Source organism: Cygnus atratus, chromosome 5, assembly GCF_013377495.2.
Source record: "Cygnus atratus isolate AKBS03 ecotype Queensland, Australia chromosome 5, CAtr_DNAZoo_HiC_assembly, whole genome shotgun sequence".
Taxonomy (NCBI): domain Eukaryota; kingdom Metazoa; phylum Chordata; class Aves; order Anseriformes; family Anatidae; genus Cygnus; species Cygnus atratus.
Window position 1 is genome coordinate 18,373,724 of NC_066366.1, and position 143,767 is coordinate 18,517,490.

The window sequence follows — 143,767 nt, forward strand, 5'->3', positions numbered from 1 at the left end:
AGTGTTAGAACAGAGGTTGGACTAGATGATCTTGGAGGTCTCTTCCAACCTAGACGATTCTGTGATTCTGTAAAGATCCAGTATCTTGGAGACTTTTCTGGCCACAAGCCAACCCTTTCTGGAATGGAAAAAGCTTTTCAATAAAGCATTTTCAGTAACAAATTCAGTATTTAACCCTTAGGAAGTAAGGAAATATCCCAACTTAAAACTGTCATTCAGTTACATACAAAAATGCTAATTTAGATGATTTTTAAGAGCTTCTGGAACTACATTATTTCCCAGTTCTATTTCTCTGTGACCTGGGCAGTTGATTTTGTTGTGATTAAAGCACCTGGCTCTTGGAGCAAGGGAGACGAAAAATAAGTACCAAATAAACATATAAAACTCTCTAACAACATTCCTGGAATAGTTTTTCTGTAAGTACATGGCATGTTCCAAACACATGACTTTGTAGTACAAAGATTTTATTGGCTTCACTGCTCAGCGTGGTCATCTCAGATTCATGCCAAATGAACCTACCATGCTGTATCCTCATTTATTTTCTGCCTCCATACACAAATATACTCTTTTTAAGAAGCAAGTTCCTGATTCCTGCACAATTCACAAGCAGAATACGCGCTCCATTATCTTTTTCTGCAAATGATAACCAAGATCAGGGCGCTGCATGTTACTCTTGGCAACTGAGCTGCGAACAAGCACAGCACCTCGAAGAGCCAGCAAAAACAGGAGCTGGGGAAGAGGGTTTGCCTCCAACAGGTTCCTCGCACCTCCTCCCTGCAGCAGCCTGCTGCTCGATATCAGGGGCAGACTCGTTCTCATGCAAGGCTCAGGTGGGGTGAGCCCTCGAATGAATGCAACATAGGGCACGGCGTATTTAGATGTTATGGGAAGACCAAGGAAAGAAAACAAATGCAATGTCAGAATGAGAAAACCCTCCGGTTTCAACTACATACATGTAAGCCTTCTACATGAATAGACCCTGCCAGATGTTTCCCTATCATAATACACCTCCCCTTATTAACATCGCTAAATAAATACAACTTACCAAATCAAATTCTGACCATTTCCCCCATTTTAAACTTAATGAATTTTCCCAGCTTTACGCCCGTTTCTCAGTATGCAATCTAAAGTTGAGAGCTTCTTCACAATAGCATGCCTGACTGGGGATTTTTAAGAACAGCGATTATGCCATGACACAAGGGTAGAACAGTGTTTTAAAGCGCTGCTGACTCTGGACAATTTATATGCTAATTTCAGAAATGATTCCTCCTACATTAAATAAGGAGCTAAGGAATGTTCCAAAGGTCTGGACAGCCCACACCATTAACAGATTGGGTAAATCAACGCTAATACTGCCCACAGCGTATTATACCGTGTGAACTTTCTTCGCTGCACACACTTTACTAATTTTAGTTCCACGTGGTTCCTCAGCTGACTGACCAAAATATAAACTATACCAGCTCCCTAAAGCCTCCCTATGCCCATCTTGACCTTGGACTTGCCTTTAATATTCAACTCGAGGAAAAAACTGAATGGTCACACTTTTTTATTCAGGGTACATTTATAAATGGTTTATAAAGGGTTAATAAATGATTAATAGGTTATGAAAGTGTTAAGAAAGCAAAGACAGCTACAAACAATAAGGATAGCTGTTATACACACCTAGTAATGAACATTCAGCTTTTTAGGGAATCCCAGTGCAGACCCATACATTCTATTCTGAACTCCACCAGCATAAAGACTAAGTATGGCCAATAATTCAAATATTTTCAAGCTTGTTTGAGCACTGACAAAACTCCAACATTTATTAGCAGGGTTCTAAGGTTATTATTGTCTTAAAGCACAAATCAAATTTGGCTCCAAATTTAGACTTTGTACAAACAAGCTGTAATAATGCCTTAGAATAACACAAAGATTTCCAGTTTTTATTTTACTCCCAATAAAAAATGATCTTTAAACAAATGCTCATATGGCATATGTAATCCTAACAATGCAGAACTGAAAAACTCAAAGTGAAACAGGCATCAATAAATCAAAATAGACTGATAATAAAATACTAAGATCAACTGTTTGTTTTTTTTTTTTTAAATTCCTTCTGATTTTTGTGTCTTAGCTAGCTAGCTACAGTGCTTAAATAAGGCACTAATGCAAATGTGATGCTGACTTTAAGTGCTTGATTGTCACAGAAAAACTCTCATTCATGATTAAATCTTGGTTTCAGAAATTAATTCGAATCAGCATCCAGAGACTTTGCAGCATCTCCTGCATTATCATGATGTGACAAGTTGCAATCATCTCTTACTAGCAAACCAAGGGGCTAAATACTATGACATACCGTCACGAAAATTGCATTTCTTTTCATCTGAAATAAGGGCTTCATATACACTTTTTTTTTTTCCTCATTTTTTCCCCACTTAATGCTGAGGATGATACTGAATGCAACTCTCGATCTCCTACTACCTTTCCTAACATAAAAGGTAACATTTCAGGGACATTGGAAGTTGGATACTAAGTCAAAAGAGCACTGGGCATGCACCTCCTCTCACTGAATTCAATAGCTGAACTTCCTCTGAATGCCAACGAATTGGATTAGGTATTCTGTTTATAGTATGGGTGCCAGCAAACTCGCTCCCCCATCACACGCACACTGCCTAATCGATGCACTACAACTTAATTACATCATAGGAGCTCTCTCTCAGCAAACTACAATCAGTTCTGAAGTGCAGCCTTCCGTGAAGCAGTACAAGTGGGACCCCAAGACCTGAAACAGCTAATACATCACACACTGCCAAGAACATACTTTGCTATACATCAGACAACTCAGTCAAACAACTCCTGATAATGATCAATGATGGCAAATTGGCAGCTGGACTACTGGAAAAACTCCAAACTTTACCTTCCAGCTACAGGAATGAGGAGGATATATGTGAATGTGATCTTTGGCAGGGAAAGGTACATTGTTTCACTGCTGTGGGAAAAATGCTCAATGCTTAAACATTTCCTTAAAATAAGATTACAATGAAACATTATAAGCAGCATTATTAATGATAATCAACTTTCCTGGCTAAATGAAAAAATAACTTCAAACTCATCTCCAACCTGCAAGAAAAAAAATCCTGTGTTTCATGACCTCATTTTTTATCTGAGCACTTCAGCAGAGATACTTACTGGAAAGAGAACAGCCCTTGTGTGTTTTAGTTTTTGAGACTCGAGGAAGTTCCCAACTTACCTGTTTTTTCTCCTCACCAATGAATAAGAAGGTTAATCAAAGTTTTGAGAAGATCAGGCTATAGCATGTTTGAGATACTGACAACACGAACACTTCACCCTAAATTTATTTCAGAACAATGAACCTTGTACAGGAAATGATGGACCTCTGAAGACAGAGACACTATATACATATACATACACTATAGATATACTATACACTATATATATATATATATGCACTATATATATACACACTATATATATATATATAGATAGATAGATTTAAAAAGGATTTGGGGATCTCAGAAGCTCAACTTGCTGCTGAACTCCATGATACACAAAAAGAATGAGCAAGCTTTATAATCTTTGTGTTGACACCATTGCCATAAAGTATTCTGTTGCTTTACACCAAGTCAGGACTTTCTCTCAAACCATAAAACATTCCAGCACCGACCATGCTGGAGTATTGCCACAGCTACCATTGGGGCAGTATCTCACCTTGCACGCACAACACAGGAAGCATTGAAGAGGCACTATACGTTATGGGAAGCCAGTTTCAAGAAATACATTTCTCAGATATTCCGTCTTTCCTGCTTTTCCCAGGACAAAAACAAAAACCTAGTACATTGATAACATTGCTAAATATTCATACAGATATGCTCACTAAGAAACCACTAGTGAAGTGCATATAGACAGAAGTCTGCTATTAAATATATATGTTCATATATACATAGATGTGCAAAAACACTGTACACTTCGCAATGGAAAGAAGACAACTGATGCTGAGAGACCTTTCGCAGACCCTCAGTCTTCATCTCAGCTTTATTCCATCATCCTTTACCTCCTTTGCAGATCAGACAGCTGCCTTCCCTTTGCCAATCTATTTAGCTTCCCCCAGAATAGAGAATACCTCAGAAAAGAACAATGCTAAAATTAATATGATTTTATTATATTATTACCTCTCTGAATGTCCCTTTCTTCATGCTGTCTTTTTAAATTATAGCTTCACTGGGACAGGGATCATTTCTGTTCTGCGTCTAATGCAACGCAGCCCTGCTCTTAACCAGCCTCTAGTCACTACCATAAAAAGTAGAGAATAAAAAGAAACTGCTTTTGCCCTAGGTAAATACTTTACAGAGTGATATTAATCATACTTATCCATCTTTGCAAAAGGAACCCTAGAAAGCACACAACAAGCATGCAACATTGTATAGAATCTAAGTTACTAATTCTTTTGAAAAACATTCACTCATTTCAAACAAGGCTTATAACAAGAAATGTGATCACACTTTTACTCTAGGCACCTCAGAAATAGTAAGTCATGGTGGTAAATTTGTTTTTATTCAAGTCTTGCTCATTTTTCTTTTCAGGGTACTTAGCAGTGATTTATTCCTGCTCACAGTCACTCCTTCTCCGCACTGAACTGCCTGGATACAATTAAGAAAACATTCCATTGGCAAAAATGGTCCTGAGAGATCACATTTAGATATAGAAGAATCCAAAAGACTCAGGAAGACACTCTGAAAACCATTAAAATGGTCTCTGAACATGTCCATCTAAATATTTTTAACTGAAAATTTTATAATAATGTTTTACTTAATTTTCTTAACAGCAAAGCACTTGGAAAACATGAAGAGCTAGGTTATACGTATGCTGCCAATCTGCTTTTAGGGTCAAAAAACCTGCAGTGACATTCTTTGCTATTTTCATAATACATCACATATCTGACCAAAGGCCACTGAAACCAGTGGAAATCTTTCAGTCTCTTCAGTGGACTTAGAATCAAGAAATAATTCAATTTTCTGCAGAACAGCTCAAAAGCAACTCAACCACAAATTCTGTAGAGCAGTGAATGAATTTCTACCACTTTTAAGAGCAGGAACTCTGAATCCCAGTCTTCTAGTTAGGAAAAATGTGTTGGGTTATTGCAGGAACTAGCCCATTCTCAGATGCCAAAAGAATCTGTTTACTTTCCCATGAAGCTCAAGTTTCCACCTTTGGCTATGTTCTCAGAATATAAAGTCCTGTTTTTAACCCAACTCAGTAGGGCATGCAACAAGGAGAGTAGAAGAACTTTCCTGAGCGTGCACTGAGTTGCTACCCAAGGCTGCTGTAGAGAGACATCAGCGTCAGATGAAGATTGACCATTACAGCCACCTTACCTAATAAGCTCCCTCATGCAGACCAGAAACTATCAGGCAGATCTAACTAGCTTAAAACTGCACCTCACAGAAAGGCATCCACTCAGCAGCTCTGATGTAAATCAATAATGCTTCAAAACTTCGTACTGCTTGAAAAGTGACATCTGAAGTTTTTGCTAGGAACATTACTCAGACATGTAAAGGATGTACCTCCTAGCTTAGTATGGTATGCAGCATACATCGTGCATTCAGACAGCACCGATTGTTTCAGTTCTATGGTCAAAACCTGGCGGGAACAGTTCTTTCAGGAGGGAAGTTTCAGTAGTGTAGTCATGAATTTAAGGTAAGGTAAGTAGGCAGTAAATCCTTCAGCCCTCTGCTGGTGAATTTATGGAGAGGAAACACACAAAAGATGGAAACATTATTTTATGAATAATGCACAATCATTTATTTCCTTTTATATAAGACCATATGAAATTCCACAGCTCTGTGGTACACCGTAAAAGAGGCACAAAAACCTGATTTGTCATCTCAGAACCTAATTTACTGCTGAATGAGGGTAACGTGTCAGGACTTGAACACAAACATTCAAAATGCTGAAGAAAGAGCAGCATAGATGCTTCTCTGGACAGCTATGATCAGACCGCATCTGAAACTTCCTAGGTTATATCGCAGCAGAACTCACAGTATTAAAGCAACTACATGGATTACTGACAGCTACTTACCATGCGCAGAGGTATCGATACCCCTACCTGCCAACATTACAGCTCCTGCTCAGCGTAGATTCAAACTGAGCTACTCTACGTTTTCTACATTTCAGTTTCCCTGGGAAATCAGTTCACGCTGAGGACAGTATACAGACTGGAACACCAAAGCACGTGAAACCACCACATGCCAACAGGGCTCATATGGTCACACGTACATTGACCTGCTGTCCACACTGAGATGCCACTTCAAAGTAACTGCATTTCATCCCAGACTGCCCCCAACATACATGAGTGCTTTGATGCGTTATGTTGGCATTCTTCAAAATGACAGTGACCTCTTTCCTCTCCTCAAAAATTTGTGTAGAGACTTCCCTAATTGCAGTCCTGCTGTCTAGCTAAAATAGTTAAAATAGGCAAGGCACTGAACCTAGAATCATCCTGTGACACCCGTGGGGTTTCGATGCACTTTCGCTGAATCCAAGGCAGATCCAAGTGAACCTTCAGGAATTCCTGCTAGAGTTACTAGCAGATCTGACTTTCGGTTGCAATCACTGAAGCTGTAGGGACTCTGGGCACCAGGCAGCATTTATCTTACAGATCCTCATGCTGTTTTGTTAACACCACATTGTGGTTTTTTTTTGTTTTATTTTTAATCTCCTAGAGATCTGCCGTAAGATAGACAAGATCACAACAGCCTGCAGAGGTACATGTACAATTACCAGCTTGCAAACTGCCCTTTTCCATCCACTGGAAATGATCAAATATCTTTGGCATAGGAAAGCTTAACTGGGAGGAAATGGTGGCTATCCTCTTGAAGTAAACCTTAGGGAAGACGAGAATGTCAGTGCAAACTTATGGGAAAAGAAAGGTTTTCTATTGTCAGCATGTAACATAGGCAAAGGACAACAGGCACGGTGTTTTTTCTGCAGTCAGGTTGAAGGACCCCTGAATGGGGAGAAAATGAAAGCCGGAGGCAATTCGTTCAAAAAAAAAAAAAACAAACAAAAAAACTACAACAAAACAACAACTAAGAAAATATCTATCAATTAACTGGAGGATTGCGATGTTCAAGATTTAGAGAGCTGATTCCTCAAAAAGAAGCAGCACACAGCCTTTGAAAGGCATGAAGCATCAGTACCATAACCCTTACAAGGGATTGCAAATAGCCTTCTAACATTTTCCAGTACTTCTCTCCTCAACTCTTGTCTGTCCAGAAGAAAATGAAAAATATCTGCTACACGTACCACAGACAAAAATTGACAGAACTCTCATCAGTCACCTTCATTTTCTACCACAAATTCTCTTAATCACCCGCAGTCTGACATAAACCCAAAGTGGCTCCAAACAAATTCTCTACAGATAAAAAGCTCAGTGTCGTTTCTACCAACACATTCGCACTGATGACTCCATTCCTAGCACGTGTGTGTGTTAGTGGCAAAGAGAGGTACGGGAAGACTTTGCACGCTTGACCCTCATTACCACGATTCCTACCATTTCCACTCTACTTCTTAATGTTCTGCAGAAGTTAACCACAGAGCATGGAAGTAAATAAAGAAACACCACACGAGGGGACACTTGTCCCATGTACAGGCAAATTCAAATAAGCCCAGAGATGTGTGGATCCACCAGTTAACAAAAGAACTAGTTAGGCTAATAAGAGAAAGTGGCAGGGGAAAAAAAGTGAGTTCATTATAGTTAAATCATTTGCAGACAAAGAGAACAACATCCTTAAATGTAGTAACTTCCTGAGATATGGTCCAAATACAAGCAAAAAAGTTCTCACTGCCATCATACTGTCTTCATCACCTTTCCCCCTTCTCGGTTTTATGCCTTCCACTAGGCACAAAAGGCACATCCTTTGGCTGTAACTTCCACCTTTATTTGTTCTGCAAGTGATGCCGTATCTTACATTTTTTGCAGAAAGCATGTTATGACTTTGCTTAGAGAAGTGTTCATTTTGGCCTCACAAATCAGTGCTGATGCCTCAGCCCTCTCCATGTTACCGAAACAGTTGAAATCACTCGAAACATCTGTGCTTGCTCTGACTCCCTGTGCCTTCTGCTTCCTGAACACAGAGGTGCAAACACACAGCAGCAGGGCTTCATCACAAAGGATCAAACCAGGATGCACTTGGTGAAGACAAATCGTGGAATTTATTTTCTGCTTCGGGTTTTCCAGAGCTGACCTCCTTGCCACATTGCAAGACCCACTTATTGTGTAGTGCTAGAGTGGAAAGCAAGCACAGATTATTGGCCAGGGTGCTGAGCATGCACGGGTTACAAACTACTTGCTGCTGGTCATACTTGGTATTCAAAGACTGCTTTAGCTGCACAGTTTACATCGGTTAAGTGCCTGCTTGCTCGGAATGGGTGAGCAGAACTAAAGAAAAAAATAACCAGATCTTCCTATAGCTGACTGTAACTTCATAATGTGTACAAGGAAAAGGAAACATGTATGTTTGTACCGATGCATGCTACATTTGATGTATCCTCCTTAAGGTCACACAACATTCCTTTGCATTAACTACATCGTGAGGTGTACAGAATCAGCCCTCTTCAGGGCTGATGTTAAAGTAGAAGACAAAACAAGTGAAAACGAACATCTGATCTCTTCACTGAAATGAAAAAATACACAAAGAATACACTTACTCTCTAGTTCCAAAAGAAAACAGTATTTTCAAAGTCCTTGAAGCACCATGCACATCTTTCAGCCAAAAGACAGACACAATATTTAAATTGTAGAATAAATACAGAGAGGTGAACGCCTACCTAAAAGGATAATAAATACTAACTGTCCTACTTCTCGTGCTTTTCTTACAAAAACCTAGACATGACTAATAAAAACATTGGCAGTTTTGGTTAACTAGCTAATGCTGGCCACATTCACAGAACCACTTAGTTCCTTCTAGCAGAAAAATAGTTTAGAACTATGACATGGCTTTACTCACAGCAGCACTGAACTATATATCTTAGGAACAAGCTTGAACTGTCAGGGATATGGGATCTAATTTGAGAGCTAGTAGTTGTAGTAATCGCATTAAAGCTCCTCGCTACTCTATCACAGAGCTAAAACTGGCGGAGGCCACACAGAGACACAGTTTTTATGTGCACACGTACATACATGTTTAAACACGAATACATTATATACACGCATATATATACACACGCTAACACTCTTCAAGAGGGAAATCTCCTCTCTCAGAGAGCTCTCTCATCATAGATATTCTGAGATAGTGTTTTAGTGTAGAAGATTTGTTTTCAGATATCTACATGAAAATTAAGCAGAACTATGGTCCTTTCTTTTGTTGGAATGCCACAGTAAGTGGTAAATGTTCTGCTGCCACCCAATGACTTATCTTGGTATTGCCCATTTCCCTCCACTTGATAACCACCCAGGTTAAAAAAAAAAAAAAAAAAAGTTTAATTAAAGACAGCACTTAGAGCTGATGCACTTTGCATACCTGTGGTGCCTCGGACTTTAAGGAACAAGGGACATCGCTGTCCCTCTTCACCTGTATGCAAATGGCCCCAGTTCTTTTTATCATTCTGCCAACAAAAGCATAATTTTATCTGAATTCCCAGTCACAAAAACATCATTGTGCTCTGGCAGTTAATTTTTACTGGTTTACAATGTACTTTGCTTTGCACAAGAGATAATGCCAGCTAACCACGGCAAACCTTTCACGTAGCTGTTATGCTTTATAGTTGATCAAAGCATTGATTTCGCAGTATTATGTCAATGCCAGACACGCTGATTCCCCTCACTGTTTTCACTCAGGCACAGTTTAGTTCCTTTCTTTGGTTTCTTTACAAAGCACAACTTGTTTTAGACCTTACTACTACATCTAAATTAAGTCTGCAATGGTATATAAACATAAACGGTAGCCCACCAGGTTTAAGTGAAACAGGGAAACACTGTTACTTGTATCTAAAGATTCATCCCACCTATAATTACTATTTGAAAAGCCTTCAAGTGTTTATAAACACTACAGTTTTTCTCACAATGAAAATATACAGTTGCAGAATGCTGGTTTAAAGAAATTCAAGAAACTAGCAAAGAAATTTTGTCAGTACGTGTTTACACACAAGAACAAGCCGCTCAGTTCTGAAGAATTTGTCTACACTGCTAGGACAGTAACATGGGTATCTGCTCAAATCAGTAGAATTTGAGATTTGTAAAGCCAATTTATACACCAAATTACTTTAAAATGTGGTTTATATTTCAGTTATCAGCTTGAGATGCTATAAAAGACCCTGACTGCTCAGTGGATGAATGCTCAACTGAGGGATTTATGGTCAAAAGACAGAGGAACCACAATTACACATCTAAAGGAAGCCCAGCAGTCCCTGATTTACTTTCACATGTATCGTTATTATTCTTGTTTTGGCATGTAAGATACAGCAGGATGTCCCTGTCACCAGAACATACGGGTCCTGGTGTATGCACTGAAAACCTAAAGAAAGAAAGAACAATTCTTTCCCTAGAACTGTCCAAAAGAAAAATTGATCACTGTGTTGAAATTTAAAGGTTATTTTTAAAATTTTTTGTCCACCTCTGGGATTCTCAGAGATCAGAGACTGTTTTGAAATGCATCTGCAGCTTATGTTATTCACCTATATTTTATCCAAATGGGACAATGAAACTGAATTTACCAAGTGGTAAGGAGTTTCACTTTATTTTCATACCTCAAGCACAACAATATGCATTCAAACAGGTATGCCCAAACATTTTGGGACAAACAGATGTTTAGCATTGATAATTCATTACCTCAAAACATATCTTCCCAGATTTTTCCATTAAAACCAAACAACCAAAAAAGCCCACCTGATGGTATTCCAACCCCTTGATGCAGGCCCAGCACTTAACTATGCTGAGAATGTTCCGTTAAAGTGCATCCAGAAGGGCTGATCCTGCAGCCCAACCTGCATGGTCGAAGTCTAAAAGGGGGTCTTCAACTCCCTCTGCTGGCAAAAACTACAACTAAAGAATTAATAAATAAATAGATACCACCATACCCTCAAAAGAAGAAAAATTGTATGTCAAAACTAACCAAAAAAAAAAAAAAAGAAAAGAAGGGGAGGAGAGAGGGAAAGGGCACAACAGAATCATGATAGCTTGAGATTTTTTTTAAATTGTCCTCTGTTTTTTAATGTCTTCTCACTTTCTCCCTCCTTCATTTTCTATAATAGTTAGGATTGAAACCCGGCTTACAAATACATACCAGGCATGAACTCACAAAGGCAGGCCTTAGGTCCTCTACACCTCTCCAACATCTATATCCTCACACATCCTTTCACACACTCCCAGTGAGGGCTCTCCAACTTTCACATTCTCCTACCCACAGCTGGCCTCTCCTCTCCATCTCACTGAAGGTGATGGGCACCTGCTTCTGCTTCCAGGAGAAAATACTGTCCTGGGTTCCTGCCTCTCCCCTGGGTAAGAAAAAGAAGCCAAGCTGCCCTGCTACTTGGCTGCATCTCCCCTACGCTTTCCAGCATTCAGATGCACTCACACCAGCATCCTGCTACCTGAAGCCTACCAGACTCTGAAAGTATGCGTCTCAAAGTGAGATTATAGCACCTGAAAGGAAAACTCCTGCTCTCCCTATCTGCTGCTCCCATGAAGCAACGGTTTGTGACTGGGAAGCTCTGGAGATGAGCTCTGCACAGTTTCCTTCTTAAGCAATGTCAACAGACCACATGGAGCATGGTAACTGTGATGAGACAATCAATGTAATGAGAACACCCTTACAGGAAAAGGTGGGAGAACTGCTGGAAAGAAACCCACCATTGTAGCACGGATGCTTTGTCAAGGACCAAAATTATAACTTAAGGTCAAACTTACTGTGAAAAATGGTCCATTAAAGGTAATGAAGTGTTAAATTTGGGATTTGGGTTCAGTTCCCATTCCTGAGATAATTTCTTGTGCCCAAAGTCCTTTCATCTCAGTCCCTCTCTGGAAAGTGTTTTTTCCTTGCCTTCTTCCGTTCATCTATTTTGACTGTAAGAGAGACTGCAAGCCCCAGTAAGCTCTGCCCCAGTAAGGGCAGACTCTGTGACTCTCCAGTGCTTTCTGTGATGGGTCACAAACTGGCTGTTGACTTGTCTTTTCCTAATATAATTCTTTTATTTGTTCATCAGCAAACAAATACCATTTTATCCATTTTTAAAATGCATTCCAAAAGTGTTGCTAGAGCACTGGGTCTGACCTACTACAATCTTCCACAGAAGTATTCATTTTTAAGTTGCAATTAACCAGCAAAGATGCAACTAAACAGACAAATACATACAGAAGTATTGTGCAGTGTTGTGACCATAATCCTGTGACATGACTTGAAGCATATATGGCAGAGCAGACTGTGTTAATCAGAGGACTCCAGTGCCACTACCCCCACTGGAAGCTCACTTCTGCATTAAGGTACTTCCAAATTCAAATGACAGCATTTTACATATACCTTACCTGAGTTTGATAAGCATCACAAGGTGTAAGACAGACAACCAGATCTAATAATATAATAGTCATCAAAGCACCCCTTCTATAGGAAGGTATTTACCCCAATCTGAAAGTGAAACTGTGCAACAGTGACCAAAGGTCATCAAAAAGCAGTGTCAGGAAAAGTCATGGGGCACCACAGCACTCCTCCATAGTCTCAAGGACACAAGGTGCTGTAAACTTGCAGGGGAAAGAATGCAGCTGTAGCAATGAGGTACCAGACATGATCCTTGCAAAAGCTCCATCAAGAGTTTGTTCTGTAAAATGATACAGTAAAATGTTCTGTAAAGTGTTAGCTGTTTTCTGGTAAGTCTTTTAGCCCACTAACCTGCTGGTGGCCACAGAAAACTCAAGTGTAACATAACATATCCTGGACAATGCTTGTGAATCCCATCTTAAAGAACTGAAATTCCCTCTCAATGGGATTCTTCCATACACTGACGGATCACAACCCTTTTTCTTCTCTGACCCACCATCTTATTATCTATGTGGGATTTAACTCAACCCTGCCACTCCTTTAGTAAGTAGATGTGGCCATCCCCGAACACCTGTTCATGAGTGCCTTGTGAAGTCAGGTAACACCCCACTCTGTACAAATCAAGACATCACACACATGGAACCTCAGGGCACAACTGAATATAAGGTCCTCCACACCTAAATTTCACAGTGGCCACCTATATGCAATGGAGGTCAGTTTTAGAAAACTTAAGCCTGAAATCAAGCCTTCGACCCACACTTCACTTTCCAATATCTGCAAAATTAGAAAGTACAGGAGCCTGCTTTACAGATCTCTGGAGAACTATATCAGGATCACTCAGGAGACTAGAAGAGAACCAAGAACTTTGGAAAATGTCAGAGACAAAAGCTTAATAGCCACTGCAGAGGGTCTCGGTCATGCAGATGTTTCAAATGTGTGCCTAATTTTAAAGTACTGAGTTTAATGGCAGTAGATATTACAGTGGGCACCAACCCAAGATAGAGCTAAGGAAGAAAGGCTAGTGGACAAAAAGGGAGAAAAAGCAGAGCATGAAAAATATTTTTTTCATGTGCTCTATTAGTCATTGTAATCTACCCTAGAGAGGCCCCAGCAAGCAAGTTAACTTCAGACCTCAATTACAACATGTGGGCAATTTTATTGCCCAACAAAAAGTACATTAGACATTTATGATCTCATTTTATTAAATTCTCCTACTTATGACGATCACTATTGGGTGTGCAAGTGTGCGAGTTTAATACAAAAATCCATACTATACTTATACATTAACAAGACCAAAAGCTCACCTGCATGGCAGGTGTTGCTGTGGGTACATGCTTGGGTTATGGATTAACTAACTGCTATCAAAAACTGGGGTCTATCTACCAAATCTAAAGCAAGAAAGGCAGGTGCTTTTCCTGCTGATCTAGCTGAGGGCTCTGATTGAATTACATCGGAAAAGAATAGCTTTGCTTTCTTCATGAAATCTGATTAGAAGAAGGGAGAGGTAACACCCTGCACAACATGGTGAAGCTTAAAAGACAATCTGCTCTTCTTACGGCCCTTTCCGCTCGCTACTTTGATCTAAGTTTTATTGTCTGAGTTTAACACCTTCACCTTTGATTTTACAGAGAAGTTCTTTCCTTAGAGTCATTTTTCTATAGCAAGTAATTGTTCAAGTCTTTTCAGAGAAACTACCAATTATCCAGGATGCTGGAAAATAAGCACTCGTAGTTCTGCTGAAATACAAGATTATTCTCACTGGTATTAAACAGGTAAGGGAAGCCACATTAAAGACTTAAGCTTTACTTTCTAAGATCATTACTTAATAAACAGAGTACTGGCAACAGCTCAACTCACTGCGTGTGGAACCAATTCATTCCTAAACGCAAGAAGGAGACATAACATCATAAAATAATATGGGTTAGACTGGCTTTCCAGTTCACCTCAATTGGATGCTCACTGTATGAGACCGTTGTTATACTACCATTACCCAGTTCAATGCTATAGTGTTACAGTTTTACATCACACACAAAGCCATAGTTCTTTTCTGGAAGCTAATAGAACCCAGCCTGATTTTAGTCAGAATCCTGCACAATAATCCTAACTTTAAGACCAGAAGGGGTTTATATGCTTACCTGATGTGACAGCCTGTGTAACATAATCCCTACAATTTGACTCTAATTTCTGCATCCAGCCCGGCAACCTGTGGCCATATTAGAGATTGTATTTCACATTACAGACATGCACACCTGCTATACAATAGACTTTGGTGTTAAAAATGTACTCCATTTTCTATTTTGACATCAATTTCCATCTTCTCAAATGCTGATGATCCTTTGTTAGTGAGGTGATCCAGGGTAATTGGACATAGCTTTCAAAATTCAATATGCTGTTGCAGGCACTCACCAGCTCTGAAAAGTTGGACCATTCATTTTTATTTCAATGAAAAATACAAGCTGTATGAAGGGAGATGATGCTAAGGAAAAACTAAGCATTCCTGAAGTGAGTTCCAGGTCTGACAGCAGTGAGAACCGGAGCTGTCAAATAACTGCTATTTAAGGATAGTCATCTTTTTTTTTCCCCCCTTGTCTTTTTATACAACTACAGTAGCACCTTAGTGACTAGAATTTTGTAGGTTACTTACGTTTACTAAACTTCCAGCACATGGGCCAGCCTTAGATCATTCCTAGTAAATGTTTGTGAATGAGATGGCAGATCAGTGATAATCCTCCTTTTTTTTTTTTAGGTAAGATGGGAAATAAATATAGTTAGAAATTTAGAGGTTCCAGGATTTTTCTGCAGCTTTAAAACAAAGTAAACAAAAGTGTTACATGCAAGAACAGGCAGTAGCAAAACTAAACCAATTGACATGGAAACATCAACATGATCTTATAAACATACACCTGAAGTTCACAGCTGTTGCAAAGAAAAAAGGCAGCATTGTCTGTTAGCAAAGGCAGTGAGCAGAGACTCCAGGTTTTATTCTTAACTCTCCCATGGATTTCAAGCTCGGCTGTGGGCAGATGACCAAATATCTCAGCTGATCATCTGTAAAATAAGGATAGCAATATTTTCCTATCCCTACAGGATGTTTTCAGTAAAGTACTTGGGAGGCACTCAAATAATGCAATGATGGGGGCCATGAAAGTATCCTTACAGAACAAAGACAACACCTGCTCAACTAACTTAATGGAAAAAAGATGACCGAGCCTGTTATAAGGAATGTTTAGCATTAAAGAAAAGGACAAGCTGCGATTAGCTTCAACTTACAGTACGAAGGTCAAAAAATTAAAATCAGCAAGCCATTTTTATACAATTACTGTGGAAAAAAAGTAAGTATAAGATTAGATATGAAAATTATTGCAAATAAAATACATGAACAGCTAGAATTAGAAATCAGGACAGATGCTTTTATTTTCCCTTTTAGTAGGTAGAAGTGGTAATTCATGGCAAAACATCATTTTGCTACCTTTGGAAAACAAATGTGTATAAAACAGAGGTAACTGTAGCAGAGGTAACACCAGTTTTTCCTCCAAAATTGCAACAATTTTAGTCATTAGTTGATGCTTTAAAAACACAAACATACTTAGTATTCCTTGTGAGTCCATTTTATGCACAGTCTTGAAATTGTTTTCATATTCTTTATGGGAGGTAACTACAGGTAACTCCCCCAGTAGTTTGCTGTACATATTTCTATGTAGCTAGTATTTGAAGAGAACCATCTTAGCCTTGAGGCTTTTTCCTGAACATTCTCTCTCCTTTTATGCAGGGAAAGTAGTACTTCTATAAACACAGAAAAAGATTTAAGAATAGAACAAAACACGAGGTTTGTGAAGAAGGAAGTCTGAGGATCTGGTGTTTATTCCTGGGTTAGCAACAGATTTACCATTACCTTACCTCCATTATTTAGATAGTCCATGATCTATTTTATCTTTAAAAAAAAAAAAAAGTGATGGTATCCCTAGAGGATGGATGCAGGAAAGCCCAGTTCACAGTTCTGAAAAATTTTCCCACATTCTACAGACTACTAATGCTGAGCACACTTCAGTCTCAGAAGCACTCTTTTTCACCCCAGTGGAGACTAAACGCTCAATTCTCAATGAGAGTATTCTGATCCCAAGTCACCCTGGATCCAGTGAAACATCATGCCAACTTAAATTAACATAATTCCCAACAATCCAGCTTTACTTTTTGTAAGATTTGCTAGCTGCTTCACTGTAAGAATCACACAGAGCATCAGTCCCCCGATAATTTTTTTAACTCATTCACCAAACTGTATTTGACAAAAGACCAAATGTGTTAAAAAAAAAAAAGTCTCATGCATTTTGTGACAACTGGTAGCAAGTAGAGCAGAGTGCCTAAATTAAGTGTTCCAACCACAGGAAAGATGAACAGTCATCTCATCTGCTTGGCTTGCCAATAAGCAAATGCATGAACTGTTAGAAGGACATCACGTTCTTCCTCTTGTCCAAAGAGGTGAGAGATATAGAAACAAGATTAAAGGGAAAAAAGTGGGGAAAACTGCACTGTTATGGGGAGATGATGGGGTGACTGAGGGAAGCTAAGTTGAACATCAGTGACATAGCACATACAACTAAATTTCATCTTACTGCTTGACAGCAGGAGGCTGAAGGTGCCTATTTTTTGCTATCCCTACTTGTAAAATACTTGTATGCTGCAAACATTTGTAAGCCATTAGCTAGAACCAACAGCACATGCTCTAAACAACAAAAGCAGGGTTTGTTACAGCCATGGGAATTCTTTCCAGTGAAATCACTGAGAGGTAGGCGGGACAGGATCTCAGGGACCAGCTGAAGCATCACCAAGCCGGGGCAGGTTCACAAACATCCAGACAAAGCTGTAGCAGGTGACTGACAAACCATTTCCTGCAAGGCCCTCCATTGAAGGGGAGATTTCAGTGCTCAGAGTTAGGAAGCATCTCCTCTTATCTAGGAACTCTTTCTGATGAAATCTGAATTATGACTTGTCCTACAATCAGTACAGAGACATTTCACAACATAAACAATCGTCCCTCTCAAAACATTTATGTACTTAAATGCTGTTTAAAAACAATCTGCCTATCTCGTTTTCCTGAGCAAACCATTTCCTTCAAAATTCTTCCCAACACACAGCTTCCAAATCTCTCATAACCTCTGTTACTGTCCTGTAGCAAATGGCTCCCCCATCCTGTTCATTTTAAAGTGTGGGGCCCAAAACTGGAATGGCAGTTCAAACTGGAATACCGAAGTAATTTTCTTTTGATCTCTTTCAGATGCTGTTTAGTCTGTAATATATCTAAAACCATTAAGATTTGTCCTCCAATACCACTTGGTCCCCTTTTTGTACTTCTACGTTTTGTACTTCTAAAATGTAATAGCCTATCTTTATTAAATTTTATAGCAATAGTTTTTGGTCATTTCCTCTAGGTTATCAAGGCCATTTTGAACGACATCTTATATAGTGTTTAGAGCTGAAACAGAAACCAAGTTTTATCCCCCCTCCACCTTATTTCTACCCAAAGTTCACATAATAAATGTCTCCAAACATTTAAAAGACTGCAAATTAAGTCAAAACCATTTGACCTGTGTAAAACTCCCCTCAGTTGGAAGGGCTTTTATTTAGACAGAAATCTACGGAAAGAAAAATCAACACCTGTATTAAAAAAAAAAAAAGCAGGCACCTATTTTTATTTCAATAAAAAGTCAAGACACATGGAAAACTGAAATGACTTCATCTCACTAAAGGAATGTTAAGCAATAGCAGAAGTCATGGTAACACTGAGTACAGCTGCTACTGCTCACGGCATACTGACAAGTGAAAAGAAACCATCTAACAAGCTACAAGATACCTTTCCCTTACATTTCAGAGATAATTAATCAATACTCCCCATCAGTTTCCTGATAGCTTGCTACGTCCCTATATTTTTCTGCAGGTTAAAAGATGTTGGAGAGATGAAAAAGCAACATTCCCTAAAATTTGATAAGAGATGTACAAGAATAATGCAATAAAGAGGCCAAGAAAGCACACATCACATACGCTACTCACACAATCCCTTGAAACACAGGAGGGTATCTTTTCCTTTGTCTGGAACTTCTACACAGTTACTAAAATCACTCTGGCTGCCCTAATTTACAGGTCTGATTGAGATGAGCTTTTAAAATTTCATCATAGTTAAGTGTGCTTGTGAGGTTGATCACTGTTTTCGTGTTTCTACTGAAAGAATTTAGAACACTTGAATTTTCTCTCCTCTCTCCCTCCACTCCTAAATCTCTAGTAAAGTAATACAAATTCATAGCAGATGAGGAAGAAAAATAACATCTAAGGAATCTCAAATTAGCCAACAGTCTGTTGATTAAAGCCCTCCTTCAGAAGCTAGCAAAATCTGAGCACAATTTAATAAGGCAAGATCACCTTCTATTTGCTTTGTCTCTCACATGTTTCACCTAAGCCATTGCCAGAGACATTAGCAAACTTAAGAAAGCCTTTAGCTTGACTGAGAATTGATTTTTTTTCTTGTTCTTAAAAAAAACAGAACCCAATTCGAAAGAATAAATCCAGTTTGTGGATGCATCAAAGACTAAAATGCGTATGGAAACTAAACTCCCCAACACCCTCACTCGGTTCCAAAGAAGTTTCATCTTAAAAACTAAGCATCTCAGGTACCTACAGATGACACCACATGCCTCTAGAAGTGGAGATAACTGAGCAGCGTATTTTAGGTTCTGCATTTTGAAATCAAGCAGTTGTGTCCCACCTGCATGTAATCTCTTTCACAAGCCCAATCTTCAACTAAAAATGATAATAGGTACCGAACACAAGATAAATCAGTAGCAGAGAGAGGTGAGGAAAAAAAAAATAAAAAACCAACACAGGAATCACTAGAACACCTCAATTATTTTCATATTTTAAGAAGAAACTTGTTTTTTAATAATACAAACCTCAAATTTTACCCAGTTACATACATTCACTTTCATTATTTATACAATTTTTGTGCAAGACTTGCAGTTATTTACATCTTCCAGTACAACTGCCTTTAGATACCACAGTTTTATATTAACTTCTAGTTACACTTCCCATCTATTACACACAAGTGAAACAAGAACAAGACTAAGACTATTCCCTTTTGTCCAGATGTGAAAACTGCATAGTGGAGACAGTTATGATGTTTTTGATAAACCCATACCAAGTCATGTTGCTTTGGTAGACTGCATTGGAATGTAAAATGTAACGGTCAAAGAAAAAGTTTAAGAGACAGAAAAAAGAAAAAAAAAAAAAGAAGTTTGCAGACAGTGAGGAACTGGCCACCTACTTACTTTCTGACAAGGCAAAGTGGCTTTTCAAAGTACTTAGAAAAGTGGAAGACAAAAAAAAAAAAGAAGAGTGAAAAGGTAAACAGAGTATTTGAATTCCATTAACAGTGCCAATAAATTGGTGTTTTACGATTAAATGAAGCTAAAAGATGCAGAAACTATCCTGAAATAATATAGAAGTGTGCTGATACTTTTATCTACTTGCTATGATGTGTGTTCTAAGCTCATGGCAGAAAATAAACATGGTAATGCCACTGAAACCTGTGCAACTGGGTTACTGAGTGAATTACAAATCAGAGAGAAAAGAGTGAACACAAAACAAGAGCATGGCTACAGATGCAAGATTACAGAAGTATAGAAAGATGGCTGAGTGTCTCAGCGCTCAGTTCAGATTTGTGCTACACATATGCAAACTACAAGACATGTATTTTGTTCCAAAGCACAAGGAAAATTAGTAGCAGATAAAGAAACACAAGAACCACCACATACCTTCTAAACGGTGAGACAACAATGCAGAAATATGCTTTTGAGCTCAACTGCACCTTTATCCCAGATTGTTTCCTGCATTAGGGAGAGGAAACTAAGAAAAGACTAATAACAAAACAAGAGAGGGAAAGCAAGAGAGGGAAAAAGTAAATAGGATGGAGCTTGGCACTTTCCTAAAATGTTTTGTTACCTAAAAAAGACCAGGTAATTCATAAATTTATAAAGAGCTATGTTGTCATTTACCTTCCCCACGCCTTTGTCAGTGCGGAGAATCACGGCAATGTCTATTTTAGCGACAAGTGTCTCAGTGAAAATTCAGTGCCCCAAAGGGTAGTTTCATTTTCACATATAGTAATTTTAGTTGGAATTGAATATGTTCTTCATAGTGATTTCCTAGTTACGTGACAAAGATTCAAACAAACACCTTTTTTAAAGGAATACTAAGGGCTAATGAAAAGCATGCAGACATAACTTACTGTTATTTCTCAAATTTAGATTTGTTGATAAAGTTATTTACACAAAAAGTACCACTCAGGTATATAGCATGTGGCCACAAAGCCATAAAAGAACATGATATTGCAACACTGGCTGAGCACTTTCAATCCCCTAGACTCAAAAAACTGAACTGCTGAGAGCTTTGATTATCCCATTCAGCTTTTTTTTTTTTGCCCTCCCTTTAAGTGGGAGACTTGCAGTGATTGTGAGGCTACCTTCTGGCCAAAGTTCATTCCCCTCAGTTTTTTCACGGAACGTGATACAATGTAGAACAGGGCTTGGAAGGAAGATAAAGGAAGAGTTCACTAAAAAGCAACATGAGAGAGTATCTACTCTAAAGTAGAGCTGGGTTTTATCACATTGAAAACCACAAATGCTCAAAGTTACCAGCATGGTGCAACTAGTATGAGCCCTAGATCAAAAACAAAGAAAGAGGTTTGAAGTAAACACTCCCTGTGATTATATAAAGTGAATTTGTGTTCTGAAGTGATTAACTCCTGTAAATTTAGCAAGATAGGTTTGTGTCACATTTCAGAAAAATAGTGTTTCAGTCTCTCTATGGAAAGGTGAAGGATTTTGTTCTGGCCCTGCATAATCCATTCCTGCATTGCAGGGCACAGCCCTCCCCACAATCCTCTACCATAAAAGGCAGCTCCATTTTCTTGTGCTTTTCAAAGTAGCAGGCTTAGTGGTTACAAAGTTCATGTTTTAAAGTGCACTGTCATTTTAACACTTTACCATCTTAAAAAAGAAAATAAAATGTTCAGGTACTAACAGTTTATAAAAATAATAGCTGCAATATTCCTCTAAAATTGCAACTTAAAACCAAGTCAAAATAGCAAAGATTCAAATATCTTTTTTTTTAAAAAAGATACTAACCAACAATAAAAAAAATTCTTTCTGCAAAGAATTACCAAGCAAAACCTTACATACTGTCCTGCAAGCCTCTCCTAACAGCACCTCACAGAAAATCCATCCAGTTTCTTCCAGCTGACAACCTCAAGAAAACAGAGGTCTAAATAAATCAGTCCTTCCCACCAGTCACCTACATAAGTGCAGGTGTGGATGCTGGTGTAGTTTTTCCATCAGCTCTTCCTCTGTAGGTTCTTCCAAAACATCTCTACAAAGAAAAAGCATGAGTTGTTAGGGACAGCAAAGGGAAGTTCTCAGCATTTGTTTTTGCAATGCACACACTGAGATGCAGCATGTGCTCATTTCATTCTTGAGACGAGGAATTAAAATTACAATAAAGTTGATGCTCCCTAAAGATGCATCTACTTGCAAGTGATCCATCCTTTGCAGATGTGTCATGGAAACCAGCAGCTGTTTTCCCATAAGGAGCAGGGAAACAATTTCCTGCACACAGTACAATACAACTGAAGGTCAGTAAATTTGTTTTCCTGAAAGATCTCCCCAATGAGAACATGTTCCCAATGCTACTATTGAATATCCAATGTGAACCAGAAGTTCTACGTGTGCTTGATCATCAACTATCAACTCGCCACCCACAATTTCATAATAAGCCAAGAATTTGCATCGCTTTCCTCATCTTCCCTTTTTTTCTACCTCTCAGCACAGCCCCCTCCACACACACACACTTCCGACACCTCTTCACCCATGATGCTATTGGCAGGAAACATATAAAGGTTAAGGATAACAAGTCAGCTTAAAGGAAGCCTAACCAAAGCACATGCTGAGTTTCTCCAAGGTAACAGATGAAACAGTTTGCTTGTGACAGAGGAAATAAGAGACAAGCATTTTACCCTCTTGCAACCAGCATGCTAAGAGATGAACAAACAAAAAACCATGCTAAGTAGATTATCGAGCCTAGTTTAACTCACCTGAACATTAGTTCAACTGTCCTCTGGTATTCAATATCTGAGAGAGACTCCCGATGACAGCGACGGTCCCACTTGTGGATAAAGTTCTAGAACACAAAAGAGACAGAAAGAAAAATTAAAGGCTACTTCTAATTACATCAGTAAAGAGGTTATGTCAGATCAATACACTGGGAGGTGGGAAGAGGGACTGCTTTAAACAGTGCCAGAGCAGTAATTCATTTAGTCATCAGCATATTTATTGACTGTGGGTCACTTCGAATTTGTTGTTCAGGAATGGAATAACTTCCTCATCACACTGAAAGAACAGTAGAACTAAAAATAACCCTGCTGCCTTCTCCGCCTAGCAAGGACTGCCTCCCCAGGATAACTGTGTGAACTACCCACAGGAGTTCACCTGCTTTAAAGTTTTTCCTCTAAAAAAAAAAAGCCAAAAAAAAAACAAAACACAATATAAACATATTCTTAGTCCAGGAGTCACAAAACTCAGCTTCTGGTTTTTTCATCCTCCCCATCCACTTTTAATTGTATGAATCAATACCTACGAGCAGATAGACAGCTTAGGGGTAAAAGAGAAAAAAAGACAGAAAAACAGTGATATCCTAGTAATATCCTTCTCTCTGGCTCCAGTTTGCTAAAACTTCGCTCTTACAGCAAACTCTGTCCAGAGCCCTTCAGAAGTAAGCATACAGAAAACTTCACAGGACTGGCTTCCTGTCAGAACTGGAAGTCTTTCCTAGCGTGCCCAGGGGTAAGATAGAGGCTTCACATGAGACTTACCTCACCTAAATTGATCTGTTTACCATTCTGCATAAAGCAATATATTTTAGTTCTCTATGCAACCAAAAAGCAACAACAAAAACCACAACATCCACCACATCTCCAAAAGAGAAATTATCATTGGTTTTAAGATGGGGTGAAGTGCCCTCTAAAGATGTTCGATTTCTTCCATTACTTATGCAAGGCTTATATGATTAACAAGGATTAGATGGCTATGATTAATGTTCCTTTGTTGCCTTCACCATCAAAAAGCTCAAAAGACAAACTTTCAGAGAAGTACAGATACACAAGAGACCAACAAAACTACATGTTCATGGCATTAGCTAGGTACCTACATTTCCATGACTTCTTTAAAAAGCTATAGACAACGATCTCTCCAAAACAAGTAATCAGTTCCAGTGTTCTAGTGTGGAACTGGGTAATAATCCAAACTGGGAGGTGGGAAGAGACACAGGACCACCAAATAAAACAAAAATGTAAAGCTTAAATAGTTTCATTTGCTGACAAATCAAATGCAAAAAATATTTGCAGCTTGGAAGTTAAATACTAAAGTACTAATAATATTAAAGTACAAGAGAAGCATTTCTATAATATTTAAAAATATCATAACACATCTTTGCAGTGAGTTAGTTATAACAAAAAACGTACACACCCAGTGAAATGCAACCAGATTTGTGACAAAGTTTAAAAAAAAAACACACAATTGTCTGGGAAAAAGAAAATGCTTCCTCAGCATCTGAATGAAGGAGATGGGGAAGAAGATTAAGCAAACATGCAAAACCAACCTGCATTTCCCAGAAAGTTTCCTGGGTTCTTTCTGTTTCCCGTACAGACCAGAACCTGTTGTCAGAATCCAACACCAAATAAACACACTTTCTTACCTCTAGAAGTAAAGCTACGAAGAGATTAACCCAGATGACAGATGAGATCAACCACCAGGCTACAAAATAGATCTTTGCCCACCTGCAGATCAGATTAACAGACAATAAGTAAAGTAGGCAGCAAATAACCTCAGCCTGAAAGTGACTGAAGACGTGAAATTGCATTTTTCCTTGAAAGGTAATACTATTACTTTCCTAATGTAAAAAGAGATTTTAAACTACTACTAATAAAACATAATAATCTCAGCCTTTCTTTAAGTTAAAAGCAAACAGATTTCTCCAAATTGATTTTCTCCACCCACTTAAGATACCTAAACAAACCCTGAAGGGACAGAAAAATAGCCTAGGAGAAGTTGTTCTGGATCACAGAAGAAGATTCATCTAGGCTAGTATCCTCTGAGTGGTCAAAAGTGGAAGCACATGGAAAAAGTGCAAGAACATGACTAGATATCTACAAGGCTACTCCCTTCAGAGCTCTCCCCATCTCCAATCATTTGCAGTTCAGATTTCTTGAGCTAGAGGTAGCTTTCATTCATTGCATATCCCAAAGGATTTCTTTCACAACTTGTCCAGTCTTCACCAGACCACATTAAACATTTATCACAGACAACAGCCTGTTGAAGAATTCCACACCTTAACTACATGCTGGTTGAAGAACCACTTCCCTTCTGTTTGATTCAAACTGCTAGATTCAAGATGCGGAAATCATGAAATCAGGACTCCACAGAAATCAAACAGCAAATTTCCTAGGTCTACTGCATTAAGATTTCACCAGCCAAGGATCAGTGAAACAGCTTAACTCAGAACCTATCCAGTTAATTCAAACATTCCCATAAAATAATGCAATGCAAATGAAAGATATGCCCAAGGTTCTAAGTATACTGAACATTATTTACCCCCAGGGAAAATACAGAAGCAACCCAGAACATCTGACAGTGATTCACTTACATCTCTTCTGTGAGACTGGCTCTACAGTGAGACCCACCCACCTACCTAATCCATGTTGCAAACCAGCTTAAAATTCACTTAAGCAATTCACACTTTTTTGGAGCAAGACGGCTACCAAACCAGTTTCCAATACCTTCTAAATGGTATTTAGAAAGAAAAGAAATGGTATTTAGAAAGAAAAGAAAGGTTAGCTGCATGCCTCTTATTAGCTTCTAGGAATTGTAATATGTGTATAATTCTTGTTCATTTACTTTATAAGCTAGATTTACATGGCTCCATATTGGTATTATTACTGCTACTTACGGACTTGAGTATCTTGAGAACGCTTCCAGAAAGACTTGCCAGTTGTTCACTACCATCACATCCCAGAGGGTCACCACTGCTGCCTGAATAACACGAGTAAAACAGAAATTGAGTTGCTACTTCACATGCTAAAAAGCCTCAGAAAATGAGGGAAAGGGACAGGCATGGAGGCAAAGAGGTCAGGATTCCATCTATGATCAGACTCACAGCAAAGTCATCAAAGTTGTTTGGCCAGTATTCCAGCTGTTCATAGGTCCCACACTGCACAGTGCCATTATTATATGTTGTATTGACAACGCTACAAGAGAATTGGTCTGATATGAGCATAGCTTTCTACATACTTTACCTCAAAAAAACAAGATTCCTGTGATTAATGTTAAGTGTCTCATGTGCACAGAAAACACAGGAAATCATTAAAGTATTAAACCTACAGCAGGTTAAAATTTTGAGCTATAGATAAGCACACTGGCAATTCCAATACACCAAGAAAAAAACCTGAAAGAGTAGCAGATGAAAAAAGTCTGTGTGATTGAAAATTAAATTAAGGGCAGCTTCAAGAGCAAGAAGAAAAAACAAACACAAACAGCCCATAGGTACAGAGTTGCAGATGCCTTTGAAAATCACAGTACTACTTTCTGAATAGTGATGCTTACCTGACATTTCCCATAGGGACCACAGCACCTTTAAATAGCATTATGCCAGTTATAGCAAATGCATAGAAAACCACCTGGAAGGAATATATTTCAGTATTAGTTTTGAATATTTCTGTCACTAAATAGGCAAACAATGCAATTAAACATGGCATTCACCGTAGTACCACAAGTAAAAGATTCTGGTCATGATCAATGTCCAGACATTAAGAAGTATTTTAACTTCAATACGCTTGGGCTTTTTTTTTTTTTTAATTGCTTGCTCTTTTTAATATTCTATTTAACTTTCCTTTGTTAAAATGCATTGCAACAATTTAATTTATGATCTGTCAGAAAACAAAACAAAACAAAACAAAGAAAAACACTAACTATAAATAAAAGGAATAATCTAAGTATTTGGGGAGCTTTCTGTTAGATTCATTGAAAATCAGCTTTTACAAAACCTAACATAAGGACAAAAATAAGCCAGTATTACATCAGCAACTTCTTCTAAAATGTTATATTAATCTAAACGCCAAGGTTTCATAATAAAATGATTTTGGAACTGCAGTCTTTTACTTGTTAGGAAAACACAAACCTCTTTTTAAAAAGAAAGCTTTCACAGCCTTCTGCAGTTACGTACTATTAAAATTTGCTAAATGACCTAAAAAGCTTGTTCTAGAAATAATCTATACTCCTCTGAGTACGGAACCATTTGTTCTAGGACAGCCTGAGACAAGATGAGTGTTTGATGAAACTGAAGTGTCATTAGTCACTTTTCTGTATTTTGCTAGAAGACAGCCCCAAGAAGAAGGTCTGGGAAGAAAGTTAGAGACTGCTCTGATCTGTGAATCCCAGCATTTTAAATGCTACTGGAGTAAGTTGAAGCTGCTGTTCCACAACCTGCCAGGAGATGGGGCATCTGCCCTTGCAATAAAGTCGATTTTATTCTATGATAAAGATATTACCTCTAAACTGATGTACTGCCTAACATATTAGCTAACAAGCTGTATTACTTTATCAGCATATGTTCAAGGCTAAAATTCGGAAAGATCTTTTGCATCAGCAGGTAACGGAGTTGGACTTGACTATGGTAGAAGGCTCAGTGACAGCTTCTACTCAGCCTTAAGTAAAAGCAAGTTAAATTAATGGAAGTGGCAAACACTGTTGCAGAGTTGTCTCACAATTGGTGCAAAACTACAGCTGACGCTCCCAGCCCAAAGGACAATCCACAGCAGACACTTCATGAGCATTATATCTTACATGCATGAGTAGGGACACCATACTGAAACACTAAAACATCATGTCTAAAATAAAACTGAAGCCCATTACTGCAGGCTCCTGCCATCTTAGCTATGTCTGTCAGGACAGCAGGGAGCCTCCAGCAGAATTCTGTAGTTCAGGTACAGACACGCCAGTAGCAGCACAGCTTTGGGGTCCTACTGTAAAGCACAAGGGAGCTCACCTGATGAGTGCTATCTCCCAGGGCTCTGACATATGGGCTCTGTCACATTCAGCAGCAGCAAATATCAGTCGCTGCCTCCCCAACCTAGCCACCAAGCAACCCTAGCAGCCTGTGATGGGGGTGACAAGCAAATGTGCGCTCCTTTAGCGTGGTGTACCCATTTCACCAAGAAATTGCAAAATTACCAAGAGTACAGGCAGCCTTTAGAGTGCTCATTACATTGAGCAACCACAATTCAGAGCAGCATTTTCTACAGTGGCTTTGGGAAGACATGGGAATTTATTTATTTCCAACAATTCAACAATTGTCAAAAGTTTCCCATTACACTGAAGATGGTCCTATCTTATGCAAGACTGGTATTTAGGCTCCTAAGAACCCAAAGAGACTCCTAATTTCACCTGTAAAAGCTAATGTCTTGGTTTGTGCACTCCCAAATTCTCAGTTTTAAGAGTAGCTCCCAACAGCATGTATGACTTGCAAAGCAGAACTAAGTTTGTTACCAATTTATCTTTGCACAAGCCAACATTTTTATTTCAAATTGCAACATAAACCTCTCCAGGCCACAATTTAAGGTCCCTCCCCTACAGATATAAGCAGAGATTAGTAAGGACAAAACCCAGATATTCTGGATAAATTGCATGCTAAGTCAGTTCTTGTTTTGATCTACTAGAATAACTTCTCAGAAAACACCTAATACACAGCAAAACCTTGCTCTTTAACCATTATTTCAAATTAAGGTATTTTAAAAAATAAAAACAACATGAAATAAAGACACCCACTCATTTGCTGTGTCAGGAAGCCACAGCTGCAAATCCAGAAACTCAAGAGTTAGGAAATGTAGACTTTATGTAATCAGCATCAATCACACACTGTGATACATCCTTGAATCATCCGTTTACAGAGTATGTTGTACACATCCAACACACTTTGAACATGATGGCAGGGACTTTCACAAAACCTCACGTCCAAACATGCCAGCCATCTTAAGACTTTCTCAACTGAGAACAATTATAAAGTTGAGAATTCAACTGAGAACAATTATAAAGTTGTTTTGCTATGTAATTTAACATAAGCAAGCCAGGGTAAGGAAAGAGAGGCCGCTTTAGAAACAGATGAGTTTTTCTTTGAAAGCAAAATTTCCAGCCTGAGACAAGTACTTTAGAGAAGTTTCAATAACCTTTTAAAGGTACTCCTAGAGGAAACCGGTAATTGAGGCACAGTCACCACATGCTGGCCATAACAAAACAGTAGTTTGTTACGGCTTTGCCAGACATGCTCTAGAGAATTAGTTGATGATGGTGAAATATTACGGTTCATGGAAATTGTAATCCAAAGACCCTGGTTTACTTTGTCACTTCCTTTCTTACAGACAGCGGTAAAGTAAGTGGTGTGTGTTCATCAGTCTTGCTTTATGACTTACCACAAGGATTCCTGCAAAGGCTCTCAAGTTTTTTACCAGATCCAGCAATGTAGTAACAACCAAAGCCATGAACTAAAACAAAGCAGAATTTGATATGCATTACATTCACCACACTTACACTCTGTATCAAATTATCTTTACTAAAAGGACAAACAAATACTGATCAGGAAAGGGAGATATGTCTAAATGAGGATAATCTTTTATACAGTGATATCTGCATGAGATACTTAAAATGAACAGTGCCGTACTCTTTTTCATATGCAGCCATCATGCTAACTTTTAGGTACAATTAGGCTCCCGTGACCTAAAGGGCTATATATAAAGATCAGAACTGGCAAAATAATGATCTTAAGTGCCCCTACAACTTCAGGGTGATTGATATGGATTGAACAGGAAGCATGTCTATTTTATACTTTCCACAGAAATTACACCAGGTAGATATTTATTAAGATACAAGTCCTACTCCTGATGTCAATTTGGACTTAGTGTTCAAGCAAGTCTAAGCATGGGATTATAACAAACAGTCAAACAGCTTCAACTGATTTCAGATTCAAGAATAGGTACTCTGGTGTAAATACGCATAACTAGAAAGTGAAAAAGGGATTAATTCCAAAAAACCCTTTACAGAACTAAACTGTCTGGCAGTATCTAGTGAGAGCAAGTCCTTCACTTCCTGAGTACAAAGTTCTTCAAGGACTTCACATCCAGTCACTTAGTTCAGACTGAAGCCTTACATAAGTTATGCAAGTATTTCTGGATATGTTTCTCTACCCACTTTAGAATACTAACATCAACTGCAATGACATCAACGGAACTTCCCTGGCAATTTTCTCAATGGAGAAAACAACCTAAAGAGAGTTTGTGAGGTTCTGTGCCTTCTCAGGTGGGAAAGAATTGCAAGCTAGTACACAACATTACAACAAGCTTTAATAAAATTTATAATTTGACTAACAAAGATATCAGAAGTGTGGAGGAGTAAGCAAACACCTTCATATTAGGAATGATCCGCAGGAACCTGAAAACGATTAGCATGTTCACCAATCGAACCATATCCCACAGCGATAACAATCCCATGAACTCAGGTCTCCTAGGAAAGATGGAAGAAAATAATAAATCAGAGAAACAGCTCATGACAGAAAGACAGTTAAAGCTACTTAGCTACAAATAATTGCAAATTCCCCACAACTTCTGCTTAATATCTGTGCCATATTAAAATTTGTTTTGGAAAAAAAAGAATTTTATTTCCTCATATAAACACTTTTTACAACCTATGGCTGACTCGAACACTGCACCCAGTTTTGGGATCACCAGTACAAGAAAGAGATAAACTACAGCTAGGTCAGCAGAGGGCCAACAATATATGGTCAAGCGCTGGTGTACCAGCCCAGCCACTATAGTTTCAGAAACCAGGCTTGCTCAGCCTGAGAAAAGACTGCTTCAGGGCAATCTAGTGACATCCTTCTATTACGTACAGAGAGGTCCCCAAGAAGACAGAAGAAAGGCTGTTCAACGGTGCACAGTAAGAGGGCAAGGGATAATAGGCCTATGCTGAAACAAGGGCAGCTCACACTAGATATAAGGAAGCACTTATCAACCACGAGGACAATGGGAGTCAATGACATTAAATTGTTAGCAATTAACATCCCTATGGCAATGCTTTTGAGTGATGGGAAAAAACAGTGTTCAACAATAAACCCACTGTTAGTTGTTACTTCACCTGGTCTCTTTATAGAGAACTAGTGTAATGAAACAAGTTATCTTAATTTACAATATAACAAATATCCTGAAAAATTAGGGAGAATCAGCATTTCAGGAGTGAGCTTGTATGAAGAGAAAGTATCAAAATGTGTTTTTAAGTCCCTCCCCTAAAAGTAAGATTCACAAAGTCCTCCAAAAGTCCTTTGCTTTCCTCTTCTGGTGTGTCTGCAGTTCATGCATTTTAAAGTAGAAACAATTACTTTTGTGGCTTTGATGGTGAAAAAAGGTTAAGATAATAATCCAAGAACTGTTTGAACTTAAGAAAATCAAGATACTTTTACTTGCTATTTTATTTCTAGTACTGATAAATAGTTTAAAAATCTATGGGATTTTTCCTACTAAAGTTTACAGAATGAAATAAAACTCAGTCTTTGATCTACAGGGTAAAAGGGGATTTGCTAGTTGTTTAGCAGTTCATATAATTGGGCTTACGGACAGTCTGATATTGAAACACGTGAGGTTAGTAGCTGGTTGTGTATGTTGTATCAAATTCCTCTTCCTGCACCTTTCAAAAGCATAGGTCTGCTAAATTATTATTTTAGATCAGATTACAAGTAACACAAACACATCCTTCTCTCAAAACACAGAAGTAAAACTCTTAAGATTTATGAAAAGATTAAATAATTTTCTTTCACCTATTCATTTTGCCTAGCCTTTGGTGATTATAATAGCAAGAACTTCTACTAGGTTTGGAAACTTATGGACAATTATACCATAAGTGTGCATAAATGTGTGTGCGCATTTCCCTGACCCACCCTAAACTCCCAAGAAATTGCAACAGTTCGAGGAGATTACATACCAACCAGGATGAGGAAATCCATACTCTGCAAAAGTTGCAATCTCCAAAACCTTTAGATAGGAGGAGGGAAGAAAAGTCAAAACTGTTTAACTTTGTAATTCTAAGTTTTAAAAATTACTTACATTTCTTGACAGGAAACATTGTTGAGAGCTTTAAGACACTAATTTGACACAGTTTTAAGCTCTGAAATTGACATATTTTTGACTAGAAATTCCCCCAAAGTAATCCAGTGGTGATACATACAAGGATATTGAATGAATTACACTAACAGTGAATTTGACCTCGTCTGCCATACGGGTTTCAGGCCCTTACCAAACAGTAATAATAACCTTCTGCCACTTTTTTATTGAAAAGTGATGTTTAGCTACATAACAGAGTTCCTCATGTGATAACTCTAAGAGCTGAATGTTTCCACGTAACATTAAAAAGGATAATTAACAAGAAGTCTTAGCTTTTCCATCAATTTCAAAAAATCTACCTCCAAAAAAGGAGCATGAAGAGCACTATTCACTACCAAAACCTTCAAGCCAATGAAAACCACAATACTGGCTCAAGCTGTTTAACTCAGCACATTAAACAGTGCTGAATAAAGAACAATTCTACTAGCTCTTGCACCTCCTCATCATCCTAGACACCAAATCCAGCAATACAGAAGTTGAAAACAAAAACAATCAACCAACCAAAAAAAATATCTTACCAGCAAAATTGCAGTCAGAAGTCCATCAAACCTATTGCTCGGGTACGATAAGTATCTTTTCAAGCCCATCGCCAAGATTTTCAGCAACATTTCCAGCAGATAGTATAGGATGAAGAAGCAGTTGATAGCCTTCACCACCACCCCCAAATAATAAAAATTATTAGAATTAAACGCATCAGAGAACAGCAAAAAACATAGGAATACTGTCACATCTTACCCCCAAGAAGAAGTCATCTCTTTCAGAAGGCTGCTTATCTGCATCCATCACCAAAACCACCTTAAAAAACAAGGAATCTTTTATGAATCCACTGCTTTACTGCTGCACAAAGCAGATTTTTTAGCACGAGAACAGGACGTTCCTTTATACTTTACACAGATCTTTTCAAGCAGCTCAGAATATATTCCTTAACTGCAGGCCAGAATATAATCCTTAACCAAGAGTATTCTCTCCTAAGACATTACATAATTAAAGCATGCAAAACAGAGATACCTACCGCAGAAAGTGGTTATCACAATAGAGATTAAAAGAACAAAAACAGAACTGAATTTTTCAGCAGGAAAAAAAAAATCTTACTTACACAGATAGAAACAATGTTTGCAAGGGCTACAACATTTCCCAAGTAGCCAAAGTAAGGATGGCCAAAGGCAAACTGCACTTTCTGCATAAAATGGGATTGGTACTCTGGACTGGGAGGATGCTGAAAAGACAAACACAAAAGGATTTTCTGATATGCAAAATATAAGCATTTTAATAATGATGCAGGAAAAAAAAATCTGATTTAAGCAATAGACTTTTTCAAAGCAGAACTTTGCAAGGCACATGATAATTTTAACTACATTTAAATAGGAAGGTGCTTTCAAGCTCTAGCTATCAGCTAGAGATTGTTCTGAATTGCAAATGGGTTGGTGATTATGGCACAATACAAGACAATACAAGGCAAAGAAGGAAGGTAATCCAACCTCTTCAGTGCCCCAAGCAGGTAAACTAACCACCAGGCTACTAACATATATATTTCTTCTACCTCTCCCAACATTTGTCTCCCTTAAGAGATTCAAAAGTCTTAGTTCAATGTAAATATAGAAAATAACATTTCTTAACCCTTACAAAGTTCATCTCTCCACACACACCATCTCCCTGTCCCCCAAGGGGTGAAGACTTCTTTCTGACCATCTTCAGCTGAAGAGCAACTTCAGCTGAAGTCCATATTTCATCCTTCTTTCACGGTCTGGAGAAAAGTCTTTGAATCTATTTGTTACTCTGCGAACACTAACATATGGTGGAGATGCATTGTTTTAGTATAGGGCTGTCATGACATGACAAATCCCTTGCATCTCATCAAAAAAGGATTTACTACAGACATACATGCTTCTCAAGAGCACTTCCTTCAGAAAGTCTATGCTGGAAGCTTACTCCTCTTCCTCGTTCCATCATAATTAACCTTCCTACTAAACAAAAACAAATACAGCCCTCACCTATTTTGTCTGCCCAAGAAGGTTAAAAATGCTGTGAAAACAACCAGGCATTTCATATATTTAACACTACCTGGCAATCCCAAACTAATGCCGCAAAAGCTCCCCAAAGCAGTGCCATTTGTGACTGTAAGAGCAATCTACCAACAACTTAAAATCAATGACACCTGATCATTCCCTGTGTTCAGGGAACTGTAAAATGCATTTAATTCTACACCTAGCATAATACTATCACTTATTTTTGTTCAAAACCATGATCACTTTTGGCACTTAATAAATAATTGTAGGGTACATACTTGCTTAATGGCATCTTTGTCTAGTTCTTCAAAGAGCTTCTGGAACTGGGCGGCAGACAGCTGGTCACCGGAACATATTTTGAGTGACTTAACATGAAAGAGAAAGTCAGATCAACACCTGCATTAGACGCATCTTCAGAACACATGAGCCCTCTCAGACTATCTCAAAAGCCTAGGAATACAGCTGTAATACAACCTGCACCACAAGGTATTAGAGAGGGCTTCAATATCCTTTGTTTTAATGCTAACCTGCCAAATGACTGTGGGACTTGTTTCACCCTTTTTGTTTTCCCTCTCTGGGATCACAAGCTTCTTAAGAAGGAGCATGCTCTAATGACATACTTGGATTTTTAGTCTCATATAGTACTGCTGTTCTGCAGAGATCCCAAGAACGAAGGTATGTTAGTTATCACTGTTTTGCAGAAATGATTACCTGGAAAGATGGAATTATTTTACAAATTGTAATGTGATGAAGACCCTTCCCTAGCACGCTAAATGCTAACTGCAACTACAGTACACACAGCAACAAAAGAGAAAAAAACACCACTAACCAGAACTAAAACTTGGATTTGCATACTTAAATAATGCAATGGACAGCTTGACATAAGTAGAGAGCATGGTGTTTATTTGCAGACTACTCTGTTTATGCAACCCCTATCCCAGACAACAATGGGAAGCAACACACATACACTTCCTCATTCCGCTTCCAACCTTCAGACTGGAGCCAACCAGCTGCTGTCACGTTATTACCATCAGCTCTTAACTATCACTTTCTCTTGGCAGAAGTTCATACCGTATGTACTTCCAAAACCTGCTGCAATTTTGTTCTTAAAAAGCAACATTACTTTTGGATAACACCCTCATACCATACTGTTAACTCCTGCAACTTCTATCTCCTGTCAGAGACAATTTCTCTGTCCTCAGACAACTATGGCTTTGTAAAACAAAAGTTGGCTTTGTAAAACAAAGAAAGTCTTCACTACCCTACACCACCTACAGGTGGATGCCTTCCTCTTTACAGTAACCAAAGTAGCAGCAATATTGAGGTGAAATCATTGGAACAAAAACTGTCTCTAGGCAAAGACCAACACACAAACACACACTGAGCTGTGCCTCTGCTCATTACCTTAAAGAAAGCAGCATACAAGCAGCTGAGCTGAAAGCTACTGCTCCTAGATCAGTTCTGAGATTAGAAGCATTTCAGTTTCCACAGCTGTCCCATCAGACATTTCCTAGCCACCAAAGTTTTAAAACTCCTACCCTCATGATTGCTTGCTTGCAGCGAGAATCCATTTCAACTTTCTGCAGCACTTGAAGCAAGGCCCCAACACTGACGTACGACCTATTTAAAAGAAGACAGGATGAGCTTAGAGGATGGGCCCTGAAACAGATAACTATCTTGACGGCAGATGGTTGTTTTATTTTTTTTTTTTTTGGAAACACAGAAATAAAAAGGAAACAGACCCCATAAAAAGTCCCAGAAAACAGGTTATAAATACTCAGTTGAATCAATAATAAAATAAAAAGATAAGCAAAAGTGTCATTTTCTTCAAAAAGGGATCCTCAGTTAATATACTAAACAAGAGGCACAGAAACCTGTTTTTTTCTGCAAGGTGAACTACAGTTTCTGTATCCTCCACTTACTGTTCTGCGTTAGCAGGACCCTCTTTCAGGGAAGAAAGCACTTCAAATGCAGCCCGGATTCCTAGCCGTCTCCTGAAGAGGGAGGACTGAACTGATTTCTGTACAGTAAACACACCACAAAAGGAGACAATTTACTTACACTGGTTTAAAGAAAAACCAATTAGATAATATAAATGTGACCTGTAAACTATTTGCCTAGTCCTTAGACAAAACCCACAGCAAGCTTCAGAAAAGTCCATATCTGTTCAAATAAAATTGCTTCCAGGAAATCAAAAAACTGCTTGCTTTCTTCTCCTGACAAAGTCCCCACCATTAGCCACTACATTTAGTTGTTCAGACACCAGGTGCAACCAGACAGGCACTCCCACAGTTTAAAGGGAATACTGCTAAGAGTCAAAGGCTGAAATCAGTAAAGCCCATGCCTATCAGCAGGACTTGGTGACCAGCAGGAATACCCAGCACCCCTAGCAGTTCTACATCCCATGGTCAGATAATACACCAATCCTCTGGCATACACACACATCCCCACCCAAATCATGATTAGAGACCAGAAGAGACCTTCTAGCTCTCATTCCTTACAAGAGCTCTGTGAAAGAGAAGGAAGGAACCAAGCAGACAAATCTCTAGAGTTCAAGTAAACATCCAGGTCATGGTTTATTTTTAATTCTCGCCTGCACAGGCACTTGCTTATTCTGAAGACAATGGCAACTGTAGAGCTCAAGTATTCACAGAAATTCATGCCACTGTTGGACAGCCTACCAAAGAGAAGGAAGTCAGATCCACGTTTTTTTGTGCTTCGATTTTTCATTGCAACCACCTTCAAAATCTCTATTAACTAGTTTTGGGGGAGTCAGATTATGACATGTTCTCCCATGGGAAAGAAGAAAATGGAGAAAAAAGGGAAGAAACAGGTAGAGCAGGAAAACAGAGAAATAAAAAAAATTCTTTGCACACATTACATATAAATATGCCTCTCCCACAGTGGGGTGAAGGCCATTCCTTCTGTGTAATATTGTTTATGACTTACTACGCAACAAACTTCACCTTCTCTCTGGACCTTTACCTAGAGCAACTACTATTTCACTTTTCCCTCAAGCCCTCAGCTCCACTCCTTGCACCTCTGAGGGAAGGAAAGTACTATAGGTCTGTATGTAAATGAGTTACATGGGAATCACACACAAAGCCAAGGTGGTTTGGTGGTTTCCCCCCCACCAGACCTACAGGAAACAGCAGGTGTGAGAAAAGACAAGGTGTATTGCATGTAACAGGGAACTGCTGTTCATTCTACCCTTAAGCTACAGCCCAGCAGTTTAGCTGTCAGACCAGTGCTCTTGTGTAGCACAGCCACTACCTTGAGTCAGGTTTACCAAAAATATTGCTGTTGGGCTGTGAAGTTATATGAAATATGCAGCAGGAAAGTAAAAACCAAAACAACAACAAAAACAAAAATGGAGGTAGTGAAACTGCTGAAGTACTAATAGTAACCAAAGACTTGAGAGAAAAAAAAATCACCTTGAAAATTATAAAGCCAAAGAAAAAACAAACAAACAAAAAACAACAACAACAAAAACCAACACAGAAGATGGTACCTCAGCAAGATCTAGACTTAGCCTGTTGAGGAGCAGAGCCTGAGAGCTCCCTATTTGACTGATGACTGCCTGACCAAAAATTCAGTCACGTGCCATCAATGTGATAAGCATATTAATAGTTAGCCTAGCGCTGTGTTAATTGTATTAATCTACTATGTGTATTAACTGCTAAGTAACTGTGGTGCACCTTGCATGTTTTATACTCATTGCTGGTCACAAACTCAGTTCTGGAGATCTCCAGCTGCACCCATGAAGCCTCTTCCTTACCCACCTCTCCAGTCAGCTCTCTCTCTTTCAAACAGCACTAGGAAATCCACAGAATTCATCCTCCTGGAGGAAGAACATTTTATTGGAAGTAGCAGAAATCAACTTTGATTTGATTTATGTTGTCCCTGCTTTCTAAAATACTAAATGAGCCTTGGCTCATTACAACTCCTCCCAGACTGTATAGCTACTCTATCTCATACAGAAAACAAAAGAGCTTACATCTTTCCTGCTATGGAAATCCAGACTACACTGCCAGCTGGAGACTAAACTGGTGCTCATAATGCAGCAAAGCAAACTACACAGCTTGTTAATACAGGAGAAAAATTAAACTTTTAGCATTGAGTTTAATCACCACCACAGATTTCATGTTCTTTGCACAACTACATTTACTTAGTCACCTTTTACTTCTCTGATACAGATACGTGGGTCAAAAAAAGGTCATTACACCACACATCACATTCCTGTTAAACAAAAAGGGAAGCACTGCGTATGATCAGGCATCTTCCAGAAGCACCGTGAAGTACTGCACTGATGACTCTGGCATCACATGGAGTGTAAGCTGAGTACCAACACGAATAACTACTACACCAGAAAGCAATTTGTTTTTAGCTCATAACACAAAAAGAAAGGAAGGAAGATTAAGCAACAAAGGCTAGCAGTTCCTTGTCTTCTACTGCGTAAACATTTCCAGAGAATCCAAATCTTACAGTAATTCAGTGGTTTGAAAACCATTTCAACTTACACCAGGTACCCCAGTAAAATTAAGGTTTGTACAGACGTACAAGGAACAGATTAGGTGCATATCCAGTTGCCTCTGACACCTTAGTTCAAAAGGCCAGGTATCTGCACACAGCCTACCGGCAGCTGCTTCTGGTACAAGTCCACACTCGAATCCACCTCCGAAAGCAAGAGACTGCCCCAGCCATTCTAACTTCACATCCACCCGCAGTAAGGATGAAGTAAAAATACCAAATGCAGACGTGTTTTAATCAGCGATTTGTTTTTATTGAAGGCTTCTCATCCTGTCCTACTTAAAGAAATTAAGTGATAGGAATTACAACAATAGCTATTAAAATAGTACTGCGGGTTTTCTACATAGAGAACAAGTTTAAGTTACTTGTTAATTGTCCTCATTCAGTTTTCTAATTGTTGTTTTTTCTTCCTGTGATAGTTGAAGTTGCACATCTACAGCACACACAGAAGTATACTAATAGGTGATTTACTCATAGAATGATCAAGCTAGAACATAGAATGATCAAGCTAGAACAGCACGTACAGGTAAAAACACATGCGTTTAAAGAGCCTTTAGTATGTTAAAAATGTCTACAACCCGGATTGGCATACTGACTTCATACACAGTTAAAACTATAAATACTCAGGATTTCACAGTGCTAAGGTTGTGATAGAACACAGAAGTGGGGAATGTTTTACTCACCAGAAGGTATCCTCGAAACTGGTTATATATTATTGCTGTAAGCAAGTTCATCAGAAATAAGTTCCCTATTGAAGGAAAAAAATCAGTGAGATTTATTGGAATACATTTCTGCTTCTCAAGATGTATTGCGTTTCTCTGATTTTAGGTCTCTGACTATTTAAACCTAAGCATTTCCACATTTTACAAAGTACAACACAGTATATAAATGTTTCTCTCCCCTAAAACAACAACAAACAAACCTTGGATAGCCACCAAAAAGATACATTTCAAGCACACTCCATAAACCAGAAGTAGCTATTATTTTTCAAACACATTAATAAATGTAAGACTCACAAGCTTAACAAAATTTTCCATGTTAAGAATGAAGAAATTTCAGTGCATATCACGTAAGCACTGAAAAGAAGTTTCAACATACATAATAAATCATAGGCCTGAATTCAAAAGAATATTTTCTTCAATTCATTTTCTAAAAATAAAGTTTAACATTGAATACAAAGTCACGTATTTGTTCTCCTATATATGTTACTAAAAAACCAAACCATTTTATAAGTGCCTTCCCTGAAATTTATCTTGCAAGACACTACATTGTAACTGGAAGAAAGGCAAAAAAAAAAAAAAAAAAAAAACAACTTTGTGATAAAACTTCTAGAAAAAAACAAAACACTTTTTAGCTGGTATGCACAAGTATCAAAGTTACAGTGCATTTAAATTAACGAAGACACGCAGCGACTTACCTAATACAGTGAAGAGTATGAAGAAGATTGAATAAGCTCGGTTCTTAGAATACGCTGGAATCATTACTGTATCAGATTTAATAAAAAATATACATGAATTTTATATTGAGAGAAATAAAACAGACGTCTCAATTTTTTGGTAAATGGTAAAAGCTCTTATATTGCTCGACTTCAGAGCTGCATATAGATACATATAAATTACACCACGGGAAATACAAAAATCCTGCTACTTAAGGCACAAAAAATCTTACAGGACCTTCCTCTGGGTGTACTAAGAACTGTCTGCTGAAAGAACAGTTACAGCAGCCTGAAGATGGGCTATGATTCACTGAAAATACAGACAAGAATTATTTCCAAAATAGATTGCTTACCATCAGGATTATTTGCTGTAGTTAGCAAGACCAGCAGTGATGTCAGTGAATCGGGCAAATTCCGAAAATACCCCACCCATTCCTTATCCTGCTGGCCATCCTAGTCAAAGAGATGCTCATTGTTACCAGAGAATCATGAAGAATCACACCAAAACTGTCTAACCAAGAAATTAAAAATACAGATATGCACTCACTAATCAATTTATTATGCACACAGTCAAATCTACCATGTGAAAAAATTAAGGCAAGCATAAAAACTAGGACAACATGTAGGAATACAGTGCAATCACTTCACTTATTAACAGTAAATAAAATACATAAGGAAGAACAGCAAGCCGAAACAGACACAGAAGGCTCAATACAGAGGTCACATCTAACATCTCAGACACAGAAAGGACAATAGTGTCACAAGAAGGCAGTACAGGAATCTAAAGCCACCTTTGACTGATAGATAAAGCATCGTATTTTAGCCTGAAAGAAATACTGGGAGGTATTGGAGCTAGGACTCCCTAAACATGACAACCCTTAACCTCCAACCCCTCCCTGCCCCCCAAAAAATAATCACAGATTAATCCCATACTCAATCTCAGTTCACATAAAAATTGCACATAGATTAGAAACTGCTTGCTTTTTATTCCAGCTACACAATGCTGTACCCCAGCATAGACAGAGAACTAATGACTCCTGATTTTACACTCCAGGATGTGTCCAGAAGTATAACATAATTTGAGGATACAATACTAAAACAAACCCTGTCTATAAGAAAGGATAGAAACAAAACAGGGATAGCAACACCCAGGTGACTCCATGGCCTCCTCAGTTATGAAGAACTGCCTTAACGTCTGTGTTACAGAAGACTCTTGTCTAGCTTGAGCTATGCTCAAGCACCTGCAGCTCCTAGCATACTCACTAAATGTGAAATGTCTCTCCCACTTTCCCTTTGAATTCTGAATGGAAAACTTTTAACGTTCTCCAAATTAGTTGTTTGCACAAAGTTACTAGCACTAATTGGAAAGTAAGGGTAACCCTTTCTCCAGTCATTCCTTTACATTCGTGGCAGATTGTGTTTGATTACAGTAAGCTCGAGGTCCGCACAGAACACAGTTTTAGGTTCCTCTTCAATAAAGTGTGTGAAGATGTACTTAAAGTACAAGTGCAAGGACAGCCCTTACCCTATCTTCTCTTATTTTGCAGGAAATAAAAGATGTACACAACTAACAGCACACAACATAAAATGATACACAATTACCAGAATTAATACACATTACAGGAGTTATTAGGCATACAGAAAACATAACTGATCTATCTTGAAAAAAGATTAGGAGAAGATTCAAAATGCTATGTATGGTATCAATGAAAACATCACACAGAGCTTAAACATCTTGGAAAAAAAAACAACAAGATCAGTGCTACAGCGCCCAAACAAATATTTGCAATTACTCTGGTGACTACAGTCTTCAGAAGTATTTTGAGGCTCAGTGGAAAACATCAGCTGATCTGCTGAAGTCCTGATAGCATCAGGGATTTTCATCAGAAACACACTGGGAGGCAGAACGTGGATAATACACGTATTTTTTTCCCAACAAGTACTGACAGCTAAAAAAAACATGCAGAGTACAAACAATACAAACATGAATCCTGTAGTACAGAGTAAACAGACATAAAATCTGCTGAGAAGACTGGCAAACTGTACCTCTATAAGAAATATGCAAAACAACACAGAAATCTACAGGCATTAATTTCATTACTGAATGTACTTCTAGAACATCCTTTGAGTATTTTGCCTTGTTAGATACAATTAGTTTGTATGGGTATCAAGCTAGAAAATCAAAAAAGAAAAAAAAAAAAAACAGATCCCTAAGTTATTTTTCACCTAAATGTATCAAATTGACTGATACGGGTATATTAAATACATTTCCATCTGCTGGGAAAGCTTATAATGGAAATTAGATGTGACATACAAAGATAATACAAAGATACTGAATGCAGCAAAAAAAAAAAAAAAAGGAAAAATAGAGCTCTGCTTGTAATTCCAGATATTCTATAACAAGAATTTAAAGAATTTCCTGACCATAAGGAAGACTAGAGGCAGGCTCAAGTGCAAATTGCAGCAGGAATGAAGGTGCTAGACTGATTCAGGAAAGGACTAAGATTACTGAAAGAAGTGCACAAGTCTTAATGATCATACAAATACATTTATGGAAGGCCCTAAAAAATAACGAACATGAAACCTGGGTATGATACATTAAGATACAGGAAGGTTAGGAGAAAGAACATACCAAGAGCACTGGAACACAAAAGTGATTTTAACCACAAAATTTCAAATCTGCTTTTGGGAAGCAGGAAGAGAAAAAAGACAAAGGAAGAAACAAAGATCAGAAGCCAAAACATCAGAGAAATACAGGCAAAAACCTACCAAGGCAATACCAAGGGATACCAGTACTGTAGATAAGATATGAAAACATGGAAGAAAGTAAACTTAGCAAAAAACTAGATAGGGAAAGAAAAAAAAAAAAAAAAGTGAGTGAGTGATCATACAAACAAAAAAGCACCAAGATTAACAGCTTTGGACACAAAACGGCATAGGCACTTTCAACAAAAGCAGAAAAAGTAACTCAAAGGACCAAATTGGAGAATTGTAGTAACAAGCTGCTTGTATAAACAGACTTGAAACTTCTCACCTGTGGTAACAGCATCAATACCAATCATATGTAGGACCATAAAAAAATAAAGATGTCAACCACATTTTAGTATGGAACCACCTAACCTTGCTCTGAGCAGCAGAACTAGACTAATAAAATAATATGCTAAAGTGCAAAGTTGCAGTTGTGGAGTTGTAAAGTGTGTTATCACTTCAGAAGCAAAGGGAAGTCTGGAGAAATAAAATCTTAACTAAAGATGATTAGATTTTAACAGTATACTAAGAGCCTTCTAATGCACACTTACAAAAGCAGAACTACACAAGGGTACTATTAAGATCTTATATCTCTCTAAACAGACTTTAAACTCATCCTAGTGAGTCTGATGAGGTAAAATGACCTTTCCTGGGGAAACAAGTTTCACCAGTTTGATTAGAAAACTAGACATGCAGCAACATGAGTAAGAAAAAAAGCAGAGATCTATCAACGCACAAATATAATTGGTTACCTTTGTTCGAGCAAACAGCAGCATGGCAAACATGGTAAAGAGAGACAGATGAACAGCTAGTAGTAGAACAACGCTATTGGAAAGAACACATCATAGGCATTAATATCATTTTTATTATTAATGTCTCTTCTTGAAAATGTAAAAAATGCCACATTATAAGACAAGGATATTTTTAAGAAACTACATGGAGATAACAGATCATCTAAGCTTTGATTCAGAAGAATCACACTTCTTCAGGACACAACAGCATTAGATTGAACAGTTGTGAGATCAATAAGAGTTTAGCATCTCTTTTTTTTTCTAAAGTTAGAACCGTATTTTGATCAGTGGTTATAAATATAACACCTTGGTTTGCATAGGCCTTTGACTTTCCAGGATGCCCTGGGTGAGAAGTAACAGGCAAGGACAGCAAGATCTGTAAGCTGTATGTAACACAACCTATGCGAACAGGAAGAGCTCTCTCAAGAAGCATCATGCTGTCTGGTTGCCATTTCACCAATGGCATTTCCAGTTCTACATTTCCAATGATAAGATCTAACACATATTTTGCTAAAACCATTTAGAAATTAAAAACCTGAAGTAAAGCACTCTAAAAAAAAGTATAGAAAGTATCTTGTTGTGGGGCATTCATAACTGTGAGGCAAGTACCCATAACTCTTACAAAAGGGCTGTACACAACATACACAGAATTAAAAAACTCCACTCAATCAGACCTTACTTGTCACGCACTGAGTCATATCACATGCATTCTAGAGAAATTTTACAGACTAAAGGGGCCAAGAAGTTACCACAACTTTCCATCCATCACTACCCGATCTCACCAATCACTTTGCTAGGGTCTCAAGAAGAAAGCTGCTCAGATGTCACACCCCAGAATACCAACAGTAACAACATGCTTGCTGTGCAAGGATGTTTTCTATGCTATTACCTACCTTGCCATTTCAGGCAATGTGCTGTTGATACTTTTTAATGTTTTCTTCATCATTGAAGAATTCTGAAGGAGAAAGAAAGGACGAAGAATTCTTCTTATTCTCACAGTCTGCAAAAACACAACAACGGATCAGATATTGAGTTCCCATAAGACTAGTACCACAGACATTTTTAATGTAGGCTTGTCAAAAAAATGATACACATCAACAAAAATCAACAGTGTAACATAAAAAGGCTGTGCTCAGAAGCTGAATCTGTCCCGCTGATGTTAGAAAAGGCACAAAGGAGACTTTATAAATCTCAAGTTGAAAGAGTGATAAATTGCTTTAAAAATACACACTGAAATTTCAGTAGCCTCACCAGACCATTAATTATAAACAATTTAACTTCATATAACAAGAAGGTAGAGAGATAGCATTTTCCTATTTTCTGCCAAGGTCCACTTCAAGAAGGGGTATCAAGAGTAAGCTATTTTCAATAGAAATAGATACACATTTTGAAAGCAAGTGATTTCAGTTTTCAGGTTTCTTCCCCCCCTTTTTTTTTATTACATGGTCTGCTTACTATACAGTCTTTCCTGCCTCTGACAAGACTCACACAGGTGATTGTCCTGATTTTCCTTAACATAACCTAAAGCAAGTAATCTATTTGATTTGTGCATTCAAGACACTTTGCAGCCTTCAAGTTATTTCTGCGACTTGCCTGCTATTTCAAGTATTTCAGCATCCTGCGTTTTAGTATCAGTCTTCTCAGCACCACACGACAGCAAAAATCCACCCCTTTGTATTGTAACCTGCTGTTCAAGCTACCTGTCCACTATGTCTAAAGATTTTAGAATCACTTCTTAAGACACATTTCCAACAAACGCACAATCTTTAGCCTAGACAGTTAACTTATTTCAGCCATATTATATTTGTTTGAATAAATGAAAAGGATATACACATTTTTCTTAAAGTTAGCTAGATGTTTATAGGCTTAAGTAATACATTCTTTCAACATTTTAGGATGACCTCTTTGTTACTAGGTTGCATCCTGGTCAACAGTTCCCAGTGGTCACACATGCCCTGATGAGTATCCCTCAGCAGTTTCTCCTCCTCTGCCTCTCCCCACAGCTATGTTGCTGATGGTTTCTGCAGAAAGCAGCAAGCAGTTCTTACCTCTGTGCAGAAAAAACTCAGCGATACAACCCAGTCAGTAAGGGAAACAATTAATGTCAGGATATAAGCCATCAGCCATCTATTTTTCCAAAACTCTTCCCATCCAACTAAGTAACTCTGAAGGGAATAGGGAGAAGAAGAAAAAAACCAACACAACTTATTTTAACAATAAATTCCAATACCCTAACAAAGTCAGCACCAATTGTTTTTCAAGTATTCGTAGCTCTACAGCAGTGCTCATAAAGAGTTCCCTGAAATCCACATTGATCAAAGAATTTTTCTACAATAACTAAAAAAACATCAAGAGAAGTGAGAGGTGAATGCAGACCATGTGGGAAGAACCCTTTGCATGCAAGAAAGAAGTCCATTTAGTAACCACAAAAAGATCTTCCAGAAACAAGGATCCAAAGAACAGTTCTGTTTGGTTATTACGTATACCAATTTTTACAGTCTAAAACAAGCAACCAAGCCAAAGCCATTGTATTCCTAGCAAAATGAACTTTACTTGTTCCACATAAATAAGAGTTTATATTTCTTTTTTTTGATATTTCTATCAAAAAAAAAAGCTGCACTTTTTCCCTAAAGCTGCACTAATTTCTCCTAAAAGAGGGACTTCAACACCACAAAGCAATCTCATTGTGCAAATCCAGAATTTGAATAACACTTCTCCAATATTTCTCTCAAAATATAAAAGCAACAACGACTACACCTACTCAGCTGCACAGCACACGTAGCATTTCATTCAGTGCCAGATGAAAGTGATGCTCACCTTCACAGACACATCAATTATGAACACGAGGAAGCAAAGCAGCTCAACGCTTTCTGTTAGGCCACATGGAGGATCCCAGGCAGGAAGGCGGTATCGTACATCTGATGTGATAGTAAGCGAAGAAGGTGTTTCAATGAAAGCCAAAGCCAGGATTATAGTAATGGTCAAGCTCAAAATGCTGTTTGGGTAGAGATAAACAAAAAATAACAAAATAAATAACAAAATATTTATAGTCAAACAATTTTCTTAGAAGAAAATCAAGTTTTATGAAATCATATTTAACACAAATTGGTTGCACCATAACACAGCACTTAATTAGCACAATGTTGTCTACATTACAGTAACTACTGCTGACAACCAAACAACCTTAAGTGGTGTCATTTTGAAACTAACAATCTTATTAATATTTAATACAGTTAGAAATAGACATTTAGAAAACTTTTTGTATGCCTTGTTGCTTTCCACTTCTACCATGTTCACATGTAGTCACCCACTTGCTTCCTATCGTAAGTTCTTAAGGATAAGATCATAATTATCTAATTATTTCATAAAAATAACACATACACACAAAAAATATATAGTCCTAAATTAAAAAGCAATAAGAATAACAAGCTCTCACCATTGGCAAATTCTTGAATAATACCACCTATAAAGCCACAGGGATTTAGAGTCCACACGATGGTTTATAGATCGATACTGTAGGAAGAAAGCAAAAAAGGATAATTCAAATATTACACGTGATCTGTCTCAAAGACAAAAATATACTTACAAAAATAAACCAAGCTCTAATCAACAAGGCTCAAGACAAATCCAGTTTGACAATAAGATAAAGAAATTATTGTACAAGTTATTATTAAAATGACACTCACTAATGACTATACCTTAGCTATAGCCTACATGTGTGCAACGGGAAAGATTCTACTGAAGTCTTCTTTAATCTAAAGATCACACATTTGATTGGATAATCAATCAGCATGACAGTTATCTGAAGCAAGCATTATCCTCATCACATATAACAGCATCTGTAATAATTCAGTTCCTATTGTTCTAATTGTCAAAGAGGCCCAGACTTTTGGTTCACCTCTCCGGCATTCCTTCCATTCATGGATCTTCTTTTGTCTTGCTCCTCCAGAAAGCCGTAAAATGCAAACAATTTAATTCTGAAAATAGGAGACCTCAACTTCCACAGCCCCCACAGGCTGCTCTTACTCTGCCTCCTCTGAGAAGTAGCAAGTGCCAGAAGGGTGTGTATGCATTCAATATATTTGAACCCCTGAAATCTCCCAACCAAAAGAAAGAGGGCTCCAGAACTGCCCTCCGGCATTCACACTGCCCGTGACTAATAACAGGAAGGCAAGGGGATTCAGAAGTGTGCCGTGACAGACAGAAATGGACAAAAATGGAGACTTGCAAAGGCAGTAAGCTCAGCTAAAGCAAGAGTTCCAGCTTCTTGCTTAAAGCCAACCTCAAGGTTTGCCAACTCTCAAGCTTTGTAACCAGATTTAGATGCAAATTACAGGGTTTGCTCAGATACTTGTTCTTAGCAGTAAGGGCTTTATTAAAAAACAAAGCACACCCACCCACAAATCAACATAATCAGCATCTGCTTTGATGAACTTGAAAAGAAGACACTAGTTCAACATAATTACCCTGTGCAAAAACATGTTTCTTCCAGGCAGAGGTTCACTGAAACTTGCATACCACAGGAATCTGATATTCTGATTTTGCTTTGTAAAACAAGTCAACGTTATGTGGAAGTTGCCTGAACAACAAAGAAAACAACTTGGAAGCTAGCAGAACGCATGACAAATACCCAGCACAGAAAGCTAACAAACAAGTTGTATTTACCTGTATTGCGTCTTCTATAAATACTACGGCTTGATTTATATAAAGGTCATTATCCAATCCAGTAGCTATAACATTAAAAAGAAATAAGAATTACTTGCTGCATTTCGGATAAAACCCACAGCTTGCTTAGTTAACAGTTAACCTTAGTGCACAGAAGCTGCACAGCCACAGTTCTCACAACAAACAGCACTGTATAAACACACACATGCTGAGAAAATAGGCAAAGACAACTCCTGCCACGTTTGGCAGCACTGGGCATTAAATTAATAGTAATAATAATTTCAAAACACATCATTCACCTTTCTGTATTTTGCAAAAAGGTTCGCTCTTACATTTAGCTTAAGAAGCTACATTACGCTAGTAAATAAATAACTATCGTGAGGCTGGGATAATTTTTATACAGAGCGAAATCTTAAGTAGTACATATTGTATTTTTTGACCTTACATCCTCATCAGTCTTTGTCTCAAGAAAATCACCTCTAAATGAGACAGCAAAAATCTATTTCTATTTAATGGAGCTTTAACAAAATTATTGTTTGATAAAGTGGGGATCTAAGCTGGAAATATGAGATAGTGGCATTCTAGACTCTTATTTTGTTTGTTAAATGTACTAAGGTTTAGACTGATATTGTTCTCTCTAAAGCCAACAGAAATTTGTCAGAACGGAATTAAGTCCATTAAAAAGGAAAAAAAAAAAAAAAGTCCCAAGAGTTATTATTGCCATAGCTAACAGAACAGAGTTCAAGACACAGAAAGAGGTAAAAGTACACAAAGTGAAATAAAATATTGCAAATTAGTTACTATGCATCATTTCAAAATCCATTACTAAGTCTATATGAAGACATGCACAAAGTTAAGAATAAAGGTCATTCACTTGCATTCGTTTGATTTATGACCTCTGAATAACTAACCTGGCAATTAACCCAACAAGACAGGCAGTTAAAGCCAACTTATGAAGAAGAGTCTCCTTCAGAGAAAGCTTGGTGGGCTACAGACATGAAATATATACATACTAGTGTCACCGTCCCATAGAGGGGGTGAGGCTGAAGGTGCAATTTGTGCCATGCCAGGGACCGCAATCGCAGCAAGGGACCCTGCAGAACGCCTCTGCAGGCGTTCATCCCGTGCGCCCTCCGTGCTACTTATTGAGCAACGCCAGAAGCACCATTGATTTGGGTCCCTGACAATTATGTTCCACATGATTCAGCAGCATCAGTTTTCTGCAGACAGCTTCTAAATGTCACCGTTTATGTGAGCACAAGCAAGGCTTTTGTACCGGTTGCGACTTAAACCGCAACGCGAGGGAAACAGAACGTACACGGAGACGAGCAAGGTTCGTGCTATCACGTGCAGGCAGATTTTATCTTTCTCAAGGCCTGCCACGCCAGGGAGATAAAAATAAAGTTGTTTAAAGGAACAGCATTGGTTTATGGCTATGAGGTACAGCAAAAGCTCTACGTCCGTGAAGCAGACACTACAAGTTCAGCGCTGACCCCAACGATTTCAAAAGGGCAGAAGCTGAGCAACCTCTCTTCACACTGAAGCACGGAAACTCCCAAGAAACGATGACATGGGCAGTTCCCGATTTATTTATTTTTTAAAAGGTCATTCTCCGCGCTGGCTGCCCGAACGGGCGCTTGTCCCATCCCGCCAGCCCTCGGTGCCGGCGAGCGGCGCTGAGTCACAGCGCGGCTGAGGGCACCGCGGGGCGTCCTCACAGGAGGAGCCCCCGCAGGAGGAGCCCTCCCGGGGTGCTTCACAGCCCCGATCCCACCGCCGAGCCCCTCCGGGCCGCCCCTCGCCCCCCGCTCACCCTCCTCGGCCCGCCGGAGCCAGCTCCGCGGGGACAGCAGCGGCTCTGTCTCAGCGCCGGCTCCCGCCTCCATCAGCGGCGACCTGGGCTGGGCTGGGCTGCGCTCCGCCACCGGGACGGGGCGGGACGGGACAGGAGGGACGGAGCAGCAGCGGGGCGGCCGCCCCCGCCGCTTGTGACCGGCGCCTCAGGATGGAGCAGGGAGGAGCCTCGGCACGGCACGGCCCCTTCGGCACGGCCCGGACCCGGTTGTGGCGGCCGCAGCTTTCCAGCGACCGGCGCCGCCCCGAGCCAGCCACCCCCGGGCTGAGGGAGAAGAGGGCAGGAAGGGAGGAAGGGGCGGGCGCCGCCACCCGCCTCCCCCTAACAGGGGTAGTGTGAGGGGGGGGAAAGGGGTGATGTGATCTTCATCGCCCAGCGGCTGCCAGCGGGGGCCAGGGCGCCAGCCGCTACTTCCCCTTCATAACCCGAGCGGAAAGCGGTGGTAAAAGCGGGACAGCCCTCACCAGCTTCACCCCAGTGCAGGGCTCGGGCAGAGGAGGCACAGGGGAACGGCCAAGCCAGCACAAGGCAGGCACGGCAGGGCTGCTGCAAGCACTTCGCAGCACAGCCAGGAGAACGTGCAGTGCCATTTGCACAACCTGCCTAAGTGCCACTGCCTAGGGAACTCGAGTGCCTTTCTGCTGACTGCCTGAAATGTTCAGGGTAACCACAGGGCCAGGGGGGCACGGAAACAGCCTAGTGCTTGTGCTATTGCTGACTGAAAAGAAATCGTTTCCTTCTTTGTCTGACTGGCTAGGGAGGAAAGCAACAGCTTGAGGAAGAAAGCAACCAAGACTTGGGATGTGCAAGAGGTTCCTGAGCTCCTGTTCAAAAGTCACCCCTTACCTCCAGCTTAAAGAACTGGAACTGCCCAACTACTGGAAGGTGAATCTGAGCTGGGATTTTCCTTCAGATGAACACACCATCAGTGTCCAATGAGGTAAGTTACTGATGTATTTAAACCAATACCATATAAGTTCCCTACCAAAAACAATACAACATCTTTAACTCCATGTGAATCAACTCTTCTGTCTTTCTGGAATGTGGAAAACAACGGTGGAGAACATGACTTTACCAGACATTTTCCATTAGCACAATGTATGGCTATTTTAACAAAAGTCTAGCTTGATCTAAGCTCCACTGCTGTAGCAGTTACAGCATTGTTTGCCCAAAGCCTCACAAATTCATTTCTGATTTCCTCTATTAAAAGTACATCTTTCAAATCCAATGAAAAAAAAAAAGGCAAAGGAAATGGCTAGACATTAAATGAACAAACAGAAAAGGGACTCATAAAAAATGGTGCAAGGATAGGCTTGTTCCTTTATTTTTCCATAGCTCTGGACCATTAAAAAGATTAATGAAGTTGTGAAGTTAAAATAACTTTCTGCAAGCAGTAGGTGAGAGGACGGTAACACTAACTAAACTCAAAGCTCACTTTATACTTCCTTCTGCAATCTCACTCCACTTCCAGATGTTTTACATGCAACAAGCTTGATTCCAACAGTAAAGGGATGACGTGGGCAAGTCAAACCACTCACTGATTGCATAGTCGTTGACAACAGACTTCACTCAGTTCCCAGCCAGTCAGCACCTAAACAAGTAGGAATAGCAGTCGTGTGGATACCAAACTTGTGTTTTCTTCTCAACATACCACGAGCCAGAAAATATTTTTTATTTCAGGTAAATTGAGTTACTCTTACACATCAAAAATGTCTGACACCATGCCAACTTTATTCAACGTCCTTAAAGTCCAGCTGAAAAAGAGCGGTAACCATTAAACAATCTTTGAACATTTGTGCAAAGTAGGTATTACTCCTCTCTGAGGAAATGAAATCAGAGGTTTTGAAATGAATTGTCACTAGTTACACAGCAAGTAAATGCAAAACAAAAAGCTGAACTCTAGTTTGGATGCCATTAATAAGGACATTACCAATATGCTTCAAGTTGGACATGTTTCCGATACCTTGCTCAATTAATCCTCACAAAGCTACTTAAACACTGGGCCACTCTACATAGCTAATGCTAGATACATAAAAGCCATGTGAAATAAGAACCGAGTAAATTATTACTATAAAATTACTAGTTTATTTAAAAGTAAAATGATCCCCCCCCCAACAGCACATGCCAGAACTGTCAGGTTTTGTTCTTTCAGTTGAGTATTGCTAAAAATCATATTCAAGTCAAATCAATATTTGTATGTGTATACAATTCCACGAGACTCCCGTGCATTTATATTTGATGGGCTTATCCAAGTATTTTCAATCAATTGAAGTAGTACTGAAAATCCTTAATGAATGATTCTTTAGCCAAACTAGGGTTTAAGTGTATTGGGAATAAACCAGAGTCAATCAAAAAAAAAAAAAAAAGAAGAAAAAGGACTTGATTATAAATACCATTTACAATGGTAATTTCAACTGTTGTTTGGGTCACCTCTACTCATCATCACAGTATACTCTAGTTTTGAACATCATTTACTAAATTAATTACCAGCATTAAACAAGAGAACAAATCAGTCTTCGACATCTTTGACTACAGAAATTTCTTCCTTTTTTTCTAGATCAGACACCTGTAAGAAACAGATTTAATAGTAAAACTAAATTGCATTTAACATCTCCTGTATTTTCTGACTTCTATCACAAGTCAGTGTAGAGCCCAGATTTATCAGGAATTGACAGTGGGATACACTCCAAGGGACAACACAGCAGAACAGGCTCTGTTAGTTGCAGCCAAAAGAGAAAGCCAAACTTTCTTCCAACCCACCCTCTCAACTGCCCCCAGCTGCTTGCTCCCATCAGTTCCTAGTTTTCTTCATTGGCTGACAAAGCAGTAAGACAAGCACCCAAGCCACCTCAGGAGAAGCCTGGATAAATAGAAAGAGAAGCAAGACTGTCCCTTTCAGTGACAGCTGACATATCAGATCAGGCCATAAGCTGGAACCCCGCCCTTAAAAAAACTGGGAAAAAATGAATACAAGAAAATGCTTCTCATGCACATGCACACAAGACTGACCTTCACTGTTCGTAAGACTTAAGCAAAGGAATCACGTTATATTTAGCTAGGCTATTGTTAAGATTAACAATATAGATAGTTTCAGAAAGGATTCCACAAGCTCATGGGGGACAGCACAACAGCAACAATTAAACATGATAGTCTGCATGTTGTCTTCGGCTCTGGAAAGCTCAGTTTTGTGTTCCCAAAATCTATGGAGGGATATAGGGGTGGGAAATTATATTATAAATACACTATTCTTAGGTTCTTCCCTCAACATTGGCTGCTGGTTGTGAAAAGGTCACACTTACTCAAGCTGGTAGACATTTTGGATTGACCAAATGTGACTATTCTTATGGTATGACCAGTAAGCACTGGGAAAAAATCAGAAGACAGACTGCAGATAGCTAATCCTTGGGGACGCTTGTATCAGTTTCCTTCTAAGCTACGTCACTGTTTGGTCAAATTTTGCCAGCTATTAAAACCTCAATGAATATTTTGGCTATTAGAAATTGTTGAAGTACATGCTCTGGCCACACAACCTTTACCCAGCCATAATTTGATACCAGAAACTACAGACAGTGCCAGTGCAGCTCCAAGGGTTGATCTAAACTGCTAGAAATTTCCTCACCCAGGTGGAGCCTTCAGCTAGGTAGAGCTGACTGGCATTAGGACTCCAAGGGCCAATCTGGTAATTCCCAGCAAACACTGCCATCTAAACCTCCTTGTCTTTCCACTGTTCCTTCTACAACAAATACAGAGGGAATTTTGCACTTTAAATAGAGTGAATGACTGAATTGGCTTGATTGGCTATGAAACACAGGTAGAAAAGTATTTTCCACAAATCCAACGGATTTCTCTGGTGTTAGCATTCAAACCAGCTTCCATTCAAAATGAGCACATGCGCTGGAATGACTCTTACAGGAAAACCTGGCATTGCCTAAATGAAGATATTTTCTGGCAGAACTACGTCATTTAGAGTTTATGTCATATTTTCACAGTCCTGCTACTATACAAGCATACAAAAAAAACACCTTAAGTGCAGATTAAGTACAATTACCAGTGAGACATTGTCCTGGAGCAATTCTCTTCAGAAGTACAGTTGTGCTGAATATGCATAATAAGTGGAAACTCTGACAGCATTCCCCTTCTTGAATAGTACAGATTTGACTCATTACTGCACGTCATTATTTTCCAGCCTTGCAAAAGGCTATTCATAACAATGAGTTATCAGTTCAAGTTACTTCTGAAATACTGCTGCCCAGATAACAGATTATTCCCCAAACTCGACTCCTAATTTTCAAGAATAAATTGCAATGGCTAATACTCTTGCAGGCACAACTGCTACTACATACAAATCGAGCTAAAGATTGTAGCAATATCCTGAATCATTAAAAGATCTTAATCACATTTTTTGTAAGCATTAAATAATTACAGGCTGGTCCAGACCATTCAAAAATATTTTACTCAACTCCCACTAAAGCCAAAAGAATTTTTTTCCTGAACTTCAGTGGGAAAGACTCCAGAATTATAGAAAAAAATATACAGACCTACAAAAATGCTGCACATGGTAGCTTTTATCCTAGGTTTCAAGGTAGTAAAATGCTATTACAGCATGTCTGGCATTTCACACACGAGGTAATTAATATTTTATTACATATATAAACATGTTCTTAAAAGCAACGGAGGTGCAAAATCTCTGGCAGGGAAAACTTCAAGGTGCTAAAATTCTTCAGCCCAACACTTTTGCCATAAAATAAATGCATTACAACTACGTCAGAGGTGTGACTGAAAACTACAAAGAGATAAGCAGGTTACAGCTACAATAGCTGCTTGAGCCCCTCCACACCTCACAGTGCTCAAACTAAGAACTGTACTTCTGCAGTATTTGAGTAAACATATTTGTGAGTTAACTGACTTAAAGGTTCAAAGGAGGTATTGTTGTAGAAGCAGGTGGGATTTACAATGGATTGCTGCCTCTTACTGGTTTTTCCCCACACACATGTAGGTTGTCTTAATCCTGCAATTACACAGATCCCTTCAGACAGGTCCTGAACTGAAACCAAAATACATAAGCTTGCTTTTTGTATTATCAAAGGACTTCATGAGTATAGGCATAACATAAAAGTAGATCTAGCCTTAATACACAAATTCGTCTTTTTTTTTTTTCCTCTCCTCTTGCTTTCCTAGCAATATGGCAAGCATACTAAACAATGGGAGAAAAAAATCTCCACATTAAAACCAGAGAATTATGTGAAAAGAACAATCAAAGAGATTTCTGTTATCCTAAGTGTTAGTCATCTCTGCTGGAGATTGACTGGAACTGTGCTTGTCCCATTGAGAAAGCTTTGCATATAAAACCATACACGAGGCAGAGGACATTTACCTGTTTATCTATACACCTAAATTGCCAGGACCAGCTGGTGTTATAAAGGAAAGGCCTCAAATCAAATCGGTTGTCATCTGGACTGTAGTTTTCAGCATGGTAGGAAGGAGTGAGGGTGGTCATTTTATGTCTGTTCACCGAGTACATCCTGAAGAAATGCTTAACCTTTGATGCCACCTGGTGTACAAAAGAATATAGCTTTCAGTCAGCTAAAGCGTCTTAGTATTTAAAATCTTACATAAGAACAGTATTCTGGAGGCTCTGTGTTCTGGCTTTCCGCACCCATTTCCCACCATTAACACGTACGTAAATTACCTACCACTATCAGTAGGAATCACTCTGGATGACTCTATTACAAGAGGTATTTCAGACACCACCTTGGTCTCTGTCCCTAACATTTACCAATAGCGAAGTGCCTCTTAAGAAACCTAACAATAAGCACTAGCCTCTGTGATTCAGGTAACAATCTGAACATATTCCTTTATGCCCAAGAAACGTAAGAACCTAATGACAGCAAAGTAGATACTCTTTCAAAGCAAGGCTTCAAGAGCAATTAGCCACATATATTTCAGGGAATAATTTTCCCCTGAAGGTACAGTTCTGAAGTAATTGTTTTCAAATTACCCAATTACTGTTCTAACAATTTCTAACACAAACAACAAACTACATTAATTTAGGAAAGCCACACCAGTTTTTCCAGTGTACTCTGTTACAACTGTGTAATATCTCTAAACACAGGAGAGTAATTAAACCACCCCTTCAGGTAAGAGGAACTCTACTTGAACATTCTCCAAACACACTCTACATTGGCAAAGACATTAAACAATTTGATTTTTATTTTGCGCATTACCTCTCTCGGAGTACAAATTTCCTTCCACATATTAATCAGCTTACAAAACATACTGTATGGTCCAGCCTTTGCAATCTTTCTCAATTTGCCATAGATGGAGAGCTCTGCATACGTCATCCCCATATCTGCCTGAAATCACACACAGGAAGTCACAGAAAATCTTGACTGTGCAAGTTACAGTTAATAGTTTTATGACCAATTACAATAACCCAGTTTAATCAAAGAAATACCAAAATTAAATTGCCAATGATCAAAAAGACCAAGAGAAGAGCAATATTACACACAGAAGAAAAGAACTGGGATCTCTCTGAAATGGGAGATAGAAAACTCTTAAAAGGAATATATTTTATTTGGCTAGTGAAAGCATTCCTTTCCAGAGAAAGATCTGTTCATTTTCTGTTCTAGATAGCTTCAATACAGTATATATCAGTAAGATATATCAAAACAAGGAAAAACATGAAATTCTAAATAAGCAACCCTTTGCTCTTTTGGCATTAAGAAACTCTAAACAAAGTTTTGGAAAATTTCACAACACCCATACTTCCAAGTGTCCACAATGTAGAGTGATCAAAACAAACAAAAACAAACAAACAAACAAAAAAAAACCTTAGACTTGCTCTTTTGTAGACTGCTGTCAACACAGATAATGCTGGTGCAAGACACTAGTTAGTGCCTGGTCAATGTCTTAAAGACATTTTCTGACATACTTATTGATACACATGGATACATAGAACAGCAAACTATTTTTTGGACAAAAACCAAGGTTGGGGATAAGGCTTACCAGAGCCTTTTAAAGTCACTGCCCATTACCTCATCAGTTTGAGACACTTGTCCATCCACCAGGGGCTCTAACTCCGCAGTAGGTGGAGCTGCCATGATACTGTAAGAAGAAGAAAAGTAAATTCTACCCAGTCTCATTAGTACAAGACTGTCTGGTTTCTTAAAAATCATGTGCTTTATTCAAAATTTTTTCAGGGCATAAGCAGCTGACTAGATAGCCCTAAGAAGTGCTACTTGCAAGGAGTTCCAGGTTTATAAAGTAATTCCTATACCAAAACTGTAAAACATCTGTTCAGTTTCCTCAGTGGTTTTAAACAACACAAATGCTTGCATACAGTAACTCCTAAGACTTGTGGCACCCAGCCACTTAGATTGGTCTTGTGTAAGTACACACAATAATCTAAAAACAGGGATGGGCAGAAACCTTTTCTTTATTAGCATTTGCAAAATTACTGCAACTTAGCTCTGTTAGTAAAAAATAATAATAAAAAAAAAAATCCACAATTTGCAGCATAGACACCAAACATTACTGGTTCACTACTCACCTTCTGAGGGCTGTGAGCTGAAAATTTTCAATACAGTATTGTATGAAGTTCTTCAAATCAGACTTGCTGATTCCACCAATGGGATTGATATCAGCACTTGAACAATCGTACTTTGTTAAGTAACCTCTGAGACTGAGCAAGAGAAGAAATTTTATGTAACACATAAGAATGTAACATTAGTATGCTATACAACAGTTTATATTAGATAGATTGCATATGTGGTATGAAGATGGGCAAACAGACTGCATAGTGTTAGCCTATTTATACATAAAGAACAAACAGGTGTTCAGATGAACCAGAGCTATCCTAAAGCCATGAAACTGACAGGAGAAGGAAGATGATATTTTAAACAGTTATGAAGCACTGCTACCCACACTAAGGTAATATATCTGGTGAAAAAACAATTAAAATACTGTCCTGACCATTCATAATAATAATAATAATAATATCCATAACTCTTAGAATCAACACACGCTACTCTCCAAACTTTTGAGGTTATCAGTCCCAGGATCTTTATCTTCCAACAGCCAGCTCTAAAGACAGTACTCCAGATTTTTGAAGTCGATTTTTCAATTCAAAGCTCACAACTTAATTCCAAATTGAGGAATTGAAAATATAACAAATAGCAGACCTGCTGAGGCAGTAATAGTTGTTCATCGGAAACCTACAACAATACTTTGGTTGTAAACTGAAAAATACAGTTTTGCCATTCAGGTTGATTCAACTATTACCATTCATTTCACTGCTATCCATGTATTCTCAGCTTTTTACCTCTTCTGAAGTAACAGTGTACAGTGGCATTTGGTAGAGCTGAAGAACTGCACTGACCTGTTCCCAGTTCACCTGGTTTTAGATTTCTAATTTTTACCAACCTTTCATCCACATTGGCTGATCCTAGCACCAGAAGTCCCCCTGGCATCCCACGAGTCCAAAGTGTCAGCTGAGCAAACAGGTAGGAAAGGACCATTCTTACTCTAGCCTACAAAGCAAAATGAAAAAAATAAATTAACAAAGCAAAGCAATTTCTCTCCAATCATATCTAATTAACAATTCTCTAAACAAACCCATAAAGAACAAAATGTGAGAGGGCTAATTGTTGCTGCAAGGACTGTCTTGTGGAGGGGATGTTGAACACGCACTTGGGAAAGCTAGATTCAGTGTTGGCTAATGCCACAAATGTGACTGGGCAAGTTTATTCTACTCTGAATTGTAGAATGGGGAGTAATTGTGATTCCTGCACGCACTGATAAGAATTCAAGAGGGATGAAATATGCAGGTAAACCATCTAACACACCTTTTTAAAGAGTATTAGACTAAACACAGTTAAGTATACAAAATTTCTAAGAAGTTCTGTTTCTGTCCCCATTCCAAAACTCACTTTTCCATTCCAAAACTCAAGCTTTTCCAAGGAAGGTAACAATACTGAACACAGACATAAAATAGAACCTCCAGCTCTAGCTACAACTATGTGTGATGTTAAGCAAATCAACACATTATTTTGTCACCAAGCCTATGCCATTGCCAAAAAAAGATAGAAGATGCAATGTTTGCTTCCTGAGAAGATTGATGGAGTTATCTAGTAGTAACAGGGAAAGAAAGATCATGTCCTTAGCTAAAAAGATTTTTACAAAGAAATACTATCAAACAAGATAATCAACATTTAGCCAGAGTTAAAGCAGACTGGCTGCTTAGATTGGAAGCTTTTAATAACAAGCCAAAAAGAAAACTATAAAGACAATGAAAGGTACATCTGGAGCCAGGGACTAGAAGAGGTATTTGGAAATCACTTGACAGCTATGATTTCTGTGATTCTACATAATATGTATAGCAGCAGTACCCAAGTACAGCACCAATCTGTTCTGTCACAATGAAAAAGTTTAAGTAGAAATTTGTATTTGAGCTACGTATTTATAAGCCACTTATAAGCTGTTTAAGCACATTCTGATCATCTACCTTCTAAAACTGAGAAGGTCAAGGAATTGTAATAAGTAAGCCTGACATCTCACACAGTGCCTATTACAGGCTGGTAACGTTAACCAGAGTTAAGTCTAGTATGTATCAGCAAAGTTTTTAAGTCTTGCCCTGCTGCAATCCTACTAACTCAAGACTCACCTATGAAAATACTTCGCTGCTCATTTTCCTGACCTGGTGACCTTCTGTTGCTTTTCTAAACATCTGGACTACTGCTCTTGATAGGATACAGGCACATACTATTTCTTCCTGACCATCCCATGAGGTTTTAAGAATCACAAGCAACAATTATCTCCCAAGTTATATGGGATTGTAGATTTCTGCTGCAGACAAGCATTCAGTGGAAGCCCATAAATCTTCAGGAACGCATCACGATGTGTTCAGATCTTCACAGCAATTGAAAGGAAGGGCCCCAGTGCTACTTTACCATTCTGTACTATTTTAAACAAAGAGTCTGACCTGATTCAGCCTACGTGAAACACACCTGCACATTCTGGAGTGCCAGATTTTCTCTGCTGCTCCCTCCATAGACAGAAAAACAGGGAGTTCGACCTGTCACCATGCTGAAAATTCCCACAATAGCTTTCACAGCCGCATCTATGTTCAGGTTGATGTGATAGCTGACAAGAATTCAAGCAGAAGTGACTGAGCTAGCACAGTCTGACTAGATAAAAAAGCATTAAAAAGTTCTTAAAACAAACAAATACACACATCCATAAAATGATGTTTTAAGGCTGCTACTAACTCAGATCTAGTATGAAGAACCTTAGTAAAACATAACATTTTCCAGAGTCTGTTTCCAAATTTTTGTCCTTCACCAAATGATTCCAAGCATGCCTCACATTTACACACTTAAATAATATCTGTAATAATATCCTTAACACACTTAGTATTCCTCTCCTATTTTTGCCATTTTAGACTTTGAAAGCTTTATATGCAAGTCTTTTCCAGAAGATAAGTTTTTTTTCCTATTTCTTCCCAATCTCTACCTGCCTATTTGCTCAGCCAGAAGTTTAGCCCTGTTGCAAGTGTCCTGGGAGGAGTTCTCACTAGCCATGTAGCAAGTGGTAAAGATACGCTTGCAAAATTCTCGAGGATCCTCAGGGACATAGGTCTCATCATGCACAATCTTGCGTGTATCAGCCAGCACCTCTGCATCTGAGGACAAAGGAAAAGAAATAAAATGAGTAAAAATTGTTGTCCTCCTACTATCCAGGGTATGCAAATATCTGTTATGTTTCTTGTATTCCAATTAAGCTTTACACTGACCCTCACAAGTAAGATAACTTCATCTAACTCTCCAAACATGTTTTCAGATATTAAAAAAAGAAATCCTGGTTTTGCCCCTAATTTTGAACAAGGAAATATTAAATCCTTTGTTCTGTGCCTTAAAGAAGCTCCACAGAAACATGATGCCACGTATGCAAAGGGCTTGAACCATGCCCAGCCGTGTTCTGCGGTGCTGAATTTAATAGAGGAAAGAATTCTCATAAGTAAATCGCAGAACTACACCAGCCAACATCTTGAACAATACTCTAGACAGAAACTGGTCTGAGTTTCACATCCAGTTCTTAAACCCAGAATGAAAGCTATTAAGCCAATTCAAAGAACCTGAAATCTGAACCTGTGTTTTTGCTGGAATTTTGGAAGAGATACAAAGGACAACATTAAAACTGTGCAAAAGTCTACCGTTAATGAACCCTTGCATTTACTGCACCTAGCTAATATTAACTTGTCCTTAATCATTAATAAATATGGCTAGCCAGACATGTATATCTACTTACTTCCATTCTTGACTGCCAGGCAAACCTGGTGACACATAGAGTATACTATGCAAGCTGTAGCAGAGCTGTCAATTCCACCACTAAGAGGTAGAAGAAATCCCGCCTTGAAAACAAAGCAAGGAAGAAATTCAAAAATACAAAGTCAGAAAAACATGTATTTTACCATTCAGAAACACACTAGTAAATTACGTATGCATCGTGCAATCTGTTATGTTCTGCAGGAAAACAAAAAAAGAACAAAAAAATCCCACAGATCTAGCAAACCCCCTTAAACTCTTACCAACTGGAAAAATCCAAACAAGGAGTCAATGTAAACCCTCTAGATATAAAAACTACCAGTCTGTCTTCACATTCTAGCAGTACAGAAGAGCTCATAACTAGGACCAAAGTTTTCATATGTTGAACTGACCTACTAGTTCTTGTCACTCTGCTTATTTTAAACATCCCCCTATGCAATTAAAAATATTTTTCTTACTGAAAAACAGTGTTCCAAAGCAAAAGAAATCCCCTTTAATTAGGTACGTTTGACTATTGCTTTCAAAGAAAGCATGACTCTGAAGGAAAAGGTCTGCAGAGCATATTGAAGTTACGGCATACGTGTTTCAAGTCTAAACGAGCTACCAGTGAGATCTAACCTTGCACCATGGACTAGCAACATCACTCTGCATTAGCAGCAGCACAGGACAGCAATCTGTACTGTCCCTATACCACAGAAGAAGGTGCAAAGGCTATGACAAAGAACAAAAAAACAATTCTTACCTGTTTGCTGCGCCTTAAGTAGTCCCAAAGCCAACATGCAGGACCAAGGCTGAAATCACAGAATATGCTCAGTTCAAGAGTATTATGGGATGAGACCTGAGTAAGTCAACTTGCAACTCTCCCAATGAGATACTGTCTTTACTTAAATATAAAGAAATTGTATTTATCTCCATTAGTTTTATCATGTAATAGGTTCAATGTGTGCTTACCAGATCTCCTCCTCAGGACTATGATGTCTCCACTGGATTGGCATACAAACAGGTACAGCTACATCGTCAGAACATGACAGAGCAAAATTCACTTTTATCCTAGGATAGGGACTCACTTTACTTGCCTACACAAAAATACAGAAGAGTTGGCAGACATAAATTTTAATGAAGCATAAGCCCATATAACAGCAGATCTGTAGAACACTGAAAAATCAACACATGCAAATAGCTTTTAAATTCATTAACTATTCAAACTTGGCAGAGTTTACAATCCATCTGTGTAAAGAGTTCTTACCGCTAAATTACGAGATGAAATCTCTGCTCTGTAACTTCGAACATCCTCCAAATCCAGTGTGGCAACAAGCACCTCCTGTGGAGAGGCTCTCAGCGTTAGATTTATTCCACACAAACTGATAAAAAATGCTTGACACGACTGGACTCAAACAAAAAAAAAGCGCTAGGGAACAAAAACACATGCAAAACGTTTTCCCATACAGATCTTTATGCTCGCTTTACAATTCTTCTCTGTCTCAGTAGAATTACTTACATTACAAAATGAGAACAGCTGACTCAATTCACTGAGTACTCTGGGATGCTCATAAACCACAACAAATACATAGCACTTGTCAGATGGATGAACAATGAGCTCACCATCAGTTGCAGCAAAGAACTAGAGGAAAAGTCAAGAAGCATACTGGGGAAAGAGATGAGCATGGCACAAAAAAATGATGAAACCTACAGCTGTGATGACAAATTACCGAGAAAGGGGGCTTTTAAAGTAACGATCAACCTATCCAACGTTTCGTTTACCAAGGCAGGTTGTAATTAGAACAGTGCAGTCTTCACACTCATTTGTTTGAATAAATAAATATAAATTAAGAGAGTCTCTCCTAAACATGGTGATTACATTCTCAAACACTTTTATTAAGTTGCTCCACTGTGACAGCTCTTCCTTGCTCGCAAAACCAGGACAGCTACTGCAGATCAGGGCAATTTAATGAGGAAAAAGCCTTTGACCCCATTGAATAGCATGGTAAAAACATATTTTTAGTCTATGAGACATAGACCTGGTATCAGTAGATTTTCTGAAAACTCTTGAGCATAACTGCAGCCCTACTAACTTCAGCTGTAACTAACAGTTAGCTATAGGTTGAGTGTATTACCACATCATCGAGTGAAAATTGAGATCCTTGTGCAATTGTGTCTCCATTCATAGAAATCATGGCACAGCCGTCATAATACAGACGATCACCATCACAGCCCTTCTGGTTAGCTAAAATATATATTCCACCATTCTGAGAGGAAAACAAGCAAACAGACAAAAAACTTATTTCAGAATGTATCACCTGACAATTTTAAACAACAAACTTTTTCCAGTATTCAAGTCCTTCTCATACTCCTTCTCTAAGCTGGGAATGACTTAGGGCTTAGACTCCTGTTTTTTCATTTGAAAAAGTACTTTACACACTATACACACAACAGAAACGTATAATAGCGTAGGTAAATGTAGTACATTAACTCTATCCCCTTCTTGCTGTTGCAAAATACATCTCCTGTTACTAGCTTGAAGAGTCATACCCTTAGCCCAAATGGAGAGGGCTACATTTCAAAATTGAAATGCTAAGTTCATTGAGAGATTGACAGAAGAGGGAAAATGCTGGCAGAAGCTGTGTTTGGATGGCTTCTCTTTAAAATAGGCAGAATTTTCAATGTCAAAAAAAAAAAATTTAAGTATGAAGATGACAGGAAAAGTAACGGCTAAGTTTAAACACGGATTTCTACTTTCCCTTCCTGAGACAGTTACCGATATTTCTCCAAGAGAATGTTGCTTTGTGAATGAAGATCAAAAAAGGAACTGTGAATTTATGGAAATGAAAAACTTTTGGAAGGTTTTACATGTGCCTGGAAAATATCGCCCTACGCTGACTGAATTACACGCTGGTAATGAGCCATCAGTTCAGTACATAAAGCACATGGAGGGAGACTCCTGAGGCACAGATAACTACAGGGAACAAGCAGAGCCACTGGTAGTTTGTCCTTCATGCAGAATGCATGTTCAGCTATGCCCTTTCAAGCTAGTTGCTTCTCCGTATGCAGTAGATTCAACATTTCGTGCTTCCAATTACAGAGCAGTCAGTTACTCTGAATAGCTACTATTTTCTGTCTACTGTATTAGTACAGTATTTTATCTTCACAATTTAATGGAATTAAAATAAAAAACATCAACTGCATTTTTGCAACAAGCCTCCAGAGCTGGAAGAAAATAAACTGCTTTAGGTATTCTGACTCTCCTTTATAGAGGTGTGTGGAAAATAAGATTATATAGTTGGTATGCCAGTGCGGAACTATGAGTTCCTGTGCCAAGTTCCTTCTTAGAGCGCTCCTCACATGTGCACACATATAAATTTGTTTCTCCCATATTCCCAAGCAAATACTAAATAGCATCTCTTCTGCTTTCCTGCTCCACAGATCAGACAGAGCTGATTTGCAATCAAACAGCCTCTGGCATTTGGGTTCACAGAACTGGAAGCCAGTTACAATGCTTCACGTTAGAGCATTACATATAGCAGGGCTCCCCAAACAAGTACAGAACCCCAGCAGCTGGAGGGAAGGTAATCACAGGCCAAAACAAAACAAAACAAAACAAAACCACCTCAAAACACCCAAGTAACAAGGTCTGTCAAGGCCACTAAGCTCATACAGGAAGAAAATGCTACATCCTGTCACAAGAGAAGAGACTGTCCTGAAAAGAAAAAAAAAGAAAAAAAAAGAGTCTAATGAAAAGCACCCCCTCCTTCCTTAAGTATACCTTTGCTGTAGCAGAATTCACCAAATCCACCCGGGTATGAGCCTTCCGCAGCACATGGTGACTCCCTGAAGAATTAGTGAAAATTTCCACACCATCAAGTCCCATTTCAATATGAGGGCTGTCAAATCAGAAGGCAGAAAATAATTGAGCTGGCAATCACGTGCAGCTGGGAATATTGCAGGTATCATTTAAAACCATCACCACCAAAAAACATTTATGTCGTTGCCAGTTTTCTCTAGGTCTTAGCTCAAACAAAGGTATGGCTCACAAAAACATCTGTTTTCCTGCATTGCTTGACTCTTTTGTCAAAGACCAGTAGTGGTTGCAGAGGGCAGGAGGGGTTTTGCTAATTGTATTCTAAATAAAATGCCTTCTACTTTATTTTGTAGAAGTCTGGGTCACAAAGAAAGAAAACAGGACAGTCTTGCTCTTAAAGTGCAACACCAAGACCCTATGAAAAAGTCAGTTGTCCCATTTTCCTTCTCTCCCGAGATACAAAAGTATAAGCAAACAGAACCACAAGGAGGAGATGACTTTTACTGTTTCTTTCAAGTGCCAAAAGAAAGAAATAAAAAAAAAAAAACAGAAAAACAAAAACCACAGTATCTTTGTCTATAACATACCACACCTGCATTTATAAGGAAATGAATTACTTGAGTTGAAGGATTTGGAAAGACATCTGGAACATTTTATTTATTTTGCGTTAACTACAACAGCTTTCATGCAACCATTTCTTTTTTTTTTTTTTTTCTCTCAATTCCCGTGTCTAACCTTTGTGAATAGGTTCTTCTTTGTCTTTGGGAAGAACTTAAAATTGTAGCAGGAACTAAAGTAAAATCAGGAAGTATTACTTAAGGTCACTATACTTTGCTTTCTGTTAATGACCTTTAGTTGTTTCCTTCTGCATTGTATGATGATGGTTTGAAAAATAGAGAAGGATTAAGCTAATAGGTAAATAGATGCATCTCAAAGTGATGCAAGCCTAAGCAATCCAAGAACCTAAGCTCTTGCTTGTCAGTTATAACAAAGCTCTATTTGTCTAGGAAATTTTAAAAAAAAAAACTACTAGTACTATCAATTTTTTGAGATTGTGCATAGTAAATGGTATAATATGGGATTATAATTACTGGCAAAACCGATACTCCAGAAATTCGGCCTACATGCCAAATAAAATCATGAAACGATGGCTTATTCCACCTATCTTCCACTTGGGAAAGAACGTAATTTGATATTTACACCAGAAGGAGCAATAGACTGAAATAAACAAGTTCTTCTTCATTGTGCCTACCACTCCCAATGTTTCCCAAGACCCAGAGAGTCAGCAATATTGCTTTTTCAAAGTAGGTTAAGCTTCATACAGAGCACTGAAAGAAAGGAACACCTTAAAACATGGCTCAATATTTCAAATGCTGTTCTGTATCTCAGCCATGCTGAGGTTTTTAACACTTACTATATTCCAACAGAATGAGCAGATCTCCTATTTCATCCTCAAAACTTTCCATTTCTCCAGCTGATCAACATTTTATAGAAATACAGGCTCGTTGGTCTATTACTCGTCACTAATTACTCACTTCCCTCTAGAACTATTCAATCCACTGGAGTATATGTAACAGTAGCCTTGCAAGAGTTATCATTGGGAACATAGCCTTCATCATGAAAGTCAGCTGGATTCTCTGAATCTGGCATAAGAAATGGGAGCTCCTTATTTGTGTCCATGCAATTCCAATAGGATAATGACTTGCCCTGTCATTTTCACAAGTGTAACTGAACCATATACAGACCTGTTGTGGTACCTATCCAACTTCTTGAAAGATACAGAAAACTATATTGAAAAGTTTTTGTTGTAAATACAGTCCTCAGCTTCTGGACAAAGCTGAGACGTTCTACCAGCAGAAATTCCAAAACTGCAAAGCACAAGGCATACAGCAGATAACAGTGAAAAGTTTTTATATGAAGACAAGCATCAAAAAATTTGAGCCCCTTTTACTGAAACCTTTCCCATGATGTATTTCTTGTTCCTCGTTATATTTAGCTTATTGGCGCTTTCTGAAAGACATACTACATAGAAGAATAACATGCAGATTCTTTACAGAAACACTTCTTTTGGGCAGGTCCAAGGTATGTTTTAGTTTACTTTCCATTTCTTCTTCTGCTTTACCTGTTTGGCGCCCAGAGCTCTTCACATATTTCTGTCCCTAGACAGGTATCTTTGGTTGCTAGCACTGCATCCCCAAAAGGAACAGTGTCCTGAGAAAAAAAAAAAAAATCCTTACTTAAATGGAATGGAAGAATCTATCTCATCAAATTCAAAAAGTTACCAATAAACCTAAAAAAACAGAACCGAATACTCACTCCCATGAAACAATTGACATATTAGCAATCAATGTACCCCCTTTCATTTTATGTCATGTTTAAGTAAAACAAAACAAAACAAAACAAAAAAGCTCCGAACTGCAAACGTCTGAGTTGTACTGAAATTCTCTGTTGAAATTTCACTGGTACTCACATCCAGTGCTTTGCCTCAGGTCAGGACAAGTGCTTTTGAATTAAATGCTCTAAAAAGAGAAGCTGTCTTCTGCTAGGAATCACACTTAACATTTTAGGGGGAAATAACCGAAGTCTTAGATCCTTCTGAATTAAGAAGGTTCAGATTCTTATGATTTATTTTTTCAACCTCAAAACACATGGCCATTTCTAGTCTCACATACAGATAAACTCGCTACCAGAACAGTACAAAATAAGTCACTCTTCCAGGTCCTGTACATATGAACAACTGAGGCAAATTTAAGCCTTACATGTTTTACTGCTAAATACTAACATCAGTTAGGTTAAATTATGTTCTCATTTAATCTAAGAACTATTATTGAAACACCTGAATTTGCAACATGACTGACAGAAGAATTTGGTGCTCTACTGTTTCATGCCACAAATTCTCTGCATTTAGATTGCTGAGTCATGAAGATAGTGAAGTTAAAAAGAAAAGACTCCGTTAAAAACTTACCTGTCCTGTCACTTCCTGAATTATCCTTGGTAGAAAATATTCCTCCACGTGCCTAAAGCAGGTTTATAAACTGTGAATACACGGTCATATAAAGCATAGGATAACAACTGATTCTAATATCCACATTGTGTCATTTCCTAGCGGTGATTAAAGAAATTGCACTGAAGTTGTACAGGACTGGGTATGTAAAAAAAAATAAAAAATTGGAAATGGTAAGATTAAAACTAACAACAACCTGTTTTGCTTCAGAAATTCATGGTAAACATGAAAACAGAATTTTATAAAGCTTAAGCTTTTGTAACTGTATTGGGTTGTCTATTTCTGGCTTCTTAAGTCTTGCTTCTGTATTTTCCAGTGAATAATCAAGTATTAAAACAGAGTGTCTATTTAATATGATAATATGTGGTGAATGTTAGGGGTACACAGCTTTCATGCTTGCTCCCTTCTAGTTATAAACTAGACCCATAAAGAACACAGCAGGTAAGTCAAATTTGAAATAAAAGATTCTCTTTTTCAGTGCTACTCCAGAAGTAACTTGAAGCTCATCCAGAATTGACTGGGATTTAGAGTACAGATTCTCAGAAACTCTCAGAAGTACTCTACTAAGACCATCAAGTTATAACCATTCTTTGACTGCAGGATGAGCGAACAGCACCAGAGACGTGTACCAAGCATATTTCGCTGCTTCATAAGGTACATAAGGTAGCGTCCTTCCTTTGCAGTCATGAAATTCTAGCTGAGCTCACTCGTTCTACACTGTTTTCCTGTGTAATATTGAACAGGATGCAATCAAGCAGATAAACATACACTCCTCCAGTCCTGACCTGCATATAGCTAGAAAGCATGCAAAAGGAAAGCGCCAACGCTACACTGGTGGCAAGATCATTCAGCCGCACTTTTCTTGCGAGCTCAGCAATTCAGAGTTTGTTTATGTTTAATAAGCTTTTTAACTGAGCTGCAATTACATAGCTTTACTGACTTTGTTTTGATGTTCACCCTGTAGTTGAACTGATGTACTGCAGTATTTTTCAGTCCTTCTGCTGCAGCTGCAAATGGCAAGCTGTGTTTCTTAAACGCAATTAAACAGTAGCCAACCTACCTTGCTTTGCTCCATGGCGTAAACCATCTAAGTTCTCTATAGTTTCCTGCATTTGCCAGTGATATTTTCGGTCTAATCAGAAGAATTTTTCTTAAAACGTAAAGTAAAACACAACAGAAAGGGTGAATTAAGACCTGATGTGCAAACACGTAAGACTAAATAAAAACATTGAAAATCAACTCATTAATTTTTTCTAGTATGACATACAGTAAACAACATGCATTTTATTTATTTATTTATTTAAACATTTCTGTCTGTAGACTTAAAAGTTTTCTTTCTGGGCTCTTCAAAAAGTCTTTCAAAAAACAGTGGAAATTTAGATTCTACAAGGTCAGAAAGGAAAAACAGATGATGGAAAACATTAAATCATCTCTCTAAAATTTAAGAGATAGGAAGACAACTCCATCCCTTTACATAGCGCTAAAAAATCTTACTAGAAGGCCAAACAGGTCTCTGAAATGATACACTAATGTTCTGACTCACAAAACACGTAAAGAACTACTTACTTATTTAAGAAGATCACTCGACAATTGTAGCGAACATTTTTGTGCATAACAGGCCTGCAAAAATAAGAAGAAAAACTACCAGTGGCTAACCAACCTCATTAGATGAAATTTAAAAAAAAAAAAAAAAAAAAAAAGAGAAAAGCTACAGAATCTCCTTCACTACACAAAAACTATTTTAAGACAAATCTACATTGTATCACTCAAGGGAATGAAATCACACAATATATGTAGTGTCTAAGGTTTTTATTCTAAAAGTTGTTTACAAAAGTCTTTGATTTTCTGTCAGTTTCAGATATTATCAATGATTACCAGATATTACTGGTATGCCTGAGAAACACCAGCAGACCCCAATGCCATTGGCTGGGCAAACCTAACTGACTACGATACTACCAGGCTGGTTCAAAGTAAAGAAAAGGTAGCTTTACGCGTTTGATACCAATAAACAGGTATGCATATATGTTACTTTTACAATTACAAAATATCACAGCTCACTCACAGCACATAACTTACAATGGTTTCAATGATTATGACATACATGTACGTTGCCTGTAAAGACAGCTGTCAGTTAAAGCAAGCTACATGAGCCGTGACATTCCTGAAAGACAAATCAATTTATAAAGCTCTTTGTTTTACATATAATACAAGGTCTTACCCAAAAGCTTATCCATGGTAGTAGGGCGCAGCCATTTAGGTTCCCCCCAAAAAAGTTATAATTATTTTACTTCTCTCTTGAAGGGTCCAGCCACCAGGAATCTCACTCCTCTGGCCCCCAAGGAAAAAAAAATGCATTTTGAAAGGATTACATCATAAAAAAATTCTTGTATGTTGCAATCCTACTGGTGCAAATTAGAATGAAAAGTAGCATGGCTCCTAAGATGTGCTTAGAAGTTTGGTGCAAAATCCTCACTACCCAGAAGCATCTGTTTACGCAACATAGACTGCATTCTCAAAAGAGTTAGCACTTAATCCTGGTTATACAAGACTTACATTCCCACATCACAGATAATATCTTGAGTAACTGGAGACTCCAAAAGCTTTGCCAGAACTTGAAATGAGTGCAAGAGTGTATCGGACTCATAATAGTGATCTGAGCAGCCATAACCACTTTGTAGAAAAAGAAAAGAAATAAATTGTCAGGCAAAGAAAAAATTATAAATTATATAAATAATTATATACATAATACAGACATAAATTTATCAGCAACAGAACTGTAGGACCAGAACTACTCCAGACACGAAACATCTCACTGTATACGCAATTTATAAAGAACATGAAGACGCAGTGCTGTACACATCAGCAGTGAAGGCTGTTTAAAATTCCTCAGTGCTGCTGGGATATTCCTTTCAAAAGAAGCAGCCTAAGCATAGGCAGAACTCAAAGTACTACAGACACCATGAGCAAAGCTCGCTGAAATAAGCCAATAAATATTGATATAAGGTAAGTTTTTAAGACAGGTCTTGCAATATGTTGCTTGCATCTACAATGTGTCTGTTTGCACTGACAGCCACGTGTTTTTAATGCCAGTTTAAACATTAGACTACTACATGTTTTCTTAACCACTTTTAGTACTTAATTATTCCCGTTTCTTAATACCGATCATCTAATAACCGCAGCGCTCCTACCAAATTTCGAGCTCAGGACCAAGCCTGTATCTGGCTCCTTTGCCCTTCGCGATTTCAATACCTGGAAAAAAAAAGGAGTTTGCTCAAGCAGGAGTCGGGACCCTAACCCTGCCCCGCCTCCCCGGGACCCCAAACCAGGCAGAGGGGAGCCCCCCGGGGCCCCCAAGGCTCACTTCTGAGGATCCTCCCGGCGTTGCCCTCAAAATCCAGCGCCCACTGGTTGAGGGCGCAGGCTGCCAGGCACACCGCCCGCCCCATGGCGCTGCCACTGCCGCCGCAGTGCCGGGCCCCGCCTCAGGGGCCGGGCCTGAGGGGCCGCGCCTGGAGGGGGCTCTCGCCGAGCAAATTCGGGGTGGCCCGCTGCCAAAGCCCGGGGCGCTGAGAGCTAATTAGCTAATGATGGGTGCTGTCTGCGGCGGGACGCAAGAAGCTCCCTGCTCTGGCAGCGCCGGGGCGAGCTAGGCTTAAATCCCGGTCTGGCTGCGAGCTGCTGCCACAATCCCCGGTGCAGGTCCCCCGATGGGCCTTCCCCTTGTGCCTCTTTACCCCGCCTCGGCCATTTTGGCAGGCTCAGCCTTTATTTTATCACCCTCTGAGAGGTGTCTGTCGAACCTAGGTCAGAGTGGGAGTACTGAAGGCAATGGGGCAATGTGGAGCAGGACGCAGTGGTCTGCATGCTGTCTGACCTCGTGCAGCACCAAAGCAGCTTCAGGGCGCAATGCCCCAAGTCGAAGGGTTCCTTAGGGCTAACCCGTCCTGTGTTTGGCTGCCGTGAGCCTCCTCATCTATAGGATGCTTCCTAACGTTATCCTGTACTAAATTGTCGCCTTGGGCATCAGGTCCTTTTCTTTCAAAATCTTTGTTCTTTTTAGTGATCTTTCCTACATGATGGCCAAATCTGGCCTTTGGTACCACCACTGCTCATAGTGTGCCTGCTCTGTCAAAGGTGGTGACTGGAGCAGTCATAAACTCAGTCGCCCACTGTGTGTTCAATGTCTGTGGCTGTTACTTTGGAAGCTCAAGCAGACCAGCCTCAGCCGCTGACCCTCAGACAGCATGTCACCCCATGGCAGCCGGGAGGGATCACACCCTGCAAGCTGCATGGCAAATACTGTGTGAGGGCGAGGAGCTGTGCCTTGAGGAGCAACGGGGAAAACAGAGGAGGTGCACAGGTGATGGTTACACTCTAGGATTTCAGTGCTGGGCTGTGGAAAGCCAAGGTGAGGGCGTTTCTGCTGCATTTCGGGCTGTTTGCCCCCAGCACACCACTGGTGTTGCACAGAGGCCTCTGTGCTGAAGCTGCAGGGCCCCGCAGCACGCAGATGGCGCAGGGTGGCTGAACGGGTGCCGGGCACCCAGCAGCCGGCACAGCCCGGAGCCACACGGCCGGCCTGCGGGGGCGGACGGCCGAGGCCGCGAGGCGGGGCCGCACCGCGCGGTGCCGGCAGCGGGAACCCCCCAGGGCCGCCCCGCGCCGCCGCTCGGCCCATGGGTTGAGCGCGCTCCGCCAATGGGGTGGCGCGGGGGGGAGGGGAGCGCGGCGCCGATTGGCCGACGCGGCGAGGAGGGGGCGGGACCGAGCTGGGCTGGGGCGGGGGGCGAGGCGCTTTGGGGGGCTCGGCTCGGCTCGGCGGGAGCCGCGTGAGGTGAGGTGAGGTGAGGTGAGGAAGGCCCGGCGGCCGCTGCCTGCAGGTGGGTGCCCGCGGCCGCCTCGCGGTGGGCAGGTGGCTGAGGAGCTGGGAAGGGGGTGTGGGAAGAGGAGCAGGAACCTCAGGCTAGGGTAGGCTTAGGCAGGCAGTTGTTCAGGCTGCTGCGTAGAAAGGCGAATCTTGATGGCAGCTGTAAGCAGGGGGGAAGGCGTGGATCCCGCATGCAGCCTGGCGGAAGGCTGTTCTTTATTATTTAGCCGCTTACAGTTTTAGTAACGGGTTGGTCACCGTGTTTCTGTGCTGTCTGGGGGGATTACTGATAACTCTGGGGGGGGCTTGCACAAACCTCCAGGTGCTGCCAGCTGCAGGCAGGGTTTTTGCAAGCGCTCAACAGGCTGAGCAGTTCTCAAATCCCGTTCACGGCTCTGCAGAGTGACCGGGCTGTTGGTTACATAGGAACCCTGGACAAATCTAAACGCCATGAAAAGCCTCAGCCTAGGATTTATTTTCTCTCTTAGAGAAGAGGCCTGCTTTCTCAGTAAGACTGACAAATCATGGGGAATCTTGGAAATATGCAAAACTTAACTGGGCAGTCTGGTCTAAGCTGGCCCTGCGCTCAGCTCGGATAGGTGGGGCTGAATTGAATAACTTCAAAGGCTTCATCCAGCCAAAATTCTTCTGACTGATGCTTCCTGGTTAAGAGCCTTTCTGTCTTTGCAAAATTACTATTGTAAAGCAAAACTGACACCACTAACTGGACTAAACTTCTGCACTCTGACGTTGGTACAGTAAGTCTCTTCAGTCTATTTTCTCTTGAATGTGCTCGATAGTATTGTCTTTAGATTAGTGCTTTACTTGCATTAGAAACCTTGTCATGGAAGCATTTACACCTGGAATGAGACTGCTTCTGTCTCACATCTCAGCCAAATGTCTGCCTCTGACAGTATTTTACATGTCTCTGCTGAAACATAAGGTGGCGGTTAGCACTTCTGATAACCGAGGCAAGTCAGTCAGTAGGTCAGGGCCACATTCCGTGGTTGCCAGGCAGGCCTGTGGTGATGCAGCTGGGCCAAGGCCGGGCCGGGCCATCAGCCAAGGGATGAAGGTCAGGGTCAGGCCTGGTGAAGGGAACCAGCGTCAGACACAGACCTGGGATGGCCAGGCAGGGCCTTGGGGATGAGGCCAGGCCAGGCCAGAAGGATTTAGGAAAGATTTTTTTTTTCTTTCCTCTTCTTCACTCCAAAATTTCTCGTAATTGAAAGCTATTTAATTGTTTTTAATAACTAGTATTTCTTTTCAGTAGAGCCAAAAGACCTAGTGAGAACAAGCTGGAGTAACAGTATGAATATTTGCTTTCACAGAGAACGCCATGGCAGCCCACAAGGAGAAAAAATCTGAAGAACGAAACCACAAAAACATCCAAAATGATACTCAAGCTTCTCAAGTCCAGTGGGGAAGAGCATGGTGAGAGAAGTTGATGACCCTAATTAGTCACTGTATTTCAAATCGGTTCCTACGTACTCTTACAGATGTTACATTCTTTTTAATCTTTACTCTGTTTTCAAAACATGGGTACATTGACCTAACGTTGAAAGCTCCTGGTTAATGAGCTGTAGTAACAGGTGCCAAAGAAGAGTTCCTCAAGGTTTTTAAATATGGAGCTTGCCAGATGGCTTGGGTTAAAATACAACCCTTCTTGCAAAATGAAAAACAAACCATAATATTCCGTGAAATTTGTAGTTTCTTCAAAGGCTAAACAAAATATTTGCTGCAATTTGGAAAATAGGCATCCGTCTGTGGTACTGCCAGCTGACACCACCTGCAGCAGCAAGGTTTATGGCCCATATTCCTGTTGTTAGAGTGTGGTGAAAATATTAGTGGAGTACTGTACTGCAGCTGAAAACAGCAGCGGGTGTCCATATGGTTTCTTACCACAGACAGTGGTGCTGGAGCATGTTCAGCTTTTGGCTATTCGGGGTCTATCTCATCTGTGTTTCCAAGCTTTGCATGGTATTGTGATTCTATTACCACCTCCATCTGAATGCTTTACCAGTAGTACCTGTGACTGCTATCAAACATGTGAAGACTGTAATAATAGTGTGCTTTTTGGAGGGGAGATGTTATCTGTTATGTTGCTCTAATTAACTAGCATCGGTTTATAACAGTTTGTGGTAAAGTATGTAACATGCTAAACTTCCTGTCACTGTTTGACCCAAAGAAACGTATGTGCTCTAAAAACATTTTCCATTTTCATCCAGTTAGTCTAAAAAGACCACTGAAAAATAAAATTGCTTTACTTAATCAGAACTGCTGTTGTAACTGAAAGCTGAAAAAAAATGTTCTGTTTTGGATTACAGGGAGGTAGACTGGTTTTCCTTGGCAAGCATCCTTTTCCTGCTCATGTTCGCACCGCTTATTGTGTATTATTTCATAATGTCCTGTGACCAGTACAAGTGCTCTCTGACTGATCCGCTCATTGACTTGCTCATGAGGAATAAACATCTGTCTGACATCTGGAACAAGACTCCTACACTGACCTATACAGCTGCTGGCATCTATATTATTTGGGTTGCCTTCCAGGTATATTATTGAATTACAATCTAGTTGTAGTGTGTCTGTGTGGGTGTACAAGCATGTATCTATCCTTCAGATGAAAGAAGGGTAGAACTAACTGGAATACTGTATTTTTTTTACGTAATGGCAAAATAGTCTGTCAGATGAAAATTTCAGGAATTACTAAGAGATTATATAGGTTTTAAGCACTCAAGATACCAGTTCTGGTCTTACAGTGAAAGAAGGTTGCCTCACAAGTGCTGTTCTTTCTGTTGAGTCTCATATAATACCATGCTAAATCATTGTGTGTGGCAGTGAGTCAGGACAGGATAATGCAGCTAGATGAATCTCAGTATTGCTTGTTCTCACAGATAACTCTGTGATATAAGTATTTCATACAATATAAATTCAGATGCTTTAGATGGATGACTTCTACAAGAGTCTCAGATGATGTGGTTAAGATAAACTGACCATATAACAAAAATACTGATTTACTTTAAATTAATACACAATAAGTACTATCATAAAGTAACTGCAGAAGGGATGTATTTTTCTATAGACAAACTCTAAAAGAATGTTTATTTGTGACTTTTTTTTTTGTAAAATATCTTCAAACTTAGCAAACTACTGCTGTTGTTTTCCAAATTGGAAAGTTACTTAAGTATAATGTTTTAAAATTAAAGGATAAGGACCCAAATCTAACTAGAAACAGTCCTCTCTCAGCCAAAAAAGGCTTACAACCATATATGAAGGGCATGTTTAAAATTGTTCTGTAGCTTGGACATATTACTGGTCTAAAATCACAACAGCTAATCTTATAATATTTGCTTATCTAATTGAAACTGACTGTTATCTTTAGTATGTGTATGAAACTTTTTTGGGTTTTGTCTTGTCTGTTTTCTTACTGTTAATATGTTCCCTCACTTCTAGGTGATTTTGTATGTGTTTGTTCCTGACTTCTGCCACAAGTTTCTTCCTGGATATGTAGGAGGTATACAAGAAGGTGCTGTCACTCCTGCTGGTAAGTTATTTCTTGGGATGTACCACAACATAATCACACTTTCTAAATTATAGTATTTCTTTATTTAGTCCTTAATAATCTGTACATACCTGCAGGAAAGGTGGACATAAATGTTTTCACTTTCAATATGCTTATTTCAAACAATCAAACAAATATTCATCTTCTTTTAGAATAAATTACAGAACTTCTCTCTCTTAAAAAGCTATTTATCATGTAATTAGGTGATCTGTTCATACTTAAGTAAAATACAGCAAGGACAATATCAGCAGTGGAAAAATACAGACTGATAATTTTGGTGCTTTAAATCAACAGCAGACTATTGCTAGAATCTGACAATGCAGTCACATCTTATTTGAGCCAAGTTAACCTGCAAGACTTGAGCAGAATGTGTGATGTGGGCTAAGTGTGACAGAGGATGACTTGAGAGCTTGGCTGATTGTGAGATTACAAATCCACCCTTTTGTGAAGAGAGTTAAGAAAAATCTTAGCCTACAGGTTGTGGCAGAATCTAATGAAACTCAGAAAAGTGCCGCAAGATACTTAACTAGGAGGACGACATTCAAGGGAGGTAAGGAGGGTAGGTCACTTCATGAGCGCTTGATTGACATGGCTATTGTATGCATATCCTTATTAATAACTGTACTAATGTAATATCAGTAATACTGATTTTTTTTTCCTTCCTACTTCAGGTGTAGTAAATAAGTATGAAATCAATGGACTCCAGGCTTGGATCATAACCCATGTACTTTGGTTTGCAAATGCCTATTACTTCCACTGGTTCTCGCCTACCATCATTTTTGACAATTGGATTCCTCTCCTCTGGTGTGCCAATATCCTGGGATATGTAGTTTCCACATTTGCAATGATAAAAGGCTACTTTTTCCCTACTAATGCCAAAGACTGGTATGTTGCTTTAATAAGAGCCTACAAGGAAATCAGACATATAGTAATGTAGAACTGTGGTTCTTTACTTTAAGACATGCACCATCCATTGTGTTTCATGCTGCATGTCGTGTGACTGTGGCATCCTTGGTGTCATGGATGCATCTGTTTTATTTATGACTAACAAATAAGGTTATAGTTGGACTCCTGGGAAGTGATAGCAAGTTTAAACACGATGCCTCTGAAGCTACAATTTATCTCTTGTACTGTAATACTTTAGTTTAATCAATTGTTACCTTATATTGCATTACATGGTCTTATAATTTTTATTATTGTTATATCAGGCCCCTTAGGAAATGATCTGAAATGTATAGTCAGAATACTAACTATGTGTATTTGTTATAACAATATAAATTTTTAATCTTTTGTGCTTTCTAGCAAATTCACTGGCAACTTCTTTTACGACTACATGATGGGGATTGAATTTAACCCTCGAATAGGAAAGTGGTTTGATTTCAAGCTGTTCTTCAATGGGCGCCCTGGTATTGTAGCCTGGACTCTGATTAACCTTTCCTATGCTGCTAAACAACAGGAGCTGTATGGTCAAGTAACCAACTCCATGATCCTCGTCAATGTCCTGCAGGTAAATTTGGAGGAGGAAAACAAGTTACCAGTTTGGAAATAAACTAGTATTAAAGTAGGAAAAAGTTCTTGCATTGAAACCAAACTTAAATTATTCTTCCTGGCCTGAACAATGTCATTCAGTGTTGATGCTTTGGGACTTGCTTCTTTGGACACTTTCTTTCATTCAGCATGTCCCTGTGAATAATCCAGTGTGCTACCACTGGCATAGTTATGCCTGTGCCAGCAGATTTCAGTATAGGCTTAAATTAGAGAGATTTTTCTGAGCCTATGATCTAGCTTGATCTTGAATCCAGAGAGAACAATGACAACATTCTGTGGCTTTACTTGGAGCACGCTTGGGGTAGGTTTTTTTTGAGTGCAGAGCTTTGCATTATTTATTTATTTATTTTCCTCAAGACATGCAGAAATGCAGATGTCTCCAACACCTAAAAATAGCCACTGCAGTGCTATGTTTTCTCCTGAGGAGACCCCAAAGTAATAAATACAACTAATAGTTTGAATTTATTCATATGTATAAATGGGAGCCTACTTAACAGAAGCTCTATTCCTACTCTCTGAGAGGCAGGAGCAATAAAATGCAAGTGCATTTCTTAAGTGTACGTCCTTAGGTAATGCATCTATTCTCCACATGCTAATTTATTTTGGTTAATACTGCTATGTATTACTTATTATTGCTTTAGCTATACAGTTGTATTATAAATCTCTGCTGTACATGTTATGTTCCTCTTAATGCCTTTATTTTTGAAGTGTTAAAATGAAAACACATCAGCTTTGAGATTTTTGTTGTAAGACAGAACAAAAGATTAGGTTGTTACTGGTAGACAGGATGACAGGTGACAGCACTGTGTTATTAAAGTAGAATCATTCTGTTTCAGGGTATTTACGTTTTGGACTTCTTCTGGAATGAAGCCTGGTATTTGAAAACGATTGATATCTGCCATGATCATTTTGGATGGTACTTGGGCTGGGGAGACTGTGTTTGGTTGCCTTACCTCTACACTCTGCAGGTAAAAATGTGGTACAATAGATGTTTGGTCTAAAATGAAGGAAACCTTCCAGAACTGCTCTTCCCAGCAGAATGATTTGTATCTTAATTTCTTTCTTAATGGTTTGAATGCTAACTAACTGTTGTAATATTCTTATAGCAGTATGCTTGTAGTAGAGCCTACTGTCCCTGCATGGAATTGACGTCTTTTCCTCTCCATTTTTTGTATCCCTTTCTGACACTGTCTGTTGTGTCTGTATATTTTTTCTAAATCCTTTCAGGCCCTTTCTGTACTCCTGGATGTTGGGTGTTTTTGTTTGTGTGGTTTTATTTTCCCCTACCTCATTTAGTCTGCATCTTCACGACTTCTCCCTTATTCTTGTTTGTCCTATGAAATGCAATTTTGGAAAGAGAGACAGAGGCAACGTAGCAAGCAGAAAATATTTTCTGAAAATATTCCATAGTTTTACTGGTACTTTTTTTTTTTTCCCCTCCATTCTCGGTCACTGGAGGTCAAGGAATTAGTCTGGCATCCTAAGCATGTTTTTAAAGTGAAGAACTGATTGTCTCTTTTCTGCTCCCCAGGGTTTATATTTGGTCTACCACCCTGTGCAGCTGAGCACAGCCAGTGCCATAGGGGTCTTGATGTTGGGCTTGGTAGGCTATTATATCTTCAGAATGACGAACCACCAGAAAGATCTCTTCCGGCGTACAAACGGCAACTGCAGGATATGGGGGAAGAAGCCAGAATACATTGAGTGCTCTTACATGTCTGTGGATGGGACCAAGTACTACAGCAAGCTGATGACCTCAGGATTTTGGGGCTGGGCACGCCATTTTAACTACACAGGAGATTTGATGGGCTCCCTGGCCTACTGCCTGACTTGTGGGTTTGAACACATCTTGCCTTATTTCTACATCATTTATATGACTATTCTGTTGACTCACCGTTGCATTAGGGATGAACACCGTTGTTTCAGCAAATATGGGAAGGACTGGAAGCGCTACACTGCTGCAGTGCCTTACCGGCTTATACCAGCAGTATTTTAAGGCTAACACAGAATCCGGGGAAACAAAAATTTTTGAGACAAAAAGAGTTGATCCATACAGTTAAACTAACAAAAAATATTTTGGGAAGGACACTTAATAATGCTTGGGAAAAGAAAAGGTGTCTGGAGAATAATCCTGGATGTAATGAAGGAACATGCTTCTAGTAAGCAGGCAGACTGTTTAAAGTAAATGAAATAAGGCACCAAAATGGCCTTTTTAGATATATTTGTATTTAAAAAAAAAAAAAAAAAAAAGAAAAAGAAAAGACTGTTTCACCTGGAACTGTTTTTTTTTTCTTTAAATTAACTTGGACTTGAAGAAAAGTTACATGCACTGAATGCATTCCTGAAATCTCTCCAATGCTGGGAGGAAGTCTTACCCTTCAGAGCACCAAGGTTTTTGGAACCAGCTGCCAGTGAATTAGGAGAGGAGGAAAATAACTGTGTGTTCAGTTTATGAAAGAAATCTTATGACGTGGTTGCTTGTGACACTCATAACCTACGATTAGTAATTCCCCGAGGCAGGCTTTATTGCTCATTGATTTTGAAGAGTTGAACCTGGGAAATACTGAGGCTTATCCTAAGCTAGTGTTTTGGAAGACTGGTGTAATCTGATTCACAAATACTTGTGAAAGCTGGTATAAATTGGTATAGCTACATTAATTACAGTAGACTAATTGCATTAGTCTACAGCACCAGACAAACATGGTCCATGACCAATTGGGTATTGTCTTGATACTGAAACCAAACTTTCTTGATGAAGATACTAATCATACATTGACTTCTTTAGTGTGGGTAGAAAACCTTTGCTGTCACTTTTGCCTAAAATAACATATGTAATAGTTTAAGAAATAAATGAGTGGTTTGAATTAAAAAAAAAAAAAAACACAAAAAAACTAATTTTCCTTTCAGCTGTTTCTTTCCTTGTTACATAGTTACCTTTCCAAGTGATAGGATTCAAAAGGAGCTCTTCAAAGAATACAATCCAAGGAGCAAATTTAAGACTGCATAAAGAAAAAATATTAAAAGAGGGCTCAGAATACCAACCGTGCCTCTTGTAATGAGCTTAGTAGTTACGTTCACAAATATACAGTTAGTTTTTACAGTAAGTAGATAACTAAGTACTGGCTTCTTGTAGAAGTTACTGGATACACTGATCTTTGTGGCAGATTTGAATGTGATATGTTGGTGAGTACGTGTTTTAATTCTGTTGCAGCATTCCCTGAAGGGAAGAATATCACCTTTTTGCTAGGTGAAAAAGGGTCTCTGCAGACCTAGAGAACAAATGCGTCACAAAGTTTGTCTTTGTTTCAGGGCTGGATGTACAAGCATGAATAGAGATGTAGAGATGCTGCCTTGGAGAAGCGTAACTAGCACCATTTGGCACCTACTATCTGTAGGCCTCATAACTATTTTATTATTTGGGGGTTAACATGTTTCAGTACTCCATGACAGTGTATTTCATGGAGGTGCGTGTAGCTGTATCTGACAACCTCTACTCTCAAATCCCAAAGAATGCCAATGGAGTAAAAAAGCTCTGGTTCTGTAATGGCTGGTTACAGACTTAATGTCTTTAAATTGTCAAATACTGCTTGAAATCTGCATATTTAAGCACAATGGACTGATGATGCAACTGTGTCCTGGTTTCAGGTAGGACAGAGTTAATTTTCCTCCTAGTAGCTGGCAGGGTGTTATGTTTTGGATTAGAATGAGAAGAGCGCTGATAACATGCTGATGTTTTAATAGTTGTAGAGCAGTGCTTACACCAAGCCAAGGACTTTTCAGCTTCTCGCTCTGTCCTGCTAGCGAGCAGGCTGGGGGTGCAGCAGGAGCTGGGAGGGGACAGACCCAGGACAGCTGACCCAAACTGGCCAAAGGGGTATTCCATACCATCTGATGTCATGCTGAACAATATATAGGGGTGGCTAGCCAGGGTGGAGGGGGGGCCGGCTGCTCGGGGATAGGCTGGGCATCGGTCAACGGGTGGTGAGCAATTGCATTGTGCATCACTTATTTTGTACACATTATTATTATTATTATTATTATTATTGTTATTATTTTTCCTGTCTTAATAAACTGTCTTTATCTCAACTCACAGGCTTTACTTTCCCGTTTCTCTCCCCCATCCCGGAGAGGGAGGGGGGAGGGTGAGCGAACGGCTGTGTGGTGTTTGGCTGCCAGCCGGGCTAAACCACAACAAACTGGCAGTACGAAATCTCATAGAAGTGTTACACTTGAAGTTTAATCTAGTGCTTGTAATAGAGTTGATTTGAGAGCACTCTTTTCAGAGGAAAGGAAAATAGTGTGGGATTCTGGGGCTCTTGGACCCCAACAGTTGCTAGTACCTCGTAGCTTTAGGTTGACCCAGATTTTCCAGGGGTAATCCGATAGTTTCTTTTCTCAGCTTGCATAAGAACACATACTTGCATCATTTTCTTGAGTAACCTTGGAAGTTGTACTGACAACTTGCTGTTAACGCCAAGGCTTTTTCAATATTGCAAGATAATCTGGGCTCTAAATCACAGTAGCCTTGCACAGAAATCACAGTAGCCTTGCACAGCATAGGATGCTTTTCTCACTGATAAATCCCAGATGATTAGTGGAAGAAATTGCCCAATTAAGACCAATAAAAACATCAGCATTTTAAAAATAAAATTGAGGAAATTTGAAGAGAAAGGGTAGTACTGTGAATAACTAGAGTATTATGCATTCATATGATTCTCTAAAGCAATTTGTTACATCTAATATTACTCAAAGATTTTTCTGTACAGTCTGACAGTGGAGCATGGAAAGATTTGTATCTGTGTATTTGATGCAGAATTTGCTGCCACTGCTGAGAATGCTTTACCATGTAGATAACCCAGCTGCTGCAAGTGAGAATTCTTTGTTGTCCAGATTGTTAAAGTCATGGTAGGAAGCAATTAGTTGCAAGGTTTTTCAATCAAGGGGCCATCACTGCATTAAACTCACATCCTATTTGTTGTAAGGGTGACAGATTCTGGTTCTTGAGGCTTTCATGCTGTCCATACAGATCTTCATTTATGTTCCATCTGTGTGGCATACAGTTTGTATTGATTCAGTCTGTATGTTTAACAGGGGTTTGCATCTGGCTAAAAAAAGAGTGCTAATTCCATTCAGATTTGCATTTCTTACAAATAAATGATACTTGCAGAAGCATTAAAAAATTATTCTGTAGGCTTCATGCTACCATGATATGTAAGCAATGCACTAAGCAATATCTAACTGATGTAAGCCTTTAAAACTGAATCATTTTAAAAGACTATTGACTTGTTCATTGTCAGATAGGGTAAAGTCTGCCACATTTTGTGTTATAGGCATTTTTAAATTTGTTTCCTCCAGAATGCCAAACAGTATGTCAATATGTATTTTACTTCGGAGAACTTGTGGGTATGTGTTATATTACCTTTGCTCTGCTATTTCATACAATGCTGTTAATACTATCTATCAAATTTTAAGAGCATATGTCTGTAAAATGTTGGAAATTTAAAAAAAAATAAGATTTACAATATTTGTAAAAATGATATTGATTAAACTCCTTTTAAAAATAATGGAAAAATACAACAAAAGCTTCTGATAGTTACTCAGAGCAGTAAAGAAGTTACAAGCATGGTATTTTAATGTATTTACTTTGGTTGGACTATTGCAGGAAGAAAAATAACAAAAGCCTATGAGCAGGGTGCAACAGGCTGAGCAAGCTCCAGATTGCCATAGATCTAAGCAGGGAAAAAATCACAACCTTCTAGTGGATTGCTCCTGTAGACTGTAAATACCTGATCCCCAGATGGCAGGGAGTGGGGGACCTCCAATACATCTAGAGAGGGAGGATGCCTTCCCACATTTAAAAATCCTATCACTAGATGGCATTGCAGTAAGTCAGCTTCCTTATTCGGAAAGGTGGAGACCTGGTTTCAGAAATGCTATTAATTTATAACTCTTCATGCAAAGTTGCAGTTCAATTTATTATAATGCAGCCTGCAAGAATGCTGACACATTTCGGTGTTGAACTGTAGCATACATAATGCTTTAAGGCTTTAAACCTGTAAGCACCTTTTTAAAAGCCGTAACTCTGTACAACTCAGTGACTTGTTGAAAGTGTTGTGTGCAGAATATAAGGAAATTTGATTACTCAGTTCCAGCTTTATTCAGACAATAGCAATACATGCCGTTGCCTCATGGTGGCAGCTACAAAATATTTTCTGTTCTGAATTATCAGTGTAAATTCACATCATATGCTGCCTTTAACCCAAACCTGTATTGGGCTAACTGAAATATTGCATTGTCTTCACTGAAGGTTAAAAGTGATGTGCAATTGAAAATAAAAATGGAATATTGTATTCTGCTTCAATGAATACAGATGGAAAAAAAAAGCCTAAAAGTGTGCATGAAATTAAAAATGAAAAAAAAAATACATTTTTTCCATATTACATACATAAATTTAATTCATGGTAACAAGAAGTTGTAGGAGTTAGTTAACTTATTCAAGTTAACATTTTAACAAAGATTTTAAACAAATCTTTATATTGGTTCAAAAGCATTATATAAGAGTTATTGATTTATTCATGGTTAAGTAATACATGAGTTAACTTCTGAAGCCTTTTTTGTCAAGCAGGTTACTGAACTAGATAGAAGTCTGATCCAGTTTAGTAAACCTAGATTAAAAAAAAAAGTACAATTTGTGCAAAACTTTAAGCTACAGTTGTAGCTCTTATATATGTCTGGTGCATCTGTTTGTTAGGAGTCAGGGGTGCTTGGGAAAACATTTAAGTGAGTTGTGGTAGCTAGCAAGAAGATAACTGCTTTCAGGACAACTGTCTGAGCATTTTCCTTACGCTAGCACTCTGAAACTTCCATTTTGCATTATCAGCCATCGGCTATAAACTCAAAGAGACTGACTACGTGACGTGAATTCATTCTACTGTGATTAGAGTGCAGAACTTCAGGATATAATTTTGACATTGATGTGGACTAGAATTTATTACTGCTGAATTTGATCTTATACCACATGGCAGCACTATTAATGCAAACTTCCCTAACATGAAAAAAGCCTCAATTCTCTGAATACTGAAAATACTCAAATACTGAAAGGATTGAAACCAAATAATTCTTTTATGAGTGTTCTTAAGCTTTGTACTTGAATTACCCAATTTTTCTGTTAAGTACCTTCCTTTGGAAGGTAATTCTTGAGGGACTTTAAGTCCAAGATACTTACAGCCTGGTTATGTGAATGAACTCAGATAGGTTTATTAAGTTTGAGTATGTCCTTCTTTGACCTACAGGTAAACTTAGCATGCCAGGAAGTAGGACAGAAGCAGTCTAGCAGGACAAATATTTTTTTGCACAGTGTGTAAGTACTTGACTTAGAGAATAACTAATTTGTATGATATAGTTAGGATTTTTCTTGGTCTGATATGCTTTGCATTGCAGTAATGCTTGCCCAAATCCAGCAGTGTCTACAACCACATATCCATCTTTATCTCTCTTTGTTGAAAAAGGAAGCTTGCTATCAATTTCTATGTACTTAGAATGTACTTAAACAGGTGAGCTAAGCACATGTTAAGTAATCTGTTAGTTTGAGTTAGAGTCTATTACTTCATTGTTTGTAAAATTAACCTCTTTATTCACAGAAACTTCTCTGCAGACAGAAAAAACATACTGGTAGTGGGAAATGCATTCAACTGTTCAATATCTTCAGTGAGTGGTGTTACAAAACCGATCGCTTCTGAGGCAAAAACATGATACCACGTCCAGAATTTCACTTACACTAGAAATGAATGTATCAAGCAAGTGGCTATCTTAAGCTCAGAAAATATTTTGAAGTGTTCCCGTTCTTTCCTCTGAGGACACTCTTAGGTCACCAGCTCCCATCTGGAAAATATGTTTTGCTTGGTATTTGTAGCCAGAAGGTGGTAGTTAATACTAAGAATCATTTTGTTGTATAAAAAACTGCAGGTCATGCAAGCCCTTAATGAGCACTTTCCCCTGTAAGTCACATAAGCAAATCTTTGATGCAGTCCACGAGTGTACCAGGCAGTCCTGAGTCCTGGTGTGGGAGGCACCAGTGGTAGCTAAAAAGAAGTGGTTTACAACCATGATGTAATTAGGTGGAGAAAGAAAGAGAAAGGACACGGATGCTTCAGCACTGAGGACTACTATCAGATGTTCAAATGTCACTTGCTTCTGATATTTTTAATATCCTATTATTGTCATTATAAAATCATGTTATTGGAGTGATGCCTCCTCTTGTGATTTGCTAAAGTGTACTTACAGTTGCCTATGAAGTAGTTTTCTAAGCATTTCTAGATACATAGTAGCTTGGAAGTTCTGTAGGTTTTAGTGTTTAAAAACCCATCTGAAAAAAAAAAGTCAGGTAGGAAGACACCAAAACGGATGGCAAACTTGAGTAAATTGTTCACAGTTGTAGCTGGAAGGTTTGCACTACCTCAAAATATGTGGTAAGACAACAACAACAAAAATCTCAGCTCCTGCCAGTGAAGAGGCAGTGTTCTTTCTCCTTGGCCATTTTTCCTCCAGCAAAAACAGCTGTGTCAGCTTTTGATTATATATCATCTATGTCACTACCTTCCCTGAAAGATAAGAAAGCAGGCAAATAAATATGTGGAATGCACCTAAAGAGAAGACAACTCATGACAATTCAGCAAAATCAAGTGTGAGCACAGATGAATCCTAATTAATTTTCATGACGTTAACATTCAAAATATTGCAGCTGAAGTGCACGGTTTAATAGAAATTACCAGTGGTACGTCAATGTTCTGAAATTCCTGGATACAATTACATCTTCCAGGTTATATCATACGCTCCATGAAGATGGTACTTACCTTACTTGTTTATTACTTTTCTTGTAAGATAAAACCAGTAAATGTTTCTGGCTTGTTGTTGGTTTTGAGAGTCGCTTTTGTGTAGCATAGCTCTCTTCTTTAGTTGTTCAGTCGTGTAAGTCAGTAATTCTAGCAGGAGTGGGGTAGATTAATAAACGAGTCTTGTATGTAAAAGTGTGTGTATGTTTATGATGTATATAACTAATATCCCCTAAAGTTAAACTGATGTGACAGAAATCTGGGCTCTGCTATAGTGTACGGTTCCTTCTTTGGATTAGCAAAGTTTCTCTAACCAACAACGATGACACGTGTGCCTCATTATTAAATACCATATGTTGTGTATCTTCAGTGGAATTTTGCAATGTTAAATTGACTGATTGCTCTTAGATTTGTTTCATGCTTTTTGTAGCTAGTGAGCTAAATGAAGTGGTTCGGTGTTGTGATGTGATAAAGTCCTATGTCCTTAGCCACAACTATGGGAAGCGTAGACTATGCACATGCTCTTCAAATCTTTCCCCTACTTGTGAAGACCCAGTATGGTCATCTACAAAGAAGCAAAGTTGCTCTGGAGTAACCTTTAGTGTTCTCAGGTAACTGTTCCGTCCCTATGTTAACAGTTCTTTGTTTGTTTCCACCCTATCTTCCATCCCCCAAAAGAAAAGAAGTCGCTAAAGGATCATGTCTGTAACATAACTTAGTCTTGAGAATCTGTAAATGAAGAGTTGGAAAAGTGCATTCCAGCATCTGTTTCACTTGGTATCCTGTGGGCACCTGGTGGTTCTGGGATGATCTGGGTCTCTTTGGGCAGCATTGTCCCTACTCGTTATCTAAGGAGAGCATAGAAAAGAAGTTGCCTTGTCCACTGAGTTCTCTTGCTTTCTAGCTGAAAACGCTCATCAGATCGGGACTTCCCCAACCTGGAAAAAAAAAAAGTCAGTTCTCTTGAAAGATGGTTTTATTAGTTAAAAGTCAGACAGCACTCTGATTCTGTCTGATGTGCTTTGCTTTGTTCATGAAACACTGGGAAAGCTGTATGTACGAGACAGTAGTCAACACATGTTTTATCTTGAGTGCTATATTTATGTCTTTACCTCACTTGTTGAGAGCTGCTCAGTGTATCCCGTGGTTTAACTGCCTTATTGACAACAGCTTAGTCAAAATCAGTGTTGTTTTTAATGTTCCTATTTACATTAGATCTAAAGATAGTTCCATACAGAACACCTCAAGAAAAAATAACAGTATTTTAACTGTATCCATAAACATCTTCAAACTACGCTTTTGGGAGATATGGATTTTTTTTTTTCCTAAGTTTAGAAGTCTTCCCTGGAAAGAAATCTGGCTCTGAATCATGTGCACAGGCAATCTGTACATTACCTCATAGCTGTTAGTTTGGTCCGTGGCAATGCAGAATCTTTGGCCAGTGTTCACTGGCTTCCTCCTCCTCCATGAACTTGTAAACTGGAGCGAATCAGTCACTGCCTATTACCTCAGTGCCTCTGTGCTTCCTCTGGCTATATTTACAAATAATTTGTAAAGGAGGATTTCTTAGAAAAAACACTCTGAGGATACATTGCAATCCATTTTATGTAAATTTAACAGACAGCTGATGGTTTTATTTTAGGTGGTGTAAAGGGAGGAAGAATTTAAATGATCCTTCTGTTGGCAGGTCTGTGGTTTTATTTCTGCAGCTCCATAAAAACTCCTTGGACAGCAGAATTGGAAAAAAGAATTTAGAAGAGAGAAAATAAGGAAATAGCATTCAGATTATTACCAGAAACCATCTGCCCTCTATTTTTTTCCTTAGATAAGACACTTATGTGCAAAAGCATATTGCTTGTACTGTTCCATAAAGCAGCATCAAAAGTAATAAGCAGTATCAATAAGTAATAACTTAAAAAGCATAATATCTTGCCATAATCAAAAAGCATTTTACTATTTAAATTGCAATTTTCATACAATTTGATCTAATAGCATTCTTATACATATTTTTCTGTCATTTACCCAGTGAAGTGAATGCAAAATGCTATTTGAAAGTTGCTGAACACCTACGTATCTCTTTACTGGTCATCTAATCAAAATGACACTCATCACAGGCATAGTCACTTGTAAAAGGTTGTCTGGGAGGGAGAATGATTGTTTTAGGAATTGTGAAGAAAATGCACTTGCTTCGAGTCTTAGTCTCTTAAACATTATGAACAACTGAAAGTTGTTGTTAGTCATGCAAACACTTGAGTTCTTTGAGCAAATTTACTCACCAAATTATATATACATGAGATGTGTTAACAGTGCAGCATTAATAGCACAGTGCAGCGAGGTGCAGAAAGAATATACAGCTGTACAGTTCTGGCTTAACTTATTGTCCACAAGCAGCTCAGCAAAATCTTTGTTTAAGCTTAGTTCATCCCTGTATGCTGTCAGATAATACAGGCTAATTTAAAAGGAAAAAAAAGTACTTGCTACTGTACGTTCCAAAAAACACAACTACAGTAAAGATAATATTTAGTTTTAAGTGACAGTTTGCCTGTCTGTTCTCTAAGAACCAAATCTTGCCTTCTGCTAGGAGCTTTGCTCTAGATTTCAGTAAGATCAAACATGGCTTCTTTTGTAAAGCCAGCTATAGATACAATAGAAGGAAAGCATTCATTTTTCCTATTTCTGGAAGGTTTTTATATGAAAAGATTGTAGAGGTGAAGGCCACAGGTAACAAAAATTAAGATATCGAATTGAAAATTGCCATTGTACTACCATAATTACTGCTACCAACAGTTGTATTGTCATACAATACCATAAAATCAAGGGGTTTGAGGTTCATGAATAATGCAGAAAATCTCTATCTAACTTCTGTTTTTACAAATGCTAACTTCTTGCATGCCAAAGTGGCAAATTCTTCAGTTTTATTTTTGCAGTTTGGGGATCCATTACATAGCAAGGTACTGAAATGCCTACCCAATCTTTGTGCTATCCTAGAGCTAACACACAAACGTTTCTTCCTAATCTTCCCCATCATGATTTCTGTAATGAAATCATAAAATATTTTGTGATACCAAACTAAATTAAAGCTCTGAGTATTTATGAAGTAAAGCTGCTTTGATATCTACTTATGTGGCAGTTGTGCATATGGAAGAAAAAATCTGTATTAACATGTCAACTGGAATTTGATTTCACATTCATTCTGCAGCATTTAGCCTAACTTGTAGGCTAGCATTAATGACATTTATCCTTTCACAATAACGCTACAAGTAGTAGTGGTGTATACTGTGAGCAGACTTTGATAGCTGTGGTCAGAAATTATTTTTTGTGGACTCATTCTACGTATTCTGGTGGAAGAAGTCTTCTCTGTTTGAACAGCTTTCTGTTATTCACTCACATGTTGGTAACCATGGAAGACAGTAGATGCCCACAGCATTCACAACAGCTTCCTAAATGTACTAGCTTTAATTGAAAAACTCATAAGCACGTTTACAGTTTGAGCTAATTTAGACAACATCAATTGTTCTTTCTTTGGTGATTTGAACATGTTACATGGCAGATAATTTCTGAAATATTTTAACACCCCAAAATTAACAGGAATGTAGAGATCAAGACACAAAAACCATCTAAACAAATAATCTCTGATAGTGGAGGGGGGAACACTTAATTCCTTCCATTCAGTAAACTGCACAATTCAGGATATTCCAGTGCTAAATGTGGACTATGAATAGAGATGCATTTTGCAATAGTGTGACTCAGCTGGCACCTTCACAGGCTTGAGGAACTTGATTCTCAGGCCAATGTAGGTGTCCGTGCATGACTTTACACTGGTAACTTTTGCAAGAGCAAGCACAGAAAAGGCACAAAAAGTGCTTGATGGGGAACAGCTTACTACTGTATTGATACAGCACGCTTGTGAGCATCACGATTCCTGAATGTGGTATTCTGATCCTTCTTTTCTGTTAATGTCAATCCTAATATAGCTGTCTGTTTCCTTCGAGACAACACATGAAGCTGTGAGGGAGGCTAGAACTGGAGAAGGAAAAGGTGGGGGGGGGAGGTAGAAGGATGAAGCCTGAGAGACAGTAAGTTCAGAGGGTAGAAAGAACAGGAAAAGCAAATAATAGCAAGGTTATATAGGAGGAGTGCTCTGAGCAATGTTTACCTATCTCATTAAACAGCTTACTAATGTATTTAAAATGTTTGAAAATCTCAGCTGAAGTTTATATAATGTGGAAGGCACCATCATCTGTTAGTAAAACGGCAAAGAGTAGCTTTCATGGGTATATAGCATTTTGATAGCCACTCTATCTGTAAGCTACCAGCATTTTTCTCTTTACAGTATTCTAGTGATTTTGGGGAAGCCTGGTTACTGTTTCCAGCATGAGAACTGGGAAGCCTAAAGGCTGCAGGATGGTGAAGAATTTTTATTTTTATTTCTAATAAAGAACAACAAGACACCTGCATTTGAGTTGTTTGTTTGTTTGTTTGTTTCTTGCTGAAGTTTTCCCTTTTCTCAGTCAGACTTGCATGCCTCAGAAATTTTGGTAGCTGGAAAATTTACTAATAGGACATAAACGTCTTAGAGAACTTAATGAAGAATCATCCCTTTGCCAGGGCAGCAATACCAAGCTGAAAGCGGGCATGAGAAGCCAGAGCAGGCTTCCTCTTTCTAGATCAGAAATCCCGGCACATAGCCCTACTAATTTATTTTGGTCTCTGTCTGCTGATGCTGCACTGAGCTGGAGATTTTCCTTGGGTCAAAGAGGGAGAGGAAGCAGGAAGCAACTAGGGCATCTTCCACTCTGTTAACTGACAAGTATTTTTGATTCTCTCAAGATAGCTGATGAATTCTTTTGGTCATTTGCCGAGTACTGAGGTTTTTAACTGAAATATTTAGATGTTGTTCTAACAATAAATGAAAGGCTTACTGTGACTATACAAACTTTTTTCCTTAAAAATAATTGAGGAAACTGCATACAAAGACCTGGGGAAGGAATGTCCTTGTGGCAACAGCACGTGCTCGCCGGTTAGAGGTTGGATTTATGATTGCTTGAAGTCGTACTCTGCCCCTGCTGTCAGTGGATTGGGGTAGGACAGGCTGATCTTCCTCTGCTTCTACCTGAACAGAGATAGTGCTTTAACCAGTTCATGGACAGCCATAAATGTGGCACAGTTTTATTTATTTAGGGCTATGAAGCTGGTGAAGGGCCTGGAACACAAGTCCTGTGAGGAGCAGCTGAGGGAACTGGGGTTGTTTAGTCTGGAGAAGAAGGGGCTCAGGGGAGACCTTGTTGCTCTCTACAACTACCTGAAAGGAAGCTGTGGGGAGCTCAGGGTCAGCCTCTTCTCACAGATAACTAGTGATAGAACTAGAGGGAATGGCCTCAAGTTGCGCCAGGGAAGGTTTAGGCTGGAAATGAGGAGACGTTTCTTCTCAGAAAGAGCAGTCAGGCATTGGGACGGGTTGCCCAGGGAAGTGGTGGTGTCACCATCCATGAGGGTGTTTAAGGAAAGGTTGAACATGGTGCTTAGGGACATAGAGATGGAGATAGCAATAAATAAATCATAGTTAAGGTTGGAAAAGACCTCCAAGATCATCTAGCCCATCCATCCCCCTACCACCAATATCACCCACTAAACGATGTCTGACATGGTCCCACCGCCTCCCGACTCCAGCAGCGGTGCCACCACATGGCCGCCACCTGGGGCGGCACCGGCCGCAGCGCCGGGGCCCGAGGCACGACTACGGGGCTCCGCAGGCCCCGAGGGCCGAGCTCAACCGTGTCCCCCGGTGCCGCCGCGGCCCGGCCCGGCCCCGCCCCGGGCGCCGGTAACCAGGAAGCAGGAAGCGGCGGGCGCGGAGCTGGGGCCGGGAGGATGGCCGGCGGGGGCGGCCCGGCGGTGAGGGGAGCCGCGCGGACGGGAGGGCGGCGGGGAGACAGCGCCAGGTCCCGGGAGGCGGCGGGCCGGGGCCCGGCGGGCCGCTCCTTGGCGGCGGGGGCGGGTTAGGGGCGGGGACCGGCCGCGGGTGCCCCGGAGCCGGCTCGGCACGGCCCCGGGGCTGGGGTCTCCCGCTGGCTGCTGACCTTGGGGAGCCGCGTTGGGCCCACGGGGGAGTTCCCTGCTCCCTCGCAACGGGCTCATGGGTGTGCGCCTCTGTCTGGGGGGCTCCCGGGGCTCTTGTGTTCAAAACGTCAGGACGGAGCTTGTCGCAGCTGGTGTAAAGCCTGGGCTGTGGGCGAGCAGTTGTTTACAGTCAGGGTGTTCTGTGGGGAGCTGGTTCTGCCAGGAGTTCAGTGCCTTTGTAATTTTGTCTCGGAGAACTTAACTCTGTCCTCCCGTATCTTGGTGCTGAGAAGAAAGATTAGCCTCTTGTCAGGTGGTTTTATGTTTTAACTGCTTTAAATCTACTTCCTTATTTGCATTAATGCAACTTGGCAAGTACAATGTGTGCCTCTACTTGTAAAGAGGGAGATATGGTATCCCCCATTTAAATAATATTTGTTGATAGATATTTTGTTAACCAACAGTGTAAAAACCATTGCCATGGGCCTCATCGACCTCATATGCACAACTGTCATAGCATCCACAGTGAGAAAGATCTGCCGGTGCTACCAGGATCACATCCAGTTGTTGAGGACCCTGGCTCGTTTGATATTGTTAAGGCTACACAGTAAGTATATGTTCTATGTCTGCACGATGCTGAAATAGACAGGTATTCCTTCCTCCAATGTAAGCTATGCTGGATATTTTAAAAAGGAGAATAAATATTAGGGTTCCATCACCTCTCTAGTGAAAGAAGAGAAATCATTTAAGTATGCTATTATAAATATTTTTATCATAAACAATGATAATCTCAACCAAGTCTGTTTTGTTAGGTAGAAAATTCTAGATACCGAGGCTCAGACCAACTTTTTTTGCAAGACTTCCGTTGAATGCAAAGTGGAATTTGTTCATGTAGGAACCGTTGGATGAGGCTTATTGAGATTTACTTTTTTTTGTATGTGACATTCTTTAAATTCGAGGATGTTTCAGAAATAAGTAAATACTTGTTTTTCTGTTTTAAGGTATGGAATATTGGAGCGATGCAAAGAACTGGTAGAAGCAGGATATGATGTTCGACAACCAGACAAAGAAAACGTGACTCTTCTTCACTGGGCAGCAATAAACAACAGACAGGAGCTGGTTAAGTAAGCTCTAGAGACCCTGTGAAAGTACTTCAAGTATTCTGCTAGTGTTAGTAATGATTGCTTTGTTGCTATTGTACTTCAAAACAAAGGGAGCGTGCTGCTTAAGTAGAAAAGCATAAAATTCAAATTTTAACCCAATTACGTATGTGAAAATGTCTCTGAAATATAGTTACCATGCTTTTCTTTTGTACATGAGATTATGTAGTATATGATATCATTAGATTTTCCTGGATTTGTTTTGTTTAAAAAAGATCAAAGCTGATTTCTTAAGTGTCTTACTAATTACTGTTGTTTTTTCTTAAACAACTTCTCAAAGTAGCATCATTCACTGCAAAAATATTCTTGTTGTTTGCTTTTCTAGTGAAACTTTCATTATAAGCTATTTACTACTACAGCTATGTTATTTTTAGAATAATATTTTAATGACTCTTTTTAATCTTATTTTATTGCTGTTATACAGATACTATATTTCCAAAGGTGCAGTAGTGGATCAGCTAGGTGGAGATTTGAATTCAACTCCCCTTCACTGGGCCATTAGGTATGCTGCTTGCAACTACTCATTGTAAATCCGCTAGTGTTAAGAGTCGCGTTTTGTGTGGGACAGAAGTGGTCATCTTAAATCTGTGCTGTGTTTCCTTTATTCACGTGTACAGAATTTCATAGCATGTCTATAATTATGCTGAAATGTGTTCTCTGATTCTTGGCAACTTTGCAAGCCACGAAGTTGAGTTATGTGTATATCTATGTATTTTAGTCAGACTCGCATTTTGAATTTTCTCAAGAGCAATACTTTCCAGACTTGGCCTCTTAGGTTCTGCCTTACTAGGCAAAGAAGACTTAATATTGTTCCTTCATGGAAGTTAGCTTTTGACGCCTATTAGGGCATAGTTTAAGTCTGGAAATGTTGTGTTCTTTGACAGACTTTGTCATGTCTAGTTAATTTGCTTTCAGTTGTTTTAGCTTCTGCCCTAAATTAACTTGGTGTACACCTGTAAGGCTCCACGCTTCCAGTCCTGGACTTAAAGTGCTAGCATGTAGCAGCAGAGCCAAAGTATGACCCCATGTTGCTCAGCAGCATATAGATAGATACCTTTGGCCTTTTCCCCCAGCGGTGCCAGATTTTCTTCTTGGGCTTCTTATAGCTGCCACAGCAAACATGAAGTACCTCTTTCTGAGCAACAATAACTGTTAGCACTTGGTGTGGAGTAAAATCATACTGGCTTCCAGGGCAGGACTTGAATAAAATGATCAAAAGAACAATGCACTTTTCTTCTGGGAAATATTTCACCTTAAGTACTGCTTCTAGAATAACTAGTCTAAGTGCAAATGCTCATACTGGAAGAGCATTGCTTTTCTCTGGGTTTAATCTTCTGCTGAACAAAGATACTTTTTACGAGATTGACTGCTCATGGGAGAAACTACTGCAGAATAAACACTGTATGCTAAATTGCCAGTTTGCCATAGATTGACTTATTGAGATAAACATTTAATCTTCTGATATAAACCTTTAGTTTTAAAAAATGTCTCCTGAATAAAAATACAAGATTCTGAAATTAAATTTTTTCAGGGTATCTAAGAATTTCTAAGGCAAGGCTTTCATTAAGATTTACTTTTTTTTTTGTCATTACTATAGTTTCATTTCATATATCTTTACAGACAAGGACACCTGCCCATGGTCATATTATTGTTGAAATGTGGAGCAGATCCCAGTCTTATTGATGGGGAAGGATTCACTAGCATTCATTTAGCAGTGCTGTTTCAACACATGCCCATTATAGCTTACCTCATATCAAAGGGCCAGGTATGTTGTTGATGTCCCAAGCGTTGTTTTCTAGTTAGGAGTAGCTGCTTGTGCTTTGTAGATACATTGCAGGATTTACTGTTCTGTTTCCTATATGACAAGCAGGTATTTGGCAAGTATTTCCCTGGGCCATATGTTCAGAGAAGCTTAATTAAAAAAACAAACAAACAAACAACAAATATAATGCCTTCCAGTTGTCTTGTCATCCTTTTACAATCCAGAATTGTTAACGCTCAGCAACACATGTGATGCTGTATAAATAACAACTGGCTTTTAAAACTGATAACAGAATATTATATGAAGTACATGAAGTACATCATGAAGCATCTACTGTTTGATTACAGATTTGTAACTAGTAATCTCTGCAATTGGCCATCAGTTGAAGCATGTGTAATATACAGAATACAGAAATTTCTATTAAAAAATCAGACCTAGTCTGACTATGTTTTATGTCATATCCACTTTAATTGATATCTGCTTAGTTTATACCTGAAGTAAGCAGAACTGATGACTGCTGTAACAATTCGCTAATAAAATTGAGAGGAGAGTGCTTTTGTGATCATGAGTGTTTTTTCAAAACACCATGTGATAAGATTTAAAGATTTGGTAAGTTTATTTTCTTTCTCCTAGAGCTCTCTTAAATAGAAAACCACCTTCTGGAATGTAGATATAGATGGTATACATCACAAACTTATGAAAGTTTATGTTCTATTAAAAAATGCAAGTGATTACAAAACATAACTAAATCTGCTCTAATTCAGTGATGGGTGGAGGTGGGAGAGAAGGAAACCTTCATTGTGAAAGAGAAGGGAAAAGATTAGGTAATACGAGTTAGATCTCTAATTATGTATTGATGCGTAATCATTTTTTTGTTCTATTAATAAACCAGTTTTATGTAGTTGGACATCCTGTTATACACCTCTGTTTACACAAGGAAGATAGTTAATGTTGCTTCCCAACGTAAACTCTATTTATGGTATTTTTGCTCAAGAGAGGACAAGAAATACGGTGAATTAAAGGAATCATATCCACATGATTCCTTTTAAAGTATCTGTAGTGGACACTCAGCATATCCTGAAATGAATGACGTGCAAGACCCATGGAAGGAAGAAAATTTATTTAAATGAGCGTTGGCTTCTTGGCCGGTATATTTTGGTTTCTTTCCACTTCTGCAGTGTGGCTAAGTCAGCTGTGTAGCTCAGAATCTGACCATGTAAGCATTTACTGAAATCAGTGATACTTGCTTGTTATCTTTTTCTTACACTTAGAACATAGACACAACAGACTTCAATGGACAAACACCTTTAATGTTATCAGCACAAAAAGTGATGGGGTAAGTAGTGAACAACTTAAAAAGAACCTGTTGCCCACCACTTTCTGGGCACAATCCTGAGTCTTCTGAAAATGTTTAAAGTGACATTCCTCTCTTTTACTTGTACAAAATATGCGGTATTTAAGAGAGGAGAAATTATGAAGCAGCTAACTAGGTATAGCAAAGTAAATCAAAAAACATTTATGAAAGTAAATCAAAGTGTTCACAGTAAGTGCGCTTAATACATGTGATGGAGATGCAAGCTTATAAAAGGTGTAGAAAGATAAAATCTGTGTGTATAGCTCGTGTTTGTTAAAATATAGTCTGGAGAAAAACCTTGAGTGTGAGTCCCCAATTCTAAACTTGGATTATTGTTGATGAGCTTGTTGGGAGACAAAGTATCCTGTATCTGCTGTTACTTCACAGATCTCAGCTGTGATTTATTTTTTACGGGGTGTTCAAGAGTTTCCTCTCCAGTATAGATTATGTTCTGTTTAACTTTATTTTCACCTAGACAAGAACCCACGAAGTTTCTCCTGAAGTTTAACCCCTCTCTCAACGCTGTCGACAATGTTCAGAAGAACACTGCTCTGCATTGGGCAATAACATCAGGAAATATTAGTGCAGTAGATCTATTACTGGAAGCTGGTGCTAGCATGGACATAAAAAATGTCAAGGTACAATTTCTTGCATTATTTTAGTTTCTTTCATCCGTGTGGCATGAACGCATAAAATGAATGTGAAGAAATGCCTGAGTCCTCTACCTTTTGGATATTCTCTGGAACATGGAGGTGAATAAGACAAGCATCCTTACTTGGGAAACCAAGAGGAGTGAGCACTTTTCTTATGGTCTGGCACAAAGTGTGAATGCTGAGATTCTTTGCAATATTCATTTAATGAACAGCTAATTCTTTTGATCACTCTGAGCATAATTGTGTCATTCGCAGATTTTTTCTGTCTTTATTTTATTTTATTCAGCTGTTCTCTGCTTTAAAACATTGGCCAAGAGCATTACTCATGACAGATTTTTCAAAAATAAGTGTCTTTGTATTCACTGAGACTTGTAAAGACTTTAAAGGGCTGAATATGTCATCCTGAAAATATTGAAGTGTTTGTCCATCCCTGTTTGTAGGTGCAAGTCAAAATTGCTAGTCATGTAAAAATCTTAGTCCTAATATTTGTAAAAACTGATATCAAGAAGTATAAATGTTGAAACTATATACATATATATATATATATATATATATATATATATATAATCTCCTGTATAGATATTTGTATAGTGTAGTTACACAGGGTTGGTGTATTGAGCTATGCAGCTTTTCCATCTGCTGCTTTTTTGTGTGTTACTCTTAGAATGTTGCTGTTTGGTTTTAAGAAGTTAACATAAACAACAAACCTTGCCTTTCAGTAAACATGTCGTATTCTAGCTGACAGTTCAGCATTTCAGGTTAGCAGAGAGAGTGCAAAGGTAGTTCAAACGGATGCAGTCTGGTTGAAAGTATCAGTCTTTATAACTACCAAACTCTGAATTTACCCTACCCTTGCCTTAAAGTAAGAAGGGTTGGGAGGAAGCAACTACTGAGTTGTTCTTGTTTTTGGCTAAATTTATTTATTATTTCTGTTACAAAGGAAAACATTTATGTGTGAAGTACATAACCAAATAAACTTTGTTGTTAAAGGGAGAGACACCGCTTGACCTTGCAGTTCAGACTCAGAATCGCTTCATAGTCTATATGTTAACGGAAGAAGAAAGAATGAGAAGCAGAAGAAATAGCAGGTTACTGAGAATAATGGAGAAACATGAGGTAATTTCGTGAGTAATAATTAATGGAAATAAAGCTACAGCATTCCGTGCTCAGAATAATACATAAAAATTATTTTCTGAGAGCTCTTCTGTATCTTTGAAAGCTTCCAAAATTGGATACACAAAAATGAAATTCTTTGGAAGTGCTTAGTTGGTATAGGTGTGGATTTTTTTTCTTTTCCCTGTTGTTCCGCCCCTGCCCCCCCCCCCTTCCCCCAGTGTATTGGTTTGTCGCTTTATCTACCTTGAGTCTCAGCACTTGTTATTATATTATCTGAATGCTCCTGAAGTAAATCCTGCTTGAATACTTTGTCATATTTTAACAATAGTCATGTTAATAGCTGTTCCTGCTGTTGGCATCTTCCTTGACATCGGTGTGGGCCATAGGATACGTCATGAACCTAAGTTCTGATTCTTGGCTTTTGAAAGGATGTCTGCTTCTCTTCCTGCTGTTTGGGATGGCTCTGTTTGTGAGGTTTGTGCATTTATCTCTCTGTATTGACTTTTTATAGATACCATATATATTTATATATACTTTTCAGAATGATCTTGAAACGGAATGTCTTTAGGTGTGCAAAGTAATAGTTTCTCATCACTGAGAGATTTGAGGAAAAACAAAGGTGCAGTCGTAGCTAATTTACATGATTTACATGATAAAGAGAGTGTTACTGAAGTTCTGCACCTGGTAGACGCTAAGATACCCATTCATGATGCTTAGAAACGTGCTTTATTTCAACTTTTCCCTCTGTATTTGTGATCCAGCATGAGTTTTAATGAGCCATTCCTTCCCTCCCTGCTCCACACACCTCAGTGATATCTTAAGCTGTTGTACAGGTTTCCTGTTTCCTGCAGTGGTCACCACACCACAACAGTCAGTATTCATTGAAATGGCAATATTGTTAGTGTGTAAATAGAGAAAGTTCTTTTCACCCAGTGCATCAGCAGTTCAGATATATAATTTTAGGCTGGAACAGAGCACTCTTCAGTTTATTTTTGCATTTTTAACCCTGTCATGTATATGGCCAAAGAATGCCTTTGTATGGCAATTTTTGATTGCTTTAAGAGAGGCTTAAAGTATATTGAGTGAAGTTTTTTAAAAATAACAAAACTGATTATAAATGTGTACTCCACTAAGTTAAGTTTTAAACAAATTAACGACAAATACTGCTTTCTTTTCATATTCTTTCAGGCAGTTTGTGGGCCTCAAGAATCTAAGGTATCTTCCCACATCATTGATGCTAAGTTCAGTCTTCTGGATGTCTGTGACCTGGTTTTTCTGGTTTCTGCCTGATATCCTTTTTGCTGGAGAAATGCAATAGAACTTTCCTTACACTTCCTAGTAAATTAAGTCTAGTCATGCAAATAGTAACGAGCAGTCCCAGATAATTCCACGTGACTGTTAATGTCTGGTAAGATTGATTTTCTTACATTGTGCTGGGGTTAAATAACTTCAAGCTTAAATGAAAGTTGTGTATGGACTAAAAGTATATATCTTCTTTTATCTCTAGCAGATATTTATGTACAATTCTGAAGTATTTTTTTTAATGTTACCAGAATATCAAAATGTCTTTGTTATAAACATTGTTTTCTATGTTAGCATCTCCATGTGACTCTTCATGGTTCCTCATTGAGTCTCTCATCCAGTAATGTATTTTGGCATGTACTAAAGCTGGATAGCACTTGCATTATGCATTCCAATTTTTAAAGCACTTCTTATTTATAAAATAACAAGGATTTGACAGTGCTATTCATGCTTCTGCATAGAAAAAGAAAAAATAAAAAAAATGGGCAAACTAATTTATTAATTTCCCTCAGAAGTAGATCTTCCAGTCTCCTTTGTTTATTTATTCAGAGGTTATGCTGCATCCTCAGTGCACAGTGCCTTAACTTCTACCTTTTGTGTACTTTATTTGAAGATGCTTTGGACTGATGAGTACAACAACATTTAATTAATAGTTTGCACTCACTTTTCAGTACCCTGTTCAGTTGTACAGAGGTCATCCATTTATTATAAAGCTTTGTGAAAAGGAAGGCCTTTAGGGAGACATTTAAAATGTAAATAATTTTGTACTAAACCAGCTATAATATATTGCTATTCATTTTTAATTACTTTGTCCTTTAACTGGTATTTTTCTTTTGTACTGTTCCCAGTTAAGATCATCTTAATATAATTATTAGCATTAACTTATCAGGTATATTCCTGCTGAGGATACACACGTGCTTTTCTAAATGAAAATCCTGTTATTAAGTGTTGCATTGTGAGGTTTTAAGGTTTTCTTCTTGTCATTAAATTAAAAGAAAAAAAGATCTCATCATATGGGTTTGAGTTAAGTTCTGCTGAAGATGATGACCACAGAAGTGTTCTTAAAGGCTTAGCGAGATAGTTTTCTGTCTTTCTATAGAACCCTTGTTCTCACGAATCTTTTTTTCCTCTGAAACTGGCCACAGATCCGAGTGTTATAAAAGCACTGAGTATTTCAGTCAACTGCATTTATGTGTGTCAAACTATTTCTCTGGACTGAATGAAAATCCAGCAATTCTCATTAAGGACTACTCTCAGATCCAAAAACCGATAGAAATGCAAATAGATAAGCAGTATCCAGAGGAAATGTGTTATCATCCTGAGTTGATCAGAAGGGTACCCCACAATTGCGTTGGAATAGATACATTATAATGTAGGATTGATAATATACAGTGCTATTATTTTATATTTTTTCTTCTTGATTTTAATAAGAGCTACTTTGCAATATTTTTAGTTCATGAGTACTGCAACCTCAAGGTTGCTTTTTCTTAATTTTTAAGAGTTATTCGCAGTATGTTTGTTGTTTATGTAATGGCTAGGTAGGCAATGGAGTTGGAGTCCAGGCATGGGCGCACTGACTGCTTCTTGGTGGCTTCATGGGCCTTGCTGTAGGAGACCAAGCTCTCAAGTTGGTTGCTTGAATTTGATTGGTATGAGACTTGTCCCACTCCACGTTCCTCTGTTGTTGCATGGAGATCATTAATCTTCACACGTTTTTCTCCCCCTTTCACCTGACTTACAGATGTCTGTAGTCCACAGTGTAGAAATGCAGAAACAGAATTTCTGTTTATAGTGACTGTTTATCTTCCCATATGTACAACAATAATTTGTCTGCTAGAGAAGTTGCAGCAAAGAACAATATTTAAAAAGTACTGATTTAAGTCTACTTCTCTAGAGTTGATGAGAAATGAATTCCCTCCACATAGTTTAATTAACACAGTTAGCCACCGCATAAAAGTAAAGGGGAAAATCAGGATGAAAAATGTCCAATTAGACTAGAAATGCCAGTTTGGATTTGGTATTTTCTGGTATATTTGTGAGGAAAGAAGGTTTCCCAGTAGCTGTTCGATTACTTTAGAAGTTGTTTTTCAGTGTGTGTTTTTGGAGTGATATAGCTCCAGGATGACAGAAGATGCATTTGTCTATCTGAATTTATTCAGTTGTTTTAACTGGGGAGGAAAAAAAATAGAGGGCAAGACTCAAAACTCTCTGAATAAGAGCCTGTTTGACAACTTAGAGGTGTGTGCAGCAGTCAAGTCTCACAGCTGCTTAATACCAATCAGATATGCAAAAAAAGAAAAAGTCTTCATAGGGGAAAAAAGAAATTGAATTCATTTTATATCTGTTATATATTCAAAGTAAAAGTCTGTACTCTGCTAGTGAGGATGACAGGGATATTGTAGTGCAGGTTTATAACAGTTGTAAAAGGCTTCTCTCCAGAGCTCAAACTGGAGAGGCCACTAAGGGACAGAGAGGTGAAAAGTGGAAGTCATTCTTTTCCTTTTCATATACTGCTTATAAAATATCATACACTGGTTTTGGAATATTTTATTTGTCTGGCAAATAGTGGTGGTATGTGATGTAAGAATATATTCCTTAACCTGAATAATACATATAACCAATACTGTTTTTGAAATCACTGTCATGTTCGGCTTGGTGGGTTTTCTTTATTATTTCTATAAAACTTGGAGAACTGATCCTGGGTATATTAAGTCTTCAGAAAAAGAAAAAAAAGAGGTAGGTGACTTTGTAAAAATAAGTGGAAGGACTAGCATGGTACACCACGTGTTCCCTTCTGGTTGATTTTTTTTTTTGTCATCAACTGTATCTTTATTAAATTTGAAAGCAGTAAGATATTCTTTAAGAACTTTTAGCTCCATCATCAAACAGTGTAGGTTGCAGATAATTCCTCCTCCTACTGCTTATTTCCATATCTTGATCGTTCTGCCATGATTTCCTTGCCTCCATCTTCTTACTGAATTGTGAGCTTCAGCCAAGCACATGGATTCATACCACTGATGTCATCAGTGATATAAACTCACATAGAACTTCACTTAATAAATAAAACTTCTGTAAGGTTTCCATTCCAGTTGTCTAATGTTAGCAAGAGGTACTCACGGTACTTTTCTACAATTGTCCATGCTCAGAAGATGTACTAAAGGCTAGAAATGGTTTAAATTGTCACGTGCTCTGAAGATGTGTATAATGATTTGATTTTTATGTTTAAGTTTCATGTAAACTACGTGCTATTTCCTAGTTGCATTTTACAAAGGCAAAAAGGGATGGCCAGCCAGTCCGTAGAACATTGATTGGTCCCTCAGCCTATTGATTATTTTGTTTGTGATCTCTTTGTTCTCCATATGATTGCATTTCTTCAGACTGACAGGGAGAATAAACTGCAATTTTAACTTTGTCAATATTGTTGCCACAGGGCTAGTAGTACTAGCTAGTAGTACTAGCTATCTAGTACTGATAAAGGAAGACTACATATAGCAGCTCTCCTCCTCTCTTTAACTGACTGGCTGACTATATGAGAGGTACCTTGTGCCTTAACACCATATAATTCTTTAAGAGTATTTCATCCATGTTATTTATTAATTTTGGCAACATAGAGCTACAAGTCTTATGAGGAGCGGCTGAGGGAGCTGGGCTTGTTCAGCCTGGAGAAGAGGAGGCTCAGGGGCGACCTTATCGCTCTCTACAGTTACCTTAAAGGAGGCTGTAGAGAGGTGGGGGTTGGTCTGTTCTCCCACGTGCCTGGTGACAGGACGAGGGGGAATGGGCGAAAGTTGCGACAGGGGAGTTTTAGGTTGGATGTTAGGAAGTACTTCTTTACCGAAAGGGTTATTAAGCATTGGAACGGGCTGCCCAGGGAGGTGGTGGAGTCACCATCCCTGGAGGTCTTTAAAAGACGTTTAGATGTAGAGCTTAGCGATATGGTTTAGTGGAGTACTTAGTGTTAGGTCGGAGGTTGGACTCGATGATCTTGAGGTCTCTTCCAACCTAGAAATCTGTGTGTGTCTGTGTGTGTGTACTTTTTAAAATAACCCCGCATGAATAAAGTTGCATTAGTTTTTGCTGTTCTGTTTGTCATGGAACTTACCTTGTCCCTGAGTAGCAAGTGCTTGGTTCTCAAAATACTTAATATCTGCAAAAGGCCTAAAGTAAAAACCTTCATAGATCCTCCATAAAATGCGATCCAAATACAAGCACAAACTTTGTCTTTCAGAACATTGTAGCTCTTGCGGAAGCAGGTTGCTTGGACTTCAGAACATTTTGCACATCGTGTCTTGTAAGTGAAGCCTTGGTATTTCTTTTCTTTTTCTAGCCTGTTTTTTACTCAACACTACAATCTTGTTTTTTCCCTCACTTCTTGTAATGCAAGCATTACATGCCTTGTCTTGTCTGTGTTACTTAGATTTCTTTTCTCCTCTTATGGTGACAAAGTTTTGAGATCCTTGGACTGTATTCTTAATAAAATAGCTTTATTTCTTCCTTTTTTTTTCTTTTTGGTAAAATTAAGATGCATAGCTCTTATCTGTGTTGTGAGGCCCATTATGTAGTAATAGTTACCATATATGACAGTGCTCTTCAGATGATGCTGCAAACTTTGAGTAAAATAGATGCTTTTGCTATGATTGTATTCCTTTCTTTTGTGTTCAACTAGGTAAGGAAGCCTTTGAGATCTGTGCATTGTCTTGCTTGTGATTCCTGTGTAGCCAGATATGATCAGCATTCTCTGTGGATTGGGCAGTGCATAGGTGAGAGTATTTGTTTTATCAAATTTGAAAATTCCATGTGTTATTTCTGCAACATTTTTTTAATGTTTATCTCCTTAAAAAGCGAACAGATAGAAGAGTACACAGTTGATACTGAAAGGGTTACTAATAAGTGCCAGGGAGAAATTACTTAGATGACAGTGAAAGACAAATACAAATAAAATGATTAAAGGAGTGGAGTAGAGACTGGTTGACTTTATTAGAGCTAATTCTGTTATGTAAATCAGGATGGCTTACAGGAGAAAGTTGAGAAAGAGGTCAGCCTTGTCAAACTCTCTTGAGTATAGCAAAGGTAATAATAGGAAATGGTTTAGATTCTTCTTCCTCGTATTAAGTTAAGGAGAAATTACAAGTAAAGCAACATTTTAAAATGTCATGCTTTTTTTTTTTTTTTTCCTTGCCTCAAATACAGGCATGGGGAACCATCGTTATTACCTATCGTTCCTGTTGTTCCTAGCTATGACCAGTGTCTGGCTGCTTTATGGAAGTCTTCTGTGTATGTATCAATGAGTTTATTTTAATGTAGCTTTCAGGGACCTGTGCATATAGTCATTATTTTTCAACATTTTATTTCTATCTAGTGTAATTATACCTGCAGAAATAACATGATACCAAATTTCATCAGTGGTAATTTTCTCTTTCTAAATGAAAATACATCAGGACATTGGAATCTTTGATCAAATGTCTGTTATGTTTGTGTTGTGTTAAGATATAGCCCTAGTGGGATTATCCATTTTTGGAAGATACAATATCAGAGACCATTTTTGTTAGAGATAACGTAGGCAAGCTGTGCTGAGGAGGGTCAGGATACAGATTCTAGTCTGTATACCCATTCCCGCAATTGAAAATAAGTTTGTAAAAATATTATTGCAAAGGGTTTATTGTTTTTGTTGTTGTTTAGAAATAACTGTATTGAACACTTGCTAAAGTTTCATTTTGTTTTTAGCATAGTGATAATTTTGAAAAGAGAATTATATATCTCATTAATAATCCAAAGTGTTTCCCTGGGAAATTGGAAAAAAAAATGAATTCTGGAGATGTGGAGAGCCATTGTAATATAATTCCTGAGGATAAGTTCACATAGCAAAAACTGCTTTCTTGTCATTTTCACAATCACGTCTTCTTTTACTGATGATGATGTCTAAGGTAAATGATAAATTTTTGTCCTAAAATTACAAATAATCATGCAGTAAAATTTCAGAAGGCTTGATAATAAGAGGTAATAACTTACTTCAATATTACTAGTTAACTTCAAAATATGAACAAAACAAAAATCTGGCTAATACCTTGACTGTTCCTTCTGTGGGTTATGGACACACAACAGAAAGATTATGCAGCAAGACTAGCAAGGAGTCACATATCATTGTGGGTGTTTTTTAAGTGAGAAAATGGTATTTCTAGAGCATGTGGCTATATAATATTCTGTGCAAATATATTTTTGTTCAGTTTTTAAGTGGCTTATGTTAAAAAGGTAATTAACTGATAATGTATCTTGTCAGATTGGTCAAACCACTGCTCAACAAGTTACCATCAAGATGGAGCATGGACATACATGACACAGATAACATATTGTTCTCCATGGGTGTCCTACATCTTCGCACTAGCCTGTTTCCATATTGTATGGACTTCATTGTGGCTAACTATTCAACTTTACCAGGTATTATTTTGCTTTAGTTTATGTTCCTTTCTTAACAAGTTACCAAATGAAAACTTCTAGGTGACCTGCTCCCATAAAAGCTTTGTATCTGCTTTACTTCTTTAATTTATGTCACATCTAGGTGCTTATCTTAAATCTCAGAACAGTCCATTAAGTTTCATGGGTACTTGTGTACTTATCGTTCCCCTGTTCAAAGTAGGATCACAGTCTGAAAATCATTCCTATAACTGAATTCTGGTTTCACTACTCATCAAAAATTCCAAACCTATGAAAAAGCATGTTTAAAGGCAAGAAACTTCGTTAACTAACAGAACTGGTGTTACTGCCTCGCAACGGCATGAAAACTCAATCTCACAGTTGAAAACTCCATGACAGAGCTCAGCAGCATACAAGAAAAAATACACAATTGTAAATGTGTGCTGCTTGATTGCTGTAATGTCTAAGGAACTGAGGGGGAAAATAACATTTTTTCCTGTGGGGAAAAAAAAATCTAGGTAGGATATTTACAATGATGTGTTGTGTTTTGTACACAGTCATTTGTAAGTAGTTCTTTATGATGCTTAGTATGTCATGTAGCAAAGCAATTTTGCTGCCATTTATAAGGGCTTATAAGATTATGTCATCAGAAAAAAAAATTAAATGGAAAAGGGAATTGGTAAGGAAAAATGCAGGGCAAAAAAAATGAGCTTTGTGAAACTCATTGAAACAAGACATGGAATCAAGAAAATGAGTAAGTTATCGTTGATTTCTGACTATTTCATCTTCGTCTTTTTTGGAGGATCTTTTCCTAACAATTTCTATGGTAGAATATAGACAAAACCTGAGGAGGTAAGTGCTTAACTGCTATAGATCTTAAACTTCTACAGACATTTGTATAAAAGTGTAATCTTTACAGTCATCTCATTTAAGCTTGCTTTCTCATTGGAAGTATTGATGTTACAGCTTTCTGGATTCTGTTTTACCCAAAGTCCTTTATTATGGCAGTAGATATTTGTTAGATACAGCCAACTTCTTCTCCTCCATCCCCTTTCAATAGTACTTTTTGGTATGACCAGAATTTGAGTTTATGATACTCATGCTTTTGCTGTTATTTATAATTTCCTTTCTGTAAGATTGCCTTCTTGGGACTGACCTCACATGAGAGAATGAACCTAGTGATGCAGAGCAAATCTTCTAAGCATCCTGTTTCACTCAGGAGAACTTCATACAAGTGAGTATTAATGAATAGGGTGTTTTAGGCATGTATCTATTCAGTACTGATTTGCTTCACTACTATGTAAATGCAAAAAAAAAAAAAAAAAAAAAAAAAGCTAGTCTGTGGGCACACTAGTCCTGCCTGTTAGGAGATACAGAAGTTGTGCCAAAATCTAACTAGCAGAAACTACTTGGGAGGTGGGAAGCAAATTGTTCTTGAATTTATTCATCACTCTTGATGCCTGTTCTGGAGATCGAGAGGGAGAATTAAGGTACTGTCCCCTTTCTGACTTGTCTTGCAATATTTGACTCAATAAAGAAATTAGTGCCAAGATTTCGCTGTTATGTAAGAACTTTGTAATCCCTTGTGTGTTAGCAGATAAGATCTTACTGATTTTAAGTATTTGAGTTGAACTTAAACTTATCTCATTCTTAAATGTAATACATGTTGAAAATTCAACAGAGCAATAATGCTGAACAGAGAACTCTTATGTTTCTTCACCTACAGCTGTCCTTATTGATAGTTTTATACCTTAAGAGTACTGCTTAATGGTGGATGTGTATTTTTGATGCCTGCAGTCATCTTTTATTAGGTTTAATGGATGTTTCTCTCATTTTCAGTCTCGGATGCTTCCAGAATCTTGCAGACTTCTTTCAGTGTACGTGCTTTGGTATGTTCAAACCCAATGTAGTTGACTGGACCAAGCAATACAAACTTATTCATCTGGTAAAGGAGAAAAATGTTCATTCTGTATGAAGTTTTGCTTGACTTTTAAAACCGCTGAACTGAAAGATAAATAAAACTTTTCTAATTTTTACACATTGTTCTGAAAGCTGCTTTTTATTTTTATTATTGTTTTAAATATTAAACTTATTTTGCATAGGCTACAGCAGATTCAAATATGGAACTATCACTGTGTTCGCATATTTAGTATGCGCTTAAACTGTTTGAAATTTCATGTGATGGCACTAAATATATTTTTAAAGGTAAGTTTTTATGGCAAAACTTCAAAACCATGTCGGTACACGTGGTGTTCTTTTGCAGATAATAAAAATTACATTTGAAAATTAAGGGGAGAGTTTATATTTAAAAATTCAATATAACACCCTGTAATTTTATTGGTTATCTTATGTTGTTAAAAAAAAAAGAAACAACAACAACAAAAAAAAACGTATTAGAACTCTTTATTCAGTGGGTTTACATGTTAAAAAAAAAAAAAAAAAAACAACTCTATGCGTCTTAGTATATTTTACAGACTAAAATAGATTCAAGGGATGTGTGACCAGTAGAGTTTAAGAACAGGTAAGCACAAAGCTATAAGAAAAAGCCTGGCTGTTTGCCTTATGTTTTGCATGTGTGTATGCCTTGTTAGTTTATGAAAATGAATAATTAGATGATTGAAAATACCAATGTATATAACAGGGAGCTATTCTCAACCACATACATAAATCTATCGTTATCGTGCAGTCATATGCCCAGGATGCAAAGGCTAGGCCAGAGCTGTGGGCTGGGCAGTGTGTTTGAACAGAGGTCAAAACAGTTAAAATGAAAACGAGCAGAAAAACAGATCAAGATCAGAAAATGAAACTTAAATACTGTCTGGAACTGACAACGTAGAGTAAAGCAAAGTAATGAGACAGAACTCTTGCAGTTATGAAACGGAGGGTTTAATTAATCTCAGTGAAATGCATTAATCTGACATCTTGGGACATAAAGCACAAGCAAATTGAAGTAAACAAAAAATGTGAAGCAATATGAGTACTTTATTGTAGCTTGAAAACATACAATAACAAAATTGACAACACAGTATTCTAAGAAAACTTGCTATTTCTTCAGAAATAGCTGCCTTTGAGAGAAAGAATTTCAGGTACTTTTTAATTGTCTCAAAGTGGGTAACATCTCCTTTGCCATAATATAAATAATGTCAAAATGTTCAAAACACCACTAGGAAACTGGCTTGTCAGAACACTCTGACCTTTACAACTCTGTGATCCATACGGTATCTCAGTCTTAATGGGCCAGTATGCTGAGTCTTTCAAAATTCAGTCTAAACTGTGCTAAATAGTAGTTTAAGAAGCAATAATGTTCCTTGCACAGAAGTTTTTGTCTTTATTTGCTCTAAAGTAAACATAAATCTAACTTTATCAGTAACTTTTTTTTTTAGGCTATTCTAAGAATTTCTTAAGATACAAACTCACAAGCTTTTTCTGCAAGGTGGAGAATATTAAACAAATGCCCTAGTTTATTAGCAATTTGTGATATTTTTGTTTTACTTGACAACTATTATCTGGTGATATCAACAGCAGACTGTCTGTTGCATCCACTTCTTCTCATTTGCATTCTTTCTTTTTCACTTGAGTGAGGCCACCAAAACCAATTCCTTTGGGACCAGAATTTTTTGCGTAGCAAACTGAAAAAGAAGGAGGCGGTAAATAATCTGAATGTTTTCATGTGTGCTAACAGCTGCTTATTTGAGGTCTCAGTAGGCAAGTATCTATGTTTTGAGAAACACAGACCACACCTTGAGCTAACTAACATAGCTAAGTTCAGTCTTGTGTGTGCTTACTCTCACCAAATGGGCAAGGAAAGTAAAACAGATAAATCTGAGTTCTCTGGGGTGCTTTGCTGATCTGAAGTCTGATCATCTTTTTATGACCAAATCCTGCTACCAGGCTAGTGTATCTCCTTGCTGTATATGCATGGAAATTCAGACAATAATGAAAGGAAAAAATAGTAGTGGCACTCTTCATGTGCTTGGTGACTGTGTATGCCACGCTGGTTTGGAAACTCAGTGTGAGACAGTCCCCACCCAATCAAGAGAGGATGAAGTTTTCAGTTATTAATGCCTATTAGAAAAAAACAACAACGGTTTTGTAGTATACTTAAAAAAAAAAAACACCTTTTACAAATTGTTCAGTGTGTTAACAGTGGTTACTGAGGGAGTAGAGGGAGTGGTTGTGGGGAAAGAGTGTTCTCTTCAACGTACTGCAGAGGGCTCTCCAGTCATGTGTGTCCTGTTGATAGCTTGGAAAATAAAGTTGCTTAGCTCATGTAAGTAACACAAATCTGTGAATTGATGATCCTGTGCTTTTAGGAGGCAGTGCTTAAAGACTGACCAGCACTGATGGACGTCAGCACCTTCAAAAGCAGTTTCTCAGGGAACCTTGCTAACTAGTCCCCTGAGCAGCCTGAAGTCTGCTCTCCCCATATCCAGGGCTGAAGTTTTGGTGGCAGTTTTCCTTCTGTCACCAAAAATTTTAAACTCAAGTGCTTGCTTCATGGTCACTATGACCAAGATGGCTGCCAATTACCACATTCCCCATAAGACCCTCTGTCGTCATCCTGGCTGGGTGGTCTGCAATAAACTCCCACAACACCATCCCCTTTATTTGTTTGTCCCTTAATCCTTACCCAGAGGCTCTCAACTTTGCCATTGCCAACTTCAAATTCTACACAGTTCCACACAGCCCCTCCTTTGCATACATCGCCACCCCCCCACCTCGCCTGCCCTCCCTGTCCCTCCTGAGGAGCCTGTAACCATCTATTGCAACACACCAGCCATAGGACTCATCCCACCAGATTTTGCTTATGCCGATGATGTCATAGCTGTGGGACTGGACCAAGACTTCTAGCTCATCCATTTCATTCCTCATACTGCGTGCGTTTGTGTAGAAGTACTTCAAATGCACCTCACTGCATGCAGCACCTTGTGGAGCAGACCGAAGGACTTCACTAGCACACAGTCCCTCTGATTCTAGCGCACCATACCTTAGCTTATCACCGGCATGCCTGGTTTTATCCCTTTCCCCCTTCGACTCTAGTTTAAAGCCCTATCTATCAGCCCCGCTAACTCCTGAGCAAAAATCCTTTTCCCCCTCTGAGAGAGGTGCATCCCATCTGGTGCCAACAGGCCCGGTGTCGTGTAGACCTTCCCATGATCGAAAAACCCAAAGTTCTGCTGGTTGCACCAGTACCGAAGCCACACATTAATGTGACAAGTCTGCTTGTCAACATCGATCCCCCTATTGGAAGGACAGAGGCAAACACAACCTGTGCCCCTGAACCTTTAACTAGTCGCCCCAAAGCCCTGAAGTCCCTTTTGATCGCTCTCGGACTTCTCCTTGCTACCTTGTCATTACCAGCCTGAAAAACCAGTAGCGGGTAGTAGTCAGTGGGCCGTACCAGGCGAGTGACTTTCCTGGCAATGTCTCTCACCCGAGCCCCAGCGACGTAACAGAATTCCCTGTGGGTTGGGTCCGGTCAGCATATTGGGCCCTCTGTCCCTTTCAGAAGGGAGTCCCCGATGACAATAACCCTTCATTCTTTCTTGACAGATGTAGCGATGCGGGGGGTAGGTTGCCTTGCCTTAGGCATCCTCTCCAACTGGGACGGGCTTTCATCTACATTGTTGTTTTGACTGTCATGTTCTAGAGCCTCATAGCTGTTATATAAGGGTATATGGGAAGGTGAGGTGGGCAGAGAGAGGGCTCGCCTGCCACCCCAAGCAGGAGCCTGCTTCCATTCCCCCCCTTGGCCTAGGTCCCCTGCTACTGCCTGGCAGAATGGGGGAACTTTTGTCTTCTGTGTAGCAGGAGACACTTGTGCTGTGGCAGGCTTGTGAGTCTGTCTCACGGAGGGTAGAGTATGTTTCCACCAGTCAATTTCCCTTTCTGACTCCTTGATGCTCCTCAGCCTACTCACCTCCTCCCGAAGCTCTGCCACCAGGCCAAGCAATTCTTCAACCAGGGCACACCTCCCCCAGGCATACCCCCTGCTGCTGCTGTCGGACACCGACAGAAGACTGGGGCACACCCTGCAGCCCAAGACCTGGACAGCTGCGTGTTTCCCCAAGACCTCCATCTTGTCACATTGGTGACTGGCTGGAGAGGCCGCAAGAGATGCAGAGGCCATGGTTTTCTGTCTGGGATACCATGGCCAGCACCTACTGCTTGTACCTTCCTCAAAAGCACCCAAGGGTGGTCATTTCAGAATAAAAAATAAAATACCAGATATTAAGCGATTCCTGAATCTGAAGTAGGGCAATATTTCATGTATTGTGGGCTTAGTTTTTTCCTGGGTCAGCTGCAAAAATGATGTGACTCCATTGGAAAGCACAGCCTTACTTTTCCAATTACCATCAGAAAGCAGGGCCTTTACTACTTATCACAGCTGATAATTCTTACCTCTTTAGTATATGCCAGATCATCTCTGAACAGCAGAGATATTTCAGGTTTGGTTCCACAAGACTTAAGGTGTCATTTTCCACAGAACTTACAGTGTCATTAAACAGAGTTTTAGAAGCTCCAAATCTACAGACAGACTTGGTGTTAGGAGTTGTTTAGTCTCAACCCCAATATCTGTTGTTTACTTATGAATTATTTGAATAATGAGATGATTGAGTAACTGGAGTATACACAGGACACCCTGAGAACAATTGTATACAAAGTGGTGTTAATATGCAATCTAACATAACTGAAACTGAATTGCAGTTGAATGAGATATGTTACCAGACATATTTAGTGGTAACATTTGGCTTACCACACAGGCTCCCTTACAGCTATGGCTGTATGGGACATATTTGTCCCATAGACATATCTATGACATATTTTGGCTATGGCATTATGAAGCTCCACAGTAAATCTGGTAAATGTAGGATTTCTTGACATTAATGACAAATTCAAGCATTACAGGCTGCTGATAGTGCTTCAGTTTTCTGAGAAGGTCAGAGAATATTTCCTGCAGAAGAGCAGCCAACAGTCTTCCTCAGATTTCTCCTCTGGCTAACCCCATGTTCAATCAACACTATGGAAAGAAGTTAGCGTTTACTTTATCCAGTTCCTAATGCTCTATGAAGGAGGTCATTAATATATATATATTTCTGTTATATTGCCATCTCATTTAACTGAATAACAGACTCCTACATTATCTTCCTAAAAGGTTTCTGCGTATGTATATTTGTCTTCCATGATGTAGCCTACAGGTCTTATGAGTAATCAGACCTTCCAATGGCAACTAAGAAAGGGCAAGAAGAAACAGCTTTTATTTAAGGGTGTGTCAGAGTCTGGTGCAAACATGAAAGAGGAGGGAGCTATGGAGGGGCGGGGAGTCACCAGCCCTAGAAGCACAGGGAGTGGTTACCAGTGGGACTGTATAACGGGTAGGCTGACATGGTTCACCTGTCTGGACGCAGTGTGGCAAAGCTTAGACTAATTAATCTCAGTGCTGAATGCACATCTGGCTGCACAGATGGCTCCACAGACTGGCTCCACTGAAAAGGAGACAAAACCCATTTCAGCCTTTCCACAGCATCTCACTTGGGAAGAGATCAAAATCCACAATGGCCGTGGCCAAAGTCAGCAGCAGTGGCTGGTGATTGACAGGAATGTTTACGATGTCAGCACGTTTTCCAAACAGCACCCTGGAGGCAGCCGAGTTATTAGCCACTATGCTGGGCAAGATGCGACGGTAAGATGTAGGGTGACAGTGGAGGAAGGTGGTGCCATTGCTGTGATAGGATGGTGTGGTGGGACTGCAGCAGAGAACACTTGGGCTAGTTGGCATTGTGCTTGGTCAGATAATGTAGTGGATATGTCTGTGCTGTCTGTAAAAATACCATTCTGGTTACCCTCAAGGTCAGAGTTACCAGCTATGCAAATTGTAAAGCTCTTTGGGTGCATTACCTGCCGATGTAAACAGCGCGTAGCCGTATACGTTGCCTTGCCACCAGGCATGATTAGGCAGGCTGTCTTCCAGGTGCCTGAAAAGTGTTCCTGTTGCAGCAGTGTGAAAGGGAAGAGGGTGGGAGGTGGTATGCTCAGTGTGGACTCTGAGCAACGTTGATATGACATAAGCAAATGAAATTCGAAGAGAGAGGAAGGTGGTGAATAAGGAGGAAGTAATATTCAAGCATAAAAAGAAATTAATTTGGGGGGGGGGCAGTGGAGCGAGAAAAGGTCATCAAGGGAAGGACCTTTTTTTTTGTACAGGTGGGTGGTGGAAGAGAGTCTTGACGAAATGTCTATTTCAAAGGATGGAGAAAAAGAAGTAAAATACAGGAAAAATGACCAAGAAATCAATAGAATGATATTTGACTGCATAAGATGAGGAAAAATTCTACAAATAATTATCTGAAAGTAGATTTTCCAGAATTATTTGCAAAAACCTTTGATTTACAGGATTTCTCTAATTTGTTGGTCACTGACAGAAAAAACAAATTTTAATTAGACTATTTGCTAAAAGTTGATACAGAATTTCTGAATTGTCATATGCTCATTAGAAGCATGACCAGGATTAGGACATAAACTTACATTACGGGAACCCAGATTTATTTCTCGTCATAAAAGACTTTCTAAGTTCAAGAAAGTTGATTATTCATCAGTTTTCAGTTTGTAAAATAGGATAGTATTTCCTAATTCATAGACCAAAATGGATCAGAGCAGCTATTACTCACAAATCATTCCTTTCACCCTAGCTGAAAATGAGGCAGAAAAATACCTAGTATTCTCAAATGAAGAAAAACTTCTGGGTCTCCTTTGTTTTTTTCTCTAGCTCTGGTAGGTTCACAGGCTGTCAGATACAACACTGATCTAAAGGAAGGGTTGTTTGTCCACTATGCAGCATCTGTATAGGATGATGTGAGGTTGTCAACAGTGCTGCATCAAAAGCTGGCTGAAGAAGGAGCACCAATCTTGCCCACCAGCCTCTGTCACCTCTCTAAGCAGCCTGTAATCTTCTCTGTCATTCTTTTCAAGTAAAACTTGTGTATACCAACTCAATGTAGTCTTTAAAAAGAGTTAAGCATGCTGCCCATGCTAAAAGTCTTTCTTTCCATGAAAAATGTGTTTTTAAAGATTAATGTGCCAATTTTAAATGTACACAACCCTTTCAGCTGATGTTTTGTGCCATGCTGTAATGAGCTTGCTGCAGCAATAGGGACATTGAGGCTGCCAGACTTAAGAACATAAGACCAGACAGACCAAGCCATTTTAGTGATCCCCATTGCTGTCTCCTGCAGTTTCCATTACTGGACTTTTGCAAAAGGATTATAGGAATATGGAATACTTAGAATGCTTTTTTCCCCAGGCTGTGCCCTCCCAGCTTCTACAGCCACCACTGCTAGGGACCTCTAACTCAAGACTGTGTTTAGATTATCATGCTTTATAGACACACATAGGTGTTATCAACAGTGAATTTGTCTGGTATGAATGAGTTCAAAGAATGACCTTTGATCTTGTGGTATTCCCTACGACAATAATAGTACAATCTGTTTTTTCCTCATTATGCCTCACTATTACTTTCATACATTTTAAACCCTATTCCTGATCATATTATTATTATGTTATGAAATTATGAATATATTTCCATCCATTTCTTAGTGCTACTCGTGATTTTGAAAACTCTTTAACCTGTTACCTCTTTTCCAAGGTAGTCTTCTAGTAAGAAAGCTGTTACAGAACTCTCACCATCTTTGTTGCCTGTGTATAGCTATACTACACTGTTTTGAAGACAGAAGGACCAGAACTACATGCAGTCATCCAGCACTATGGATTTATTCATTTTGATGACACTCTGTCATGTTTTTGATTTTTTTTATTCAGCTGATCTTTATTATTATCTTTGTTTTTAAAATGCTGCTAAATCCATTGTTCATATATTCTGAGAAATGTACACTTTTACATAAAAGCAGGACTGGAAGATGTCTCAAGAATTTGTCTGGTATGTGACATTGCCTAAAGTCCAGGATTTTTTTTTTTTTTTTTTTTACCAAGTACTCTTGACCAATACAGTTCATAATCTTATATATATGGTGAGAATTATCTTCCTCTATATGCATTACTTTGCATATATAGACAATATGCTTTGCAGAGCATTACATTGATGTCAGATGTTGGGGGTCAGGTGCCTTGCAGATGATTTCCTAAAAGTTAACCTCTCAGAAGATGTTAATCAGAACCTAAGAGCAAAGAGGATAAACAACATGTTGCAGGATGGAAAAACTTTCATTTCTCTGATACAGATCTATAATACTGAAATTGTGTATAGGAGCTTATGCATAAAAGGCCTCTGGCACCTTTTTTAAGCTCCTGTATGGATACTTACTGCTTTATTCAGTTTTAGAATTCCTGGGAAGAGGAACCTACATAAAAACATGCAAAAAACTGCAGGATGAGGAGCACAGAAACAACAGAAAGATTTCCCCAGACCTATTGGTTTGGACAGGGTTTCTGATTATTCACCTTGACAAAGGGCCACTAGGTGCCTGTTGAAAGCTCATCGGTTCAAAATGTCACCTTTCTCTGACTTCTAGACTATCGTGCTCAAAGATGGGCCTTATCTGAACAGAGAGTCAAGAGGAATGACTGCACAAGGGAAATTCTATTCTTGTCCAGAAGTGTGCAGATTTGTTTTTGTCCTGACTAACAGATCACTCCCATTTATTATCAGAGCTAAAATAAGCATGAGCATGGATGGTCAGACACTGAGGGTTTTGCTGTATCTACTCTTTCTGGAAGATAAAGGAGTACGGTCAGTGTCTTCACTTTTCTTCTGGAACATTCACTGAGGAGATGAGTTACAGAAGAGCTGTGGTTTGTCTGGAGTTTCCTGTGATTTTTTTTTATTTTTTATTATTCCATATTTTATATTTCATTTTGAAACTGGTACTATGAATGGTTCTTGAACAGGTCAGTTTGTGTCACTTGTGTAATTCAGATGCCCAGAATATCAATTATTCTGAAAAGAGGGAACTGTAAGAGATAACCAGTTATTCCTGCTGTGTATGGAACTTCAGCATACATTTCCTTGGGCCCTAGTGTAATAAAGAGAGGATTTCAAAAACATCATTGTATTCTAAGCATGGCAAAGAGACACGTCATTCACTGATGTGTTTTCCTATTCCTGAGTCCTATCCATAGGGCAGGGCTGCTGGCTGAAGCCTTCTAAGGAAGGACTGTGTTGAAACAAACAGATGAAAGAGCATGTTCCCTCTGCAAATAGTTTTTCATCAAACATGTTCATGCTTATTACCAGCCTCACCCAGATATTTTTATGCCATCTAGCTTCTTGAAACTTCTCCAGCTTCCTTGGACCTAGCTCCTGTTGATGGCAAGGAACTACAGGAGCAACTAAAGGAACAAAAATCTGAAGGTCTCTGAAAAAAAGGAATCAGGATTATGTATTATATCAATGGTCTGGGAAAAAAAAAGAGGCTTGGCATCTGGCATTTAACAACACACCTTTCTTATTGCATTTCTTTGTGTATTTATCAGGATGCCTTTGTAGCATTTCACAATGACAAGGCTCTGGTGAGAAAATACTTGAAATCGCTGCTGATCGGGGAGCTGGCACCAGATCAACCCAGCTTTGAGTCTAATAAAAAAGTGAGTGTCCTAGAATCTAATGGATTGGGGTTCATCAGGGGAGGAGAAATTGGAAAGAAAAAAAAAGGAGGGGTAGCAGATATAATTTCTGGAACAGCATAACTGACACTGTGCCATAGGCTGGGTGGTGGGGAGGTAGCTGCCCGTAGTCATACATGGAAACATGCAGTGCTGTTCCAGAAAAGCTAGATCCACACCTGGTTGTGACGAATGGCCAAAGTCATCTCAGTTCTTCCTACTCTGATGTCTCACTAACAGAGCCCGTCAGCAACTTCTTTTCCAATGTCAAAGCAAAGCTGAGATCTGTTGGTCTCATGCTTATTCTTGCACAGAGACCCTTCTGGTAGAGATCCCCACTGAGTTCCATGGCTACTCTGGGATTCCTGTGTCTGCTGCATTATGTTTTTAAAGTAGCTAGTCCATTAATACTCACTTTACCCACAGAAGTCGCTTTTAGAGGACTTTCGTGAGCTGCGCTGCACTGTTGAAAAGATGGGACTTCTGAAGCCAAATTACACCTTTTTCTTCATGATTTTTCTTCACCTCCTGGTACTGGATGCTGCATCCTGGCTCACGATCTGGTACTTTGGGATATCCTTAGTGCCTTTCCTTGTTGGCATGGCGTTCTTCACCATTGCTCAGGTAAAACACTGACAGCAGTTCATCAGTGCAGATATGTCATTTCTTCCAGATGGAGAGGATTAATGAAATATATTCCAGTCATCACTTTATTGCCTTCTCTTAGATCTAATAAGCTGGCTGAAGACAACAACCATGTTCTGCATCACAATTTTCATTGCTTCCAGCAAGTCTAGGTTTGCTGACAAGTTGCTCACTATGGCTGGTGGGGTGCTGTGAGGTTGAGCTGGCAGTTTCACAAGATGAGATGAGCTGATCTAATCACTCACACTAGAGAGAAGAGGCAGCGTTCATTCCCAGTTCCTCTTCCAGCTCCACGTTCTGCTTATTGTCTGATGGCTCTGGTGTTTGTTGGGTCCTTTAGGAGCCGACTCCGCTCGCTAACCCTGAAGAGTTTTCTGCTGGATTACTAAACTAATTCAACTCATAGAAAGGCATGAAACATGCCAGGGTCAGAGTAGGAAAGGAGGAAACAGGACTCTATGGTCCTTGGGTGGGAGAAGTTGGAGGGTGAGAGGAAAGCAAGACTTTCTTAGTAGTGCTGAAACCCTACGTTAGTCCATCCATTCATGAAATGAGTGGAAGCTCTGGATTTAGAAAGTCTTACACTTTCTAGATGGTTACTTGGAAATTATATATATTTGCAATGGCAGTCATAGACATACGCTGTAACAGACATATTAATTGTAATGACACTTTGCTGCTACAATAAAATCCGTATCTGGCATTGAGCAGCTTTGATGGACAGTGGCCAGGAAGAAAGTTCTCAGCACTGAGCAGATAGGACTGCATGTAGTGTTTCTTCCTCAAAACAGGAGGAAGATGAACTACCGCTGTGGAGTTACAGAGGCTCCCATGCACAAATTAATACAACACTGCTGTGATTCAGTTTCTCTGGTGATCCTTTTATCTTCTAGATCCAGATGGGCTGGTTCCAACATGATCTGGGACACTGCTCTGTCTTCAGGAAGCCTAAATGGAATCATCTGCTGCAGATCATTGTGATAAATGTTCTGAAGGTAATTGCCTCACTGTGGGAATATTCTCTGGGGCTAATCTGGTCAAAGCAATGAATGGGAGTGTCCCTACTTTCAGGCAGCACTACTTGTGAGGAAAGTGCAGTGCAACATTCAATAACAGGTGAATAAATAGCGATGGAATTGCTGATATTGTTCGAATTTGAATTCCTGGTCTTTGACTTTTCCCGCAGGGGTTACCTGCTAGCTGGTGGAATCATCTGCACAACCAGCACCATGCCAAACCCAACTGCTTCCGCAAAGACCCTGATCTCAATATGCACCCTCTCTTGTTCAGCTTGGGAAAGGCACTCTCAGTGGAGGTGAGTGTTGGGGCATCTGGACAATGCTAAGATATAGCCTGGAGAAGCAAATAGTCAAAAAGTCAAAATTATGACATAAAAGATTTTAAAGACAGGAAGCTATAGACTGAAGTATAAAAACATGGATAAAAACATGGATTGTCGCTTTCTGCCTGAACCTGTGATAATTTCCAAAATGTTTGAAGGTCTGACAGTCTCATGGTCTATCTGTTCTATCTGTTGGTCTATCATTCATGCCAAGGTTCCAGTTTGATGTATCTAACTTAAGCACCTACCTCTGACCTGGTTATCATGATGCTTAGGCGATAGGTCCTGGGAAATAAAGTCTTAAATTCAGTACTTAAGTTCTCTGTGTTGCTAGAAGAGCATGGTAAGCACCTTGAAACCATTCCAAAGAGTGAGTCAGTCCACGTGATTAGTGTTAGATGTTGTTAGTGATATTGTAGATAGTCAGATGTTCCCTTGTGGTCCTTTTGGTTGTGGGAGCTGCTTTGCACCTAAATTTTGCACCACTATAGCAAATTATTTCTTAATCATAATTTTTTTACTTTTATAAAAATTAAAACCATGAACACAGCTCCCCCTCATTCCTGTGATTTGAGATATCATTAGGCCAAATAAGGTCTCTTTATCTTCTCTTTCCCCAGCAATTCTGTTTACTCACAGGGCGAAGAAAGGGCCTCTTGGTTAGCTAAAGCATCCTCTTTAAATTATGTGTCTTTCTCCTTCAGCTAATAATAAGCAAAGAAATTGCAGTTCTCCAATGCATGTAGAAAATTCCAGCTCCACTGTCTCGGGAAGAGAGCTTATACAAAGTATTTATTCATAGAAAACTGTTAGCTGAAACCTGGAAGAATTTAGCCAGTTATCTTCTGAAAGATCTCTCATGGCTGTATATTAGCATGAACGTGCAGTATCTAGAATGAAAGTGTAGGAAATTAGTTCTCATCTTTTTCTGCTTTTAACAGAAATGAGTCAGGCACGCTGTGGATGGGTAAAATGGATTTCAGTGGTTTAATTTAGTTCAGTTTGATTGGTTGGTTTCAGTTGGTTGGATCTAGTGTAAATATTTTTGATTTTTTCCTCAGTAACAGGGGAGCTATGGAAATAGTTTGCTCTACCTCATTATTTTGTCCTTTGAAGAATCAGGAGCACAAAATTTGCAGATGATATCAAGAATCCTTTTGTGCGAATAGTGAAAAAAAACACTGTGAAGCAATAAAAGTACTTATGCTATACAAATATTTAATCTCTTTGCTGTTTCATGAAGTTAAAATATCCGACAAAAAGGCAGATGCCTTTGTAGAGTATTTACTACTTGAATCTTGTAGAAATGATTTTAATCATTATAGGATAACATCCAAATTCTTATGTATTTTCTGACCACTATCTTCTTTACCACTCAAAACCTGGGATGTTCATCACCATCACTGAAAACTTCCCCTGCAAAATTCAAATGCCTTCTGAGCATTTTTGTTATTTTTGAGTATTTTTCTATCTTATCATGAGTTTTGGAACTCTTCCTAAAAATTGCTGTGTTCTGACATCTGCATGTATTGATATCTGGATATAGAGGCTCAGATGAAATCTGTTTCTCTCCACTGCTTTGGGAGTTCAGTACCTGCTTTTCAATAAGAGAGGTAGGATTAGACAGATTTAAGAGGTATGTTAAATAAGTTTGTTATACAGGAATAAGGAATATCTCATGAAGTATCTCAGTTCTCCAACTAGCCCATTACAATGTCTTTTTTTTTTTTTTTTCCAGCTTGGAAAAAAAAAGAAGAAGTTCATGCCTTATAATTATCAGCATAAATATTTCATCTGTGAGTATTTCTGCTTTCTTGGAGTGCTGTAGGAACCCCACCCAATAATCACACCTGCATTTCCTTCCCAAAATAATGGCATTAAAGATACTCCCATTAAAGTCACAGCTTCAGGGACAATCACATTAAGGACACTTCATGTAAGGAGTAACTGCCCCTGATTATGTGATGTTGGGTACCATAAAAGGGTTAATCAGGTGTGAGGAAGAAAGGGATGGGAAAGAAAACCGGATGGGAAAGAAAAGAGGTGATGGATGCTGGAATGAGAAGAGGAACAGATTATATAGAAACATAAAGGTTAGTGTAAATGGGAGATAGATTCTTCTTTGCAGTGAAAGAAACATTGCTTTCTGTAAGATTTATGGTGGAGTGTTATAAATGTTTTTCTGCTTTCATTCTTTCCTTCAGTATTGGCTCCACTTGCCCTTGTACCCTTCTTCCAGCTGTCTATATTCTACTTTGCAATCAAGAGGAAAAAGTGGTTGGTAAGCACTGCCTGCACTGACTAGAAACCTTTCAACAGATGTTGCCACTTGTACTGTATTTGATTGGGATGGAGTTAATTTTCTTCCTAGCAGATCATGTAGTACTGTGTTTTAGATTTGTGACAAAAATGCTGATAACACACTAACATTTTTAGCTATGGCTAAACCACTTTTGCACAGCATCAGGGCTTTCTCTGTTTCTCACTCTGCCCCTCATGCCCCCACACCCACCAGTGACTAGTGCAAGACACAACCAGGCAGATCACCCAAACTAACCGAAGAGACATTCCATGCCATAAAATGTCATGCTTAGCAATAAAAGGGAGAAGAAGGGGTTTAGGGAGATTAGTCATCTTTTGCTTGGGAACAGGCTGGACATCAGGCTACCTGTAGGAGGTGGCAAGTGACTGTTTTTGCGTCACTTGCTTTGTTTTGTATTTTTTCTGTCTTCCAATTCTTCATTTATTAAGCAATATTTATCTCTACCCACAAGTTTTCTTGCTTTTACTCTTCCTTTCCTCTTAGCCCATCACCTGGGAGTGGGGAATTGAGCAAGGGGCTGTGCGGTGCTCTAGCTGCCCCTTAGGGATGACCTACAACACTGCTATGTGGCTACATCACCCTTCAGCTGAGGTGACTGTGGGGTCTGGGGTAGAAAAGGCTGATTCGAGACTTGCTGCAGCAGGAATGCCACTCTCTCAACAAGTCCAGAGTGACTTTTTGGGATGAGGCTTTTAGCATCAGAATAAAAGCTAACAGAAAACTATCAGACCTAGATGGAGTGGGATTATGGGTCTGTTTGCTGGTGTTTAGTTACTGATGGTAAAGTGAGTGCAATGGGAATATTCTGGGAGGCAGAATGATTATGTCACTTCTTGATTGCACAAGGAACATATTTTATGCTGCAGTTCAAGTGAAGAGAAGAGGAGGAAGTGGAGGGACAGAGGGACTTTCTCAACAAAAGCATCACTTTTATTTTTTTTCTTTCTTTTTATACAGGAGCTGTTATTGATTGTGTCTTTCAACATCCGAGTTTGTCTCATGTATGTTCCTTTAATGGGATTTAACAATTTCATGGTGTATTACTGGATGTCCAGGTAACACATCATACCCGAAGTCCCCACAACTAATATCAGTAAACAATAATGAACGTGAGTGGAAATCAATAAAACTTAGTCATACTATGCATACTAGTCAGACTTTACAAAATTGTATTTTTTCACAGAAACAAATAGTGAGCCAAGAGAAACACTATAAATTGGAGGTGGAGGGGAGGCTGCTCAGGGCCATCTACAACTACAGATTTAGTGGTTCTCAAAAGTTAGGAGGCAACTCCTAAGAGGAGGGAAAGGAAGGGAACAGAAAATAGTGAATTATGTAAAAGTGCCCTGTTATATAAGACAAGACTTAAAAGAGGCTGGATAGATAAATATTTTCAGGCAATTGATTTTTGGGGCCTTCTTAGTAACTGCCAGTGGAGAGCAAGCTTTGCCCCCTACTTCCTGGCCCTTTTGTGTCAGTTGCCTAACTGTATTTTAATGACAAGTTTGGATGGGATTAGAGATACCATAAATGTGTTTCTGTGTTTATCTGGTCAGGTATCTAGAGAGTACATGGTTTATTTGGGTCTCGCAGATGAATCACATTCCAATGAACATTGATTATGATAAGAACAAAGACTGGGTATCTACTCAGGTGAGAATCTCCTTTCTTCTGGGAACTGGATCTGTAGTTCTGAATTATAGGACAAAGATAGTATTGTTCTTCTCATAGCTAATGTTAATGCTTTCATAATGAGGTTTGTCATTGCTGTTTTCTGCATTCAGCTGTGTATTTCTGTAGTAGTCAAAAACTTTTAAACTCTTAAGGTGGAAAATAGGACACTTAGATTTAAGAAACTTACCCATGCCCCCCCCCCCCCGAATGCTTTTGACACATCTTTCACAACACTTTTCCCTTTGGTAACATCATGAAAAAGTGCTGACAGTGACAGAACTTAATTTTTTTTAGGCCAGCTAAAGAGAAGCAAACTGGAATTAGATACCTTCATTTTTGAATATACAGGTAGCAGGTGGTTTTTTTTTTGTTGTTTTTTTTTTTTTTTTTTTCAGATAAATCTGACAAAATTTAGGTCTGATAAAAATGAGTATGTAAATACAACTTATTTATACAAGGCATCTATACTGCTTAAAGCAGTATAATCCTGCAGAATGGGTTTTAAGCATACATTAAGGGGAAAAGACAAAGATTGGTATTCATCTGACCTGTCCTGAATGTCTACATCCGAATACTTGTAATATTAATTGAAGAAAATGAACATTTCTACAGCATGATTCATCTTGCCCTGAAATAAACATCTAAAACAGATCAGATTAATGGCACCATAGAAATTTCTATTTTTCTCTGTTGACGCCAAAGAGATTCTTAACTGAAGAGCCCAGATGCAGATTTCAGACTAAAGATGTGTAAGTTATTGGAGAAGAAGCTCATCTGTACATGTGTACACAGATTTTGTCCTCATACTTCTCCATTTGATTCCACTTGTACAAGTTGGAAAAGTCCAGAAGAATGCTTTTTGTTCCTTCTTCTTAGGCATCTTTTCTTTCTATCCAAATGAAAGAAGTGAGGAGAAGCTCTTAAAAGAATCACATTCAGGCCTATGTGGATGTCAGTGAAGAAGCTATTCCTGAGCCAAGAACCAAATTAAGCCGTATCTTAACGATCCATTTCAATCTAGACTTTTCTTTAATTCTTAAGGGCAATGAAGGTAATGATCCCTGACACTGAGTTGCCTTTTATGTTAGATAAGGATGGGTAATGATTGCCGGGGTTCAATTATCCGGATTTTCAGAAAAATAATACAATAGCTAAATCATGTCTCTTTTCCTCCCAGCTCCATGCAACGTGCAATGTGAAGCAATCTCTGTTCAATGACTGGTTCACTGGGCACTTGAACTTTCAAATTGAACACCAGTGAGTATGATTAGTGGGAATAATATGGGGCACTTAAAAGTGATAAAAGTCTTGCAGTCTCACATGAAACTATATTCATCAGAAGATCCTTTGCTCTCATTTTGGGGGATGGCTGGGAAATGTTTTGAACAATGTGACCAGGGCGTGGTGCAAGCTAAGCCCTACAATAGCTAAATCTTATTCAATTCTGCAGCCTTTTCCCCACAATGCCTCGACATAACTACTGGAAAGCAGCTCCTCTTGTGAAAGCCCTTTGTGACAAGCATGGCATTGAGTATAAAAGCAAGACTTTACTCAGAGCCTTTGTAGATATTTTGCAGTAAGTATCAATTAACACAACAGTTTTGCTCTATAATAGCATGCAAGTGAGGGACATGCACATAAGCAACCATTTTAAATTGATATCTGTGGAGTGATCAAACCTATTTATTTTTTCCTTAAAGCACTTTTAACTGCAGTTGATAATATGAAGAGAGAGGCCATGATCTCATTGAGAGGGAATTCCCAGTATCAGGTCCAATCACACAGTGTTCCAGCCCTCAGCCATGATACAGGCATCCTTATATATAGAAGTGCTCTTTCTGTTAAGGAAACAGCATTCCATATATCTGTCTTGTGGTTTTTGTATTCTATTTAAAAATGCTTGCTAGGTATTTAGCATACTGCCTGGGATTAAAACTGTCAAGCCCGCTCAGGGGAAGCCAGGAGAGATACTCTCTTAATAAGAAGGAATGGTTTGAGCTCCCCTTCCACCACACCTTGCAGCATATGCCACCTGTCAGGAACAGGAGAAATGTCTGGTGTTATCCAGAGCCCAAATTTTGCTTTGTTAGCTCAGGCACAGTATATTGGAGCCTCTCCAGGCACTGCTGCTGTCTCTGACACAGCTTATTCCACTCATCTACTGTAATAACTGTATTCTTCCCAGTTCTCCTTTTTCTGGAAGAACTCTCTCAATGCAGTTTTTAATCTATTTTTTCATGTTTTCCCCATTTCAAACCATCTTCATTCCTTAAGCAAGTACATTTTTCCTCTCTGAACCGCTACTGTTAGCGATTTGCCTCCCCTGAAGCCAAATAGTGCCTCTCCATAAGTGTTTTTTTCTTTTTTTTTTTTTTTAATTTCTCTTCTGGCAGCTCACTGAAGGAGTCTGGGGAACACTGGCTTGAAGCCTATCTGCATGGATAGAAACTGGCAGCTCTCAGAGGGAACCTCTTCACCAGACAGCTGCTGCAAAGAGTCAGTGAAGACAGTGTCTGTGGCTTTTGGCATAGGAACTTGGGAGCTGGGCAAAGCTACTTTCAGAAAGAAAGGGGTGGGGAATGGATTAAAGATACCTTTTTTTCCTTGTTCTGAACCACAATAATTCTATTTTGCGCTGCTCTCAAAATCAGCATTCAGAGCCATGTTAAAGTTGGCCTTTAAATTTGGGAGAAGTAGCTCTTGAATCAGCTTGGCCAATTTACTGTGTAGGTGAGGGATGAAAGCAGCCCAGCTTCTTGCTTATGGGAAAATTTAAATGGAAATTCATAGTGGTGGCTTAGTGGCTCAGTGAAAATGGATAGGACAAATCAAACTGCAGGAAGTCAGAACACATTAGGATGGGGGGTGATCTTTAAAGGATATTCTAGAATAGATAAAATAGGTATACAAAAAGAACAAGATGGTCTGGGGTATGTTGCCAGCACTAGTGATCACATCTGCACTACTTGCTCTAACTAGTGAAATTAGGTGTTATAAAATGTACTGTTCATGAATTGCATAGGGAAGTAGATAACTGGATGCTAAGTTTTACACCTAAAAGAGCTAGTTTAAATGCAGCAAAAATAATACATACTATACAGACTTTTTGATGTATAAATATATGTATTTAATTGAGTGGTGACTGCTGTCTGATTAGCTTTCTGATTTGATGCTTCATACATTCTTGCTGATGTTAGAGTACTTCTAAAACTCTTAGTTTCAGTAGACCAGCTCTGAACGAGACTCAGGAACCTAGGCATTGAGGAGTGGTTCCAGATCACAAGGTTATATAGGGTCCTATATTTGCTTTTATTGACTTTTATATGTATTAATTTTTATCTAAATACTTATTTCCAAGTGATTTCAAGGACATATGGGAATCTGCATACCTAGGCTGTTAGGCAACTAAGTTTCCTGTATCCAAAAAAAAAAAAAACAAACCAAAACCAATTAAATCATACCTATAAATCAAACTCTCATTCCATGAAGGCCTTTCTGGTCCTCACAAATTTTTCCTCTACTTCAGCATCCCCAGGAACCAGCTCCTTTCCTGGAACTAACTCATAGGTTTTGTACCCTGTACTTAGCTGTTTGGCCCCAAGAAGGACCTAGCCCCTCCTTACTTATGGTCCTGTGCATTTTCTGCTAGTGGAAACTGTAATGACAGCCTGTGTGGAAAGCACAGTAGGTCTCTAAGAACAGCAGAATTCTCCTATTGCTTTGTGAGAGAGCCAACAAAATGAAGAAGCTAGGAGGAGTAGGCCTGCAGTGGAGTATCTTCACTGAAAGTCCTTTAAAGTTATGGGAAAGGTAAACTGTGAATGAGAAGACAGAGCTGAGATGAAATGGAAGATGTATGAAAGAACAGAGGAGATGTGTGGACATCAGTTAGTAGCAGGACAAAAACAAAAAGTTGAGTAATGATAACATGGCTATTTGGAAAAGCTAGAATGAAGGAAAAAAGAGAAATCTAAGAATAACAATAAAGTACCTCTTCGTGATTCTTAGATTGATAGTCAGTATCTGTTTTAGAAAGAGCATATGACCTGTGATTATTCTTGCTGACCTTGCAAAGGAATTATAGAATGTCACTTTCTAAAATGAGTTATAACAAATATAGTCCATTATGAGACAACTGAGCCACACTAGCAGAACCTGTATTGTAGTGTATTTACCTAACTGACCTAAAACTGTGAATGCAGTTTGTAATGCCAAATAAGTAGATAATGTGCCTGCAAGAGCAAAGACCAAGTGGAAGAAAAGGAATTCTTCTCTTCTGCCATTCAAATCCAGAACTCTGTGCCTCAGGCTTTCAGTGGACAAACCACTCAGAAGAGGAAAACAAAAGACCTTAAAGTGAAATATCACTGTGGACAAGCAGACACATCTGCAACCCATTGAGGAGCAAATTGCATGCATTACAAGCTACAGACAACATCAGTGTTCTTCTAAGTGACAAATATTACCAAGCCCATAAGTTAAAGATTCCAAGAGAAAAAGCAGGAGGAGTTTGGACTTTTTTTTTTTTAAGAACACGTCCATTTTTTTTTAGTTACAACTTGCATGTGCAGGTACTAATAACACTCATTTATTTATTTCCTAAAAATAGCCAACAGATGTCATTGAAAAAGATTTAGATTAAAACATACTGTTATTCAGAAACTGCTTTGAGTGTAATTTGAAAATCCCTTCTAACTACTACCTAAAATAATTCTGTTTTTCCAAAGCTGAGGTCAGTTATCCACAATTATGTGTAACAGTAGTAACATTTTTAAGAAGTAGTTAAGTGTTAGTACTGTCTTAAGATGAATGCAGGGGTTTCACTGCCTCCTCTACTTGGTAAAAGATGAAGACATTTTAAAATGCTCTTCCTGGTGAAGGTAATTTAAGTATTAAGGATCCCTATGCTTTATTACTAGTGAGACTTAAAAGCTGTGGAGATCTTGGGTCCTGCTGAAATTCTCTAAAGACATGACTGACACAAAATGGTTCTTCCTGGTTTCAGTCTCATGAATCAATGTGATTATTCATTTCATTTTGCTAGTGTTCTACTTGTTTGAATGTATTAATTGATTGAGTCAGTCTTTTTGCAACCTCCTTTTAATTAAAATATTTGTCTCCTTAACTGATCCTACAGTGGGCTCTGTGTCAATATTGATTTCTCTCTTTACCTGTTTCGTAAAGGTTATTAACATGCATGAAGCTGGTGTAGCTTTGTCTAGTTCTAACATAGTTCACAAACTTCAAGAGTTTGGGGTAATTCCTGGTGAGCAGTTGGCAAGCCACTTAGTTTGGCATTCAAAATTCTTCATAAATTTAATGTTCCCTGAAAGGCACTGTGTGTAATCTGGAATACCTTGAAGAACGAAGGAAATCAGGGAAGCAGTTTGCAGAATACTGCTTTCTTCAGGAGTTTATACTAAGATTCTGCTAGTAGTGTTTTTTCTTATACAGATACACCAAAATTGTCAGATTCTCAGAGGATCCTTTCCCCACAAGTCAGTGATGGCACAAATGGCCACCCTGTGACACAGTAAACAAATGTCAACCTTCAGAGGGCTCTAACAGCAAGGAGGGCTGCAAGAACTGCAGAGCCAAAGAAACGTGACACATTTGTTAGGAAATGAGTTCTGCTCATGTAAATACAATGTGTCTTGCAGGTTATGCAGTGTGCTTTTTGTTATGCAACAATCCTATTCCCAGATTCTCATAGGGTTTCAAAGTCTAATTCTATTTGAAATAAGGGGAAGTAAAAGCTTGGTAGAGTTCAGCTTGTACACCCAACTGTATCTGCATCCTCAAAGTTTCTTTGTTGTTTCAAGGTGTTGCCTTTCTGAATAATCAAAACTACAGAGTCCAGAGACTTTTGGGGGGGGGGGGGGAAGCCCTGACCTCTCTCTTCCAAAGGATAAAAATAATCCCATATTAGACTTGTTAATTGATTCCTCTTCCCATCTGCCCTTGCAAAATATTGCCGGAGTTCTTCAGTGTTATTTCATAAGCTCTTAAATAATTGACTGGAGGACAGCTTTGTTTGACATGAAGAAAGTCACAAATAATAAATATCCATTATGGGGCAATCAACAAGAAATAGACAACTTCTACAAAAAAGTAGGATGCCATAGGGTGTTATGTCCTAGTTTCCCACCTAAAATATCTTCAAGTGTTGCTTGTATCTGGCTCAGTAGGTTCTGCTATTATTCTAAAGCTCTTCAAATGCTGAGTTATACTTCTGTGCATGTACAGAACTGTCTCACCGAGCAATTTTCCTCTTATCATCCACTTAAGGGTGGAGCATATTAGTTTTTCCTGTCTGCCATATTGCCTGAGGGGACTAATCCCATAGGCATGCTTGAAACAAGCTTGATATTCTGTCTGGACCGTGCTTTTCAGAGAATGTTTATGTTTATTTTCTTTCTAAAATGGAGATAAAAGAGGTGTTCCTCCACTTTTTCGTGATAGAGTTATGTCAGTGCACTAATACACAGTTGCTATGCCACAAGAGGTGCCTAGGTTCAATTCTCTCCCTAGCCAAAGGGATTCAAAGCCATGATGCCCACCCCTCTCCTGCCTATGGTCTGGGTAGTGATGTGTTCCTCTCTTCTTGGAAGTTGTGCTAAAAATCATTATTCAGTGCTAAAAAGAATTCAAGACTGGCAGAGCTGGCCTCTAATTTAGGGGGTTTCTTGTTGGGTTCTCAGCTTACTTCTTGAGTAGGAATTCTATCCCCATTTTAGTTGTCCTTTCTACATCTTAGATACAATGTTTAGTGATAACTGCAAGAGCAATACTGATATAATATCTAAACCATTACCTTAGGCAGCCTTAAGTTGTACTTCTGAGCCCGTCCTTGTTTCAGTCTCAACAAGGTGCTAGAAAACAGTGTGCCAAGACTGAGTCAATTGTTCTGTTGCTGTTTATTGACATTCTTCTTGAGGAAATTGCTGTTAAGGAGCATGCCTTGTGCATATGCTGCAGAGTTTGAGAAGATTGGTGATATGTCTCTGGTACCAGAACAAAGCAATTTAAAATGACGAAAGTGCTCTGTTCCCCCTCTGTGGTCATTACTGCCACCTAAAATAAGACAACAATGTGCCTTGAGTACTAGAGGCTGGATAGTTGAATGCAGAAGTCTGAGACAAGCTCTGACTGAGAAACAATGAAACTATTGAAAAGATTACAGATGCTTGTGCAATAGAAAGTGGCAACTTTTATGACATTGCTGTAAGAGCCAGCTGGAAACTGGTACGTGATGTCTTAGTGCTTCCACTCAGTACTCGTTGTGTCAACTACCTGGTAGACTCTGAACGTACAGTTGGAGTAGGGGCTGAATGAAGCCAGCTTGCTAATTCCCTGGTTCTCAACAATGTGTTTGGTGCTGAACATGACAGCTTTGCCTGTTTGCAGCAAAATCAAGAGCCATGAAGGAGCTCTCTAACGAACTGTTGAGTGCAAGTGGTCGCATGGGCACAGGGGAATAAAGTGAGGAAGAGGCCAGAGTGATGATTTGGCATTTTGCATGATATGTCATGCAACAGCCAGAGGAGAAGCATTACTGGACCTGGTGATCACCATCGGGTGAACTGATTAAAGAGATCAAGATTGGATGCAGTCTGGGCTGCAGTGATTACTCCATGGGTGGAGTTTGTGACCTTGAGAGATAATGAGCCTGGCAAAGAGTCAGGACCCTGAATTTTAGGATAGCAAACTTTCAGTAGTTTAAAGAACTAGTGGATGGTATTCCCTGGGAAATCGTCCTTAAAGATAAATTAACTGATGGCAGCTCTTTAAGGACACTTTTCACAGACCACAAGAGGTATTGGTTCCCATGTGTAACAAATCAAGCAGGGAAGACAGGAAACCAGTACGGCTGAGTAAGCACCTGCTGGTCAAACTGGAGTGTAAGAAGGAAATGCATAAGTAGTGGGAGCAGGGACATATCGCCTGGGAAGAGTACAGGGATGGGATCAGGAAAACCAAGGCACAGATGGAGCTGAACTTGGCAAAGTTCAATATGCGAAGAATAACAGGAAGGGATTCTACAGGTACATTAGCCAGAAAGGGAAGAGTGAAGAGAGTGTACCCCCTCTGATAAAAAAGATGGGATAATTAATGACAGCAGACATGGAGAAGTCTGAGGTACTTAATGATATTTTGTGATATGTTGAAAAATCAGAATGTTCACCTGAAAACATTTATAGTGAGCCAAACAGTCTTTTTGTGCCAATTAATCAAGTTGATTTATTTGAAGGTGTTGACACAGAGATATTGACTAGGTCTGTTATTGTGATCTTTGACATGTTAGAAGACACTCAGACTACTGAATTTATTAGCCAAATAATAACAGGGGCAATTTTTAAAAACAGTATTCCTTTCCCTTTGGTTTTCTTTATTGTATAAAATATCCAAGAAATGTAATACGAACCTTTAGAATCTCCAGCATCATACTCCAGTGTGAATTAGTCTTAGATCTATTTTAGAAACCCCATTTTTTAAGGAAGCCATCCATGTATGGTGACTGGTGATGTGAGTTCTCTCATGTGTAAAATCATGTTGGCTGGTCTGTATCAAACTTTACAGTACAGTAGCAATATTAATAATTGACAGATGAACACAAAAGAGACTGTGTAAGGAAAAGCTGCAACAGAAACTTTGTTTTTTATGTTATGCGATATCAGAGGATCTCTCTGAGTCTTTAAGTTTGTGAGAGCATCTTCACTCTGCTTTCATTTAAATGTCTAGAGTAAAAAATACTGTGAATTTATTTTAGAATTACCTGTTTATCACTGCACAGTTCTTGTGCCAAAAAATGATATGCTGGTACACGCAGTTTTTTACCAGCACAGTATGGAGAACATTGTGTAAGAACAAGCTAATTATGCAAATAAAGCCTATAAGCTCTGCAAGACTTGCCACATTCAGAAATCTACGTGACTGTAATTTTTGCTCTGACTCATAATTCCACTTTTGTGAATAGAATTGTGCTTGGTAGTTACATATCATTCAGTATGTAACTGGGGCTTGCTTACATGGGCATGCTTACCCATTTACAACCTGCTATATCAGCGTCACACAGTCAGGTTAATGCTTCAATTACTTATGTCTTTGGGGCTATCTGCAATGACATTTGTTCTAGACACTCTGAAAACTGTATCTAATAAAGGTAGATGCCTTAGCAAAGCAATACTGATAGCAGCTTTGCATTTTAATGTAAAGTATTTTACAGTTAGCATGTGGTAGGTGATTTTAAGTGCCTTATCTCTCACTACTACATAATACTACTATAAGGCATAATATACTGCTTTACACTTGTTACACTGGTCTTGACTGGGTCTTTTGAGTTTTGCAGTGAACAATCTAAAGGAGATCTTTCCATAGTTGTTATACATTCTTAGCTGTTTAGACTTTTAATCCACTGAATATATTCTTTAGAAGTTTATGTATACACCCAGTTCTAATATGACTCTGGTGCAGCTTTGTCCTATGCATGCATGCATCACTCATATAGGAAGATATAAAATCATATTCAATACTGATTAATTACAATGTCTATTTTATTTTCATACTTGCACTGAGCATGCGGTGACTTATCCAGCAGGGAAAGAGAATAGCAGCAACTCTGGCAACTGAAACTGTTGTTGGCAGTGATTTAAATGGTAGCTTTTCTCAGAATTTAGTCATTTCTCTTCCATCAACCTATTAGGACCTTTGCAATCACACCCTCTCCAAGTCCTAGTCTTTCTTCTATTCCTCTTGAACTATGAATTAGCCTTAGCAACTTTGGCTGGTTACAGTACATATGACTTTACAAGGCTCTGGGTGCTCATGAAGCTGAAAAAGGATTTGTCTTCTTTTCCTTTTTTTTTTCAACACTTGTTGAAATGGGCACTAGGGTTATGCACACCATAAGGAAAAAAATCTCAATAATAACATATATGAAAACTAATAATACATATGAAAAAAATAATTACCACTTTGTTTCTGCATGATTTTTCCTTCCTGTGTTTTGAGAGAATTCACATCCTGTTAAAAATGTGACTTCAAGCTGATTCCCTTTTTTACCACCATTTTGTCAGGATGAACAGAGTCAACAAATTTCAGAATGTTGTGTCTTGCCTTCCATTGGGGCATTCTGATTTCTGATGCAGTGTTTCAACACACCATTATGAAACTCCAATTTGCTGAATCATAAATGCTTTTATACATCACCCATACACATGAATGAGCAAAGGAAGGGAAGCATGTACAGATTGTAAAAATATTCATTATAATAGCTTTAAATGTCAGTTGTGGGACATAAGCTAAAAGTTTGATATTGCAGCATACGAAATTTGCTCAATCTATGGGATTACGTAAACTAACCCTATGAATATAGTTGCGAACTGTGGGTGTGTGAAAATGAAAGAGAGGTTCTCAGGGTATTTTCTAAACCTTTTTTTCTTAATTCACTTCTTTTGACTGCTCTTACCAACTTTGAAATAAAAAACAATCTTCTGTAAGAAGCTGTGACAACTGATAGCCAGTGCGGTAAAACTCAGCCTTCCATCATTGTGTATATTTGTTTAAAAAGTGTGTACCCTGTTTCTTTCTCTCTGATCTTTAAAATGTTTTGCTAGAACAGCATGGCAAGATTATTTATTTATTGGGGGGTGGGTGGGTAAGGGAATGGGGTAGTGGTGTGGAGAGGGTGCTGTTGCTACCTTTTCTTTTTTTTCTGCTCTCTTGAAGTCTGTGAAGGTCATGGCAGAGAAAGGAGCAGAATACCTGCTCTGTTGTAGCGTATTAGAACAATAATTCTCTTGAGAGATGTGACGGAGAGAAGGCTTTGTCCTTCTTGCATTTCTTGGATATATGCTTCTGCTCAGCCATGTTGTCACCCAACGCTACAGAGGCTAGAGAGGTTCTTTAGGGATTGTTGGCAGAATGAGGGCTGCCCACAGGGTTGTGATTATAGTTAGGGATGTACTATTACATAAAGAGTTAGCAATCACTGTAGTGAATCTTTTTTTTTTTCAGAACTTCTAACACTTACCATAGCTTACAGTTACAATGAATTTCTAGAATTCTCGGTTACATGGACTTTTCAGTCACCTGGACCTTCTGCAGATTGGGTCAAATCCTTATTTATTAGCATGCAGTAAAGTAATCGTAACCTAGATTCCAACTTTGCCTAAAAGAACATGAATCGCTCCCTCAGTCCTTGGAGGAAACAGACAACAGTGGAGGCATCCCTGACCTCTGGCATGTCATGAGTTTTGCCATTCAGCAGCAGTTCCAGTCCAAGTCCCACTTTGGGCTTGGAGATGCCTAGTTGTAGAGGCAGCAATTAGTGTATAGCATAACAGCACTGTGTACTATTATGCCTCCCAGTTCCATGACGGGTGTTACCACAACCTGGTGACCCAGCACCTGAGTTTTGGTAATGCTATTGGATTTATAAATTACAAGGGGTCAGGAGAAGGGATATCCTGCAAGCTCTAGGTAGGACTTAGACACAAACTGGAGTAACATGTTGCAGTTGTTAAGAGATTAAAAACCCATCCAGCAGCAGTCATATTGCTAATGGTATCAGTGCTCCTTTTATATCTTCTTTCCACAGAATGAAGACAATGAAAAACCAAAATTTAGACTTTGAACTTTACTTATGTTACTCATAATTTGGGACTAATCTTTTGAAAAGAAAAAACAAATACATATCCATTTTTTTCTGACTCAAAAGGCAAAAACGCAAACACACTGTTCAGCTCAGCCCAACCACCAAGCACAGGTGAACCTATTTTTATTGTTATTATTTCCTGGGACTGTGCCTAAATATATCTGGAAAAGTATATGCTATATCAATTTTGGTGGAGGTAGGATGATTATAGCATTTCAGATTGTAGCATATGATTGGTAAAGATGATTGAACAGCTGGGACAATCATAATTAAGAAAGGATATTTAGATACAGTGTGAATACACATTTAAAACTGTCTCTCATCTCAAATTTTCAAGTAATTTAATTTCAAATACAATCAACCAATCTTCAGAAGATTAGTATAGGAAGGCTATAATTACTGCTAAGTTCTGGTTAGCTAGCACTTAACAGTCATGATAATCAAACCTTTACTTATTTAGCAAAGTCACAGCATCTATAATTATACAAACATGTTACAATCTCATTTTTGAATTTAAGAAATCAGCTCTATAGTCTTGCTTTTATTTTCAGGCTCTCTTGCTCAAGTAAGGTTTAAATATAACCCAAAGACTTACAAAGAAGGCAGCAAATAAGAACACGAAGCTGATAAAGTAAATGTCTTGGTATATTTCTAGTACAACCACTATTTAAGCTCCCCCTTATTCTCTGCTCCAAGCTAAATTGAAATTTATTTATCTATCTATCTTAAATGAATGGATGTAGTAATGGTTGGAGATTAGCCACTGGTTCTTGTTCTATACTCAGATCTCAGGGAAAGCTGAAATAACAGTGAGTTGTGAATTTGCAGCACTGGACAAGAGTGAAAAGGGCTGTAACATAATAAGAAGTTCAGTGGTAAACAAGGATAAATGGAGCTTGTTTCCCTGTAATATGAACAGTGTATAACTTATTCATTCTTCCTTTTCCAGTCTTATACATTAAAAACTAGTTTATTTAATGTATCATTTTAAAATTATTTTTATTTTTCAGTTTACCACTTACAGTAAGAAGCCACTACTGGCAATAGCAAGGCAAAATATTTGAAGATGGTAGGCTGTATCACAGTGAAAAAATAGATTTGTATGTGTAGCTTTGTTTATAGCTTTCTTTGGCTTGATGGTTTTGTAACGACATGGGTTGTCCCTACTATTTGCCTCCTGGCAGGTTAAAACTTGCATTATGATGAATTAAGTGTGTTTGAACTTTATTTTAGATTTATAAAATAAAATGAAAGATGAAAATCATCCAATTAAAATTGTTTCAGTCCCTGCTTCTTAATCCTTTCTTAATCCACGGAAGACTCCACTTGCCATTAGTTGCTTCTAAGACACATTGCATGACAGATGAAAGGAGGTCAGTGGATTGAAAGCATGCAAGTTCAGCGTTGACATCTCAGCCTCACAGGTGTTGCATGAGTTTGAAGAATTTTACGTTTTCTATCAATACCTATTGTTTGCAAGCCTAAGCGATGCATATTAATTTTATTTAGTGTGCAGTTACACTTGCAAGCAGGGTTGTATGCACGTTGAGTCCACAGCAATTATCTTATTTATAGTCTGTCTAATGCACACAGTAAATGGCCAGGATCAGCATACTGCTAGGCAAAGCACCATACGCTCACCAATGCCAGTGAATGTCATGGCCATGCAGTCATTATCTGGGTGGGGAAATGACAACTGCTGCAACTCCTTGGAATGGGCAGATCCCCAATCCTACTGAGCTATTGTCTTCTTTCTCCCTGCTTTTATTCCACAGGTCTTTATTGTCTTTAATGTCAGTAATTTCCTCTTGAGTCCTTGAGGTACTTGCTGCTACTGATTCAATGAATTCTTCATTTCTGCTTCATTTTTAGTTTTCTTAGTTTCTATGAGTCTACTTACATACTTGCTTGCATCATCAGCATTTTATTTATTTATTTGTTAAGCAAAATTCTACGAAGAAGAAAAAACTAAGGTTCAGCAAACTGGGGCCTACATCACAGACTGCTCAGTCTCACAAAACTGAGCCATGGGCTGCAGTTTTCTTCCTTGGTCTCAATATTTTTTTTGATCCTTGACAGCATGCTCAATCCTGGACTCCAGTATCTGTTGTAAGCCTGCAGAGTAGGTGGATGGTGGTCACCAGCAAGGTCTGGTGTTCTGGAAGCAGTAGTTATGCCAAAATCCTCTCTTTCCTCTCCTGGTTCACTCAGAATATAACACTGCTCTGTTCTAACAGCATAAAAGGACTGTTGTCTCTACTTAGTAAGCAAGCTACATCAAGGATAGAAATAGTAGAACATGTAATGGTAGAAGAACTACTAGAGGATAAACTACAAATATGAACAATGTGCAAGTCCTTGGGTGGTGTTATCAAAAAGAGTTATTTCCAGTGATGACTAGCTGTAGAATAACTTCAGATATGACTTTAACTTATTTTGGGAATGCTGTATAATGACTGAAGTTTCTCTTTATTATTCTGGAACTATGGCAGCTTAAGATATTAAACATGCTGCTACACTGCACAATGAAAACTGAGATCTGTACCTTAAGGTTATAGCAAGTCTGGCTTTGCGTTTTCTTAGGTCTCATTGTGAAGCTTTACTAGTATCATACTGTATTAATAACCTTGAAATACAAAAGGTGATTTCATTAGGACTGAACATTTGCTCTTCTTTAACTTGCAACATTTCTGTACAACATTCTAATACATATTTTTGTCACACCAATAATTAAAAGTTATAGTATATTGGAGAGCATATTGTTATGTATCATTCTTCAAGCATCAGTGGTTTGTAATGACATTAGCACAGGAACTAACTGCCAAGGTTTCAACTCATAGAAATATCTGTTGTTCAATAGTGATTAGGTTTGGATTGATACACCTATTGCAACTGAGATCTGAAACTAATACACTTTTTTTTTTTAATCTGTTTTGCATAGGGTTAATAAAAGGCTGAGCCTTATTATCAGCTGAAATTTTGCAGGGGGTATGACTTTGATGTTGTTTTCCAAGACTGAAAATTCTGTTGCGTTTAATTTGTCAACTGGTTTAATTGTTTTGTTATGTTTTTAGCAACATTTTTAAAGGTTAACATTCATCCATCTATAAACTCACATGCCACCATCATCATGTGCCACTGCTCTTTGTTACAAGCTGATGTAACTGAGATATTACCACACAAGAAAACAGCAACATTTGATGTGACCTATTTCTTATATATGATGAAGTTACCTTATGAGATAGCTTTTTGAACTTTGTTCAATTTTATAAGTTCTCTATTACACATGATCTACTTCTTATAAAAAATATCTTACTCCCTGTCAATTACTAGTTAATCTTCTTGGCATTCACTAACCTTAAGCTCATTGCTCCTAGGTGACTGGACTTCACTGCTGTTGCTTTGACTGGTTTCTCTGATTTCTATGTTAACATACTGCTATTAATTAATCTGTCCTGTTGGTACTATTTTCTAGTCATTCAACAGAAGGGAGAAATAATCTTTCCCATTTCTTCTACATATCTCAAATTAGCAGCCATCAAATCTAGGTAACGTTCAGTATAGTGGAATTGAGATCAGCAACTGATAGAACTGTCACATCTCCTAACACAGTCTGCCTATCCTGTTGCATAATTTGCTAACATTGTTCTTTCATTCTTTGCCCCAGCTTACCTGAAAAGTCTTCTCCTATCCTTGGGAGTGTGACCAATGGTCTATGATATAATTAGAGGAAGTATTTGTAACTACGTGAATAAGAATCTCTACTATTCTTTCTCTTGCTCTAGAGGACAGGTTGTTTCTTAGAACTCTATATTTTATAGACTTAGCCCTTCAAAATGCTTAAGTGTTAATAGTAGGTTCTCCTTACTAAACAGGTGTTATAATCTAAATAATTATAGACATCTCCTTACCTTCAGGGTAAGCTTTGCACATTTCAGTTGCAATACTTATCTGTTCTCATATTGAACATCTGACAACATGTTCTTGTCCTGTGATTATCTTCTCAGTCAGAAAGAGAAAAAGCAAAGCTAATGCACTGAAAGGTTGCTGTAATAAATGGTCAACCGAGCTATACATTGTGCTCACTATCTCCTCTAACACTAAATAGTAGCTAACTGAGTTTCAGCATTCTCACTGGAATCTTGCTGTTGATTCATCTACAGGAGGAAATGGAGGTAATTTATGGTTTGTTGGTGGTCCCCAGAAATGATCCTCCCAGGTTTTGCTTGGTGGTGGTGTTCAAGATTCTCCTACCTACGACAAATTTCACTTAAGTACTAACAGCACATAGAACAAGGGCTTCAGTTTCAACTGTTTTTCATTCTGTGATTTTTTTTTTTAAGGTGCTGTATCTGTAGCAAATCTATGCTTTCCTCTTTACTTTTATTCACACCATTTTACTTGAATGTATTTTTAGTAGCATAGCCTTACTGCAGCTAACATATAAAGACAGACACAGTTTGGTGCTATGAATTGTCCTTGCCTCCTAAGTGATAAAACGTATTGTATGATACATTCATCAGGAACAATTATGGTCTTTGCATTGAATTAAACCTTTAATTGATGACCTGCAGTACTCTGTACCTGTTTGGTCTTTTTCTGTGCATTTTGCACCTTTTGCTGTACAATGCCAGCTTTGTTAGAGTACAGGAGACTTCTTACATTTTCAACTTGTGAGGAAGTGCGCTGAAAAGTGAGGAGACAGCTTTGAGTGAGTTATTTAGTTATGAGGCTATTACACACATCATAAACGGCTTCTCTTTCTCTATGCTTTTTCTAATAAAGATGAAATATATGAGGGCCCTGAGTACACTAACAGGCCTTAATGACCCTGGCCAACTTCACTTTTGACATTCACCCTGCCCAGGGGCTCATATATTTGTCCCTGCACAGTTTGTCCCATATAAGCTTAGTGTTCAGTCTTCTCTCTCTCCCTGATCTGCATATTAGGAGTGCTGGGCTTCAGCTCAGCTGGCCCTAGCCATGCAACCCCTATCCCTGACCTGAGGACCTCCCTTATAACCACAAGCTATTTTTCTGGTGATCTGGCCTCAGTTGAACTTGGCTGTCATCCCAGGTCTGCCCTGCTCTTGGCCTTGAGATAGACCCTGGTTGACATGGCCCTGCTTGGCTGTGGTCCTCCTGGCTTCCCATCACACGGGGAGCTGCTGGACTTTGCTGCATCCTGACAGATTTCTATTCTATTTCTTGATCTGCAGCTATAGCTTGCACCTTGAGTGCCACCTAGGTTTTTCTGTGATTAGCCTTAGCAGCTTCACTGAATATTTGCAGACTTCTGAGCTGACTTATGTCCTGTTGTTGACAGGTCATTTAACCTTTTTACTTGCTGAAGTGTCATAACAGGTGGGTGATCCTGGCACGAATTCCACAGGAAAGTTTTTTTTGTTGTTTTTTTCCAGTCTGAATAGAATACTATATATAGGTCCATCCTGTATCAAAGAAAAACTTTAGGAAAAATATTGCTAGTTTGCCCCCTTGTGGTACTGTCGTGCTGTTAGTCCTAGAAATGGATTGACCTTTTTTTTTTTTTTTTTTTTTTTTTCTTTTCTTCTTTGTATGAACACCTTTCTGTTTACTGCTCAGGCTGGACCATCTGTGTTCATAACAGATAGCTTAGTGCATCCTTGGCCTTCTGAACACTCTCAATGCCAGCCAGTGTTTCAGCCAGGACAAAGACAGAATGCAGTTTTGCCTGCCTTTGAGACACTGATAATACACAATACTAGTAGTCTTGTGTTGCTTAACATGGAAATGTTATCAAAAAAATGCACTGAGCACCAAAGTAAATGAGAACAGAATACAGTTCAGTTGGAAGGGACCTACAGAGATCCAATTCCTTACCACATTAGTGGTCAGTTAAAGCATATTAATGAAGGTATAAGTGCCTCTTGAACACTGACAGGCATGGGGCATCAACCACCTCTCCAGGAAGCCTGTTCCAGTGTTTTTCCACCCTCACAGTAAAGACATTTTTCCTAATTTTCAGTATGAATCTCCCGTGGTGGAGCTTTGTGCTGTTTCCATGTGTTCTGTCACTGATTACCAGGGAGAAGAGATTGGCGCCTCCCTTTCCATTTCCCCTTCTCAGGAAATTGTAGAGAGCAATGAGGTCATCTCTTAGCCTCCTTTTCTCCAAATTAGAGAACCCAGGTGTCCTCAGCCTCTCCTCATAGGACATGTTTTCCAGCCCTTTTGCCAGATTTGTTGCCCTCCTCTGGACACTTTCAAGGACCTTAACATCCTTTTTATATTGTGGAGACCAGAACTGCACACAGTATTCAAGGTTAGGCCACATCAATGCTAAGTATAGTTGGAAAATCACCTCTTCTGACCAGCTTGCTATGCTGTATTTAGTGAACCGCAAAATGCAGTTTGCCCTCTTGGCTGCCAGCACACAATGCTAGCTCATGTTGAGCCTGCTGTCAACCAGTACCTCACTTCTCTTTCTGCAGAGCTGCTCTCTAGCCACTCATTTCCTACTCTGTACCTGTGTCTGGCATTAATCCATCCAGGTGCAGAACCTGGCATTTACCTTTCCTGAACTTCATGCCATTGTTGATTGTCCAGTTCTCCAAGGTATTTAGATCACTCTGCAAGGTCTCCCATCTCTCCTGGGAGTCAGCAGCACCTCCCAGTTTAGTAACATCAGCAAACTTGCAAGTGATTCATTCAACTTTTGCATCCAGATCGTTGATAAAAACATTGACCAGGCCTGGCCCTAGAACTGATCCCTGATGAATATCGCTAGTGACCGGCTGCCAGCCAGATGTAGCCCTATTTACTACAATTCTTTGAGCTCTGCTATTGAAATGACACATAGCATGAGCCTGTTTATCTCACAGGAGGATAATTTGTCCAGAAGGATACTGTGAGGCACGGTATCAAAGGCCTTATTAAAGTCCCAAAAAATTATGTCAACTGCCTTCTCTTCATCCACTGAGTGGGTGACTTTATCATAGAAGGAAACCAAATTACTAAGGCAGGACCTTCCTTTCATGCACCCATGTCGATTATGTGTCATAATAGCTTTGTTCTTTAAATGATTTTCGTTAGCACCCAGGATAATCTTCTCCCTAACTTTTCCAGGGACCGAGGCTAGGCTAACACATCTGTAGTTTTCTGGGTCTTCTCTCATGCCCTTTTTGAAGATGGTTATAACATTGGCTACCTTCCAGTCATCAGGGACTGGACTTCAGACTTCTAAGACCTTTGGTAAATTGTTGAGAGGGGTCCAGCTATAACATCCACCAACTCCCTCACTACACTGGGGTGAATCCCATCATCCTGCATGGAAAATCTATGACCCACTTTCCACAGCCAATTGCTATGTGTAACCTCTGCATCAGCAGTGGAAAAGGAAGTGAATATTTTAAAAGCTGTGTGTAGTAATTCTGCATATGGGTGCTTAGCAAAAAGTACTTAAGCAGGGCAGTGGCTTGTGCTTACTGTGCCTATTCAGTGCTCGGCCTTCTCCTTCCAGGGTAGATGAAGGCTCTGGTTGCAGAAGGAAGAACAGCAAGTAAAGTGAGGTGACAAGTGACTGGGTCACGTTTGGGTCCATAGATTCCCTATGGTGTGATGCTGGCAGGACATCAAAATCTGGTTCACTGTGGAAAACTAATGGCAAAATCACAGTGACTGCAGAAGGTGTTTCCTCTGAGGTAAAATTATAATATCTTAACCTGTTTTGTTCTGTCTCATGAATGATGTGCAAACACAGGGGCACTGTCAAAAGTGGATTCCCACTTCCTCATGCAGGATCTTTTCTGGAATACTTCTGAAATCAGTTTGTCAAGCCCCAAGATTCAAGTGACAGAATTCAGCTAATAGCATAAGGCTTTTTAAAGCTTTAAATACTATAAAAATTAAGTGAATGTTTTAAGTACTGAAGTACT

The 143,767-nt window shown here is 38.9% G+C and overlaps 5 protein-coding genes across 14 annotated transcripts; 3 read left to right on the forward strand and 2 right to left on the reverse strand.

The window, feature by feature from the left end:
• Positions 1–20,959: 20,959 nt before the first annotated feature.
• TPCN2 (two pore segment channel 2) lies at positions 20,960–50,000 on the reverse strand. Of its 3 annotated transcripts, XM_035552014.2 has the most exons (25): positions 49,807–50,000; positions 47,994–48,058; positions 46,765–46,841; positions 46,146–46,323; positions 45,377–45,493; positions 44,222–44,328; positions 43,290–43,362; positions 40,143–40,242; positions 39,772–39,837; positions 39,038–39,102; positions 35,747–35,844; positions 35,363–35,444; positions 34,103–34,189; positions 32,915–33,034; positions 32,554–32,613; positions 32,337–32,465; positions 31,640–31,689; positions 30,070–30,169; positions 29,083–29,154; positions 26,222–26,295; positions 25,776–25,866; positions 25,569–25,651; positions 24,318–24,399; positions 22,660–22,745; positions 20,960–21,938 (listed from the first exon to the last, which is right to left on the reverse strand). In XM_035552014.2, exons 1-25 carry the CDS (start codon positions 49,877–49,879, stop codon positions 21,860–21,862), a joined length of 2,214 nt encoding a protein of 737 aa, XP_035407907.1. In that variant the 5' UTR covers positions 49,880–50,000; the 3' UTR covers positions 20,960–21,859. The 3 variants fall into 3 exon arrangements, with proteins under 3 accessions (XP_035407907.1, XP_035407909.1, XP_035407908.1); XM_035552016.2 differs by lacking the exon at positions 32,337–32,465 and having other exon boundaries at positions 49,807–49,992; XM_035552015.2 differs by lacking the exons at positions 47,994–48,058; positions 49,807–50,000 and adding an exon at positions 47,795–47,890.
• Positions 50,001–50,076: 76 nt separating this feature from the next.
• Positions 50,077–82,024, forward strand: DHCR7 (7-dehydrocholesterol reductase). 6 transcript variants are annotated; one of them, XM_050711339.1, is made up of 11 exons: positions 50,077–50,178; positions 50,606–50,788; positions 68,448–68,623; positions 69,822–69,981; positions 74,168–74,270; positions 75,164–75,386; positions 76,290–76,380; positions 77,070–77,283; positions 77,701–77,905; positions 78,783–78,914; positions 79,478–82,024. In XM_050711339.1, exons 5-11 carry the CDS (start codon positions 74,176–74,178, stop codon positions 79,940–79,942), a joined length of 1,425 nt encoding a protein of 474 aa, XP_050567296.1. In that variant the 5' UTR covers positions 50,077–50,178; positions 50,606–50,788; positions 68,448–68,623; positions 69,822–69,981; positions 74,168–74,175; the 3' UTR covers positions 79,943–82,024. The 6 variants fall into 6 exon arrangements, with proteins under 6 accessions (XP_050567296.1, XP_035407915.1, XP_035407913.1 ...); XM_035552022.2 differs by lacking the exons at positions 50,077–50,178; positions 68,448–68,623; positions 69,822–69,981 and adding an exon at positions 50,363–50,511; XM_035552020.2 differs by lacking the exons at positions 50,077–50,178; positions 50,606–50,788; positions 68,448–68,623; positions 69,822–69,981 and adding an exon at positions 72,704–72,849.
• On the reverse strand, positions 50,839–71,447 carry NADSYN1 (NAD synthetase 1). Of its 2 annotated transcripts, XM_035552018.2 has the most exons (22): positions 71,331–71,446; positions 71,158–71,218; positions 70,523–70,639; positions 69,536–69,589; positions 69,030–69,119; positions 67,931–67,982; positions 67,088–67,176; positions 64,930–65,047; positions 63,284–63,415; positions 62,416–62,490; positions 62,121–62,245; positions 61,912–61,960; positions 61,153–61,255; positions 60,358–60,526; positions 59,853–59,988; positions 58,270–58,376; positions 57,398–57,529; positions 56,883–56,952; positions 56,073–56,201; positions 55,223–55,399; positions 52,336–52,414; positions 50,839–51,439 (listed from the first exon to the last, which is right to left on the reverse strand). In XM_035552018.2, exons 1-21 carry the CDS (start codon positions 71,413–71,415, stop codon positions 52,358–52,360), a joined length of 2,127 nt encoding a protein of 708 aa, XP_035407911.1. In that variant the 5' UTR covers positions 71,416–71,446; the 3' UTR covers positions 50,839–51,439; positions 52,336–52,357. The 2 variants fall into 2 exon arrangements, with proteins under 2 accessions (XP_035407911.1, XP_035407910.1); XM_035552017.2 differs by lacking the exon at positions 50,839–51,439 and having other exon boundaries at positions 51,559–52,414; positions 71,331–71,447.
• Positions 82,025–92,594: 10,570 nt separating the features above from the next.
• On the forward strand, positions 92,595–108,633 carry ZDHHC13 (zinc finger DHHC-type palmitoyltransferase 13). Of its 2 annotated transcripts, none has more exons than XM_035552140.2 (17): positions 92,595–92,672; positions 93,302–93,444; positions 93,839–93,961; positions 94,422–94,499; positions 95,618–95,762; positions 97,031–97,095; positions 97,589–97,751; positions 98,757–98,882; positions 99,223–99,356; positions 100,071–100,171; positions 102,796–102,920; positions 104,413–104,475; positions 104,851–104,944; positions 105,375–105,458; positions 106,462–106,619; positions 107,732–107,829; positions 108,435–108,633. In XM_035552140.2, the coding sequence occupies exons 1-17, from the start codon at positions 92,649–92,651 to the stop codon at positions 108,568–108,570; spliced, it is 1,860 nt and encodes a 619-aa protein (XP_035408033.1). In that variant the 5' UTR covers positions 92,595–92,648; the 3' UTR covers positions 108,571–108,633. The 2 variants fall into 2 exon arrangements, with proteins under 2 accessions (XP_035408033.1, XP_050567298.1); XM_050711341.1 differs by having other exon boundaries at positions 92,642–92,672; positions 93,355–93,444.
• Positions 108,634–114,060: 5,427 nt separating this feature from the next.
• On the forward strand, positions 114,061–126,640 carry LOC118250781 (acyl-CoA (8-3)-desaturase-like). The gene is made up of 12 exons (XM_035552161.1): positions 114,061–114,279; positions 118,083–118,193; positions 118,638–118,835; positions 119,750–119,851; positions 120,043–120,171; positions 121,937–121,994; positions 122,403–122,479; positions 123,479–123,576; positions 124,078–124,174; positions 125,373–125,452; positions 125,646–125,771; positions 126,589–126,640. The coding sequence occupies exons 1-12, from the start codon at positions 114,061–114,063 to the stop codon at positions 126,638–126,640; spliced, it is 1,347 nt and encodes a 448-aa protein (XP_035408054.1).
• The last annotated feature ends 17,127 nt before the right edge of the window (positions 126,641–143,767 follow it).

What these genes read in the sequence shown, in the direction of transcription:
- NADSYN1 (XM_035552018.2), bottom strand. Translation starts at nt 71,415, where the DNA reads ATGGGGCGGGCGGTGTGCCTGGCAGCCTGCGCCCTCAACCAGTGGGCG. An exon ending in ACGCCATGGAGCAAAGCAAG is followed by an intron (nt 67,983 to 69,029) that starts GTAGGTTGGCTA and finishes AACCTGCTTTAG; the next exon opens with GCACGTGGAGGAATATTTTC. An exon ending in TTAGGTGTATAGATAAACAG is followed by an intron (nt 52,415 to 55,222) that starts GTAAATGTCCTC and finishes TGTTTCTTACAG; the next exon opens with GTGTCTGATCTAGAAAAAAA.
- TPCN2 (XM_035552014.2), bottom strand. Translation starts at nt 49,879, where the DNA reads ATGGAGGCGGGAGCCGGCGCTGAGACAGAGCCGCTGCTGTCCCCGCGG. An exon ending in TATTCAAGAATTTGCCAATG is followed by an intron (nt 46,324 to 46,764) that starts GTGAGAGCTTGT and finishes CTACCCAAACAG; the next exon opens with CATTTTGAGCTTGACCATTA. An exon ending in AGTTTCGAGGATACCTTCTG is followed by an intron (nt 35,845 to 39,037) that starts GTGAGTAAAACA and finishes TTTACTGTACAG; the next exon opens with AAATCAGTTCAGTCCTCCCT.
- DHCR7 (XM_050711339.1), top strand. Translation starts at nt 74,176, where the DNA reads ATGGCAGCCCACAAGGAGAAAAAATCTGAAGAACGAAACCACAAAAAC. An exon ending in GTCCAGTGGGGAAGAGCATG is followed by an intron (nt 74,271 to 75,163) that starts GTGAGAGAAGTT and finishes TTTGGATTACAG; the next exon opens with GGAGGTAGACTGGTTTTCCT. An exon ending in CCTACTAATGCCAAAGACTG is followed by an intron (nt 77,284 to 77,700) that starts GTATGTTGCTTT and finishes TGTGCTTTCTAG; the next exon opens with CAAATTCACTGGCAACTTCT.
- ZDHHC13 (XM_035552140.2), top strand. Translation starts at nt 92,649, where the DNA reads ATGGCCGGCGGGGGCGGCCCGGCG. An exon ending in CAGAAAAAGAAAAAAAAGAG is followed by an intron (nt 102,921 to 104,412) that starts GTAGGTGACTTT and finishes TTTGTCTTTCAG; the next exon opens with AACATTGTAGCTCTTGCGGA. An exon ending in CTCAGGAGAACTTCATACAA is followed by an intron (nt 107,830 to 108,434) that starts GTGAGTATTAAT and finishes TCTCATTTTCAG; the next exon opens with TCTCGGATGCTTCCAGAATC.
- LOC118250781 (XM_035552161.1), top strand. Translation starts at nt 114,061, where the DNA reads ATGGCTCCACAGACTGGCTCCACTGAAAAGGAGACAAAACCCATTTCA. An exon ending in TTGTGATAAATGTTCTGAAG is followed by an intron (nt 119,852 to 120,042) that starts GTAATTGCCTCA and finishes CTTTTCCCGCAG; the next exon opens with GGGTTACCTGCTAGCTGGTG. An exon ending in TCAGCATAAATATTTCATCT is followed by an intron (nt 121,995 to 122,402) that starts GTGAGTATTTCT and finishes TCTTTCCTTCAG; the next exon opens with TATTGGCTCCACTTGCCCTT.